Raw genomic sequence first — 144179 nt, forward strand, 5'->3', positions numbered from 1 at the left:
TAAGAGTTCTGGGACTACACTTTAAGCAATCCTAGACAGAACTTGCATAGTTCTTGTCCTCAGACAAGTCACTTAACCTATTTGCCTCAGTTTTCTCTTCTGTAAAAATGAGCTAGCGAAGAAAATGGCTTACCATTCTAGTATATCTGCCAAGAAAATCTCAAAGGAGGTCACAAAGAATCAGACATGACTGAAATGACTGAACAACAACAAAGACCAAGGGTCACATTTCCTACCTGGTAGTGACTATGCCATTAGAAATACTGACCCAGCAACAAATAATTCATCTAGCTAGGAGCTAAGAGAGGACATATTAAGATGCATTTAAGGAAAGGCAGCATTAGAGAGAGTGACCTTCTTGAAGTACAGTTATAGATTCTACAAAGAAACCACCCTCAGACCCTAGCAAAAAGCTATAGCTTAGGGGGACCTTCATGAAAATTCCATGAAACAAGGAGTTCTGATAATCAGGATTTGTAAATTACTTCTTAGCCACATGTTCTCTGCTTCCCAGACTCTTGGAGAACCCAATCTGGCATTAGTCCAGTGAATAGAATTTCCTAAAACTCTGGCTAGTTAATTAAAAACCAAAGAAAAGTATAGAGAATGGAGTCTTATGAATAATAGTACTAGAGAAACTCTCAGTCTCTTGGGTTATTTCTCAAATGATGAGAGGAGCAATAGTCAGTCCACTGGGGTCCCAACTTATAGATGACAGTAGGGTTTGGGGAGAGGGAGCATTGTAGGAGGTGATATAATAGGAATCCAGAATTTGGGGGGGAAGGAATTTTTTCCATTATGTAGAAGAGTGCTCTGATTTGAGGGAACAGTTATGTAAAGAGTACACAGAATGGAAGATGGATAGACAATTTGGGGAGCTCTAGAGGACAGAATTAAGTTGCACAGATAGAAATTTAACTTTGATGTCAAGGAAAAGTCCCTGGTGAAAGTTCTGTCCAAGAATGAAATAAGATGTTTGGGAAACTGTGAGTTCTTTCTTAGTGGTAGTCTCTGAGCAAAGAATAGATGGCCACTTGTCTATGCTGCTGTGAATATGTGGTGAAAATAATCTCTTACTTAGGAATCAAGAGACTTGGATTCCAGTTCCAGCTTAGCCACTAACTTACTGTGTGACCCTATACAGATAATTTCCCCTCTCCTGGGCTTAGTTTCCTCTTTTGAAAATACAGAAGTGGGCAGGAAAATGTTACTTCTACCTTTACAATTTTCTCGAGTTATAATGCATGAAATCATCCCTCTGATATAATGTCTGTGTCCTTGTGCATTATTGAATCTCCCTGAGCTTAAATTTTCTCATCGATAAGAGGATTAAAAAAAGACAGTAGAAAAGGTTCCTTCCCATTCCGATTCTATGCTTATAAATAGCTATATATATATATATGCATATATTATTTGTAGGTTGTCTACCTTATTAGACTGTTAGCTCCTTGAGGGCAAAAGTTGTCTCTGGTCTCTTTTATATCTCCAGTCCTTAGAACAATTCCTGGCACATTGCAGGCAAGTAATAAATGTTTACTGGTTGCTTTATTGATTGATATTTATTTATTGGCTTATTTTTTGTACATATTGTCTCTATAGAGTATATGTTGCTTAAAAATGATGACGTTTTTGCTTTTGTGTTTTCAATATATATCTAGATGTTAATTATTATTCAGTAGGAAGTTTGCTAGATTTAAAGTAAGACCTAAGTTCCAATCTCAGTTCTGTCACTTAGGGGCTGTATGTACTTAGACAAGTCACTCAACTTCAGTTTTCTCAACTGTACAACAAGGAGTTAGACTCGCTGACCTCTAAGTTCCCTTTTAGCTATAGATCTATGATTCTAATACTGCTGAGAAGTCCCAGGAAATAATTAAGATTAAGACAAAGTTCACGAAACTAGCTGTTTTCTCCCTCTAATGTACTACTACTAGCATTTAAACAGGATCAGTGAAATAATGGAATTTGGAAAATAAGTAGAAAGCATATTGTAGAAATGTTTGGGGGTTTCTTCTTTGGAAAGTAGAATAATGTGTGGGAGTGTTGAATAGCATTTCCTTTTAAGTTGAAATGGCAGACAATGTAGAATATTTTCCATGACGAGCAGGAAAATATATTTCATCCTCCTACTTCATCCATACTCATGCAGATGTGTCTCTTCAATGGGCCAGGAACATGGGCAGTTAGAATAGTATAGGAAGGAAGAAGCATTATTACATAGTAAAACAGAAGGTAGCCAGCAGGTATTTTGAAAGTGGAGGAAAAAATCTTCATAATTTACATATTATATTTAGACAGATGAAGTTGTACACCATGAAAGGCAAGTTTCAGGGGAGATACAGAGAAGAGATACTGCTGTTCATAACACTCACTTGGGGAAAAGTGGTGTCTTTTAAAATATATAATTAAGCTCACACTACTGAAAAAGATACAGATCCTATGTAAGGCTGTCTGATTGTGGGAAATGGTGCTTGATTGTGAACAATGGAGAAGCTGTACGTGATTGTGAGAAATGGAGATAGAGATGTCTGATTTTGAGAGATTGGTATTTCCTGAATTTTGAGCTTGAGACTAAGCTAAAAAAGTCATTCACATGACACCTCATCCTCTGTCCAATTTTTCTCCCCAAATACTCGACTAAATGCAGAATTATATTTCACTCTCAGGTGGAAAGATGGGAAATGATTAGCTTACCTGGAAGACTTTCCTTTTATTGCACATCTGAAACAGAACATAATATCAGAGTAAAGTAGAGAGGAAAGAGACTTAGAGTTTGGGATTCACTTGCTAGGCAAACCTTCTTGGCAGGTCTTCCTCATCTTCTGATCTCGAGGGGAAAGCTTAGTCATCTTATAAAATGTTGAAAGAAACTAGCAAGACATTCATTAGCATTATTATGAGGATGTGCTCTCCCCAATACTCTTAAAAGAATTCTATCAGTACAGGAACCTTATCAGCATATTTTTATTTTCTCCTTCATTTTAAAATCCATACAAGCCCTCTTTAGTAATCTTTGCTTTAAACACAGGAACTGGGCCAGCTCTCCCTGAGAAAGAGACAGGAATCATGATGGATTTTGAGGACTTTCTGCCTGCCACTAAGAGTTGGAATTTGGCATCACCCAATCCTGCCATCGCCAAGGAATTAAAGGATTTTCTATTTCAATAGCTTTGCTACATTCTGAGTTGCTGGTCTAACAGGAATGCGTGTGTGCTCACAGTCAATAGCACCTAGGACTGATGGGAAATGAGACATGTCAGAGGATTCTCTTGAAAATTGCTGCCGCCTCCGTGTTTCTCCAGGGAAGTAAATAACAAATATATTGACATACACCCTCCTTAGAAGTACAGGGGCCTGTTGATCAATGTGCTACAGCTTCAGACAGCTGCCTGGCTAACTCTGGAGCTGCTGGTGACAATTTGAGAAGCTACTGTGCCATATGCAGTGATATCCTCGTTAGCTTAATTTTCCCAAGGAAAAACAGAATTCTCTCAGGGTGAAGGCTTTTGATACTCTTTTAACCCGAAACTACAACAGTGTGTCATTTGATGGTAGGGGGCACAGGCTAGGGATTGGTTCTTATGTATGTATACATTTATCATTTGTACCACTAGAGGCAAACCATATATATAGAGTCTGATGTTGGGATGCTTAAACCTCCTCTCCTTTCTCCCCCCTTCTCTCCCTCCCCCTACCCCCAAAAAACAGGCAATGAAAACATTTTGCATAAACAAATTCCAAATCATAACTAATCACAGGGAAGCTGACAAAAGCATGCTATATTACGCTATGAAAATACTAATCAAAGCAGCTTGTCAATTGTTAAAGTTAATGATTTAGATATGCAAAACTCTGACTAAATTTTAGGAGGTAATTACATAATTATGCACAGGTTAACACAATCAAAAATAGCAATTGCCTCCTCAATCTTTAAACTCAGGGTACTGTCATCCCTATTTCATAAATGATTGCACAGCTTCTAGCCACCTTTTCTTGTTTGGAGAAATGAACATGAATTGACCTTCTCTTTTGGCAATGTCTACTGGACGTGATTTTGAAGTACAGCTCAAATATTTAACTACCTAGGGGACCTTGTGCATGTCACCTCACCTCCAAGGAAGTTGCTCTCCTTCTCTGTAAAACGAGGGACCTAGAATAGATAGCCTTCAAGGTCCCTTCCAGTGTTATACTCCTCTGATTCTGTTGTTGCACTAATTCCATGGGTTACAAAATATCTCTGTACCCACAAGGGATAATCTGAACAAGGATATATAACATAGAGTAGAGAGGTCCTACTTCTAACGGCATTCAAATTCCCCTTTGGCCTTCCTGGATTCAACATTTTCTAACTTTTCTGTAGTTGGAGATAGTTACCACTTCCTTAAAATGAATGCCTAGGGGATCAGATCACTTACAAACTCCCTCTTTTAATTGCTATCAGGAAAGATCATTTCACAGCTCCTATTTTTCCCATATGAAATGGCAAGATTCAAATACAAGTACCTTTCATTTCATAGTTTGCTGGAAAAGTCTCTTCTGCAGTGAATTTGATTCAAGAAAACTATTTTTCATATTGGTTTCCATTATGAAATTTGTGGGGAACAGGAGGGTACTAAATGACAAAGTCAAATTCCTTGAGGGATAAAGGAGTTAAAGAATAAATGAAGGAGTTGCCCATGTGGTAGACTTAGAATGGAAGTAGTAGAGTTCCATGGCAGAAGTCTCAGGAATCTCCAGAAGCCTCTTCAACTCTTTAAGTCAAAGAGAATCATGAGAATTAGGCAAAAGGTTTAGGATGAGATTCACATGCTCTGCAATGGATTTCCCAATGCTAAACTTTCAAATTCTGTATTTTTTATTACTTAACCTCTCAATATGCTTAAGGCTTTAAATTGAAAAGGAGGTAGTGTTCAATCTGGTAGAGGGACAAGGGACTCCCTTCACAGGTCTGGTTAAAAAAAAATCCAGGTGAAATTCCTTTAAAAACAAATCATTTCTGTATTGAAACAAGGTAAAATGGGAGATGGAGTGAGACAGAATTGGCAGATGGGAAGGAAGAGTGAACACCATACCCAGATATGGTATGATTAGCAGCCATGGAATAAATGCTGCCATTGTGGATCAGCTAGATGGCATAATGAATAGAATGCTAGTTTTGAAATCAAGAAATCACTACTTCCCAAGTTCAAATCTTGCTAACTCTGTGACCTTAGGGAAGCCACTTAACTCTGTTGGTCTCATGTTCCTCATCTGTAAAATGAATTGGAGAAACAAATGGAAAACCACTCTGGAAATGGAAAAACAATCTTTGCTTAGAAAACTCTAAAAGGGGAGCTAAGATGGCTGCAGAATAGCAGGAATTACTGAACTCTCCTCATAACCAGTCACTACAAAGTGTTTCAAAAGGACAAAAATCAAAATCATATGAGTGAAGGGGTTTTACCCCTGAGGGCAATCTTGAAGTAGGCAATGTTTGGGCATTTCCACACTGTAAGGGGGTAAAATTATACCTAGCAAAGCATGAGCTGATCACCCCTCCCCCACACCACCTACAGCACCAGAGTCAGAGCGAGGGCCAGGGCAATCTCTAAATTCTCGGGGGCTGACTCAGGGCACCAAAGATTTATCCCTGACGACAGTGCAAGGCTTTGGCAGTGATATTTGGAACCTGAAACTGAAGAGCATGGAGCCTGGGAGTGGAGATAGGCCAGAAGTGGGTTGGCCACAACAGACAAGGGAAACGGGAAAAGCAGCCTCAGGGCAAAACCCTTTAAAGCTCACTTTACAAAGAACTGCCTGCCCTCCTTACTCAGACTTCTGGCTGGGAAGGGAAGATAATACAGAGACAGAAACTAAGACAGCAATGGCCAACAACATGCAGGAACCATAATCTATAACTACCTAAAGAAATAAGCTAACAGCAGAAAAAGCTTTTGACCCTGAATAATTACTGTGGAGAAACAGACCAAAATACAGAAGTGACAGCAAAGAGTGACAAACAAACAAATACAGCCAAACTGTCAAAATAAAAAGGAAATTGGTCATATGTTCCTGAGGAACTAAAAAAGGAGTTCAAGAATTAAGTAAAAAAAAAAAATAGAAGAAAAACAGGAAGAAAAGTGGGGGAAAGAAATGAAAGTAATTCAAAAAGAAAATAACAATTTAAAAGACAAAATTTCCCACTTGGAAAAAGAAGCACAGAAATCACATGAAGTAATAAGCAAATTGGAGACCATAACTGACCTGCTGGAAACTATGAAAAAAGCAGGATAGACCAAACTGAAAAGGAAAATCAAAAAATCATAATTGAAAACCAGTCTTTAAAGACTAGAATTGGACAATTAGAAGCTAATGATCTCATGAGACAGCAAGAATTAAAAAAAAAAAAGCAAAGTCAAAACAATGACAAATTAGAAAGAAACATGAAATATCTCATTAAATAGACAAATGACCTAGAAAACAGATCTAGGAGAGACAAATTGAGATTCATTGGTCTACCTGAAAACCTGGGAAAAAAATAAAAGTTTTGATATCATATTACAAGAAATTATCCAAGAAAATTGCCCTGATATTCTTGAACTAGAAGGCAAATTAGACATTGAAAGAGTCCATAGATCTCCCTCTACATTAAATCCTCAAAAGACAACCCCCAGGAATGCCATTGCCAAATTTAAGAGCTTCCAATCCAAGGAGAAAATATTACAAACAGCCAGAAAGAGAAAATTCAGGTATCAAGGATCCCCAGTCAGGATTACACACAATTCAGATATCAAGAAGCCCGAGTCAGGATTACACAGGATCTGGGAATCTCCACACTAAAGGACCTCAAGGCTTGGAATATGATAATCAGGAAGGCAAGATAATTGAATCTATAACAAAGAATCAACTGTCCATCAAAACTGACTATATAATTTCATGGCAAATATGGGCATTTAACAAAATAAGTTTCCAAGCATTCCTAAAGAAAAGACCAGAACTAAATGTAAAATCTGATGTCCAAATACAAAATTCAAGAGAAACATGAAAAGGTAAACAAGAAAGAGGAAAAAAAATAAGGTCTTCAGTAAGGTATGATATTTATAACTCTCAAAAATTATTTTCATTATCATAGTAGATAGAATTATTCACAGGCAGAGGTTGGGGTACCAAGTTGTTTATGATCATATGTAAAAAAGAGGCAGATGGAGTAGATGACAGCAAGGAAGAAGAAAAATAAAAGAAATTATAACACATAAAGAGGTGGGGATGTGAGGTCAGGGAAGAATACTATTATAAGAAGGAGGGGAAGGGAGTGGTAATAGGTATTACTTAAACCTTAATCTCAGTGGAATCAGTTCTCAGAGGGAAGAGCAGTCAGATCTATTGGGGTATAGAATTCAATCTTATCGTACAGGGAAATTTAGAGGGAAAAACCAAGGTGGGGGAGTGGGGCAGGGAGTATTAAAAGGGAGGGAAAGGTGGGAGTACATTTAATAGACCTTAGAGGAAAAAAGATGAGGGGGATAAGAAGGGAGGGTGTGGGAAGGAAAGTAAAATAAGGGTGGGTAATAGGGGGACTGATTAAAATCAAAATGCTGGTATAGAAGGAAATAGTGAAAGAAGAAATGTCATAACTAAAAGAGGAAATCAAAATGATGGGGAATACATATATAAGTGGTAATCATTACTCTGAATGTGAATGGGATGAACTCACCCATAAAATGGAAACTGACAGAAAAGTGGATTAGAAACCAAAATTTTACCATATGTTGTGTACAAGAATCACACATGAGGCAAGTAGACACACAGGGTTAAGGTAAGAAGCTAGAGCAAAATTTATTGGGTATTAACTGAGAAAAAGAAGGCAGGAGTCACAATCATGATATCTGAAAAAACTAGAAAACCCTAAAAGGAAGGTTACAAAAAGTTGGACATGACTGAAAAATAACTGAACAATAGCTTTAATGAACTGGAGATGCATATATATTTCATTATTTTCAACAAAAAAGGAATATACTTGAGGCTGGAAAAACAGGCCAATGAACTTAATTTCCTGACAATGGTTTAGAAAATATAATAGAAGGAATAATTAGTGAATATTTAGAAATGAAACAATCATTCATATGACTGCATTAAGAAGAGATCATCCCAAATTAACCTTATATCTCTTTTTATTTGGAGGAGTGACAGCTTTTCTAGATAGGTGAACTAGGAAATATTATAGATATAGTTTATTTATAATGTTAGCAAGACCTTAGATAAAGTCCTTCATTCTGTGCTTTTGAAAAAGTGGAGAGATGGTACCTAGATTTTACTACAGTGAGGTAAACCTAGAACCGACAATTGCTGAACTTAAAAATGAATCATTAATTGGAAGGTCTCAACTTATTAATTATCAGTGAAGTTACCCAAAGGATTTATATCTGACTATACTAATGGAGAATTTTATTAAATAATGACTCAGATAAAGACTAAAATGGGATGCTCATCAAATCAGAATTATTGATGGTACACCTAATGTGTACCACCAGTGACACCTAATGTATAATTGAAAATCTGTTACCCTAAAAAAGAACTACATTTCCCAGGAGCCCACTGACTTCCTGTCATTACATACTTCTTGTAGATAGGGGATATTAGGCGGGGACGTGGAAGGTTCCAGGTCTTGACTTCCAGACCTAAGCTTGGTGGTGGACGTCCCCACCTAATATCCCCTATCTACAGGAAGTACGTAATGACAGGAAGTCAGTGGGTTCCTGGGAAATATAGTTCTTCTTTTAGGGTAACAGATTTTCAGTTATACATTAACATATACTATGTCAGAGTCCACATTGAAAAAGAGGTTGATAGGTTAGAATATTAACCTGAATCGATTATGGTAAACATTAAAGTATTCATTTAAGGCTTCTACTTGGTTTAAAAAAAGAAATCATTCTTTTTACTGTAGTAGCCTCCTGGGTCTCATTCTCCTAATTCTTGCTCACACTGACTACTTGGGTACACAGATGATATCTCATTTTTTCATCCCTCAAAGTGATAAGGCTATCTATGAAGGAGTTAGAAGTTGTTTTTCCAATAATATCAATCACAAGGCTCATTCTGGTAAGCTCTCAATTGATAGAAATGGGTATTTACTAAAATAGTAGAGTAAGAGCACTCAGTACAAAATCTTCCCACCCTCAATTGAAATATTCTCTCCCATCAGTGTATATATATAATCTATAGGAAAGTGAGCTGAGCTTAGAAAGAACACAAGAGTAGTCTTTCCCTCTGCCCAAAGGGTTGTGGCCTTGTAAAGTCCTGAAACTGAATTTCTCTCTTTCCAGAAAATATCATGCCCTCAAGCTTTATTTCTGAACACTACTATGTCTAGTTTTCCCCTTTTTCTTCCATTTGGATCAATAATGATAGTCTTTCCAATAACAGGGTCAATAAGGAGATTGAATATGATACTCCCTCTGGACTCACCCCTTCCCCTTTTTACCCTCTAGCATAGGATCAAAAGTGTATCTTCTCAAAGAACTTGCAAAGCTTGATTCCTGAAGCAGTTACTGGAATGCTCTGGTTGGGATCTCTAATATACATTGGATCAGATATAGGACTAATTCTTTCAACCAATCGCAATCCATTTCATTATTTAATTGGCTCAAAGTACTTTATTTCTTTAACATTTATTAACTAGCTTTCAAAAGAAGTATCCTGGAATTTTTTATACCTTATTCTATAATTCATCCCAATACTATCTGATAAAGGTCTTGGAGCAGTAGTAAATGTCATTACTTTAATTGGGGTTAAAGTTTGGGACTATAAAATGGGATAAATATGATAAATAATGGTATGTCTGAAAAAAAGGATCTGGCATTCTTATTGAACTTGTTGAAACTTCAAAAGTGATGCAAAAAAGAGCATATAGAAAGATCCCTCTTCCCTCTCCTCTCCTAAAATAAGGAACTAATAAAACCTTAGCTCACATTCAAATGAGAAACAGAAGTCCAAATCAGGGAATAATAGTCTTACTATAGTCTGCCTCATTCAGACCACATATGATTTCATGGCATATTCTTTCAGAAGACAAAGATAAACTGGAAAGTGTCTAGAGGAGAACAGCCTAAAGCCTGGAGAGTCTTGAGATAATGCCATATAATTAGCATTATCTCATAAAAATATAGTGTTTGAAGGAAATAGAGATGCTTATCCCAGAGAAGACTTGAAGATGACTCAATATCTATCTTCAAGTATTTGAAGGGCCATCATGGACAAGAAGAGTTAGTCTTGTTCTGTTGGAATCCATATATAACTAGGAACATCATGAATAGATCAAAACAAGACCAGAGGCCAGAGCCTTTGTTCCAGAGAAGGAGATTTTGGATCTCTACATAGAACAATTTTCCAGCAATTGGAGCTATCTAAAAATACAATTGAATGCTAGAGTTTTCCAAAAGTGGAGGTCTTTATATTCTGTTTGAAAGCCTGTAACAAAAAAAAATCTATATGACTGCTTGTTGGAGATACCATGGAAGGGATTCTTTTTCAAGAACAGGTCAGATTATATCATCTATATGGCCCCTTCTGACTGAAAATCTAATTCTAATTCATATAATGTACATTTTCTCCACTTTTTCAAATGAGAACTAGTCCCAAAAAGATAGTAGCCTGTCCAAGATTTTAGTTATTTCAGTTCAGATAGACCTGGGATTAGAATTTATATCATAGGTTCATAGGATTGTAGTTATAAATCAGAATGGATGGAGTTTTCAGAGAGGACTAGTATCTTTGGGGTTAGAGCCAGTTTTCTATGCACAATGGCTTTACCATTTACCATATGGAAAGGATTAATACCTCTGGTATCCAGGCTTGCTGAGACCTTTTCAGGGCTACTCATCCATCTTTGGTGTCCATCTCTCATTCAACTCTAACCTGTGACTCCAAAAAGCTGTTACATGTACAACAGCCATATGCTGGTAAATAAACTCATTAGATGGGCTAAACCAGGACTCTGAGGATAACTGACAGACCTTAGACCAGTTGGTGAGTTAGGTGGATATTTACCCCAAGCATGGGAACCCAGAAAGGTTAAGAAACTTGCCAAATAATTTATCTAGGAAGTTACAGAGGTGGAATTTGAACCCAGGTCCTCTGGCTCCAAATCCATTCTTCTTTCCTCTATAGGCTTTCAGTGAGTATTTATTTAGGAGTTAGGGTAGGATGTGCTCAGTAATGGGAATAAAAATAGAAGTACTATCCTTTATCTCAAGGAATTTACATTATAATGGAGGAAGAAAGAATATTCCAAAAAAAGCTTAAAGGAGGGGTAAAGAAGATTTGGGACCATAGTAGAGGAAGTCCAGAGTACAGCCTGGAAAGAAATCAAACAGAATTGGTTTAGATTATCTTCTTAAAAGGAGGTTCTGGGAGGAGCCATCCACTCAGAAGTTAGCAAGTTCTCCAGGTACTTCCATGTTGAGAATTTCAGGGCTGGAGTGAATTTTCAGGAAGAAGAACTGGGACATAGTAGAGGAGGTCTGAAGGTCAGTTCTGAGAGGAATGAAGTGCTTCAGTTCTGAGACCAGAGTTATTTCTACTCTTAATTTGAAACATTCACCCTAAATGACTGGTAAATGACTTTTCTCAGGGCATTTACAATTTAACAGAAACCAAAACCCAGACATCGAGTCTGAAATTATAGACACGCACAGTTAGAGGATTAGGAATTTCTTGTTGTTGGAGGGGGCATATGTCATCACTCCCCATCCCTTTATCACATTCTAGACACTAGTGGTATGTTAGGGTCAAAGACCGCAGTATGCATGATTTTAATGAATTAGATAAAGGCAATAAAAGTTAAGCAGTATTTGATAATTGTCCTAAGAAATGCTTGCTTTCAGGAAAGCTTGATCTTAAGGGGCCAATAGACCGATTATATTGCAATTTCACAAAGGACTGAACATTAGGGGAGGTTAGGTTTGCAGAATAATAACTGGGACAATGGGGGAAAAGGAGAGAATAAGAAAAATGACTTTTCAAGGGAAGTAGGATGGGGGGGGGGCAGGAAAGAAGTTTTAAGACCAGCCCAGCCCACATGGAAGATTTTCATGCTCAGAGCCAGGTGCATATGTTAATAATTAGTTCCACATGCTCCAAAGATGAAAGCTTCCATCCCAACAGGGTTGGGGGTGAGGTAGGTCATGGGCAGGGAGAGCATGGGGGAAGTGTCTCCATGTGTCTGGGTGAGATATAATATCAGACATTCCCACCGGCACTCACAGAGTTGAGATAGGCTTAGAATGTACATGGACCCATTCCATCAAGGGGCTGCTCCTGAGTGGCATATCAATAACAAATCAAATGCTTACATCCTAAAGTTTTCAAGGAATGCTGAGTCTCTGGGGTAACAATTAAGGTTGTTGGAAGTGACAGAAGCTATTATCAACCAGACAGAGGAGAAAACTTGAGGAAGGGGAGAGTAGAAAGATTTCCTTTTGAAATCCTACAACACAAGCAACTGTTTCTCCTCTGCACATATTTTGACCCTTTTGAAGACTAGTTTTCCAAAGGCATTCTACATCACATAAGTAGGGGAGATAGAAGAGATCACAGTGATTACTGCCTTTTGTTGAGACCAGGCAAGAAACAATTATCATCATCATTATTTGTATACGGTAACAATAATGATGATAGAAGGAGTGAACATGGACCTATTCCCTTAGAGAACTGTATATTGAGTGTCATATTAGCAGATTTGGTATTATTTTTAAAAACAATAGCTAATATATGAGTAGTGCTTTAAGTTGGTGAATTGCTTTAGGAATATGACCTTATTAATCATCACAACACTCTTAGGGGGTAAGTAGATGTTAACCTCATTTTTATAGATGAGAACATGGAAATATAAGATAAATAACTAATTGTCTCAACCTGGAATTGAATTTAAAGCTTTGTTTTTCAGTCTGGTTCTGTATATATATATGTATATTTTTTTGGGGGGGGGCACCTGCTGCTACTAAAACATGATTTCTTTGGTGTAGGGAAATCTCAGTGAGGAATTTCTTTACCCAATGCAGGTTAGCAACTGCTCTTTATTTACAGTCTTAAAGTAATATTTAGGACACTAAAGGGTTAAGTGACTTGTGCAGAGTAACATATCCAGTAATGGCAGAGTTGGGAATCGTATTCAGGTCTTTCTAACTGTATGCACTATGTTGCATTCTTGAATTGTGGGGATACAATATTCTGCCACATTTTGAAGGTAATGAAGACCTATAGTGAACATTAAGAGGACATGAGAAAGCAAAAATCCAAAGGACTTTCACAGTATAATGTATCGACAGACTTTCTCAAATTCCACGTTCCCAGTGGACAAGTTAGATTGGGAAAACCAGGATAACTCAGGATGTGTTAATCAAGACAGATCTGAAAGAATTCAGTCTGTTCCTGAGCCACACTCAGTCTAGTTACTGAGAGTATTGTGAAGATTCAAGCAGAGAGGAGGTAAACGTTATGCTAGTCATGCCCTGCATCATATAAAGCACTTTCCTTTAGGATCACCACCAGTCTCCATCATTATTCTAATGCTTTTATACTCAAAGGGTCACTTGTCAGAAGTACAATACCAAATTTCTTTATTTTCATATTTCCATACTAAATATAAAATCTATTTCTCAAAATTCAATCCTGGGCATCAAAAACAATAGAAGATGATTGTAAGGAAACAAAATTGCAAGCCACCTGGCATTCATTTTAAAATGTTTTCACTAATTATTGCCCATTTAGCACATACAAGTACTAAGCAATCCCCCAAAAGGTATGCAAGAAAAGAACTTAAAATATAACTGTGACATCTGTTGTTTCTGAAATAGGGTTGCATTCCCAAAACATGCCCCCTAGAGAAAACTGGGACTGGAGTAAGAGTAGCTAGGTGACTTGATGAATACAGCATTGCATCTGGATTCAGGAAGACCCAAGTTAAAAACTTTCTTCAGCTATGTATATCAGTGTGTGTTCCTGGACAAGTGATTTCATCTCTGTTCTTTCTCAGTTTCCTCATCTATAAAATAAATAAAGTAACAGTACATATCTCCTTGGTTCTTACAAGAATCAAATGAGATAATATTTACAAAGTGCTTTGCAAACCATAAAGTATTATATTAAAAGCTAACTATTATTATTAGGTGATGAGTTCCTTACAATACAGTTCTATGCCAAGGATTCCCATTACTGTTCCTTGCCTTATTGACCTGTGAGGAAAATGCTTTGCACACCTTTAAGTACTATACAAAGATATTATTATTTCATCATAAATAAATGAGGTAAGCTAAAGCTCACATTTTTACCCTCAATTATCCTTTTAAAATAATATATAAATATATAAATTTAAATAAAATTTAAAAATTAAAAATATTTTTAAAATATCCTTAATAAAAATTGTTGATATTCAGACATGTCTGACTCTTTGTGATTTCATTTGGGGTTTTCTTGGTAGACATACCAAGATGGTTCACCATTTCCTACTGCAGCTCATTTAAGAGATAAAGAAACTGAGGCAATCAGGGTTAAGTAATGCATCAGATAACACAACTAATAGTGAATTAGGCTACATTTGAACTCATGAAAACTCTAAGCCTAGAGCTCTACCCACTATATCACCTAGCTACCTTTGTTAAAATAGTGACATAACAATCTTCTAGCATTTTCTAGAGAAGTGTTCTCTAGTGTCACAAATCAGATTCAGAATTAATAATACTTTAAAAAAAACCTTTTACAAGTTGATAGCAAAGTAGAAAATGCCAGTGAAATATAGAACTTCCAGAAACACAAAACAGGGAGAACCATTATTGTCTTATACTGTGCTATCTGGTTCTGGGCATTTTCTGTTTTATTTATTTTTGACAATTTTCTTTTCTGGAATAAAAATGATCTTGCCTTTGAAAAAAATTTAACTTAAGATAAACTCCTAGAATTATAATTTCTCAATTATCAGACTATATCCTGTTGCCTCTTAGAGATGACAAAAGCTAAGAATAATTCTGTAGTCACAGGACAGCTCAAGGGCATTGGGACTGCAGATGTGTGAGTGAGGACCAAATGGACTGTAGACACAGTGATGTAATGTCTATCATAAAACTACAGGAAACAGGCAGTTACTAAGGACACTGTAAGTAAGAAAGCATGAAAATACAGTTCTGAGTTAGCCACAAGCAGATTGTAAGCTGATATTAGGCTAGTAAAGCTTGCGTCTAGGAATGTTTTTCTGCCTAGTTTCTACATCCAGGAAACTCTCCTGGGCAACAAAGTCTCATCTTCACAAATCTGTGTAGAAATATTACTTACACTAAGATTTAAAGAAACAAAAATTCATGTATACAATCTGATGTTGTTGAATTAACACAATTTGCTTTGTATTTAGCATCCATTTTTTACTGTTAGCTAATGTTAAAAAAAAGTCTAAAAAAATGTGGCAAGCAAAAGGTGAAGTCAAGAGATGCTAAGGAATGCCCACACTGAAGTGATGTCCCATAAGCTGGGATTTAAGGAGGAGTAGAACTTTTGGAAAATAAATGGATAGAGGACTACCGATGATGTTTGCTAACAACCTTCCATAAAGAGATGGTAAACTGACCTGACCCAAAATTTTAGGCATAACATTTTTTTTCTTTTCCAGTAGAAAAAGGATATGGGAGAAAGAAAAAAAAACTTAATAATTAAAACAAAAATAATTAATTTTATAAAGAAAAGATACTCAATGAAGAATTTGGGACTTTTATGAAAGCAAGAATTGCAGAGTTGATTTTTATGAAGTTTTTGAAGGCAAGGAAAATAAAAGAGTTTGAAGTAAGTTTGAAGCTACAGAAAAATGTTTCTGTCTGGAATCCTTTTAATGAAGAATCTTATCATTATGGTCATGTTTCTCTTACTGGATCCAATTTGTTGAGATTTAGTACTCTAAGACTGTAAGCTCTTTGTGGTCAAGAGAGTCTTTTGACTTTTTTTAGATCGGTGTCTGATAAATAGCAGGTACTTGCAAGTGTTTATTGATTGATTCATTGATCAGAGAAGGGTAAGTCACTTCTCTTCTTGACTTTGTAACTAAATCTCCTGTTGGATGTCTTAAAAGGAGACTCACACCTTAGAATTCTCAGTGCTTTTGACATAGCTGAGATGGAGGGTCATGATCTCAATTACAGATCTTAGAGCTAAGAAGGGACCTTGGTGATAGTCCAGCCCACCATCTTAGTTTACAGATGAAGACAAGAAGGATCATTAAAAGATCATAGACCTTGAGGTCAATTCCCTGGGAGGGAATTTAGAGGCCATCTAGTTTAATTCTATCATTTTACAGATGAGTAAACTAAGTCAGTCAGGTTTCAAACCAAGGTCCTCTAATGCCAAATTCAACACTCTTTTTGCTAACTCACACTACTCTAATCACTGATCTGAGAGAGCTTTACTCATGTGCTGACATAGTCTCACATGTCATTCCTACACATACTCCATAAGAACCTCAGATTCTTATGGAATTCTGTCATTACATATCTATAGTTAAAAAAAATGCCTCATACATACACATTAATGACAGACAATTTCTTAACAATAAAGGAGGGTATCCTTTGAAAGTATTCCCCACCTCCTGACTTTCTAATTTAATTGCTAAGTAATTTTTATACTGAAAGGATGTATTGAATAAACATTAAATTGTGTAATTTCTACTTTCTTCTCAATACCTTTCAAATTTGGCCTCAAGAAAAGAGGCCAAACCTTTTTCCTTCTGGGTGTTAACAGATGAAAACAGTATTTAAACATAGCTTATACTGGCAATAAAATTTTTTTTTTTGGATTAACAAAAATCCCCACCTCCCTCCAGATCCTGGACCTTATGAGGCTTTGGAAGTAATGTAGGTAAAATAGCATTCCTAATTCTGAAATTAAGAAAATTTTTTGTATAAAAAATTATACAAATTCAAATTTAACAGGCTATTTTCACAGATGACACTGAATTTGACGGGTTTTTTTCCCCCTGTGACTTCTGTGGTCATGGGATTTATATGAGGGCTTTTTTTTTTATTGGTCAATGACCTGGAAAGAAAATCCAACTACTATTTGCCATTTATGCTTCTGTTACATGTTTGGAAGACCAGGTCAATGGATTGTGTGAATGAAAAGGAAACATCAATGGATTCAAATGGTAGTTTTTTTTAATAACATATACCATCATCTCTCAGCATCTCAATAGCATACAGCTGAAAGAGAATACTAAGAAGTGGTACTACTACTGTGTTCTGCGAAAATCTGTCTTTGGACAAAGAGAAGGGAAAAAAAAAATTTGCCAGCTCCTGCCAAATGATTTCTTGTGGAAGACAAAATAATCCCACAAATCAAACTCAAAGCAAGACAGTTCCCAATTGTACCAAACAATATGGTTATAGAAAACCTTTCAAATTGGAGCCATTGGGAAAGACATTTTTACATACAACAGTTTTCATCCATCATCCATTTCTTCTGGTTCATATACTACTATTTCTTCTATCCATATTCTAGTCCCAGTGTTTTCTCTTTTCTGAAATAGTAAGATAATGCTGGGTTGAGGGAGAATTTTCTATGACTGAAATGAGATCTGATTGATTATAGATGGCTTTGAGGAAAACAAAACAAACACCACCACCACCAACAAAAATGCAGAATTAGGTAATCTCTAAGGCATCTGTCTGATTCTTTAGGATGAGAGTAACTTTATGGTGGTGGGTGATATATATTTGTTTAGTCAGTTCTCTTCTCAATCCTATGCCTCAATATTAATGAGAAACTTATTTTCTATAATGCTCATAATAAAACTCTCATATATATGACTGAGACAGTCTTTGACACCAGACGATATCTCAACAAATTGTAATGAAAGAGATAGGCTGAGGACAACCAGACCTTATTTAAGCAAAGATAAATTTAGAAATGTGAAAATATGCAAAAAAAGAAATAGATTTGGCTTGAAAATATAGCAGATTTAAAAACTGGCATATCATTCCTCTAGCAGGGCTGATAGGATTGCCTAATAAACTCCTTTAGGGCAGTTTCCAAATACAGTGGCAACATAATGATCTGCCATGACCTTTCTCTTCCCCAAAACCTGGTCAGTTCTGAGGAAAGTAGGGAGGGAATAGTTATAAGGGGTAAAATCCAGGCAAGAACTATCTGGAAAGATCATGCTGGAAGTCATTATACTTAATTGAGAAACCTGCCTTTAAGCCTGTATCTCAATTTGATGGTCAGTCTATTAGTTGGAGTTCTCTCTTTGGAAATCTGATATCCCTAGTAGGACTTGGGACTCTGGACCTTTTCTGGACTCTCTCACACAGTTCCAGCTCTGACTCAGCTTCTCCTTCTGGATGGGCTGGAAGATTCCACTTGGCTCAGAATATACTTGTTTTGAAGCCCAAGGCATTTTTCTTTGCCCCAACATGTTGATGTTGTTGGGTAAGTGTGAAGGAAGCTACTATACAAAGGTTTCAAGAACTATTCACTATTTTGTCATGTTCAAATTTTGTTTTTAAATATTTGTGAAAGCAGAAAAAAAAAGATAATTCCTTCAAAAAGAGACCTTTCTGAAAAGTACTACAGTTGCTTATAAAACTGATGGTCTAGAAAGAGTGACTTTTAGCAGAAGAGTGAGGGTAGAAAAAGGTAATGAAATGTACCAAGAAAGAAAGGGGAGTGTTAGGTTATGCAAAGCAAGCATATGTTGTATCTGTCCTAATTGGAAATTCAGGGACATTGAGAAGAGAGTCTCATAGTCACCATATCTGGGTAAATCTATTTGTATGCAGTAAAAATAAAGCAATCCAACTATAATCATAAATAAAAGACCCAGAAGTCCACAGAAATGAATGTAACCCAGAATGTAAATAGAAATTAAGTATATTTTGTTTTTCTCAAGGATTTTAAGATAGGCTGTTAAGATACTGTTTTTCTCCTAGAGTAGGAAGGAAAAGTTATGGAGTAGAAATTAAAAATACTATTGCAAGATTTTTATATTTGTTGTTTAATCATTTTCAGTTGGATTTAACCTTGTGTGACTCCATTTGGGGTTTTTTAACAAAGATTTTGGAGTTGTTAGTCACTTTCTTTTCCATTCATGTTACAGATGAAGAAACTGAGGGAAACAGGGTTAAATGGCTTGCCTAAGATCATACAGCTAGTTTCTCAGGCTGAATTTAAACTAATGAAGTCTTCCTTTCTCTAGGTTCAGCATTCTATTCACTGTGGCATCTAACTGTCCGGATTTCTCTAGAGTAGATCTAGGAAAGTAAGTAGAATTAGTTAAAAGAAGAAAATTATTATATACCTCACTCAGAAGGTATAAGCAAAACACAAACAAATAACTATATATTAATTAGGTTTAAAAAGAGTTCCTGTTTATGCCTAGAACTTATTTATCTTTCAGTTGTGTTCTAAATAATATTTTATATATCTATCTATTTTATTCAACTTCAAACTATTAAATGTTTAATAGTTTTTGCAAAAGTAATCAGATTGTAATATCTCAGTTATTTACATTAGAGGGATAGGATTACTTTAGGTATAAGTAGTGGGCTCTAAACTATTAAGAAGTGCATATCATGCCAATTGAACAATTTTTTTCTTTTCCTTTTTTCAAAAATCAGAATATTTTCAGGTTGAAATATACCTTTAAGTAAAAGGCCAATTTTATGGTATCATTCTAGAGTCAGTAATTATTCAAGGCTGTTTTGAAACTAGTGAATAGTGACTATCCCTAGATCTAGGAAATGAATGGTTAGTTGTACAAATTGGAATAACTTTCTCTTAATTATTAAAATATCTGTGAATTTTAACTTTTCCCAAGTCCTTAAATCCCAGAAAGTGTGGCTCTTTTTTAAAGGTAGGAGTTGATTTTAATTGGAGAACAAATTTCCAAAAAAAATCCTACTCCTTATATGAGCTTCTCTTTTTAAGTAAGTTGTGCCTGGCAAGTGAAAAAGGAAAAGAAGATGGAAGTGTGAGAAGACATACACCTCCATAAAACAGTGTAAATATTATCTTCCCTGTAGAATGTAAGTTTTTTGAAAGCAAAGACAATTAAAAAAATCTTTTCATCTTTAACAAAGTGGTGTCTAGCACTTTGTAGATATTTAACAAATGTGTGTTGGTTCCTTGATTGAACGTGTAAGAATATCATTGTCTTCTTCCATGATCTCCAAGTGTACCCCCTTATTTCTGAAGCCCCAACATAATTTCACATGGATCAAGCAGGTTCCTCCTGTTGACTGAAGTCTTTTTTTCTGACTCACTTCTTGAATCACACTAATAAGATACTTTTGGTTTAAACCATGTCTTTCCTTATCATCCACATCTTCCTTTAAATAAGGGTAATTGTCTCTGGTTTTCTTGAAAACAAACAATGGTACCCCTAACCTCACCATCAAAACCAAACTGAATCATGCGGACAAAAACTGACTCTCTTTTCAAAGTCTCAGTTAATTAATAGAACCAAGGCATCACTTGTCATTATTTCAGTAACTCATATTTACTCTACATAGCAACAATTCCATATTCATTACATTATGATTTTCTTGCATTGAGAACTTCTTATAGATTGTAGGTTTTCTATACAAATAGTCTAAGACAGTAGCCTGAGGCATAGATGGATGGATAGAGAGATAGATCAATGATAGATAGATAGATAGATAGATAGATAGATAGATAGATAGATAGATAGATAGATAGACAGAGGATGGATGGATAGATAGGTGGAATGATTTAAAGAGAGAAATAGATTTAAATAGGTTAGGATTACTAGATAGGAAGGTAGATAAATAGGTAGACAAAACATTTATTAAGAACTTACTATGTATGTGTCAAGCACTATGTTAAGTCCTAGGAATACAAGTAAAAATACAAGTAAAAAGATAATTCCAACCTTCAAGGAATTCACAATGAAGAAAAATAACATAAAAGGGACCTGAAAAGTAGAGAAGGAGGAGAAAGATACCCATAGTTGGGTGACATGTAAAAGTTCACTGATTTGATAGAGAGGTGAGCATGAAAGTCCCAGTAATTATCTCACTAATTGGAGAAGAGAGGCAAGGGTGTATTGGTATTTCCAGAGTGAGCAGTCCTCAAAACTCTCCTAATGATTGAAGATATGAAAGTCTAGAGAGTTTAGAGATTAGGGAAAGAAGAACAAGGTTAAGTGAGTTGTCCATAGTCATAAAGATAATAAATAAATGTTAAAGGCAGGATATGAATTCAGGTCTTCCTCACTCAAGTCATTTACTCTTAGTATACTTCCTTTTCAAATTGGATGATTCAAATACAAACAGACCAAGATTTTGAATTATCCATAGTATATATTCCTTATGGTTTACAGCACATTGTTGGGTAGGGATTATAGACATTATTTTACCCATTTCACAGATGATGAGGAAAACTGGTACTAGAATTGACTTGCTGAAGGTCACAAGGAAACTAAATGTCAGAATCCATATTTGAACACAGATCTCTCCTTCACTCAAAGTATAGTGTTCTTTCCAATGCTCATCACATTTGTGAATTATTTTGTAATAAAGTAAATTGAGAATCTTAATATTCAAAAATAAAATTGTTACATCTGTTTGTCAACCAACCAATCAGCATAGGGCTAGACACAGATACCCTTGGGACTCGAGACCTTTACCCATTCATGAATAGGGCTAACCACTTCATTAATTTGTAACGTGCCCAGTTAAGTCCACATCTAATCATCCTGAACACAAGAATAACATGAAAGGTTTTGTTAAATATTTTCTTAAAATCTTGGTAAATTTTACCTTCAGAATTTTTTGTTTATTCAATCATGTCAAACTCTTTGTCACCTGATGGACCATAGCTATCTGTGGAATTTTCTTGGCAAGGATAGTGTCAGGATAGTTAGGCAATCAAAGGTTAAAGTGACTTGTCCAGAGTCACACACCTTAGAAATGTCTGAGACCACATTTGAACTCTCAGCCACCTCTCTGCTTCCTAGAATATCTCCTCTCTCTGGAATATCTCATTATAGTGACCCTAACAAAAAAAAAGCAAATGAGGTTCATCTGATAGGTCCCACTCTTTATGAAATTATCTTCATGTTTCCATTTCTGTGTAGAAAATTCATGAAGACTCCTCTTAATGGAACATTCTCAAAGTTTGCAAGGAATTGGTCAAACTCACTCTCGTTTAGTTGTCATTTTCTGTTCTATTTCCTTTTTCAAAAAGTAGGATGAAGTTTACTTTTTTCTTCCCCTATGCTATCTCTTCCATTTTATAGGATTTTTAAAGACATGATATAAAGTTTAGGACACTGGATTTGGAGTTAGGAAATAAGGAAGACCTGACTTCAAATCCCCCACCCCAATCACTACACACATTAGCTCTATGATTTCCTATGTGTTTTTTTTTTACAAATAAATCCTATGATCTATAAACAAGAGGAAAGTGAATTTGCCTGAAGACTGATACACTCAAAAGAGTAATTCAATTAGAGCAGCAAGATATCCAGAAGAACCCCTCTGCCTTCCAGTCCAATGTTTTATCAGGAGGCCAACAATGTTCCATTTGGATCAGAGCCAGAACTCCAGACATCAGAAATAGCCAAGCAGCTCTTTGCCTTCTGTCTGTTTACCCTGTTTATTTTGGGTGTAGTTGTTTGTGTTGCTAAGATTTCCAGCCTAAAGCATCGGGTACCTGCCTTCATTATTCAGATTTTCATGGTTGTCCCCTGAGTCTTTCTGTGTCACTGGGTGCAGACGATGAATCTAATAAATGAATAAATATCTAAAATAAATATTCACATGATTCAACATGCAAGCATTACAGCAAACTCAAAGCCAGGCTAGAATTTCTGTAGGTCAATTACCATTCCAGAGGAGAAATCTTCAGCAAAGCCCCCTCCCTTCTGTGAGTGGGGTTATTGGCTAACATTCAGAGAATCACATTTAAGTACAGCTCTGCTGATTTGAGTACTTGTTTTGCTTAATAACCCAACCCGGAGGAGATTCAGAGCTAGGTAAAGCCAAGGGGGTAAGATTTTTCTGATCCAAACAGATATCCATATATCTCGATTCTAATGATTTCAATAATATTCCTGGGTTTGATTCAACCTCAATTCCCTTTGGTTTGTACCTCTCTGCTTCCCTTTGTGTCATTCCCCTCAACCCCTTCCCCCTGATTTGGGAAGAGAGAAGACTGAGTGGATTGGGATGAATGGGAATACCCATCTTGCTAATTACGGAGATATTTGTCTCATTTATTTGTCTTATTGTTATTCTAATAATCATCAATTTAGTAAGAACAGAAATCTTAGGTTTCACAAACCAGAATGCCTTCCAATTGATCCATGCAAAGAAACAAAAGGAATTTGAATTTTCAGTAGCAACAAACATTTGGATTTGTTGTAGGAAATATTTTCCCAAATGTGAAGATAATTAGAATTTTTTTTTCCTATTCCTAACTTTAGACATTTTCCAGACCACTAAAGAGTGTCATAGTTTGGAAGCCCACAGCCCTTTGTACATAAAGGCATGCTTTTTCAGTGTTCTTTAGCTCTTTGGTGCAGTTAGACACTGAGATTGATAATGAATCTAGTGATTTTTGTTATGGAGTAAACTTTGGGCAATTTACTATTTTTATTACTTCCCTCTTCTCCCCTAGACCCAACTTTAACTTCCTGACTCTTAATTTGGAGACTGTCTCCCTGAAAATTTCAGGGTATGCAAAGTAGTCTCTGGTTCCACTTTCATTTAGTGATGATGCACTTAATGACTGATATCCTGCTGTTGTTAATCGGATCTTTAGGTAAATATCATTCTTCAGAAAATAAAAAGAATCCTGCTAGCTAACTGGCTCCTTTAAGATGTGCAATGAGGGGCTATGAGCCAAGAATCTGCAATATTCTTTATAATTTCATGGGGTCTTCTAAGGAAATGTGCCAATTTTATGGAGACTCTTAGGGAAAAATTCTGATTTCATGTGGATTCGAGTGAAAAGGTAAATTTCATGGGATTTCTAAAAATGGCTGGATTTCTCAGGATCCATGAAATCTGTGACAGCCATGGAGAAAATTCACCTCTCTTGTTATGGAGTAAATTTCAGTGCAGTTTGGCAGAACTTCAGTTCTTATGCACTTGCTGTGTCAGTCAGACATTATATTTGGGGGTCCATTGGGAGACCATTTTGACCATGTAGCTTTTTTATTGATTGGTGCCTGTTAATCCCAAAGATGCTTTGTTCACATGACAACTCTCCTAGGCTTAGAAGTCAAGGACTAGACAACCCATCAAAAAGCTCACTTAGGGGCCCAAGGAGACTTTGGTGAAGGTAAGCCAACGTGGGTAGCACAAAACCTCTGTCTGCCTCGATTGTCATACATTACAGTCTCTCCTCCAACCATCTTGCATAAATTGACATATTGTATAGATGATATAGAATATATCAAAAATCAATGCAAGATAATTGTTTAGGGGAAGGCAAGGAGTGGCTAGGGAGCTCAGCAAAAGCCTCATGTAGGAGATGGCACATCTCTTGGGTGGATGGGAGTGTTGAGAAGGTTGAGAGTCTTGGGAGATGATTTAATGCATTACTGGGGGGTGGACATGCTAAGCTAGACTCAGTGGGAAGTGGGTCACTCCTGTCCCAGTCTGACCACACCAAACCCTTAAGATATTATTAGAAACTCTACCTCTGTTTTTTTTTTTTAAGATAGCAAAGGGCAGCAAATAGGATTCTGAAGGCTTCATACCTTCCCCAGCTTACCTCTATTTTTTTCTTACCCCCAAGATGGATTCATAGTCTTCTCCTCCTTGGACCAGAAACCAATATTTATAGCAAAGTCTCTACAAATCAGGATCCTATGGCTCATGTGCTTTTATTCTTAGTAGATATTTACAAGATGTTAGATTAACAGAGTAGAACAATGTCTTTGTCTCTTAAATAACATCATGGTTGTGATGAACTTGAAACAAATTAAGGATTTTTGAACATTATCAGGAAAATTTTAACTTTGTTTCAGAGAAAAAATGGAACCTTTTCCACAATATAGACATGTTAACATACAAAGAAAAGATGACATAATTTTGTGTTATTCTTCTCTTTACTTTGCAATAAAGGATTTGGATCTCATATAAGACAAGGTAACCCATATTGTGAATTAATTACAGAATTAAACAAACAAGCAAACAAACCTTTCCATGTATCTTTGTATCAAAGAACAGACTAAAATAAATTCCACAGCAGAACAATAATAGAAAGCAAGAAAAAAACAAATTTGGTAAGAAAAATAATATGACAATTCAATAGACAAAACCCACTGACTCTCATCACCTCCAAGATCAAATATAAAATCCTCTGTTTGGCATTTGAAGCCTTTCATAATCTGTCTTCCTACTACCAATCCAGTCTTCTTACACCTCTCTTCTCTCCATCTGCTCTGGGATCTGGCGACCCTAGGTTCCTTGCCTTGCTTTACACAAGCTACTCAATCTCTAAACTCCTTGCATTTTCACTGACTGACCACCACACCCAAAACTCATACCTCCTTCTTGTGTGTCTCTTTATTTCTTTTAAATTCTAGCTAAAATTCCATCTTCTATAAAAAGCACTAGGCACCAAAGAAATATATAGACATACATACATATATACACAGAGAAACATATGTATGCATATATATTTTTCTCATCATATTCATATACACATGTATATTTATCCTCATTTTATTCTTCTTGGTGAACTTGGTCTTGTCTTGCCTTCCTACATCTATTTCGTCTTACCTCACATATTATGTATATGTAATTTATTTATATATATTTGTGATACATATATAAATTGTAGCTGATGAATCTATTTATAAACCAGAGGTACAATAATAAAAGAAATGAGTAAGTTATAGCATTTTTATTTAAGAATCCTAGTAGGTCCTTGGCATATCCCTTGCTGATAAATGTCCTTATTTGTATATTAGGACTTTGGAATCTTGGAGGTAAAAGAGAGAGAAACTAAGAGGACATTAATTGATGATCTGGAATAGAATTGAATCAAAATGGAGAGGTGTATTCATCAATTACCTAGGATATAATAGCAGATATTAGGACAATGCATTCTCATAATCATAGTCCATGCCTCTATGGCAATAGCAATGAACCAATAGCATAAATAGCAAGTGGGCATGAAGCATGCTCTCCTTGAATGAGTGGGAAATGGGAAGGTGGGAGGAATAGGGTAGAACAGAGGAGAAGCCTTCACCCAGTAGACATCTTACTTATTTTTGCAAACCAAGTACTAAAGTCTATTGCTTCTCTACTGTTAAAGCATGACAAAGTTTGCCAGCAACCACTTCATCTATCACTCTGAGTCAAAGCTCCAGCTGTCTCAATCTGATTGCAAGCTAGTAACCTTGACCCTTGTTCAAATCCTTTGCTTTTTAATTCCTCTTTCTCAGTGGCAGAGGAGAAAAGTTGTACTGGTGTCTGCATTTATTTGTTTCTACATTCATGTGAATTATATGTACTCGTACATATTTAAGGACATTATATGTGCATATTTGTCTAATCAGGACATCATATATACGCACATATGTTAATTCAGGCTTTTCTTGCAGGAAAAGTATACATAGTCGAAAATGTTTACATGAAGGGATTTCTATAAACTCTGCGCCCTCTTCAGTGAGGAGGATTACGAACTTGTTGACAAAACCCTAAGTCACAACAGAAAGCAATTTGGACAAAGACATCTGAATTACAGAAATTGAATGGGTTGTCTTCAAAATTATAGTTTAAAATAATAAGTGAACATCATTTAATATCATCATTTTCATTTTAAAATAAAACTGAAATGAAATGAATGAATTCATAGACAAATACAAGGATAATCTAGCATTTTTCTAGTCCAATTAGTAAAAAGCCATTGTCACATATAGTCAGAGGTATGCTGGTTTAACCAATTCCCTGGAAAAAAAGAAGAAATATATGTTCTGATATATCGTATTAAATCATATCACATCCTATAATATAATATACAATATGAAATATGAAATGATGGGATACAATATAATATAACATTAAATATATGTATAAATATATATGTATATATATACATATATATATATATATTTGCATGACATTTCAAGTTTAATCTTTCTCTGTCACTTTCTCCAGTCTAGTCAATCCAAAAAGCAATTAATGAGCCCTAGTATTTTTACCTCTTTCCATAAAAATTTCTAATTTTTCCCTCTTGCCTTTACTATTGTTGTTTTATTTTTCCTCTTAATATTAGTGCTCTTGATAAGCTGTGGGTATGGATTCTGTCCATAACTCCTGGGATTATGAGAAGACCAGATCTAAAAGCAATCTCTGTCTTGGGGTGCGCATAGGACACAAGGGTCAGTCTGGGGCACATAGCCCTTCCTGGCTGCTGACTGAGCGCACACTTAGCCTTCATATAAGATTCATGATGAGCCTGGGACTGGTCTGACTCTCATGCTCTGTGATAGATATGAAGATCCAAGCTACTCTCTACATAACTCAGGGCAGAATAGAGATTGCTTTGTAGGTACCCTAGCTGTTTGAAAGTTTTCTTTTAACACAGTGACTTTGAAATTTCTCAATGTATTTGTGATTGTGTGTGTGTGTGTGTGTGTGTGTGTGGTGTGTGGTGTGTATAAGAGTGAGAAAGAGAAAGAGAATATGTTCCCTATGGGCAAATCGTGTTTTCTGACTTTCCTTTACACCAAAGTTCTTCTGACATTTGATCTTCCATCTCTTTCTGCAAGCTAAAGATTTGAGCAGGTCTGCTTTCCTTAGCAAATTTAGGTAGGGTCGAATGATACAAGGACATATATGCTCCCTTCTAGCTTAAATGTTTTACTTTATACAGGGAAAGCTGATGAATTGGTGCTCTTGTTAATTCATAACCATGGAAGCTAATATCTTGACCCTTTTGATGACAGTTTTTGACTCCTTCGAAAGGGACAAAGCATCTCTGGTGTAATGGATTACATATTAGGGAAGACAAAAGCATATTTTTATGGTTATTTTCCCTAATGAAGAGTCAGATAGGGGTCTAGGGAGTCAGATAGAGGTCTAGGTATTTATCTTAAGAAGAAAAAGCCAGAGTAAGCAGAGCTGAAGCTCTTGAGTATGCCAAGTAGATGTAAATATCTGAGCTCTCTGCTCTTTGATCCCATTTCTTTTATACCTTTATAAAAATAGTCAGGTGGCAAAGTGGAGAGAGCAATAGGACTGGAATCAGAAAGACCTGGTTTCAAATTTAACCTCAGATACTTAAAAGCTATGTGATCTTGGGCAAGTCACTCTGTTTTCCTTGCCTGTAAGTAAGACCATAATGGCAAAAGGAGGGGCTCAAGATCATCAGCTGCAGGTCATCAGCAGAGACCAGACTTGAACTCAAATCTTCCCTCCAGTGTAACTAGGTGGTATCATAATTTCCTCACCTGTAAACTAGGAATGATTATAGCACCTTCCTGCTAGGGTTTTTGTGAGGACCTGCTATTTAGGTAATAAAGTATTTAGCATAGTGACTAGCACATAATAGACACAATAAATGTTTGCTGATGACTTTACCTTGCCTCTGTGGGTGCCATTGGCAGTAGTCTCTAGTGTAATTAGTCCTTTGTTTCCAAGGGACCCAATGACATCACAAGTTGAGGGGCTAATTTGCCTGTGATTTGGATTTAAGTGAGGCAGTCACACAAAGGCATCAGCCTCAATCTCTCTTCCAGAGTCATTGAAGTCCAGTGGCAAGTCAGAAGTCAGCAGGACTGGTGACAAATCAGCATGAAGTAGATGACTTTTGTGTCTTTGATATCTGACCAAGCTCTAAATTGCTTCAGCCACCCTTATGGCCATTGACTCAAATTGTTCTCATCTGCCCATGTACTAAAGACGAGTCTTTATTTGCTTGGGGTAGACATTTCCCTGACTCACCAATGGATTTGAGGGCTGTTGGCTTCTAGGTGCTAGTCTTCCCTGCACACCTTTAACTAGGTCCAGTACTCAGATTACCCATGAATTACCAACTCCACTTCTGCAAATAGTATTTCATATATACTTGCTCTGAAAAGACCCTCCAAACCCCCAGTTTGTGCAAGTATGCAAGTACATCTCCCATCTCCTCCTTTCCTTCATACCAGCTTCCCACTGGCTTGGTGTACCCCTTGAGATGAAATGTTCTAAGAAAAGAAGAAAGGGCAGATAGTGTCCACTCCAGAAGAGCACTAGTAAAAATTCAATCGCCATTTTACTGGAAAAAATGTATAGATTGTTCATTTAAAAGTTAATTTGCACGGTTGACAATTGCAAAACAATGAATCAAGTAAGCCCTGTTAGGTAGCATATGTTGATGTCAAAGGTATAAATTGCTCACACTGAAAACTGACTTTCTGATTCTGGTCCACTCCCTTTCTGATTAGAAGTGATCATATAATATTCCACGTGCATGAAAAGTACCGGATGCTAAGTTGCATGAGGGGAGTGCAAAGTCTCATTCTTCCCTGAATCTCATTAAGCAAATCCTGTGGGAGGTAAATCAATGAATGAATGATTGGAGAGAACGACTAAAGTAAAAATGATGTCTATTAGATTGCCAATGATAAAAGTGTTTATGCTTCAACCTTGTAATCAGGACAATTGGTCACAAGTCCCAGTTGAATCATCACCAAATTTGTCTGTGACCTACTTGTTAGGAATTGACACTAAGCATTCTTTATCATCAAAGCATTGCTTTGGATACTCTGATACACCAAGAAAATTGCTGTTTTTCAGTCATTTTCATATGTGTCTGACTCTCTGTGACCTTACTTGGGCTTTTCTTGGCAAAAATACTGGAGTGGTTGGTAATATCCTTTTCCAGTTAATTTTACAGATGAAGAAACTGAGGTCAACAGAATTACGTGACTTGTCTAGGTTTACTCAGCTAGTAAGTGTCTGATGTTCCTGATTCCAGCCCTGGCACTCTGTGCAATATGGCAGCTTCCCTGGAGGGAAGGTTTGAATTCAAATCTGATCTCTGCTGATGACCCACAGTGGACAACCTCTTGAGTAAGTCCTTTCACCATTTTGGTTTTCAGATTCTTCATCTATAAAATGAAACTATTCTTTAAGTTTCCTTCCTGCTGAAAATTTATGAATCTATGATTCTATAAACCTGATTCATTGAAAAAAACACACACACACCTACACAGTCTCATGATTTTCTCCCAGCAGTATGTTGTCCCCAGCAATCACTGACATAGTTCTCTCTCTGTAATTTTCATTGTCACTAAATGCCATTCAAAGGAAGAAAACTCCATGAGACAGAAAGCAGCATAATCAGGTGCTTGGAACTGTGAGATTGTAGTCCTGGGGCCCAACTTATTAATAATATTCCTCATGACCTTGAAAGTATGCTTACATCTTGAGTCCTTACTTTTTTACATCAGCCTAACAAGATCTTGATATACATTTTTGTCAGAGGTATGAAAATATATGCAAGTAGAGGGAAGCAGTTAGTAGAAAAATTACCTCATGTGCATGATTTGCAAACAAAGTTCAGAAAGCATCACAGTTGTAAGAGACTTGAGAGGTCCATCTGCTCCTGATACCTTATGTGAAAGGTGAAAGAATGAAGCTTAGTGAAATAACATGTTGTGTCCAAATGCTTTGCAAACACACAGTGCTTTATAAAAGCTAAGTATTATTATCTAGAACCTGAGTTAAGATTTGGCTTCAGCTACTTAGTATCTATGGGACCCAGTGCAAGTCACTTAACCTTTTCTCCCTTAGTTTCCTCATCTGTAAAATGAACTCGAGAAGAACATGGCAAACTAGCTGCATGACCCTTGGGCATGTCATTGAACCATATTTACCTCAGTTTCTTGATCTGTAAAATGAAGTGGAAAAGGAAATGGCAATCCAATCCAATATCTTTTCCAAGGAGACTCCAAATGGAGTCATGAAGATTTGATTATCAACTAAACAATAATAATTGCTACCTTATTTCATCTTATCAGGTAAGTGTAAAATTAGTCCCATTGTGTAGATAAAGAAACTGAGAGTCAGAAGAGTTAAGTAATAAAGGAAATAAATATAAATGTGTATAAGGTGATATAGACAGAGAAATAGGATCACAGAGGATATGTATTCTTTATTTTCTCTGAGTCTATTTCCTCATCTGTAAAATGGGGATAATAGTCACACTTACCTTGTGAGCTCCAGTGACATTATGTATTTTGAAACCTTTAAATTTGACTCTATGTAATTAAAAAAATAACCCTTGACCTCTTGTCTTAGAAAGAATACTCTGTATTGGTTCTAAGGCAGAAGAGCTGTAAGAGCTTGGATCACATAGTTAGGAAGAGCCAGGTTTGAGTCCAGGATTTCCAGAAGCCACCCAGCTGTATCCTCCCTTGTATATCACTTAACATTTTTTTTCAGTCTTCAAAATGTCCTACAGGATGGTGCCTATCAAATATGCAAGTGACGGAAAGCTTGAGAAGAATCACATTCTTCAGATGGGAGAGTCAGGAAAAAAAAATCTCCAAAGGCTAGAACACTGAAGCTAATAAGATGAAACTGAAATGAAATAAATGCAAAAATCCTACACTTCAGTTAGAAATAAAACATTCAAAGTTCAAAATCAAAGAGGTATGGCGAGAGAGTAGTTGGGCTAAAAAAATATCTGTGTTGCTTTTTTTTTTATTTCTTTGTTTTTAGTGAATTCCCAGCTCGATATAAGTCAATAGTGTAACTAAGATAGAGACCTTTATTACAAATGCTAATTATTATTATTATTATAGGTAGATTTTAGTTTATACAAAGGAAGACTTGAGTCCTAAATTGAGGTAACCAGAGGGTGTCAGCTAAAGAGCACACCTGGATTTCAGTCAACAGGGGAACACAGATAGAACTGACTCTCTCTCCCTGGAAGGGATATGATACATCTGTTTCTCAGTGAATGAAGAGACTAGTAAGGTCTTGTCTAGATCTGAGTCTAGGACTCAGTTTCCAGAGTTGGGTACAACTTGGACTTGGGTAAAATAACTTATGAACCATAGCAATAAGATGGAGATTGATAATTATATACAAAGGATCTCTCTGGGTCTGACTCCAACAGGTAGCATCATATGCAGTGGACGCTTTTGGTTTGCTACTGTAAGGATGATATTAGAAAATAAGTATTGTTTTATTAGTTTAGGAATGAGAAGTAAAGTGGCTGCTTGAGAAAAGAACTGGAGTTTGAAGCAGAGCTGAGAGAGTGTGTTAATTTCAACTGCTGACAGTCATAACCACTTTTCTATGTCAATTACTCACTCTGGCAGCTGGCAGAGACACTTTCAGAGACTCTCTCTCAGGGCTGGAGGAAGTAACATCTTTGCCTCGCTCTCTGTCTGAGGGAAAGATCTGAAGGAGCTCAGTGTTTTCCTTTCCCAACTTGGGAAACACTATTGAATATCTATTTTGGTTTTTATAGATTGTTTAACTCTGAGAAGACCAAAAAATAGCTCAGAGTCCTAACTTGATTCTTGTTGAGACTCAACCAGCTAGCCTTTGCTATTTTATAATTTGAAGGTGAAGTTAAGATTTATAAGGAAATAGTAGTAGTTTTTATTCAAATAGTATGAATTTAGATTAGTCAGATCAAGGAGGAGTAGTGTAGCCTGTGAAACACAGGAGAAGCAGTTCCTTGTGGAAGCTGGGAATTTATCTGATTGGATTTAGAATCCCTTAGAATTAGAAATCCCTTTTTTATCCTTATATATTTCAAGAAATACTTTATTTTATAATAAGAGTCTCAATAGCATCCTTGTGCCTGGCACTGAAGGGAAGTTCACATTCGAGCTTCACTTCATCACTTAGGATACTTTTGATTACCTGTGTCAAAAATATCTGAAAGTATCCAAACGGTTTGAACCTGATTGGTGAGTTAAGTAGTTTTGAAAAGTTTTGAACCTATAATGGACAGTTTTTCTATTTTGTATAGCTCCCCATTATTATTATTTTTTTACACTACAGAGACACCTGGATTCTGTCCCTCACATATGAAGTTAGGGACCATGTTCTGACAACTCTTGTTACCCAGGGTAGCCCATCATTAGAAACAGGCCAGACTAGTGTATTTTACACAGAGGAGAAGTTTTGTACAGGCTTAATTGCTGTTTCCCATTTCTCTAGTTTTCCAGAATGCCACATTCCTAGTTTTCATGTTATTTCTCTGACTGCTTCTTCTCTGGCTCCTTTGCTAGATCCTCCAACAAATCATGCTCTCTAACCATAAGTATCCATCAAGGTTCTGATACTCTCCTTTTCTCTCTGTACTGTTACCCTTGGTGATCTCATCTACTCCCATGGAGCTAACTGCCATTTCAGTCCTGATCATTCTCACATCTACCAGTCCTGCCCCAAATTCTTATCTCACATCTCCAACTACCTTTTAGACATCTCAAAAAGGATGTCCAATAGACATCTTAAATTCAATTATGTACAACACAGTTTTGTCTTTGTCTTTCTTCATAGCCTCCTTCTCTCTACTCTCATACCTATTGCCAAGAGCTGTCAAACTCATTTTTAAAAGATGGTGGTAGAAAGTTGGCTCAGTGGATAGAAAGCCAAGCCTAGAGACAGGAGACTTTGAGTTCAAATATGGCCTCAGATACTCCCTGACTAAGTGGCCCCAGATACTCCCTGGGAAAGTCACTCAGTACCCATTGGCTACCACTCTTCTACCTTGGAACCAAAACACAGTATTGATTCTAAGACAGAAAGTAGGAATAATAAAACAAAAAGAAAAAGGTCTCTCATTTCTCTCATATATCTCATCATCTCTTTTTCTCATTGAACACTTCCACCAATCAAGTACAAACTCTTATTGCCTCATGTCTGGATTATTTCAATAGCTTGCTGGTGGGTCCACCTCCTTCAAGTCTTTCCCTATTCCAATCTACACACCAGACACTAAAGTAATTTACCTACAGCTCAGGTCTGATCATGTCCCTACTCTCTTCAATAAATTTCCCTTCAATAAACTCCCTATTGCCTCCATTGGCAAACACAAAATTCTCTGTTTGAAATTCAAAACCTTTCATAAGCTAAACTCATCCCACATCACTAGGCTTCTTACTCATCTATCTAGTGATATTGGCCTCCTGACTTCGCTTTAAACAAGACACTCCATCTTGATGCTCCAGCTGTTCTGTCTGGCTATCCCTTTTGCCTTCCTCCTCTCCAATTACTGACTCTCCAGCTTCCTTTAAGTTCCAACTAATATTCCACCTTCTCTAGGAAGTCTGCTATAGTCCCTCTGAATTCCAGTGCCTTATTTCTGCTCTTATTTCCTATGTATCCTGTATAGATCTTGCTTTTATACACATATATGCACACATACATATACACACATGTATGTGTATATATGTGTGTGTATCTATGTAGATACATATATATATATATATGTATGTGTATTCCTTTCCACAATACAACTTTCCGCATTACTGTTTTAATATATTGTGTGTTGGCATAAGAAATTGAGATTTGGGGGAAACTTTGTAGAAGCCTCAGATGACATCCAGAGGCCAGCCAGTCTTTTTTTGCAAAAAGTTTAGAAACTCAGAAATGCATAAAATATGTATAGTATTGTATATCATCATATTTTGGCATTTAATGCTTTAAATATACACAATTTCTTTTTTAAAATTAAAATAAATAAAAAAGTTAAAGTTCATGAAAACAACACAAAAAGCAAAAGATTTTACGTGGATTTCCAGATCATGGGAGCACCGTACCTCTACGACCTGAGATGTAGACGGGATATATATATATATATATAGACGGAATATATATATATATATATATGCATGTATGTGTAAATAATATCAATCTAATTATGTATATCAGTATGGATGTAGAGTTCTCTGTCTATAGGTATATCTGCATATACCTATAGCTAAAGATCTGTATGGATATTTTCATTTGCATATAATAAATATCGATGCTTACTATAGATGTAGCCCTCTGGCCACAGCTCCTTTTTTCTGTTAAGAGATTGGGGCGATTGACCAGTTAGGTGAATTTCTAGAGAAAATGGTGCCTTTTAATTGTGAGCCAAGCCAATGCACATTTTAATAAAGAAAAAAAAAAGAATAAATGCCTGAACTAGCCAGAGAGATTAATTAAGCCTCAAACCAGGGAGAGAATGATCAAGAGAAAAAGCCAGAGTCAACAGGAGGCAGACATTAAGACGTGGCAGCTCCTCATCTAAAGGAGAACGCTGGGTTACAGCCGTGCAGGAGGGTGCCTGAGCTCCCCAAAGGTCGTTGATCATCAGAGCCTGGCTGATCAGGGAGGGGAGATTTCAATTGCACTATCATGCCTGGCTAGGGGTGTCTTATTACAGGAAGAATATCACAGACTTGGAAGAGGTACAGAAAAGGGCAACGGGATGATAAATGGTATCAATGTTTATAACTGTGAAGAAGAAAGGGGAGGAAAATTAGTTTTATATTCACTAGAAAGGAGGAGATTAAGAAGGGCAATTACCGAGGTGTCTAAGCCTCTGATGAGTATTGAGGAGCAGAAGACAGCAAAAGGCTAAGCAGCAAAAAGGGGGCATGAACTGGAAGTAACAAAAGATCTTGCTTTAAAGGGCACTGGGAGGCAACTTATTTTCATATAGGGTAATTACTGGGGAACATGGAGAGGCCACCCAGCCCTGGCAGTGGGGGGGGGTCTGACCCTAGGGGCATTTCCAGTCCAGTGGGGAGAGGGGGGAATGGGAGAGAGGACAGAGGTGCAGGGGGAGACTGGCAAGTGCCAGGATCACGTGGCCTCTCTCCCTGAAATGCTCGCTGCTGCACCTCATTAAATCAACACACTGACCTGGCAGAGAGGCGTCCTGGAATCCTAAAAACATCAGTTTCCATCTAAACCTCTCACTTTTTATGTGCTTAATTTGGCTCAGTCAGCTATAGTGCTGAGTTGGCAAATACCATACATATGCATATTGGTCTGGAAATCAGATGTCCATCATATCCTGATTTCTTTCCATTTGGGAAAGGATAGAACAGAGAGGATGTAAGGATGGGTAGGAGGGCCTCCAGGGTGTGAATTCGGGGTCAGTTTTGATACCATCTATGAAATGATCATTACTTTTTAAAATATTTAATAACTATTTGAATAGAATTGATTTTCTTTGTAATCCTATTTATTTTATTTTTAAAAATTATTCTAGGAAGGAAACTGAGACAAAAAGAAATCTATAGACAAAGAAACTGTGGCAAATAGAGGTTAAGTGACTTGCACAGGGTCAAACAGTAAGTATCTGAGGTCAGATTTGAACTCAGAAAGATGAATTCTTTTTGACTCCAGGACCAGCACAGTATTAAAATTAGGATCTGCAATGACACATGTAAAACTCAGTGGAATTGCACATCAGCTACAGTAGAGGGTTGGGAGAAGGGAAGGGAAAGAACATGAATCTTGTAACCATGGAAAATACTCTAAATCAGGGGTCCCCAAACTTTTTACACAAGGGGCCTGTTCACTGTCCCTCAGACCACTGGAGGGCCAGACTATTAAAAAACTGTATAGCGCTGTCTGGGATAGCAGAGGCTGCAGCGCTGGCTCTGGTGGGCCTGTCACACCTTGCACAGGCCCATCACCACCACCACTATACCAGGCAGCAGTATGCACAGTGCGGAATCCCCTCCCCAGATCGCTGTGCACTATGCTGACGTCTTCCCTTGTGCAGCCCCATAATCCTTTGCGCAATACCTCGTTCTCCTTCAGTTACTCTTAGAACAAGGCGCCACACAAAGGATTATGTCACCGGAAGTAGTACTGTATGTGAGCCATGCCACAGTTTGCAGCACCACCACATCCAGTGCTCCTCTCACTGACCATCAAAGAAAGAGGTGTCTCTTCCCAAAGTGTGGTGGGGGGCAGATAAATGGCCTCAGAGGGCCACATGTGCTCTAAATCAACTAATTAAATAAAAATTTCAAAAATATATACATAAAATAATAAAGTTAAGATCAGGGGGAAAAAACACTTTCAAACAGAATTTATGACAGAAATCTATTATGCCCAGGGTTCTCAAGGAGTAAAAGATGTTTATCTGGCATTCCTCTAGTTCTCTCAATTTGCTTATAGATTCTATACTTCCCCTCACCCCTACCTGGCAGACTTTTCATGGAGGACAATCTTTGTGGTCAGATGTTGTGTAGCTACTTCAAGGATTTCATTTTCTGGGAGCTCCTACGGATGCGGATTGTAATCCTCCCTTCCCTTCATAGAAGTTTTGATGAATTGTTTTGTCCCAATAATTCATCATCTATCGGGTGGCTCATTCCCTGGCAATGAGGTGCTTTGTATTGAGCAAGGTGAGTTCTGGATAGTTGGCATCGTCCCTCTGGCAGCTCAAGTTGGTGAGATCAACCCTACTTGGATGAGTGCCTAAGGTCAAAGAAAGAAATGGGTAACATTCGTTATTAGTGCGGTAGCTTCCCGACTCTCTATATTTCATAAACTTAAGTAGAAAGGTCTTGGACCCCCCTGAATTCATGGGTGAATGGAAGAAGCTAGCATTTGCTCAGAATGTGGTATGAGCACCCCCTTTTTCTACTTCCCAAATAAGGGGACCATTTGAAACGCCAGGTGTCTACTGGGATCTGGAGAAGTGCCATATCTGATGTGGTACATCCTGTCCAGGCACCATAGCTCGTGGTTAAAAGCAGCCAAAGCCACTCAACCCCACTGAAGCTGGAGAGAAACTCCAGACCACAAGCACTAGAGATTCCAGCTTCTGCAGAAAGCAGTCCTTTGGAAAGCATAATGGCATAACTGTTCTAGTGGTGGGAATGTTCAACCCGCAGCTTTGGAATGACTTAATATAGAGCCAAGGGCATTCCTCCTCCAGACAGCACAAAGCAAACAATTAAAATTAGCACTAGCAGAGCTAGTGCTAAGATAGCTGTGCAATTCAGGTAGGGAGACTGGGAAGATGCAAAGTTCGGAGGGAAGGTAGACGTGAAATAGCATTCTCATTCTTTTATTTTTTTTTAATGTATTTATTTCAATGGTGGAGTTAGGGAAAAGGTGGCTGAAATTTTAACTGAACAGGGACATGCTCAGGGCCACAAGATTTTGTATGGCAGCCGCTCTCAGAGATTTTTGATTCCAAATTCTCTATTTAGACCATGAGACTATGCTACCTTTTAGTGCTATTATTTGATTTTCTGTCCTTTATGTGTTTACATATACACAGTGATAAAATACATTTTTGTCTTCATGTTCCTAATGTGCTAGACGTAGTTTTCAATTTTGCCGAAGCTGAAACGCTATAAACATGGTAAATAACTGCTTTTAATGTAATGCTTTCAATGCATGCCTTGAAATTGACGTTAAAAATAGCAGTGCAAATGTTAATAACCATATTGATGAAAGAAATTCTGCCTTCAAAAGTGCGAAACTCAATTAGAAAAAATGGGGGAAGTATTTGAGGAAAATATTGTATTATTGGACTAATGGAAATTTTAGCTCTGCTGCTTTGCTACAAATTATGGGATTTCTGGGACAACGATCCATCTTCCCATTAAAGGCAGATTCTCCTGGCTCAGCTAAGATCATTAAAGGAGTGGCCCCTGGCTTAGCCCTGTTCCAGTCCCAGAGCTATTGACTGTGGAGGTGACAGTCTGGCATCTCCATCATTTGCTATTTGTAAACAATGAGAAATAGGGCAAGTGAACCTGGGTGTTTGCCCACTGGAACCAGACCAAGTAGCTTTTTAAAGTTCAGACGCACACAGATCATAAACTTTATCTGTCTGCATCTCAAAGATGTTAATGTTTCTCTGTCTATGTACTCTGAAAGCATCTTTCATGGCAGCACTTAGGTGCTGGGACAGAGGTAGTGCTACATGAACTTGCTTTCCTTTTTATACATCATGTGCCCCTGAGGAACCCAAAGCACTTTACAGACATTGCCCCTCATTAATTTTCACATCTCTGTAAGGAAGGGAAGATCCAAGCATCATCCTGCATACTAGCATCATCTATTTTTTAATTTTGGACAGTGTGGGCATGGGTTATTTCACAAAGGATGGAAAAGCTGCCACTTCTGAAAGTAGGGAACTTAAAGCCAAAGAAAGGCATGGCTTAAATAGACATTATTGCCAATGCAGACCCTTAGAATACCATACTGTCTTCACTCACCTTCATGTGTACACCTAATCTAATGCCCCATGCTATTGTTTAAGTCTATTTGTTTATAACATTTGGCTTCTTATTAAATTAAAAATATTTTAATTAATAATTTATAAAATTAAAAATGGTTTTATTAAAAATTAAAATCCCCACATTTTGCTGTATCTTGTTAGTGACCCAACACAGAAATAACCTAATAAGATCTTAAATGTAGAGACTGGAGGAATTTTTGAGGCACAGAAGTTACTTCATAAGATCTTAAATTAGAGAATGAAGGAACTTTTAAGGCTATCTTGTCCAAATCACGCATTTTACAGATGAGACGAAAGCCAAGAGAGCATAAATAACTTATCCAAGTTCACACAGACAATAAATTGGAGGTGGCATTTGAATCCAGGCCCTCTGACTCCAGAGTAGAGGTTGTTTCCCCAGAAATGGGTTGTATTAAGTTAATCAAAATCACTCACTTGATTTGATCTGATCTTAAGATGAAAAAACTGTGAAGGAATTTCTTTCTTCCCTGGAGGTTCCTTGGAGGTAATGACAGGGAGACACAGATTAGTGGGGTACCCTTAAAATGATTAACTGTTCTTCCAAGAATATTCTGACAGAGTCCTGTCAGACCAACAGAATGGACATACTAACTCTGTCAGGAGAGGCCTCTAAGGAGGGCAGACAAAGTCACATATGTGGGAAAATGACCAATATGGCTAGACAATTATGCTCAGGGAATTTGTTAGAAGTCATTGGTTTCATCCATTTTTTTAAATGGTTTCACACAGCTTCCTTCTGTTGATGACTTTTTAATTTTAATTTTGTTGTTATTTGTTGTTATAGCACCACCAAAAAAGAAAGAAAGAAAGAAAGAAAGAAAGAAAGAAAGAAAGAAAGAAAGAAAGAAAGAAAGAAAGAAAGAAAGAAACACAAGTAGAACAGAAAACAGTTTCATGAAACTGTGGATCTCCATATCTTATCTTTTGTAGAAGTATGAGATTGATTCAACCAACACATTAGTTTCAAAACTGTCCTGTTTATTTGTTTTTTTCCTAACATTCCATCTTCTGTGCCTTCCTTTAAATGCTTCCTTAGTTCTCCTTTTCTTTTTTCTTTTTTTTGAAATCACTATCATTAGTCCTACTCCTCCAAACCCCAAATCACAATCTTCTTTTGTAACAAATGAACATAATCAGGTAAAATAAATTAATACATTGGCTTTGTCTGAAATTGAATGTCACTTTGTGCATCTCAAGTCCATCATTTCTTAGTCAAGGTAATAGGAAGGATATATGTTGCATAGTTAGTCCTCTGGAGATGTGCTTAGTCACTGAACTGACCAGAATTCATAAGTCTTTCAAAGTTTCTTTACTTTAAAATATTGTAGTTATATAAATTATTCAACTGGTTCTCCTCATGTCACTATGCATAAATCCATAGTCTCCCACATTTCTCTGAATCCCTTTTGCTAGTTTATAACATATTTGTTCAACCATTCCCCATATGATCAGTATCTCCTTGCTTTCCAGATCTTTGTTACTACAAAATCTACTCTAGGTATTTGTGTACCTTTAGCACATTCCCTCTTTCTTTGATCTCTTTGGGTGTATACACTCAATAGCAGTGTATCTGAGTCAAAGAATATGCCCAGTTTTAATGATTTGGATTTTATTGCTCCAAATTGCTTTCCAAAATGCTTGAATCACTTCAGTATTCCACCAACAGTACATGAGTGTGCCTGTTCTCTCATATTCCTTCCCCAAATCCCATTTTCCTTTCTTTCCCCTCATCTTTTTCAACTTACTGGATATGAGGTAGAACATCAGAATTGTTTTAATGTGCATCTCTTTTCATAGTAGTGATTTGGATCATATTTCAAATGGTTGTTCATGGCTTGTATTTCTTTTTTTAAGACCTGCCTGTTAATATTCTTTGACCATTTATGTACTTTTAAGCGGCTTTTGTTCTTGTGTTTTTGAATAAACTCCCTATTGGGAATTTGGATATTAGTTGGATATTAGCCTTTTACCAGAGAAACTCGCTGCAAAGACTTTTTACCCTAGTTAACGGTTTCCCTCCTAATATAAACAACATTAATTTTATTTGTACAAAAGCTTTTTAATTTTATATATTGCTCTTGGCCATTTATCCATGTAATAAGAATTGTCCAGTTTTTACTCCTGTGATCCTGGCTATCCTCTGGTTGGTCAAGAGTTTTTCCATGATGTATGGTCATAAAAGTTGCCATGTTCAGCTGATTTCCTTAAGATGGTCACTCTTACTGTATATCTATGTCATTTCTCCATTTGGAGTTTATTGTTGTATGTGGAGTAAGATATGGGTCTGCCAGATTGCCTTCCAGTTTTTCCAGGAGTTTTTTCTCAGGATAATCTTATGTCAATAGTAGAACCTTTCAGTATATTGGAAACCATGCCCCTTTATTCATTTGTTTCTATGTCTCACTTCCCTATTCTATCAACTTTTCTATTTTTATACCAATACCTAATAACTTCAATTGTTTCTTTGTCATGTAGTAAGGAATCTGGGACTGCTAGAAATACTTCATTTCTACTTTTTCTCATTTTACTTTAATTCACCCTCATTCTAATCTCATTCTCACTGAGGTAAGAGGCTTGATTTAGATTATATTTGCACACTAAAGGTATTCTCCTCATTTGTTTATATAGGCCAGGTCAGAATACTATTATTTCAAGCATACCTTCTAGTTTCACTAGTACTGGAACAATAAATAGCCTTTGAACTGTGTATTTACTTGCATTAAAGAAGATTAAGTAGAATATGTTTCAGCATTCTAGGACTGAAGTAATGGGAATCTGGGTTGTGTTAATGATAGTGGAAGAGAAAGGAATGAACAGATACAGGAGATATATTGAAGGAAGAATACAGGTATTATACTGGAAAAACAACAATAAAACCCTACACTTGCAATTAAGAAATGTGGGTTCAACCAGGAGAACATTATACACAGAGACAGATACACTGTGGTATGATCAAATGTAATGGACTTCTCTACTAGCAACAATGCAATGACCCAGGACAATTCAGAGGAACTTATGAGAAATAACACTATCCACATGCAGAGGAAGAACTGTGGGAGTAGACACACAGAAGAAAGACAACTGCTTGATCACATGGGTCAATGGGGATATGATTGGGGATGTAGACTCCAAATGATCACCCTAATGTAATTATCAATAATGTGGAAATAGGTCTTGATCAATGACACAAGCAAAACCCAGTGGAATTGAGTGTTGGCTACAGGGGGGTGGGGGAAGGGAAAAAACATGAATCATGTAACCATGGAAAAATATCCTAAATTAATTAAGTAAATTTTTTCAAATAAAAAAGATATATGGATTTAAAACTTAGTTATTTCAGTAGCAATGGGGATTTGAATAAGTTATTTTACCTTTCTGAGCCTCAATTTCTTCATCTGTAGAATGAGTATGGGATAAGAAGGAAATGAACATTTATTATTTGCTACTATGTGCCAAGCACTTAGCAAATACAATATCATATCAATTTTCACAGCAACCCTAAAAAGTGGTTGATATTTTTTTTTCATTTTACAGTTGAGGAAACTGATATGAATGGAGTTTAAAGAACTTGCCCAAGTTCACATAGGTAAGTATCTGAGATTGGATTTGAACTCAAATTTCCTTGACTCCAGGTCCATGAGGAATGGCAGTCATTATACTGCCTAAAAGGTTGTTTATACATATTAAATATTCTGTGATTTTTGTCATCATGGGGACTTCCTGAGTCTGAACTCTACTCCCAAATATTAACTGAAACTCAATCAACAAACATTTATAAAGCACCTATCATGTGTCAGGTGTTGTGCTAAATGTTGTCCACAAAGAGAGTACAATCTGATTATTGTTCATAGATAAAGTAAACTTGCTCAAAGTTTAAAAAATGGCAGAATCAGAGGAGGGAACTGAAAATCCAGGGATTCCCATTTCTAAGCCCTACTCTATATTCACTATGACATATTTGCAAACATATAAAACTCTTTGACTTCATAAATGCAAGAAATGGATGATGGATTTGAAGGAAGAAGCTTCCACTCACGTGACCTCCCCATATAAAGAATGCTGAGTTTCTTGCTTCCAGGAGAATCCTGATGAAGTATAAGGGGTGCCATGATACATATTCCACAGCTGATTCTGGTTGGCTAACCATTTAGTTGAGGGAAGACATGTTGATTGGCTTGAGAATGACCACAATGGCATATTAGCATGGGCCACAAACTTTTTTCCCCCAGTCTTAATGTGTTGTGAGAGACTGTGCAGAAAGGGGAATTGGAGTCAGAAATGCTTGTGCTTAAATCTGGCCTCAGACACTTACTACTGTATCATTTTGGTCAAGTCACTTAACCTTTTTTGACTCAGTTTCCTCACCTTTAAAATGGAGATAATAATAGCACCTAAGCACTCTATAAATATTAATCAATTTGTTAGCTATTTCTTTCTCTGAGGGCACATAGCCCCAAGACACATATGTCTTTTGTTTGTTCTTTTGCATTCTGGGTGAAGGAATTGGAACCTCACAACAAAGAGCAGAAATGCAAGGTGGAAACTCTGCTAGAGCAGTGTAGTATTACAGAGATCAGGTGAGGGGGGAGAAGATTTCAAGGATCCAAAGGGATGAGAAGTGTAATGAGTTGGAGATGCTGTGAGACCAAGAGGGAAAAGCAGAAACACAGGTGTGCCCCATTGCGAGAGATTTTTCTCTCGGTTTTTCACTGCAAGGGGAAGAAAGTGCTTCTATTCCCCAGGAAATATGCAGGAGAGGGAGAAAATAGCTCAGTACCGGTATATTCCAATTAATTATTGAGGAGACTGGCCTGGGAGCTGTGAGCATGCTAGTGTGGAAGGAGTGCCATGAGCTCAGAGAGACGAAGAGATTTAGAAAGAGTGGATATATAGGATGTGGGAATCCCAGCGGTGGAGGTAGGACTTGGCATGGGAGCCCAGGGAGTGACCTCAAAGTGAGAGCGAGGATGTCTGGGAGCCTTAGCCATTGGCATGAGTCTGGGGGTATCCAGGGAGAGAGCAGCACCTGACTAGGGCTGATACCTGGTTGCAATAGCCCTCCTCCCCCACCAAGCAGCATATGCCAGGATGATGGAGTGAGCTCTGTTGCTGATGAAAGCTATAAGATCAGATTTTGTCCAATACAATATATCTGAGTGACAGCTTCCGAGCTTCCTTCCAGATTCAGTTTCTGATGGAAATTGCCCTGGGCCTGGGGTTATACAAAATGATTTAGGGTCCTGGGTGTCATGATGGCAGAGAGGCTATGGATTTAGGATTAAATTGTGGGTCGGTGTTGGGGGCTTGGGGATGGGCAAAGGTGTTACTTTAATGTTCTTCACAGTATTTGACACCCAAATATTCCCTTCCCTACTCATGATTTGCCTCTTCTACCCTACCTTATTCAAATGGCAACCTTGAAGTACTATCATCCTCCTCCTTAGCTTAGGTGATTCTGAATAGATGGAGGAAATCACTAAACTATGCTTCTAGGTCCAACACGAAATGCACATTATTGAGTCTCAACCAGCCTTCGCTGTAGCAAGGCAATTATCTGATTAGTCCCTGACTGCCTAGACTACTCAACTCACCTAGTTATCCCAAATCATCTACTCTCTTCAAGTCTCTCACAGCATCCCTCCCGCACCTTCTCATCAGAGGACCCTGCTTCATACTTCAGTGAAAAAATAGAGGCCATTTGCCATTTTCCCTCTTCCTCTTCACCTCACATCACTCAGACTTTTCCCCCTCAGGATCTCTTTCTTTGCCTTGATATCTGATGAAGAAGTGACTCTTCTTGGAAAGGTCAACCTATCTACATATACTTTTGACTTCATCCTCTGCCATTTTTTCCAGCAATGCACTGTCACCATCAACCTCATAATCTCTAACCATTCATCTCTCCCTGTCTCATCGTTCATGTATTGTTAGTTAAAACATGCCCAAGGGGCAGCTAGGGGGCTCAGGGGATGGAGATGGATGATCCTTGGTTCAAATCTGACCTCAGACACTCCTTTTCTCTATGCCTCTGGGCAAGTCACAACTCCAGTTGCCTAATTCTCACCTCTCTTGTACCTTGAAACCAATACTTAGCATTGATTCTAAGATAAAAGGGAAAGGTTTTATTTTTTAAAATCCCAGTTCTGCCCCCTTCTCACACCCCTAAAAATGTTGCAAACAACAATTACCCTCACTAAATCAAAATATGACGACTCCTCATCACATAGCTCTCCTCCCTTTTCCACTCAGTTCCTTAAAATGCCTCTGCTTCTCTTCCTTTCATGATTTAAACTCTCTGAAATCTAACCCTTTTGACCCCTTCACAATGTTCTCTCCAAAGTTACTAATTATCTTTTAATTGTCTAATTTAATGGCCTTTTCTCAGTTTCCTTATTGACCTTGAGACAGCATTTGACATTCTTGACTGTCTTTTCTCAAACAGGAGGGGAAGTTGGGAAAACCAGCCCAAAGTCTACATAAACATGCACACACATGTATTCACACTTGCATATACACATACATATATATGTGTATATACATAATCCATTTATAGTTATACAAGAAAAATGTGTCCATACACGCACATACCCATTGACAGACCAGTTTCTAGAGTTTGTCTAATTACATATTCTTCTAATTGTATTTACATAACAGAGAGTGTTCATCCACCTGGTTTCTCCTTAATGGTTGCCCATGTGAAACTCTTTTGTAATGGACAACTCTTTATAAGAAGCTCTGCAGTGTTATAAGGATTGAGACCACTTTGATTAAAAGAATAAGGATCCTATAAAATTTGTCCACAATTTGTCCAGTCTATAATGGTGGACTAGAAGAGATAAGGTTAAATTTGATAGGGATTCAACTTCCTGCACTCACGGAAATTTAAACACACACACACACACATACACACACAAATAAAAAGTACCAGCAAAACAGATGTTTTGTGTAGGATGGAGAAGTCATGGGGAGAATTAGGTCATGTGAAAATGAACTTGGGGATTCTAGTGATCTAAAAGCTAAATATTAGTCAATAGAGATATGTGACAACTCAATGAGTTGATGTCAATTTGGTCTGCATTTCCTGGAATAGCTAGAGTACTAATTTTGCCCCACTTTGTCTAGATCTGCATACCACATTTCTAAAAAAGGACCTAAAGCGAGAAGATGCATTGCTATGTAATGCATATAGATTAAATGAATTGTGGATGCTTAAGACTGGAGAAGAGAAGATTTGGAGGTGGGATTAAACTAGATGTATGATTTTATCAATGGAGGGAACTTCTGGTGAAGACCTTCCTCTCCCAATATTCTCTGAATGATGGAGTATTGAGAGGTTGTAATATGCCCATTGTCATGAATATAGTATATATCAAAGATAGGGCTTGAACCAAGGTCTCCTTGATTCTTAGGCCAATTCTACTAAAAGTGAACTGTTATTTAGGAGTAACATCAACCTTGCAATATTTTAAGAGTTGTCATGAAGAAGAGATTACAGTGGTCTGATTAGCCTTGGAAAGATTAGAATGTGGAAATTACAGGGAGGAAAATTTTGACTCAACATACAAAGAAATATTTTCTTAGAATTACAAATTATTTGCCTGAGGGAATAATGAATTCTCTGTCACCAGAAATTTTGAGCAGAAGACTTGATGGTAGAATTTCTAGAGGAGAGAGTAGGAGTTAGACTATGTGACCTCTGAGATCTTGTCCAAATTGATATCTTCAAGATACAATATGTTCCTGCATTACCCAAGATAGATTCTATCTCCTTATTAATAATGTAACCTAGCAATTGGTATTATTATCATTCTCTTTGTCCCGTTATTTCATTTGGTTCCCTGATCCATTTTGTTTGATTGTATTGCTCTATGGTCCATTTGTAATAATTACAAATATAATAATAATATATAGTTTTACTAAACGTGTTTGTATTATATATTACATATTTTATAATACAATGAAAAAAATCAACCTCAGAATTCAGAAAAGTCACTAAATTTGTTAACCAGAACCTTTCTGGTCACCTTGGAAAGTCCTTGGAGCTAAATAGTCTAACAGAGAGCATTTAAAAACAATACTTAAAAGCATCAATAACAGCCTTCTATACTTAAAAATATGAAAAATCATTTGATGAATCTCTCTCCTCATTAACCCAAGTGCTGACACTTTTAACTTGTTTCATTGATTTCTTGGAGAATTTTCTCTAAAAGATGATTAACTCTTGGGGGCAACTGGGTGGCTCAGTAGATTGAGAGCCAGGCCTAGAGATGGGAAGTCCTAGGTTCAAATCTGGCCTCAGCCACTTCCCAGCTTTGTGACCCTGGGCAAGTCATTTGACCCCCATTGCCTAGCCCTTACCATTTTTCTGCCTTGGCGCCAATACACAGTATTGACTCCAAGACGGAAGGTGAGGGTTTAAAAAAAAATAAGATGATTAACTCTTGAAGAATCTACTTATATTCATTCTTGGTAGGACAAAGGAGTGGATAAGAAAGTGTAGAATCCAGGATGGTTTGTCATCACACATTCCCTAAAAGAGAAAGAGAAGACAAATTGGCATAGTCTGATATATATCATATGTTTGGGTAAGCAGGTTTCCAGGCATTCAGAAACAGAACAGGTACTAGCCTGAAGCCCCAAATAATAAAAGATGATTAGAAAATTATCAATAAATAAATTAGGAAGACTCAAATATAAACATTTCAAAAACAGAAAGAAAGTAGGAAGCTGTGTAACAATGCAGATCAATAGATCTCCAAAATTCTTCAGTTAATCACTCTACTAGTAATCTTTGATACCCCAATATATGTATTTCTCTCTTTATAAATTATATGAATGTTTTACTGTATTAATAACTGTGTAATTATGCAAAGTGACATAAAATATACATTTTACAATACTGAGATGAAGTAGAAATATTATAGATTGTATAAACTAAATTGCACAGGATAAGTAGATATATTTTGATCTGTTTTTAGGATATCATTCCACCATCTTTCCCCCTAAACCTCTTCCAAATTTCCCTATTCCTTTTGATGGTACCATCATCCTTCTAGTCACTGAGATTTTCAACCTCAGGACTAGACTTTTCACTCTTATTTACCCCATAAAGCTTTTTAGTTTCCAAATCAAATTTCATCATTTCTACTTATATGATATTTCACAGATATATACATGCACAATACATCTATGTCTGTCTGCCCCTCTATTGATAACACTCCCTCCATTCACATAGTTCAGACCCTTATCACAGATTATATTATCTTTCTCCAAAATATATATCTCTCTTTTTAAACTTCCTTATTCTGATCGCAGAGAAAAATAATAATGAAGGGGAACCCTTATAATTTTCAGATAATTGGGCTAATAGCATGGGTGTATACACACAGAGACATAATATTTATATAGAGATTATATTTATACATATGTATATATAAATATTCAAATATGAATATATTTTGTGTACATATCTTAACATCTTGTTATTTTATATTAATAGGAGTAAAATTCTCAGGAGACTGTATATAATTATTTATTAGATAGTGAAAAAGATTTTGAGAAAAAGGCACATAGAAAAATGGCTGTGCTTAGCTAAGCTGAGTTTGCCTCTCATCTTATGTCTTCATTTGCTCATCCAGAAAGTTCATGGGAGCTGCCCCTGCCAAGAAAAGTCAAAAGGCTAGAGTGCCACTTCCTAGCCCAAAGATCAGAACAAGTTGCCCCACCACGGGAGTCCCCAGACTGAAACCCTAGCTGTTTCTTCAGTCCCTAATGTATAACCCTAGTAACATCACTCCTTTTGGATCTCCATGGTTGGACAGACTTGACCTCAGGCCATATCAGGCCAGTTTTCCAGATGCCAGGAGTCACAAGGGACCAGAGGCAAATTTCTTCCAAGATTCCAGGTAGCCAGGTGGTGTCTGGCACCCTCCCATAGTACATATACATGCCCAATCAAAGAGTAGGGCTGAAACTGACTGGAATGGATTTTCAAGCCTTTCCTTTCTAAAAGGAAAGAGGGGTGAAAATGTTTATTAAATTCATACTATATATATATATATATATATATATATATATATATATATATACATGTCTCTATCTAATGATGAAAATAAGGAAACTAAATGAGGATAAATACAAAAGGATAGCTTTGACCTTTAAGAATAGTGTTATATATACTAAATCTCAGAATTAACCAAGAATCGTACAACAAGAACAATTTTAGGCAGGGTAGGGAAAAGAGCCATGTCAAAGGAGGTATGAGATCTCTGTTTTAAATGTCTAGGGAAATGACAGTAAGAAGGAAAAGTCCATAAGGTTTTACCAAGAAAATCCCATTCTAACTTATTAATCTTTAGATATTTGGTCTCTATATTTCATCAAAGAATTTGATAGATGCTCTCCATGAGCAAGATGGAGGGATGTGTTAGATGATTGTGCAATTAGATGAATTTCAAATTGATTGAATGAATATAGTCAAAGAGTTTATGGGTTGTTGGAATGATGTCAAGTTGGAGGGAGAACTTTAGTGCAGTGCCCCAGGGATCCATATTTTAGCATACAGAGCTAAGTGTTTTTATTAATGCCTTATTAATGCCTTGCAAAATGGCATCAATTGCAAACATATCCAATTTAGAGATAGCATTAAGCTAGGAGGGATATCTGACACATTAGATGACAGAACCAAGGTAAAATTCTCAATAGGCAAGGATGGTAGGTCAAATCTAAATTGACCAAGTTTGAAGGTAATAAATATAAGCCTTATATTTTTGGCTTAAAAATGTTAATGTCATTTGCTTAAAATGGAGGAAGCATAACTAGACAATACTTTATATGAACAATGATCTTCAAACTCAAGAGAGGACATGGGAAATCTACAATGCTAATACACTCTTATGGCTTATTAAGAAGAGCATGAAGTCCAGTACAGAAGAACAAATTAGTTACACTCTGCTTTGCCATGGTCAATATGTGTAGACTATTATGTTTGATTTTGCCTGACACATTTTACAATAAATATTTTATAAGCTATGACAAATCCACAGGGTTGCCAGGAAGGTAAAGATACTGAAGATCTTGTCATATGATGATACACTGAAAAAACTGGGGATGTTTTTAGGGAAGACTCATAGCTTATATGATAACTGAACTGAAGTATTTGAAGGACAGTCATGTGGAAGGAGAATTACACTTACTTGGTCCCAAATAACAGTGTTAGGGACAGTGAGTAGGATTTACTGCAAACTCTATCAGCTCTTTCTTTGGAAATTATTAAATCTTTTATCAACAGGTCTTTGGAATTGTTTTAGATTACTGCATTTTTGAGAATAGTTAAATCCTTTATAGTTGATCAATACACAATATTGCTGTTATTATGTAGTGTTGTCCAGGTTCTGCTCACTTCATTTTGCATCACTTCATATGTCTTACCAGATTTTCCAGAAGTCATCATGCAAGTCTTTCCAAGTATTTTTTTTCTGAAAGCAACCTACTCAGCATTTCTTATACCACAATAGTATGTCATTACAATCATATACCACAGAGTGTTCATCCATTCTCCAATTGATGGGCATTCCCTCCTTTTCAAATTATTTGCCACCACAAAAATAGATGCTATCTATTTTTGTATATATAAATCCTTTTTCCTTTCTTCTTTTTCTTTTGATCTCTGGGATATAGATGTAGTAGTAGTATTGCTAGACCAAAGGGTACAGATAAGTGATGGCAAACCTTTTAGAAATGGAGTGCCAGCCCCACCCCCACCATATTCCCAAGACTGAGTGTCATGCATCTCCCCTCAGTGACCACGTGCCATGCCACTTCCCTCAAGTGTTGAGAGCACCCGGCCCCGCCCCCCCTTACCACACACAGGAAAGGGGGAAAGCTCTCCTTTTGGGCTACTAGGAGGAGGGGCAGGTGAAGTGATGAATGTCCTTAGTGAGTATAGAGAGGGGAAGGGCAGTGGTCTGAGTGCTCTGCTCCCTTCCAGCTCTGCCACCTGTGCTCCCATTGGGCTGCTGGGCAGAGAGGCTGGGGATGTGAAAAAAATGTCCTCAGGCATGATGGAGAGGGGGACTGCAACTCTACTCGTGTCCCTCTGTCTTTCTAGTAACAAACTTGGAGGGTGGGAGAGTGGGGTGGCTGCATTGCCCACAAAAAAAGTGCTCTATGTACCATCTTTGATACTCATAACTTGGATTCTCCATCACTGACAAAGACAGTTTTACAGTGGTTTGGGCATAGTTCTAAACTGCTCTCCAGAATGGTTGGATCAGTTTACAATTCTACCAACAATATATTAGTATCACAATTTTTCTGTATCCCCTCTGTAAAAATAAAATATTATATTTTAGGAGATTTATTAATGATCATTAGAAGTAAAGGAATAAAGAGAATACAAAATAAAGACAGCATGCCCATGACTGATTAACCCATTTAAAATCCCCATTCTTAGCTCACCACTGCCACCATGCTGGCTGCAAGTCCAACAAAGAGGCCCAAGAGGACTGCCCACTCACTAATATCCTCTGTCTCCCGGAAGTACGTAATGACAGGAAGTCAAAGGGCTCCCTGGAAATGTAGTTCTTTTTTAAGGTTAACAGATTTTTTATTATACACCTCCAGCATGTTATTTTCTTTTTCTATTATACTAGCCATCCTTCTAAGTGTTCAGTGGTACCTCAAAATTGTTTTAATTTGCACTTCTCTAATCAATATTGCTAAAGAGCATTTGTATATGACTAGATAGTGCTGAGTATTTTCTTTGAAGACTTCCTATTCACATAACAACCATTTTGCAATTGTAGAAAATACCATAGGTACATTTATATATATACATATATGAATTTAGATATATTGATATATAGATATTTGACTCAGTTCTCTAGAGAGACTTGTAAATTTTTTCACCATTATGATTACTGTGTATTACTCTCCATCCTATCCTCTCCCTTATCCTTTATACTCTTCTTTCATTCTGTCCATTCTCAAAAGTATTTATCTTCTGACCACTACATCCCCTAAATTGTTCTCTTTTCTATTATCCCCAACCCTTTCTCTTATCTCCTTATCTCCCTACTTTCCTATAGTTTAAGATAAGATTCTATAGCCAACTAATTCTGTATATTATTTCTTTTTTGAGCCAATTCCAATAAGAGTAGTGTTCAATCACTCCTTTCTCTATCTCCCCTATTTTCCCCTCCACTGGAAAACTCTTCCATTCCTCTTTTAAAATTAAAAAAAATTACTTAATTTTGAATATTTTCCCATGGTTATATAATTCATATTATTTTCCTCCCCCCCCCCCGAGCTGATAAGCAATTCCACTGGGTTATACATGTATCATTGTTCAAAACCTATTTTCATATTGTTCTTAATTGCAATAAAGTGATCATTTAAAGTCCAAATCCCCATTCATATATACATATATATATATATATATATATGTACCCATCAAACCATGTTATCAATCATATGTTTTTCTTCTGCATTTCTGTTCCCACATTTGTTTTTCTGGATGTGGATAGTGTTCTTTCTCATAAGTCCCTCAGAATTACCCTGGATCATTCCATTGCTGCTAGTAGAGAAGTCTATTACATATGATTGTGCCACCGTGTATCTGTCTCTGTGTACAATGTTCTCCTGGTTCTGCTCCTCTCACTCTGCATCAGTTCCTGGAGGTCATTCCAGTTCACATGGAATTCCTCCAGTTCATTATTCCTTTTAGCCCAATAGTATTCCATCACCATCAGATATCACAAGTTCTTCAGCTATTCCCTGATTGATGGACATCCCCTCATTTTCCAAGTTTTTGCCACCACAAAGAGTGCAGCTATGAATATTTCTCTACATGTATTTTTCTTTCTTATTGCTTTGGGGTATAAAACCAGCAGTGGTATTGCTGGATCAAAGGATGGGCATTCTTTTAAAACCCTTTGGGCATAGTTCCAAATTGCCTTCCAGAATAGTTGAATCAATTCACAACTCTACCAGCAATATATTAGTGTCCTATCATTCCTCTTTTATGTGGGATCATTTACTCCATGATTTACCCTCAATGCAGTGTTTCCTTTAATTTTATTTTTGTTAGATATCATCCCATCATATTCAACTCATACCTTTATTCTCTGTTTATGTATACTCTAAACTACTCTACTACTCTACTGATGATAAAATTCTTAAGTTACAAGAATCATCTTTTCATTTAGGGATGTAACCATTTTAACCTTGTTAAATGTCTTTTGATTTCTCTTTCCTATTTCTCTTTTTTATTCTTCTCTTGAGTCTTATATTTGAAAGTTGAATTTTCTATTCAGTTCAGCTTGTTTCATCATGAATATGTGAAAGTCCTCTTTCCACTGAATGCTCATTTCTTTTCCTGAAGGATTTTTCTCCCTTTTGCTGGGTAGGTGATTCTGGGTTGAAGTCCTACATCCATTGCCCTCTGGAATATATTCAAGGCCCAACAATCCTTTAAAAAAAAGAAACTGCGAAATCTTGTGTAATTCTGAGTCTCCATAGTATTTTTTTTCAATTTTTTTCCTTTTCTTTTTTTAGACAATTTAGAACATTTTTCCTTGGTTGCAAAAATCATATTCTTTCCTTCTCTTCCCTCCCCCCACCCTTTCTGTAGCCAACAAGCAATTCCAATGGGTATTGCATGTGTCCTTGATAAAAACCTATTTCCATGTTGTTGATGTTTGCACTAGGATGTTCATTTACAGTCGACATCCCCAATCATATCCCCTTGACCCATGTAATCAAACAGTTGTTTTTCTTCTGTATTTCTACTCCCACAGTTTTTGCTGTGAATGTTGATAGTGTTCTTTCTCATAGATCCCTCTGAGTTTTTCAGGATTACTGCATTGCCACTAATGGAAAATTTCATTATATCTGATTGTTCCACAGTGTATCAGTCTCTGTGTACAATGTTTTCCTGGTTCTGCTCCTCTCACGCTGCATCAATTCCTGCAGGATATTCCAGGTCACATGGAATTCCTCCAATTTATTATTCCTTTGAGCACAATAGTATTCCATCACCAAAATATACCACAATTTGTTCAGCCATTCCCCAATTGATGTCCATCCCCTCGTTTTCCAATTTTTTGCCACTGCAAAGAGTGCAGCTATGAATATTTTTGTACATGTCTTTTTCCTTATTATTTCTTTGGGGTACAAGCCCAGCAGTACTATGGCTAGATCAAAGGGCAGACAGTCCTTTAGTGCCCTTTGGGCATAGTTCCACATTTCCCTCCAGAATGGTTGGATCAATTCACAACTCCACCAGCAATGAATTAATGTCCCAAGTTTGCCACATCCCCTCCAGCATTCATTACTTTCCTTTGCTGTCATGTTAGCCAATCTGTTAGGTGTGAGGTGATACCTCAGAGTAGTTTTGATTTGCATCTCTCTGATTATAAGAGATTTCGAACATTTTTCATGTGTTTATTAATAGTTTTGATTTATTTAGATAAAAATTGCCTATTCATGTCCCTTGCCCATTTATCAATTGGAGAATGGCTTGATTTTTTGCACAATTGATTTAGCTACTTGTAAATTTGTGTAATTAGACGTTTCTCTGAGGTTTTAGTTATGAAGATTTGCTTCCCAATTTGTTACTTCCCTTCTAATTTTGGTTACATTGGTTTTGTTTGTAGAAAAACTTTTTAATTTGATGTAATCAAAATTATTGATTTTACATTTTGTGATTTTTTATAACTCTTGCTTGGTCTTAAATCTTTCCTTTCCCAATGATCTGATTTGTATACTATTCTGTGTTCACCTAATTTACTTATAGTTTCCTTCTTCATATTCAAGTCATTCACCGATTCTGAGTTTATCTTGGTGTTGGTTGTGAGGTGTTGATCCAAACCTAATCTCTCCCATATTATCTTTCAATTTTCTGAGCAGTATTTGTCAAATCATGGATTTTGGTCACAAAAGCTGGGATCTTTGGACTGATCATAGACTGTCTTGCTGAGGTCACTTACCCCAAGTTTATTCCACTGATCCACCTTTCTGTCTCTTAGCAAGTACCAAATTGATTTGATAACAACTGCTTTATAGTGTAGTTTGAGATCTGGGACTGCAAGACCACCTTTGCTTTTTTTTTTCCCATGATTTCCCTGGATATCCTTGATCCTTTGTTCTTCCAAATGAACTTTGTTATGTTTTTTTCTAATTCAGTAAAAAAGTTTTTTGGTAGTTTGATGGGTATGACACTAAATAAGTAAATTAATTTGGGTAGGATTTTAATTTTTATTATGTTAACTCATCCTAACCATGAGCAATCAATGCTTCTCCAATTGATTAGATCTAGTTTTAATTGTGTGGAGAGTGTTTTGTAGTTGTGTTCATAAAGTTCCTATGTATGCTTCAGCAGATAGATTCCTAAGTATTTTATATTGTCGAGGGTGATTTTAAATGGAATTTCTCTTTCTAATTCTTGCTGCTGAGATGTGTTGGAGATATATAGAAATGCTGATGACTTATGTGGGGTTATTTTGTATCCTACAACTTTGCTAACGTTGTTAATTATTTCCACTACCTTTTTAGTTGATTCTATAGGATTCTTTATGTAGACCATCATGTCATCCACAAAGAGTGACAGCTTGGTCTCCTCATTACCTATTTTGATACCTTCAATTTCTTTTTCTTCTCTAATTGCTACAGCTAGTGTTTCTAGTACAATGTTAAATAATAGAGATGATAATGAGAATCCTTGTTTCACTTCTGATGTTATTGGGAAGTTTATCCACATTGCAGATGATATTTGCTGATGGTTTTAGATATATACTGTTTAGTATTTTTAGGAAAGGCCCTTCTATTCCTGTGCTTTCTAGTGTTTTTCTCTATGGTATTTAAATGATTTCTTTTTGGCTGATTATGATATTTTCTCCTTGATCTTGGACTTCTGGAATTTTTCAATAATACTCATGGAAGTTTTACTTCTGGGTTCTCTTTCAGGAGATGATTAGTGAATTTTTTAATTCCTGTTTTATTCCCTGGTTCTAGAATATCAGGGTTGTTTTCTTTCATAATATTTTGAAAGATGTCTATGCATTTTTTAAACCCTTACCTTATGTCTTAGAATTAACACTATGGCTAAGCAATGGGGGATGGAGGGAGTTATGAAATGCCCAGGATTACATAGCTAGGAAATACCAGAGTTCAGATTTGAAAATGGGACTTCCTCTCTTTGGGCCTGACTCTCAATCTACTGACCCACCTACCTTCCTCCCCTACGCATTTTTTATCATAGCTTTCAGGTAGTCCCATACTTCTCAGATTATCCCTCCTGGAACTATTTTCTATCTAGATCACTTGTTTTTTTGATGATATATTTCAAATTTTTCCTATTTTTCAATTTTGATTTTGTTTTATTATTTCTTGATGTTTTATAGTGTCATAAGATTCCACTTACTCAGTTTTAATTTTTAGAAATTATTCTCTTCAGTGGATTTTTGCCTCTTTTGCCATTTGACTAATTCTATTTCTTAAGGTGTTCTTTTCTTCACAATTTATTTTTGTTCCTCTTTAATGAAGCTATTGACTCTCTTTTCATAACTTTATTGTATCCCTATTATTTATTTTCCTAATTTTTCTCTATTTCCCTTATTTTTATTATTAAACTTATTTATGAGCCCTTCCATGAATTTATTTTGGTCCTATTACCAGTTCATACTTTTCTTTGAGATTTTGCATGGACATATGTATGGATTTTGTTCTGTTCTTCTGAGTTTGTGTTTTGGTCTTCCCTGTCACCATAGTAACTTCTTATGACCAGTGAGTGCATTGTCTCTAGCTTCAAGCTTTTCTTGCTACTATTTTCAGAGTTATCTCTTGGAGTCCATAAGTTTATAGTTCTTTTAAGGTGGTATGATCTGTGTAGAAGTGTGGTCATGGGCCTGGATTATACCCTGGTCTATGAGCAACCATAATCATTCTTCTCTACTCTCAAACTGTGACCAAGCTCTTGTATCCCTGCAGCTACAAGTACTATTGAATTGAGTGTTCCTCTTACCTCTAGAATTGTGACCTGGCACAGTGTGTATGCAATATGAGGGTCAGCAAAGGTAACTCTGTTGTCTCCTTCTGATCAGTCTTTTGTCCCTTTCACCATCTGTCAGCTCAAAAGATATTACTGTTAAACTCCCCCTAAGACTTGCTTCTGGCACTCCAACAGGGTTTGGGCTTCATGGTGAATGCTGGGCACCAAGTCCAAGCAACATTCCAATGTGACATATCTTTCCCTGCTGGCATCCTAATTTGGCTTTGGCTGGGAAATTCTATTACCTGAACTTTTTGATGGTTCTGATGATCTGGAATTTGATGTGAAACATTATTTTACAATTATTTGGAGGTCTATATTTAAGATCTCAAGTCAAGCCCCTGGCTTTCCTCTGTCACCTTGGTTCTACCTCCAAATCAAGGTATTGTTAGAGGGTCTATTTTTTAATTTGAAAAATTTAATTTCTTAAATTTCCCTCTTATATATCCTCCCTTTCAGAGAATCACCTTCTCTATAAGAGATATTTTTTTAAATTATCAAATCTGATTAATTAAATGAAAAAAAAAGTGACAATTCAGTATTCCAAAACTATGGATGTTTACCTTTGAGGAATGGGGAGGGGAAGTATCTTCTCATTTCTCTATTTTGGGGAACTAACCTTGATTTTTCTTTTGTTTTTATGGATTCCAAACCCTCAACCAAGAAAAATGATGCCATTTCCCTCTCCACATATTTGACTACTTCCTTTCTTTATCAAATAATTTTTTTATTTTATTTGTGAAGAAACTTTTCAATTTAATGCAGCCAGAATTATTTGTTATCTTTTGCTGTATCTATTCCTTGCTTAGTTAATATTTAACCTTCTACCCTATGAAAGACATATGATTTTTTTCTTAATTCTTTAATAATAAGATATTTAACTTTCAGTTTTTGCATCTATTTTGAATATATTGTTAATCAAAGCCTGATTTCTGCCAAATTGTTTTTTAGTTTTCTTTATGGTTTTATTGAGTAGGGAAATTTTCCTAAGTATTATAGGTTTGAGACTATGGAAAACTGGGTTATGGAGACCCATTATTTCTAATTGTACCTTTTTTAGTCTGTTCCATTGATCTACTTTTTTATTTTAAGCAAATGACAAATAATTTTGATGATTTCTGCTTCATAATAAAATGTGTGTTGTAGCATGTCTTCTGAATATTTATTTTGAATGTTGAAATAGATCAGAGATTGAATTTGGACTCAGGTCCTATAATTTTAGAGTCTGTACTCTTTTCGGTCTTCTATATTGCCTTTTATATGGAATTGTAGTTTATTGTAAATTTGTAAAGGCCCTGAGCATTTCTGATCCTACACCAGAGACTGAAAACTAAAATCATGCCAAAATTATTTTTTACATTAGTCTCTCTACAGAATGATATGTAACTGGAAACAAATTCATAGAATCTGTAGAGAGTATTCAAAGATCATCTAATCCAACTCCTTCATTTTAAAGCAGAGGTCCACAAATGTTAACTAACTTATAGATATAGGTAACATAAGAAAAAAATTGAGACTTGAACATGTCTTATAACTCAAAAGCCAGTAAACTTTCTACTTTTCCCCAGAGTATTTTGTAAAGACTTGTTGCTGAAGAGTATGTACCTTTGTTATGGACCTTCCATTACGGATACTATATCCTGTTCCTAAGAGCTAAAGTTTGGGAGCTGGGGGTGTCAGTCTGGTTGATGAAACCAAATCAAATAAATTAGGTACACTAGAAATTCAACTAGCAAATCAGATAACACTTTTGAGGAAGACAGATGTTCTCAGAATTTTTTGAACTGTTCAAGCTGGTCTTGCTCAATTCTTATGAAATTAGTTTCACAGCAACTTAAGCTTTCTTACTGTTTGTCTGAAAGGATCTTCAGCTTGAAAATCTTTAATTTTATCTCTTCATTCTTTTCTTACTTTTTTGTCAAGTTTAAATAAGCCAGTTCCTTCCCTTATTCTTTGCTACGATTATTTTCACTGATGGATGGACATTCTGCTTGACTGTGGCTAAGCTGTATAGAAACTACATGATTATCTTCTTCCACTTGCCTCAAAAGCCATGACTCATGCCATGACTCACGTTGGTTTTCCTCCTCTTTACTTCGCTCAATCCATGAAGCCCTATAATGTCTGTAAAGTCCTGTTTTGACCATCAATGTATTCACATTTACTCACCATTCAAAATATGAGACCTTGAAAATTGCCAGTAGCCATTCTTTCCTATTTGCACATCTATTTCAAAGAAGAAAGAATGGATTAATTCAGGTCAATTCTTTTAACATTCTTCCTTTTTATCTGAACCTTTGTTAGGGTTTCCTAATTATTTTGCATATATCCAGGCTCTATTCCTTCTAATTTCTCCTCCATTCATTCCTATCCCTTACCAAACCCCCACCCTCAAAAAAAAAACCCCTACCTAAACCTAAGTTTTATCATATTTCATTCTTGGTAACTTCTAGTAGCTCCCTAGTGTCTTTAGGATAAGTTGTAAACTTCTTAATCTTGACATGGGCACTGTACCCCCAGAAACCAAGGCAAAATAATATCAGGGAAACTCCCTTGCCTTTGCATCCTAGAAACACCTAATGACCCCCCCTAGGGTCCTGCGATGTTTATCTCCTAGCCCCTTGTCCAGGGTCTTGCATGTTAATTAATGACTGTCAAAATGAATGTCATGCCAGATGTCTTTTTAGGTGATGTAAGTGATCCTTTTACTTGAATCAGGAATGGATCTTTTAATGTGAAGGAGAGAGCTATTTCCAAAAAGAGATCATGGAAGAGAAGCTAGTGAGTTTTGAGTAGAAAAAAATGAAGAATGGGAAACTGTTATTTCTAGGAATGTCTAAGAGTAGTTGGTTGGTCATTTCATTCATAGTCAATATGTATTTAGGCTACAGAATCAAAGATTCAGACAGGTAAGGGTCCTTAGAAACATCTACTCCAATCCTTTTATTTTACAAATGAAAAAACTAAGGCAGTTTCTTTGGTCACTTGGTTCAAATTGCCAGGCACTTTGCTAAAAGCGAGGGATACAAAGAAAAACACTCAAGGAGTTTACATTCTAATGGAGGAGACAATATATACATGAGTAGGCATTTACAAGATATATTCAGAAAAGATGGTAGATGTAATCTCAGATAGGAAGAACTAGCAGCAGAGGAACCAGGAAAGGCCCACTGCAGAAGTTCCTTGGCTGAAGGGGTGTGGGAAGGTATGGGGAACTTGAGAAGAGATGAACAGGTTTAGAAGAGCTTCTGTGCAAAGTAGGATAGTAAATATATCTAAAATAACAGAAGCTTTGTTGTGATGTGGGAAAAAATTACAGTTAAATAACAGAAAAAAAATTAGTGACCCTAGTCAGCTATTTTCTGGTGATCATAAGTGAATAGGAGTGAAAGAGGTGGGAGTAATTCATGGTTTAGTTTTAAAGAGGTATCATTGGTGATAGGGAAAGGTACAAGGAATTTGAGAGCAATGGAGAGTGTAGAAATGAGGCCCTTCACCTGAAAATAAGATAAAGAATAGAGAAGACTCCCTTTAGTGTTTATCTCCCCATAAAGGATTTTCACATTTCATGAATATGGAAGTGTTCATTTATGCAAGATAGCAAAATCAAGGGTGTGATTATCATTGTGCATAGCTAAGGTAGAGTGGAGAGATGGGTCAAGGGAACTGAGTAGAATGAGAAACCAATTAGTTCAGATATTTGAAGGAGTATTGATATGTTGAGTGAAGTTCTCTATTATAAAGGTAGGAGATGTGGAAGAGATAACTGATATTCAGATGCAATTCATTAAGGAAAGAAGGAGAATGTCAAAGGATCAATAGAGAATAGCCACTGGCATCTATATTAGGTGATAAATTTAGATTGCTTGAAGGTGGTAGAGTAGAAATCAGGAAATTACAATGGAGAATACTGACTCCTCAGTCATGATCCAAATGTGATGAAGAGACCATGAGGGAAAGAGTATAAAGAAAGAGCAGTCAATTACTGGAAGGAATGCTGAATGGATGGCCAAAGAAAATCAGGAGGGAGCCATGTTGTACTGAGGGCCATGAGATGGAAAGAGTGAGAAAGAATAAAATTTATTGTGAAAGAAAGTTGGGCAATTATAGAATAGGCATTCCAGAGAGCATTGTCAAAGGGGTGGAGTGGTAGTGGGAATGGGGAGGTTGGCAAGGATCTGTTGTATAGGTATAATAGAGTTGCAATTTGTGGGTAAAGAACACAGCGTGTGTGTATATATATATATATATATATATATATATATATATATATATATATATGTTGGCAGTCAGTAGAATTTGAACTCAAGTCCTCTAACTCCAATGTTGTTGTTTGTTTTTCTGGAAGCTATTTAAGATTAGAAGTTTTAGACTCCTTCATATTTTCCTTCACATTTGCACCATTTAAAAAAAAATAGCTTGAAGAACTTTTGCAATGCCATGAAGATAAAACTGTTTGAATTATCATCATGTTTGGATGACAGTAACTCCCACAGGTGTGGCCTCTACTGCCTTTGCCAGTGCTTGTATTTTTACACATTATTGCTTAAAAAAACAAAACAAAACAAAATATCTATAGTTAGGCAATCTGTGATCTTATTTCTATCTCCCACTCCCATTCTAAATATACTTTTCTTCAATGACATCATGAACAAAGATTGCTAGTGTTCCTTGATTGATAAAATATAGGCCATTCTGTAACTTCAGTCCCATATGTTAAGCTTTATCCCATACAATCTTGCCAATTTGTAGGTGTCGTAATGTACTAGAAAATGATTGTTCAGAAGTTGCTACTTATTATTGGGAAAAAAAAGAAAGCATTCTTAAAAATCTTTCCAATCCATTTGGATCTTGCTACATGATTCCTTGAATGAGTTGACTCATCCCTAGCTTTTTCACACCAATATGCTTTTTACATAGACTGATTCAGAGGGAAAAGCAAACCCAGCACAGAAACTGAGTCTCAGCCAAAGTAAATATTGGGCCAAAGAAATCAGCATTTCTTCCTCTGAGTTCACTGTCACTGAGCAGAAAGTGGACTCCACAGACACAGGTGCCCTCAAGTCTCATCGAATGGGGAGTGGAGAGAAGGTCCAGGGATGGGGAGACCTTGACACAACCAATCACAGAATTCTGGATTGGAAAGGCTCAGAGAAGCTGGAAGATAGAAAATGCCATAAAAATGCGTCAAGTTAATTTCACGCTTTCCCACCTTCAACTTTTGCGTAAATTAAATTTAATGCTCCTCAACCTCAGCAGTTTGCACGCAAAACAGCAGCACGTGGGTTGGCCTGATGGAGATAAAAGGGGCTTGGTGTTATTTGCAGAATGGTGAAGAAATATTTGTTCAGCAATCATTGCTATACATTAATTAAAAGATCCCCCTCCATCCCACCTTACACCTTCCTGGAAAAAAAAAATAGAATTTAGTCTTAGGTCAGAGAACTGCCTGGGGATATTTTAAAATGAAGATTTGTGGGTTGTATGGAATCATCCTTACCTACCCCTGAAATTAAATAGTTAATCAAAGGGACTAAATCAAGTTCTAAATATTCAAGCTTTGCTTGTGCAAACTTTAGTATGGAAGCTCCCATAGGACAAAATTGTGTACAGTGTGTATAATGAACTGGAAAATCAGAGGGTGGAAAGGGTCCTCAAGCCCCCCATTATCTAACATCCAGATGAATAATTCAGGACTTGCAGTTACCTAATTGAGGGTCAACTTTTGCTTGAAGATCACTCATGGGAGGGGACCCTCTATTTCCAAAGCAACCCATTTCACTTTGGGACAGCTCTGATTGATAGGAAAGAGACAGTTAGGTTGCTCAGTGGATAGAGTTCTGGTCCTGGAGTCAGGAAGTTCAAGCATAACCTCAACTACTTACTAGCTGTTTGTCTGTCTGTCTAATCCACTGGAGAAGGAAATGTAGACCACACCAGTATCTTTGGCAAGAAAATCCCCTGAACACTCCAGGCATGCTATGATCCACAGGGTCACAAAGAGTGTTCAATTGGATAAAAGTGTAAATATGTAAAGAACTGGGTAGGATACACTTAAGATACATAGACAGTAGAGGAAAGGGAATCTCATGGGGGAAGACACTTGCTGCTGGCTAGGGAGACTGGAAAAAGCCTCCATCAGAAAGACAGATTTCAGCTGATTTTTGAAGGAAGCCAGGGAAGTCGTGAGCCAGATGTGAGGGGGCAGAGAATTGTAGGCTTGGAGTAGTGTGTGCAAAGGCTGTTGGAGGCTGAGATGGAGTGTTCTGTCTGAGGGATGGGGAGTGGGTCCATACAGTTTCATCCTGGGGTGTATGGAGAGAACTGATGTGTGAGAATCCTAGAAAGGAAGGAAGAAGTCAGTCTGTGATGAGCTTTACATGCTAAAGAGAAGACAGGATTTGATGCTGAGGGTAACAGGGTAACTGAGGGTAACTGGAGCTCACTGAGGAGGGGAGTATCTTGTTCTGGTTTGGGGCAGGGAGTGGGGGGATGTAGCAGCAACTCTTGGCTGCTGAATAGGGGATGTGGAGTGGGCGGAGACTTGGAGGCAGGTCATCAAGGGCAAAGAATGGAGTAAGGAGAATCCAATGCTATTGGAAAGGGTGAAGATTGAGAGCAGAAATATTACTGATGAAAACAGGTGAGTGAGTATAAGTATGTGTGTGCATGCCTAGGTATGTGTGTATGTGCTGCTGGAGATGCTGCAGAGCAGAAAGGCTCTGTTTAGTTTTTCAGGTCTGTTTCGTTGTTCGGTAGACCCTTGATTTTGCTCTTATACTCTCAGTGTGGATAGCAGAGCAGATGGCAATATACCTTGGCCAGTGTGTCCTGGAGGGAAGTTGGATCATATGAAGCATCATCTGAAACTAGAGAAATACATACGTAAACTATTTTCTCTAAGAATTTACATGAGATTATATTTTAAAATATAAATATAATCTAAATGATTTAACATGATATGTTATAATTAATATAAGAAATAAATTTATAACATTCCAGCCTGTTCATATATACACACATACATATATTCACATACAACTAAAAACACATGCATGTATGTGTTATATTAATAAACATGTATAGTATCTCATCAGATAATCAGATTTAAAATTTATAATCATTTAAACATTAGATATTGATGTCTTTATTTATTTATTTATTGATGTTTATCATTATTCCAGATTGGGAAATGATGCTCACATAAGAAAACTTGCCTTTCTATAGCATTTCACGACTTACAAATTGTTTTCCTCACAATAGGTAGATAGTGCAAGCATCATTACGAGAGGCAAAGTGGTGAAGGAGAAAGAACACAGACCCTAGAATCACTAAAGAGATATGAGTTCAAATCCTCACTCTGACCACTATTGCTTATGTACATGGGCAAATGACAATCTCTCTGAGATTCAGTGTTCTCAACTGCAGAATAGGAATAATAATAAGTACCTGCCTCACAAAGCTATTGTGTGGATTAAATTTGTAATGTATGTAACTATATAAGTATCAGCTTCTATAATCCGTTTTTTATTATGAAGGAAACTGATTTTCATATTGTTGATGCCATTATTGAGTCATTTTCAGTCCTGTCTGATTCTTCAGGACTCCCTTTAGAGTTTTCTTGAGAGAGATATTGGATTGGTTTTCCATTTCTTTCTCCAGGTCATTTTATAGATGAGGAAACTTGTGACAACAGGATTAAATAACTTGCTCCGGGTCATATAGCTGGTAAATATCTGAGGCAAGATTTGAACTCAGAAAGATGAATCTTCTTGATTCCAGGCTTAGAATTCTATCCACTGGGTCACCTAGCTGAGTCCTATAGAGATTAAATAACCTCTGTGCTTTTCCCACTCTACCAGGATACCCATGCAAGAATTAAATAGTACCTGGTGGGACTCTAAAAGTTATGACAGCATAAATCCCTCTTGAGTAAAACTGCCCCATTTTGTTGGTTTATGAAAAGTTTAAAACACATTTGATTAGTCTGGATAAGGGCATTCATTTCCTATTATTGTGGGGAAGAGGCTTAATTTCTTTCCCAGACTTCATGAAAAATAATGGCATTGTTTCCTGGCTTAGGCCAATTGGCTAAGTAGTGTCTCCTATTCCATAATTCTGACTTTTTAAAACTATTCAGGCAGCACTATGGACAATAAAATGAAATTTGTCATACATAGAGACATGGTATTGATCTTTAGTCCAAATTTTTTTGTCTATCTCATCAAATATGTGGGATGTAATGAAATTAATATTAAATATAAGATTATTTTTCTTTTGAGAGAAATGACCAGGGAGATGTTATATTAGGTCCTGGATATCCTAGATGTCACTCCCAGAGATTCAGAGCATTCCTAAAATTCCCAAGTTTCTCTTAGTAACCATCATGAGTATGTCATCCATGAAATTACCTCAGTTCCTTTGGAATTGATTTCTATTTTAAGTCTATAATACTTTGTGAGGTAATGTATTCTAAAAGTGTACTATGTACTGTGTGAACAAATACGTCCTTGTATTTGTTCTAAATATATCTCTTTCAAGATTAAAGAGTGCTTTCTTATTGAATTATGGTAATGAAGGATGAGCAAATTCATGGTCCCCACCCATTTTTTTCCATTCCATTCTCCATTTTCCATCCATCTTCTTTTCAAACCCATGACACCTCATGTTGCTAATTTGTTATCATATGGCAGGACTTATTGCTTAGTTTGTTTGTGAACCGTTGGACTGTTTCCAGTTGTCCTCTATTTGTTGTGAATTAGTGGAACTGTGAATCAGATATTTGATGTGGAGAGAGAAGTTGGAGAGGAGATAATGTTTTCTGTGTCTTTCTAGTGTCTGTATTGATGATACTCAAAACTTTTTTGGTCTTTTTGCAAATAAAGTGGATATTGTCACGTAAGAAGACTTTCATGATTCTCTGTTCTCAGGTCCTATTGAAACTCATTTGTCACTTGTATCCATTTACACAGCCACACATCTTCTCATAGAATTAGAGTTTACATAATAAAAGGCTTTCTAAGAATTAGAGTTTTGGGAAAGTGTAATGGGCTTCCTCAGGAACTAGTGGATCTCTCCTCTCACTGAAGATCTCTAAACAGATACCAAATGGCTACTTGTTGAATCTGATATAGACAGGATTCTTTTTCAAGTAGTGGTTGAGCTAGATTGCTTTCTCTTACACCTCTAAATAAAATCCTGTTATCCTGGTGGATACACCCATCAGTCTGGCTATTCAATAATTGGAATGTATGATTATTCAAAGAACACTAACAATGCTGATGTAAGAATTTGCTGAGTCCCTTTCAGGGCTGCTCATTCACCTTTGTTGTCCACCTGATACTCAACTTTCACCTATAGCTTCAGGAAACTACAACAGATGCAGTGACCAAAGCCAGAAAAAAAACCATCTCAGCAGATGAGCTAAACTAGATTGAGGGTAACTGATAGATCACAAACCCAACAGTGAGTTAGGGAAGTATCTACCTCAAGCATGTTGAAGACTTCCCCTGATTGAATGGATGGATAAGAACAGTTTATATCAATAGCCATGAAGGCAGCTAAAGGAAAGGCTGTGGAGTTCTTAGAACTTCATCAGAAACTTGAGCACATGTGCATATGTACATACAAACACACACACACACATACACACAAGTACACAAAACACTGCATCCTGAGTAATCACCAGTCTGACTTTTGTCTTGCCACTGGATTGATTCATTGTGGAAGAGAGAATGAGGCTGAGAACTTTGTGCAACTCTGCCTCATTTAAATCCAATTCACCAACAAGTCAAAATGACACCTTATGATGTGATGTCATTGGCCTGCTTTGAAAACAAAGGTTCAGTACTACCTACATACTTTACTTACTGTTTATTTTCCAAATTATATCTAATAAAATTTACATATATTTTCCAAAATTATAACATCTGAGTTGTCTCCCTCTCTCCCTGAAATGGTAAGCAATTTGATGTGGGTTATGCATGTATGATTTGGCAAATTATATTTCCATATTAATCATGTTGTGAGAGAATATTTATATTAAAACAAAACCACAAATTAAACACACATAATAAGTGAAAAATAGAATGTTTCAATCTGTATTTAGACTCCACCAGTTCTTTCTCTGAAGGTAGATAGCCTTCTCTATCATAAGTCCTATAGAATTGTCTTGAACAATTTTGTAGCTCAGAACAGCTGTCTTTCATAGTTGATCATTGTACATTATTGCTGTTACTATATACAACATCCTTCTGGTTCTGATCTTTACTCTGCATTAGTTCATATAGGTATTTCAGGTTTTGTTTTGTTATGTTTTTCTGTAATCACCCTACTCATCATTTCTTATAACTCAATAGCATTCCATTACATTCATATACCATAATTTGTTCAGTAACTTCAATTAATGAGGAACTCACTGTTGACCCACATAGTTTGTATAGCCTTGTTGGGTAATGCTCTTCCCTCTTACCCCAGTAAAAGAGAACTTTCCCTACATTCTTGGTTGTCTTTTGCAGGAAAATTGCAAATTCTAACTCTTATTTCTTATCTCATAACTTTGGAGAAGTCATGTAATTCCTTTATATCTGTTTCCCTATTGCAAAATAAAATGGTTAAACCAGATTATCTCTAAGTTCCTGTTATAATTCTGTGATCTTATGAAACATTAGGTGTCATCTCATCAAATTATCTCATTTTAGAGATGGGAAACCTAGACCAGTGACTTGTCAAGGCACACACATGGCAGTCTTTCAAATCCATATTTAAGATTTGTTCTTCAATTCTATCATGCTCATATTTACTATGGGTTTTAACCAGACATAATTGCTTGCTGCCCACTAGGATTCTTCCCTTCACCTATCCCATTTCTCAGTCATCCCATTTCACTTTGCTTTGCTCTTCCTTTCCCTGCTTTCTCAGTCTGCTAGCCCTAGGTAGACCTATTTATCTTCTGCTTCTTCTAATTATCAGTTCAATACTTTCCCTTTCAGTCTTAACAACCAATGAAATCAGTGTACTCAATGAGTTCCCTGCCTTATTGAAGAACCACTGGAAATTATTCACAAAGCCTTTCTCAATTAGCTAGATATTGGATGATGATTTCAAATTGGACCTATCTTTTTTGACATTAAACCTAGAAAATAACCTACTCTTCATTATACCTAAATTTTTAGAAAAACTAGGGTTTATCTTGGTTGTGAGTGTACTCTTGCTATTTTCAAAATCTGTATAATTCAAAGTTTGTACATTAATATGATTTTCAATTTATGTTAATGAGTTCACATCTAACATGAGTTAAATATATTTTCAAAATTATTTATTCATTTAATATTCATTCTATATAATGTACAATATATCAGGCACTGAGCAGAGAAGAAAATGAGACCTTATCCTTACCCTCAAAGGAGTATAGTACCATTAGGAAAGCTATGTACTCTGAGGCTGTGGGGGAGGAATTAAAAAAAAAAGAAGAAAGTGTTTGATTTTTTAATATTCTTCCTGTCCTCAAACAGCTTATAGGCTTATTTAAGGAGTTAATATTTAAATACCAAAAAGATGCATTCATGGACTTGGAATTGTGGGATCTGAGTTTGAATCTGTTCTGTTACTTAAAACTTGAGTGACTTTAGACAAGTCACTTAACTTCTGGTTTTGTCATCTATGAAATAAAGTTAGTTGAACTCAATAGCTTCTAAACTCTACCCTATTTCTCTATGAACCTACTCTGACAATCATGTCTAGCAGCACAACTGTGGTCTCTCCTTCTGATTGGCTGGTTCTTCCCAGAACCTCTATTTTAAGTAGGAGGTCCAGGTCAACCATCTCTTCATTTCTTTTCAGGCTTCACTCCTCATTCATCTTTATAGGACTATGTCTACCAATTCTACTCCCTGATCTTCACCTTCCCACTCTTTCCTTTTTAATGTTTTCTTTGCCACATGAGAATGTAAACTCCTCTAAGGCAGGGGCTATCTTCTGTTTACAGTCATATTCCTAATAAACATTTAACAAACTCTTATTCCTGTTTGACTGAGATAAAAAGAGATCACTGGGAAGGGAGGTCATATATACCACGTAAGCATATATATATATATATATATATATATATATATATATATATATATATATATATATAATATAAATAAATTATATATATATATATTATAAAAGTATAGAATATATATATATATATATATATATATAGGGATAATAAAAAGTCCAATGCAAGTTAAGCAAGAGAGGACATAAGAGAAAACCATGGAAGCATTGCAGTAGAGTGAGAGTGACATTATCAAGGATCTGGAACACCAGGCATACATTTAGGATGCATATCCTAAGGGAAAGATGGTCACTAATGCTTGCTAATCATATTTTACTAACTCCCTATCTCATTTTTCATTGCAACTATTCTAAGATGATTCTTCTCTTCTCAAATCCTCGTTTGTTAATTTACCTTCTCTCTTCTAACACATATAACAAACAGCTCAACTTCCATCTTCACTGAGATGATTTAAGTCATTCTGTCTGAGATCACAAAAGCATCAATGAATAAAAGTATAGAATAGAAGATTTTTCTTCATTTTGCTCTTCTGTTCCTTCTCTTGTCCCCAGACACCATGGGCCAGGGAGGAAAGAAGTGATATGATACTTTTCATAATATGATGCTTTATTATAATCAATAATTGACATTCCCTTGAAATTTTGTTTTATGTATCTCTATCACTTGGTTCAGATTATCATTCCAGACATCTACCAGTCACTGGTCACATGAACTCCAGGAGTTCAGCACTTGGATTGTTATCGTTCTCCCTAAGCCAATCACTGTCCTCATATCCAGGGAATTCAAAATATACATTGGTGTCCCTCTCCTCTTGCCTCTATCAACATTCTCAACTACAGTGATTGGTCACACTTAGTGGTGATGACACCTTAAGATCTTATCCACACTTATAATTCCACTGCCTCCATGATCTTGAATTTTAGAATTACTCTTTCTGATCATAATTTACTAACTTTCTACATCTCTTTCTTTCTCATTCTTTCTAAAAACCAACTATTTTGTTCTCATCACCTTCAGTTCTTTGATCCTTATGAAAAGATCTTTTTTTATGAAATTCTGTTTATTTGCTATTATACTTTTCACACTCTGAAGGCATTTCCAGGACTAGGTTTTGTTCAGAAGACTGTGCAGCATTATACAAAGCTATATTTTCCCCTGCTAGGAGTTTACATGAACTTTGCTAATTCTAACAAGCCAAAGACAAAAGAGCCAGGCTTTATATACTTGTCATCAATGGGTCCCTAAAAATAAAACACCATTTTCTGAGGTTAGACCTCAATTATGTCCTCTGTATATACTGAATTTCAGTATTATCCATACTCCTAGCTTCTTCTTCAGGTCTCATACTTGTATTTTAGATCAGCTTCTTTTTTGACCAATCCAACTTAATTTGTTTCTTGCTCATGACTAGAGATGATATATTGACTGGTGAATTTGGCTTTGGCATCATTTCCCCAAAAATCATCTCCTGCCACCAACAAGTCCTCTTTTGTTTTTTTTTGAAATCTACCTCCTTCTCTCTAGGACACTATTTACCTTTCCACCAGTGAACCATAAGGAGTTTCATAATAATCACTGTCCCTAAGTATGCAAAATACAGCAGTACTTTTACAGGATCAATGTTTATCTTACCTTTGTTTTTAATAGACAAAATAATTAATTAGTTGGGAAAACATGTCAGTATGAAATTGTTCCATATTACCAGCAGACCAATCTCTTGGTAAATGTCCCCCATAGTAACACTAGAGACTTCCAGGTAATCATGGCTGCAATATAGACTCCACATGCTTACTCTCCCCGGCACCGAACGAAATAGATTACATCAAAGGAGCATAAAAATCACCTTTGGAGGAACAGAAGGACTCCCCAGTACTCCCCATAGAGGCGAAGGTACATGAGGTTTGAACATTTCCACACTATAATAAGAAGGAGGAAAAGCTTGCACAGAAACATGAATTGAGCCGCACTTCCCCCCCACCTCCCCCACCAAACCAGAGTGAGCTACCAGAGCACTCACTGGGACAGCGAGTGAGTGAGGAATGTCTCTGTCTGGGGGGGGCACTCCAGGGTCCTTGGGATCTGGGGACTGCCAGGAAAAAACGTCTCAGGGCGGGTTCACTGGAGAATCCTGCGCTGAGCACAGGGGACCCAGTACTTGAGGCTTTTGCACTGAGCATCAGGGCGGAGCTAAACACCAAGGGTGGATCACGTGCTGATTATCTGGGCGGAGCTGAACACCTGGGCAGTTTGGCTGTGATCAGGGGCCCAGATGGAAACCTGGAAAGAAAAATGGGAGAAAGAGATCAGCAGTCTGACAGATAAGACTGCTCAATTGGAAAAAGAGCTCGAAGCATCCAATAGAAGGGCAGACAAAGCTGAAAAGCAAAACCAGTCCCTAACGACCAGAATTAAGCAACTCAAAGAAAGTGAGATCATAAAACAGCAAGAATCAATAAAGCAAAGCCAAAAAATTAATGAATTAGAAGAAAACATAAAATATCTCACTGAAAAGGTCACAGCCTTGGAAAAAGGAGGAAGAAGAGACAACCTCCGAATTATCGGTCTCCCAGAAAAACCAGAGATAAACAATAAACTTGATGTTATTCTACAGGAGATTATAAAAGAAAATTGCCCACACGTTCTGGAGCAAGGGGGCAAAATAGAAATAGAAAGGGTTCATAGAACACCCTCTATACTAAATCCCCAAAAGACAACCCCTAGAAATGTAATTGCCAAATTCAAGAGCTTCCAAGAAAAGGAGAAAATCCTACAAAAAGCCAAGAAGAGGAGCTTCAGATATAGGGGGGCGCCCTTAAGGATCACACACGACTTAGCGGCTAACACACTAAGAGACCACAAAGCATAGAACACGATATTTAGAAAGGCAAGAGAGCTGGGTCTCCAACCAAGAATCAAATACCCAGCAAAACTGACTATATACTTCCAGGGGAAAGTATGGGCATTCAACAAAATAGAAGATTTCCAAGCATTTGCTAAGAAAAGACCAGAACTTAGTGGAAAATTTGATATCCAAGCACAGAAAGCAAGAGAAACATGAAAAGGTAAATGTGAAAGAAAGGGAAAAGGAGATAAATCTTATCTTTTTCTTTAAGTCAAACTCTCTTCTATAAGGACTACATTTACATCAAATTATATATATTAATATATGGGGAAAATGTTTTGTGTAACTCTCAAAAATTGTATGCATCATAAGAGTAGTTAGAAGAAACATGCTTAGGGAAAGATTGGGGCATTAAGAAGATTTGGGGAAAGTGGGGGCAAAGAAAGGAAAAGGGAGGGGGGAACCATCGATAACACTAAGATTTACTTCAAGAAATAGGGGGGGACTTAATAGAATAATTTTCCCATATAAAGATACACATGGGAAGGGGAGGGGAAGAACTCTCATATGAGAAGGAGAGGAAGAGAGAGTGAAGTGGAATTACTTAAACCTTACTCTCAGTGAAATCAAATCTGAGAGGGAAGAACATCTAGATCCAGTGGGATCCTGAATTCTATCTTATCCAATAGGGCAAGAAAGAAAGGAAAATTAAGGAGAGGGGGGAGGGGAAGGGAGCACAAAAAGGGAAGGGCTAGAAAGGGAAGCATCTCAAGGGAGGGGACTAGGGGGACTGACCTAAGTAAATCACTGGTTCAAAAGGAGATAGCTAAAGAAGAAAGGTCAGAGCTAGGGGAAGATATCAAAATGCCAACAAATCCACAAGTGACAATCATAACTTTGAACGTGAATGGGATGAACTCACCCATAAAACGTAGACAAATAGCAGATTGGATTAGAACCCCAAACCCTACCATTTGTTGTCTTCAAGAAACACATATGAGGCAGGTTGACACTCACAAGGTTAGAATTAAAAATTGGAGTAAGACCTTTTGGGCCTCAACTGATAGAAAGAAGGCAGGAATTGCAATCATGATATCTGACAAAGCCAAAGCAAAAATAGACCTGATCAAAAGGGATAGGGAAGGTAAATATATTCTGTTAAAAGGGAGTATAGACAATGAGGAAATATCACTAATCAACATGTATGCACCAAATGGTATAGCATCCAAATTTTTAATAGAGAAACTAGGAGAATTGAAGGAGGAAATAGACAGTAAAACCATATTAGTGGGAGACTTGAACCAACCACTCTCAAATTTAGATAAATCAAACCAAAAAATAAACAAGAAAGAGGTAAAAGAGGTGAATGAAATCTTAGTAACAGCTAGATATCTATATACATTAACTGCTTTGAAAATATATTGATCCTCTTCTAAATGTTTGTCATCTGCAGAAGCAGCAGTACCACCACCAGCAGCAGTAGTACTTATTTGCCAGAAGGCTTCAGAATTAGTATCAGAGAGATACTCTTTCTTTCTTGAGCAAGAACATTTTCTGGGTGGGTTTCCTGCTCTATAACTTTTGTGATAGGCATACTTTTATTTTCAAAGGAACTCTTTGGAATTGTGGAGAATTACACCAACAAATCCACCTACCATCATCTTTGCCTTCTCCTTTTCCACTTCTTTGAGATGATCATCCTGGAGGATCATTTTTTTTCAGTTCCCACTATGCTTTTGGCATATATACTATTTTCAAATGCAAAATTAGTTATAGTAATATTATGCAGGGAAGACTCTTCAGCTCTAGAAGAGGTTTCAAAGCTATCACTTGGACTTTTTTCTCTGAGAAAAAGCATGGACATTGACATCATTGTTCTCAAAGCTAGTCAGTCATATAGGAGAACGAGTGAACTCAGACAGTTCATTGTTCCTAAACTGTTTCTTAACTTGTTTTGTCCAGGTAGTCCATTTTGGCTTAGAGGCCACTAATGACTTTTATTAAGTGCTTACTGTGTCCCATGATCTATGCTAAACACTGGAAATATCAAAAAACACAATAATTACAAATAAAAAGAAGGAGGATATAGTTAGTGAAGAGATAAAGAGGAAATCAAAAAAAGTTAATCTGAAAGTAAAGTGAGCATGGTGGGAGTCCTTTATTAAATGGAGGTTTGGGCCATGAACTTACTAATCAGAAATCAGGTTTTCTTGCAAAGCTATTTCCAGGATGGGAAGACTAGGCCATTTTTGTTGAATAATTCCACAACAAAGGAGTTTTCTCCACTTTATTGAAAAAATCAAGGACCTTTCTGGAAAGCCATATTCTCTAGAACAAGGCTTAAAATACCATTTCAGCAGATTGCAGGACAGGAATTGTGAGTACCTAACAAAGACTAGTAAGAATGGATGTATATAATGAAAGGGAATTTTAAAAAATTGATGGAAGAAAAAAAAAACCTTCCATATAGCTACCAAAAAAAAAAAAGGTACAAAAGGTTGAAGGGGCAGGAGAGTAGAATCACTTATTAAGCATGTATTGTTTTTGAGAGGAATTCTAGGAAATCAGAGATAAATATGGTGGACAACAATTGGGGAAAGATCAAAAGAGGAAGAAGCAAAAATGACTTTGTCACCAGAGTACTACAGATGTCTAGATAGAGATTAGAAATAGAGGAAGATTTTGTGAAACTTTTCAGTTATACTCAATAAATATCTATTAAGCTATTGCTATGTGCCAAGCACTGAGCTAGGCACTAACAGAAACATATTTATAAGTCCATAAGAAACGCATGATTTAATAGAGATGGCAAATTCAGTTATCTAGAATTACTATCAATATGTCTCTGTCTCTGTCTCTTTTTTTTTTAACATTATTTTTTTTATTTGGTCAATTTCAAACATTATTCCTTGGTTACAAAAATCATTTTCTATTCCTCCCTTCCCTTCCCCAACCCCTCCCAGAGTTGATGGGCAACTGTGCTGGGTATTGCATGTGTCCTTGATCAGGACCCATTTTCAGGTTGGTGGTGTTTGTACTAGGATGATAATTTAGAGTCTATATCCCCAATCATTTCCCCCTCAAACTATGTAATCAAGTATTTGTTTTCTTTGGTATTTCTACTCCCACAGTTTTTCCTCTGGATGTGGATAGTGTTCTTTCTCATAGATCCCTCTGGGTTGTTCAAGAACACTACATTGCCACTTATGGAGAAGTCCATTACATTTGATTGTACCACAGTGTATCCTTCTCTGTATACAATGTTCTCCTGGTTCTACTCCTTTCACTCTGCATCATTTCCTGGAGGTTGTTCCAGGTCTCATGGAATTCCTCCACTTTATAATTCCTTTGAACACAATAGTATTCCATCACCAACATATACCACAATTTGTTCAGCCATTCCCCAATTGAATGGCATCCCCTCATTTTCCAATTCTTTGCCACCACAAAGAGAGAAGCTATGAATATTCTTGTCCATGTATTTTTCCTTATTATCTCTTTGAGGTACAAACCCAGCAGTGCTATGACTGGATCAAAAGGCAGACAGTCTTTTAGCACCCTTTGGGCATAGTTCCAAATTGCCTTCCAGAATGGGTGGATCAATTCACAACTCTACCATCAATGCATTAATGTCCCAACTTTGCCACATCCCCTCCAGCATTCATTAATTTCCTTTGCTGTCATGTTAGCCAAACTACTACATGTGAGGTGATACCTCAGAGTTATTTTGATTTGCATTTTTCTGACTTTAAGAGATTTAGAACACTTTTCATGTGCTTATTAATGGCTTTGATTTCTTTGACTAAAATTTGCCTACTCATATCCCTTGCCCATTTATCAATTAGAGAATGGCTTGATTTTTTTGTTCAATTGATTTAGCTCTTTGTAAATTTGAGTAATTAGACCTTTGTCAGAGGTTTTAGTTATGAAGATTGTTTCCCAATTTGATGATTCCCTTCTAATGTTGGATACACTGGTTTTACTTGTACAAAAACTTTTTTTAATTTGATGTAGTCAAAATTATTTATTTTACATTTTGTGACTCTTTCTACGTTTTGCTTGGTTTTAAAATCTTTCCCTTCCAAAAGGTATGACATGTATACTATTCTGTGTTCACATAATTTACTTATAGTTTCCTACTATATGTTCAAGTCATACACACATTCTGAGTTTATCTGAGGTGTTGATCCAAGCTGAATCTCTCCCACACTGTCTTCCAATTTTCCCAGCAGTTTTTATCAAATACTGGATTTTTTGTCCTTTGGGCTTCTCATAGACTGTCTTACTGAGGTCACTTACCCCAGGTCTATTCCATTGATCCTCCTTGCTATCTCTTAACCGGTACCAAATTGTTTTGATGACCACTGCTTTATAATATAGTTTGAGATCTGGGACTGCAAGGCCACCTTGCTTTACATTTTTTTCATGATTTCCAAATGAACTTTGTTATGGTTTTTTCTAATTCAGTAAACAAGTTTTTTGGAAGTTCAATGGGTATGGCACTAAATAAATAGATAAGTTTGGGTAGGATGGTCATTTTTATTATGTTAGCTTGTCCTACCCATGAGCAGTTAATATTTTTCCAATTGCTCAGATCTAGTTTTAGTTGTGTGGAAAGTGTTTTGTTTTTATGTTCATATAGTTCCTCTGTTTCTCTCGGCAGATAGATTCATAAATATTTTATATTGTCTAGGGTGATTTTGAATGGAATTTCTCTTTCTAATTCCTGCTGCTGAGATGTGTTGGATATATATATATATATATATAAATGCTGATGACTTATGTGGGTTTATTTTGTATCCTGCAACTTTGCTAAAGTTATTGATTATTTCGTCTAGCTTTTTGGTTGATTCTCTAGGATTCTTTAAGTAGACCATAATTTCATCCTCAAAGAGTAATAGCTTGATCTCTTCATTGCCAATTTTAATGTTTTCAATTTCTTTTTCTTCTCTCATTGCTACTGCTAGTATTTCTAGTACAATGTTAAATAATAGAGGTAATAATGGGAATCCTTGTTTCACTCCTGATATTATTGGGAAAGCTTCTTGGTTATCCCCATTGCAGATGATATTGGCTGATGGTTTTAGGTATATACTGTATTATTTTTAGGAAAGAATGTTCTATTCCATTACTTTTTAGTGTTTTCAATAGGAATGAGTGTTGCATTTTGTCACAGACTTTTTCTGCTTCTTTTGAGGTAATCATGTGATTTTTGTTAGTTTGCTTGTTGATATGGTCAATTATGTGGATGATTTTCCTGATATTTAACCATTCTTACTTTCCTGGTATAAATCCTGCCTGATCATAGTGAATAACCCTTGTGATGACTTGCTAGAGTCTTTTTGCTAGTATCCTATTTAAGATTTTTTTCATTTATGTCCATTAAAGAGATTGGTCTGTAGTTTTCTTTCTCTGTTTTTGACCTGCCTGGCTTTGGAATCAGTACCATATTTGTGTCATAAAAGGAATTTAGTAGAACTCCCTCTTTGCTTATTATGTCAAATAGTTTGTATAGTAGTGGGATTAGCTGTTCTTTGAAAGTTTGATAGAATTCACTTGTGAATCCATCAGGCCCTGGGGATTTTTTCTTAGTTAGTTCTTTGATGGTCTGTTCAATTGCTTTTTTCTGATATGGGGTTATATAAGATTTCTATTTCTACTTCTGTACATCTAGGCAATTTATATTTTTGTAAATATTCAGGCATATCACCTAGATTGGCATATTTATTGCCATATAATTGGGAAAAATACTTTTTAATGATTGCCTTAATTTCCTCTTCATTGGAGGTGAGCTCTCCCTTTTCATCTATGACACTTAATTTGGTTTTCTTCTTTCCTTTTTTTTAAATTAGATTGACCAGTACTTTGTCTATTTTTTTTGTTTTTTTCAAAATACGAGCTTCAAGAGTTATTGATTAGTTCAATAGTTTTATCACTTTTGATTTTATTAATTTCTCCCTTAATTTTTAGGATCTCTAATTTAGGTTTCTTCTGTTCACTTTCAATTTTTTTGATTTGCATGTCCTATTCATTGACCTCTGCCCTCCCAAATTTGTTAAAATATGAACTCAAGGATATAAATTTTCCCCTGAGTACTACTTTGGCTGCATCCCATAGAGTTTGAAAGGATGTTTCATCATTGTCATTTTCTTCAATGAAGTTATTAGTTGTTTCTATGATTTATTCTCTAACTGACTGATTTTGGAGAATACAATTAATTTTTGATTTGGCTCTCCTTTACCCTTACTGATCATTATTTTTATAACCTTATGATTTGAAAAGGTTGCATTTATTATTTCTGCTTTCCTGCCTTTGTTTGCCATGTTTTGCTGACCTAGTATATGGTCAATCTTTGTGAATGTACCATGTGTTGCTGAAAAGAAGGTGTATTCCTTTTTGTCCCTATTTATTTTTCTCCATATATCTATGAACTCTACTTTTTCTAAGATTTCATTCACATCTTTTATCTCTTTCTTATTTATTTTTATTTGATTTATCTAAATTTGATAGTGGTAGGTTCAGTTCTCCAACCAGTATGGTTTTACTATCTATTTCATTCTTCAATTCTACTAGTTTCTCCTTTAGAAATTTGGATGCTATACCATTTGGTGCATACATGTTGATTAGTGATATTTCCTCATTGTCTATACTCATTGTCTATACTTTAATCAGGATGTATTTTCCTTCCCTATCCCTTTTAATCAGGTCTGTTTTCACTTTAGCTTTGTCAGATATCATGATTGCTACTCCTGCCTTCTTTCTACCAGTTGAGGCCCAATAGGTCTTGCTCCAACCTTTAATTCTGACCTTGTGAGTATCTACCTGCCTCAGGTGTGTTTCTTGTAGATAAAATATTGTAGGAATTTGGAATCTAATCCACTATCCTATTTGTTTATGTTTTATGGTGGAGTTCATCCCATTCATGTTTAAAGTTATTTTTTTTTGTTTATTTTAATTTTTGATTTTTTTTTGTAAGAAGAATGACTTCCAAACAGGAAAAGAAATGACTTACTCCTCCCACCCTGGAGATGTCTTGCCAATAGTCCTGGTCTATTGAATGGTGAGTCCATAATATCATTCATAATTAAATAAGAGACTCTAAACATGCTCATTTTACTCTTAATTCTATTTTATTTCCTTTTCATCTCCTCATCAGCAGTCTCTTTATTTTCTTTATACTTGTTTTCATATTTCTAGTTTTTGGCAGAGTTCATGGGACTCAGTAAATGTTTAATCATATTTGGTCTAATCCAATTTTATTAAATAAGAAATTCAGTAGAATTAGATGCTGATTCTTATGATCTGATTAAAATGGACTTTGTAAATATAAAATGTGAGAAGCAAGGTTAAATGGAGCTTTATAAGAAAAAGATCTGGAGTTTTTAGTGGTCTACAAACTCAGCATGAGTTAACAGTACAAAATGGAACCCCCCCAAATATATATATATATATATATATATATATATATATATATATATATATATATATATATATATATATATATATATAATGATCTTTGGAAACTTTGGAAACTATTGATGCAATTGCATAAGACTTTACTAGACACTGCTTTGCTCTGTGCTGCCAGATGTTTTGGTGTATGTTATTTGGGTGTATTCTCCTCTGTATCATGCTAGACTTGCTTATTTTAGAAAGAACAGAACTTTATCTGCTTTTTTCTATATATATAAGGTACAAAAAAGAATACTGTGTATTGCTGTTTTCCTTCTCTTTAGAATATGATGTATTGAGACCTGTCTGTGAAGGGATAGGGAAAGCAACTGGACCTATGATTACCAAAGCATAGACTACTCTCATGTAAATGAACTCCCTCTGCAAATGAAGATCAGCATCTTATTTCCAAATTAGACTCTTAGGACAATGGTATCAAACTTAAATAGAAACACAGGCTATTAAACCATACATAAAGATAAAATTATAGGTCTGGTACAAAAAATGACTTTTTCATAATATACAAGGATAATTACCCTTAAAGTATATAAGCATTGAATATTTTTTCTAGTTGTGGGTCACATATTGACTTATAAAGCCACATATTATGATGGTGAATTTTATCATATTTTTATTTATTTTGCCAAATATTTCCCAATTATATTTTAATCTGGTCAGGTCCCAATCAGGAATGATGCTGCCATATGTCCACATCTGGGTGTTTGGTACCTCTTAATGACTTGCCCAGGGATACATAGCCAATAAGTTTAGGTGCTGAACTTGAACCCTATTCTTCCTAGTTTCAAAGTCAGCTTTCATCAGATTGCCTCTATGAACTCTTGAAAGCAACAGAAAAATTATACTTCCCTGGCAAAGCATATTACCAACTCTAGACTGCATCTTTGTCTAACTATGGCTTTTATGCCAATTTAGTCAGGAAGTTTGAACTGATATAGTCTCATTATTTCTAATAATTACAAATAAAGTGCTTTGTTAAAAGGCATATTGGTCTGATGCCTATTCAGAGAAGCTCTCTCCTCTTGAGAATAGGTGATTACTCAAATGGGACTACCCTGTATTTCCACAGCATGCTGAGTCGACTGCCAAGTCTCACATGAGTCCTTCCTGAGTAGAGAGAAAAATAAATTGGAAATCGAACTAAATTTCTTTTCAATGAAAAGTCAAGGAAAGGTGCCTGTAGGAAGTTCAACCAGTGACCTGATTGGCAGAATATATTGAATGGTACTTGGACTGACCAGGCTCATTTTTCATTTCTATGTACTTGCTACTTTGCCCATTTATTAATCTATGACTCTCTTTAGTTTTATATCTTTCTATATGTTGTGCTTATCACTATGGTATAGAGGCATTTCACCCAATATGCCATTTCAGCATGAAACAAATGTAATGCATCTCTGCACCTTTTCTCATTGTCCTCTAGACAGCCAAAGCCAGTGACAAGTATACATTTCCCCAAATCTAATGAAAGTCATATGAAGACAAAATGTCATAGTGTTATCTGTCTGCTGTCCAACTTTCTGGGCTTTTATGTATTGATAAAGTGGACTGTTACTTCCACAAGGCTACAGCTCACAGTTCTAAGGCCTTGACCATGTGCCATCTGATTATGTGGCTGGTGAATTTTCAGCAAGTAGTTGTTATTTGAATGTGTTTCACAAAGAAGTCATACCTTGTTATACAAGCTGTGGTAAATCAGTGGGAGTGGGGAAAGGACATTGTACCCTTCCATCAATGGACAAAAGAAAAGATGAGAGAGAATGCTTTTCTTCCATGTTCTGTGGGCTATAACAAGGTCAAGGAAAATGTTGGCCCATGGAGTATACAGTACACCTGTGCAGGAAATATTCAAGATTTAGGAGCTTGAGAGTTTACCTAGGGATAATATGGCAATATGGAATAGTGGAAAGAGAGTCTGCCTCAGAGTCAAGTCTAAGAGGTATGTCTGACCCATATTGACTGTGGAGCCTCGAACAGATTGCTTAAGCTCTCAGTGAACTAGGCATTTCTCAGTGATCATACCTTGAACAATGGTAATAAATTTGCCCTGGTAGAAGGGATTTCTTTCTTAGAAGTTCCCAAATCTATAAAATCATAGATCTGATATAAAATAATGGCTTTTGTATAATGTAAAAAGATAAATTTATTAGCTAGTCATTATTCAATATGCATTGAGTTTGTTTTCCTAGTTGTGGAAATGGACTTGTGCCACTTTCTTTAACCTGGTTCCCTTCTTTGCCAAATGGCTTCCATTTTTGATATGACTAATAGATTTGAGGAGCAATCTATAACTATAAAACAGGAAGAAGCTAATTGCCCAATATTCAAAGTGAAACCTTAAGATTTGCTATCACAGTATAAGTGAATCATAAATAAGAAAAGGTATAGTTAGCCAATTGGGTATTCAAGATCATCAATCAATAAGCATTTATTAAATGTCTAGTATTGGCAGATATTGTGCTATTTTGGTTTTTATCATGAGATCTTATAGGGGACAACTGCCACATAATTGATCTGTGAGTTGACTGAAGAGACTGTGTGGCCAACTGTGTGGCAGGCATTCTTCTTTGCCTCATGCCCTACCCATTTTTTGAATTTACACAGTCCATAAAAGACCTTAGACAAGACTAGAAGAAGCTTAATGGACATTTTGCCCAGCCACTTCATTTTACAGATTTGGAAACTGTGGATTGGAGAGGGTAACTGATTGGTCCAAGGTCATACAGAGCTGAAATTCAAATCTGAGGCCTGACTAAAGAAAGGATTCATCATCCTTCCCATTATATCATATTGATAAATACTCACATAATATTTTGTTTTTATGTTTTAATTTGTTAACCAAGTGTCAGCTTCTCTTAGTCAATAAACATTTGTTTAATGTTTTGTTTGTGCCAAGTACTATGCTAAGTTCTAGGAATACAAACAAACATAAAAAGAAGAAAAAAGAAAAAATATTCTCTAAACTTTTAAGAGTTTACAATCTAAAAAAAATACAAAATGTAAAATTAATAATTCTGATTACATTAAATTAAAAAGCTTTTGTACTATCAAAACAAATGCAACCAAAATTAGAAGGGAAGCAACAAATTGGAAAAAAAAATCTTTATAACAAAAAGGACTAGTTAATTATTCAAATACATAAGGAACTAAATCAATTGTACAAAAAACCAAGCCATTCTCCAATTGATAAATGGGCAAGGGACATGAATAGTCAATCTTCAGATAAAGAAAACAAAATTATCAATAAACAAATGAAAAAGTGTTCTAAATCTCTTATAGTTAAAGAAATGGAAATCAAAACAACTCTGAGGTACCACCTCACACCTAGCAGATTAGCCAACATGACAGCAAAGGAAAATAAAAATGTTGGAAGAGATGTAGCAAAATTGGGACATTAATGCATTTCTGGTTACTTGTGAATTGATCCAACCATTCTGGATAGCAATTTGGAAGTATGCACAATGGGCACTAAAAGACTGTCTGCTCTTTGATCCAGCCATACCACTGCTGGGTTTATATCCCAAAGAGATTCGAAGGAAAAATACGTATACAAAAATATTTATAGCTGCACTCTTTGTGGTGGCAAATTTGGAAAAGGAGGGGATGCCCTTCAATTGGGAAATGGCTGAACAAATTGCAGTATATGTTGGTGATGGGATACTATTGTGCTCAAAGAAATAATAAAGTGGAGAAATTCCATGTGAACTGGAACAACCTCCAGGAATTGATGCAGAGTGAGAGGAGCAAACCAGGAGAACCTTGTACACAAAAATTGATACACTGCGGTACAATCAAATGTAATATACTTCTATACTAGCAGAAATGCAATGATCCAGGACAATTCTGAGGGGCTTAGGAGAATGAACACTATCCACATCCAAAGAATTGTGGGAGTAGAAAGAAGAAAAACAACTGCTTGATCACAAGGGTCGTTGGGAATATGATTGGGGATGTTGACTCTAAATGATCACACTAGTGAAATGATCAATAATAAGGAAATAGGACTTGATCAATGATACATGTAAAACCCAGTGGAATTGTGTGTCAGCTATGGGGTGGGGGGGAGAAGGGGAGGAAAGAACATGAATCATGTAGCCATGGAAAAATATTCTAAATTAATTAATTAAATTAAAATTTGCAATTAAAAAAAGAGCTTACAGATTAAAGAGAGAGACAGGCATGAAAATATCTCAGTAAATACAAACTACAGATATCCCTTTCATATCACAATAGTTAAAGGTGTTTTTACCTTATAATGTGGAAAATCCATATAAATATTTTAGCCCTCCATACAAGAGAAGAAGTCTAAATTCTTTCTTTTTCTTTTATGGGGTGTTTATAATACCTTATATGCATTTATGAGTTACTAAACTTTTTCAGCTAGCTCTACATTTCTAGCCTCTATGTGTCATCTGCTGGCTTTTCCTTCTATATTTTGAAAACTTTAACTTTTATCCTTATTTTAATTTTAAAAAAGAAATTGTGTATATTCATGGATATGAAAGATAAAATATGTTGATATTATGCAATACTATGCATATATTTTATGCATTTCTGAGTTCATAAGCTTTTTCCATGTCATCTGCTTGCCTTCATGTGTCAACAGCAGCTTTCACAAAACCCTCAAAAAATTCTCATTTAATTCCTTATACTGACCCATGATATATCAAAATTATGATGAGAAAAGTCTCAATGTGGAGGGATACCTGTATATACCAAGTAGATAGTAGTTATCTCACTAATAGGAAGGCATTAGGAGCAGGGAGTACTGGGAAATTCCTCCTATTTAAGGTGGATTTTGAGTTGAATTTTGATGGATAGTAGTTATCTCACTAATAGGAAGGCATTAGGAGCAGGGAGTACTGGGAAATTCCTCCTATTTAAGGTGGATTTTGAGTTGAATTTTGATGGAAACCATGCTTTTTTAAAAGTCAGGAATGGAGAGAGAGCATCCCAAACATGTGTGATAACCTATGTAAAGGAGATGGAGTACCCTATATGTGCAAAGGATAGGTAATAGGCTAGATTTCATGGTCAAATGGTAAAATTAATAGAAGGCAACAAAGTATGCAAACATTGGAATGAGAGGAAAAGTCTGCCTTATAAAGAACTTTAAATGACAAATAAAGAACTTAATATTTTATCTTGAATTAATAGAAGGTACCCAGAAATTATAGGGGTAGATGGGAAAAAGAGGGCATGAGCAACATAATCAAGCCTGTGTTTTAGGATGGTCATTTTGACACTTGTATGGAGCATAAAGAGAGGACTGAGAAAGCAAGGAAACCAATTAGGAGGCTATTGTTCCAGAGTCAAGATGTCAGATTAGAAACAGGGAAGCTTGAAACTGCCATAAGAATCCCTTCCAACCAATCTTAAAATAATGTCACAAAATGAATACAAAAGTGAAAGAATCAACAAGGAGACAGAGTGAAACAACCTTAAAGAAAAGAAAAATGCAAAAGGTAAATAGAAATCATATGTAAAACTGAGGTGAGAGGGGAGCAGAGATAGCAGGAAGCATAGCAGGGAATGAAGAGCAAATCAAGAGAAAATCACAATTCCCCCACCCCACATCTGCTATCACAGGTTCTGAACATAAGCCCTAAATAACAGTCAGATCCTGAGATCCTGTCTGGGCAAATAGTGGTCCTAGCCAAACCACACCCCTTAGAATTTTAAACCTGGGGAGAAATCCAGAGTAACAGCCCAGAGCAAAGCCAGAAGTCCAAGTCTGGTCTTAGGATGAGAACTAATCATTGTTTTGGGGTGAGGACACAGTTCTCAGGGGGAGATGCCCTGGGATCATTTTGGCCAAGAAAAGGGTGGAGCTCCAGAACAGGGCAATTAAGAGTCTGCCTGATTGAATCAAGAACACCCTAAGATAAAACACTTGAACCTAGTCCTGGGGCTAGAATTTGATAAGGTCCTGACCTGATCAGGTTCAGACTGAGATCAAAAGATTACACCCAAACATGAGGAAAGTCTTTAAGCTATCAGCATCCCAGAGGTCAATTGAATCAGCAGGTTGAGGGGGCTCTCAGAGCTCTTAGCCCTCAGAGCATCTGGTAGACTAGTAACAACCCAGAAAATGAGCTGAAAATAACATCAAGGAAGGATTGAATTTTAAGAAAGTACCACAATGTATCAGGAAAGAAAGCCTACTTATAATTAGATAGGAAAAAAAAGAAAATAACACAAAAAGGACCTAACTCTAAAGAATTTTTATGGAGACAAAGGGCAAGATGTGAATACAGAAGGAGACAGTGAATGCAAAGGAAACACATGCAAAGTTCAAAAGAAAAATTTGGATTGAACACAGATTCTGAAAGAAATCAAAAAAGACTTCAAAACCAAGAGGAAGCGATAAACTGGGAAAAAGAAATGAAAGTAATTCAAGAAGAAAAGAACCAGTTGAAAAAGGAGAACCAAAAACTGACAGAGGAAAACCAAATCTTAAAAATCAGAATTGACCATATAGAAACTAATGATTTCATGATAATTCAAGAAACAATAAAGCAGAATAAATGGAAAGGAAAAAAATCAGAGGATTACATGAAATATCTTATCGGAAAAAAAAAATAACTGACCTAGAAAACAGATCTAGGAGAGACAATCTGACACTTATTAGACTATCTGAAAACCAGAATAAAGAAAAAACCTTGATCACAAGAAATTATCAGTTAAATGCTCAGATATAGTTGAATAAGAAAATAAAATCAAAATGGAAAGAATTCACAGATTGCCTCCTGAAAGAAATCCTCAATTGACAACTTCCAGGAATGTAATAGCTAAATTTAAGAGCCACCAAGCCAAGGAAAAAATACTTCAAGCAGCCAGAAAGAAACCATTCAAATACCTCGGAGCTACAATCAGGATCACACTGGACCTAGTGGCTTCTACTTCAAAGGATCAAAAGGCATAGACTATGATATTCAGGAAGACAAAGATGTGAGTTTACAACCCAGAGTGAGCTATTCAGCAAAATGTTGCAGGTAAAAATGGTCATTCAATAAGATAAAAGATTTCCAAGTATTCCTGAGGAATAATACAGACCTAAAACAAAAATTTGAAGGCCAATTATGGGAGAAAAGCACAAGAAAGGTAAATAAGAAAGAGAAAATTTAGGGGAATAATTAGGTCAAAATGTCTATATATCTACATCAAAAGTGAATTTCTTTAATTTTCAAAAATTACTCTTAGTAGAGAAGATAGAAAGAATTTAAACATAAAAGGTTGGAAATGTAAGCTGATTATGATAATATGATGTATATGATGATATATGTTAACATGATATATATGTAAATGAGATTATTTGGAATGATATATATGAATGATACATGTATTCATATGAATGACATGCAAAAATCAATCAAGGGCTGAAAGAGGGTTGTACTGAGAGAAAAGGGAAAGGAAAGATAGAATGGGGTAAATTATATAACATAAACATGTATGAAAAATCAATATAGCAAGGGAAAGATAAAGTTGATGACAGGCAATGCTTAAATTTTACATTCTTTGAAATTGACTCAGAACCAGTATACTGAGTGGGATACAAAATTCTATTACCCTACAGAGAAGTAGAAGTAGAACAAGAGAAGGGAAGTAGGGAGTAAGAAAAGTGAGGGGGGGTGAAAAAAGCAAAATACTGGTGAGGAGGAAAAGAGTAAAAAGGAATAGAGCAGAATCTAAAGGGGATACTACTATGGAGGGCAATACATAGTTAGTAATCATAACTCTGAATGTGAATTGGATGAACTCATTCATTAAATGGAAGGAGATAGCACAGTGGATTAAAAACCAGAATCCTACTATATGTTGTTTACAAGAAACACATTTGGGGCAGGCAGACACACAGATTCAAGGTAAAGGGCTAGAGCACCATTTCTTATACATTATCTAAAGTAAAAAAAAAAAAAAAGCAGGAGTAGCAATCATCATACCAGACAAAGTCAAAGTAGAAAATGATCTGATTAAAAGAGATAAGGAAGGAAATTACATTTGGCTAAAAGGTAATATTAACAATGAAGTAAAATCATTATTAAACATATGTTCACCAAATGGTATAGCATCTGGATTTCTAAAGGAGAAACTGAAGAGACTCAAGGAGGAAATAGATAGTAACGCCTTACTGGTGGGGAATCTCAACATTCCCCTTTCCAAAATAGATAAATTAAACCAAAAAAGAAAAAATTAAGGGAAGCAAATGAAATGCTAGAAAAATTAGAGTGAATACATATCTGAAGAAAACTTAACAGGGATAAAAAGGAATATGTATTCTTCTCAGCAGTACATGATACACACACAAAGATTGACCATGTACTAGGGCATAGAAATATTGCAAACAAATGCAGAAAAGCAGAAATAATAAATGCCATTTCTTCAGCTCAAAATGGGGTAAAATTATATCTAATAAGGGTCCATGGAAAGGCAAATTTAAAATTAATTGGAAACTAAATAATCTAATTCTTCAAAACTGATGGGTCTAAGAAGAAATAAACCATTTCAGACTTTATTAAAGAGAATGACAACAAGGAAACATCATATCAAAACCTATGGGACACAGCCAAAGCAGTATTCAGGGGGAAATGTATATCACTGAATGCCTATAAAAACAAAATAGAGAGGAAGGAGATCAATGAATTGGGTTTACAATTTTAAAAAAATAGAAAAAGAACAAATTGAAAATGCCAAGATAAAAACTAAATTCAAAATACTAAAAATTAAAGGAGAAATTAATAATATTGAAAGTAAAAGAATTATTGATCTAATAAATAAGACTTAGGAGGTGGTACTTAAAAATGAATAAAATGGATAAATTATTAGTTAATCTAATTAAAATAGAAGAGCATCAAATTAACAGTATCAAGGATGAAAAGGGTGATCTCACCTCTAAAGAAGAGGAAATTAAGGCAATTATTAAGAACTATTTTGCTCAATTATATGGCAATAAATGTGACAATCTAGATGAAATGAGTGAATACTTAGAGAAATATAAATTGCCTAGATTAACAAAAGAGGAAATAGAATATTTAAATAATCCCATCTCAGAAAAAGAAATTGAACAAGCCATCAAGGAACTTCCTAAGAAAAAATCCCCAGGGCCAGCAGTATTCTCAAATGAATTCTATCAAACATTTAAAGAACAGCTAATCCCAATACTTTACAAATTATTTGACAATATGACATAAATATGGTACTGATTCCAAAGCCAGGCAGACCAAAAACCAAGATAGAAAATGACAGACCGAACTCCTTAATGAATTCAAAAATCTTAAGTAAAATACTAGCAAAAACACTACAGCAAGTTATCATGAGGATTATACATTATGATCAGGTGAGATTTATACCAGAAATGCAAGGATAGTTTAATATTAGGAAACCATTCACATATTGACCAAATCAATAATCAAAACAACAGAAATCACATGATTATCTCAATAGATGCAGAGAAAGCTTTTGACAAAATACAATACCCATTCCTATTGAAAACACTAGAAAGTATACGAATAGAAAGGCCATTCCTCAAAATAAGAAACTATTTTTAAATTTTATTTAACTGATTAATTTAGACTATTTTTCCAGGATTACAAAAATCATGTTCTTTTCCTCCCCATATCCCTAAATCCCCAATAGGCAGCACACAATTGCACTGGCTTTTACATGTGTCATTGGTCAAGATCTATTTCCATATTATTGATATTTGCAATAGAGTGATTATTTAGGGTTTATAACTCCGATCATATCTCCATTGACCCATGTGATCAAGTAGTTGTTTTTCTTTTGTATTAAAATAAAAAAACAGTATATATTTAAAACTATCAACAAATATAATCTGCAATGGGGACAAGTTATAAGCCCTCCCAATAAAATCAAGAGTAATGAAAGGATACCCATTATCACCTCTATTATTTAATATTGGTCTAGAAATGATAGCAATAGAAATTAGAGAAAAAAGAAATGGAAAGGATTAAAGTAGGCAACAAGGTGAATAAACTATTATTTTTGTAGATGATATGATGGTATACTTAAACAATCCCAGACAATCAACTAAATGTCTGGTGGAAATAGTTAAGAACTTTAGAAAAGTTGTGGGTTATAAATAAGCTCACATAAATCACCAGCATTTCTACATATTTCCAACAAAACTCAGCAGCAGGAATTAGAAAGAGAAATTCCATTTAAAATCACTCTACACAATATAAAATATTTAGAAATTATCTGCCAATAAAATCACAGGAATTATATGAAAACAAATACAAAACATTTTTCACATAAATAAAACTAGATCTAAATAATTGAAAAAATATTAATTACTCCTGGGAAGGTTGAGTTAATATAATAAAAATGACAATCCTACCGAAATTAATCTACTTATTCAGTGCCATATCTATTAAGCTACAAAAAAAAAAAAAACATTTTATAGAATTGGAAAAAAAATTATGACAAAGTTCATTTGGAAAACAAAAGATTAAGAATCTCAAGGGAAATGATGAAAAAAAATTGAAGGATGGAGGCCTTGCAGTACGAGATCTTAAAATGTACTCTAAAGAGGCGGAGTCAAGATGGCTGTGTAGAGGCAGCAAAAGTTCAGACTTCTGAATACCTTTCCTTATCACTTACAAAATCAATGTTCCTAGGAGACTGAAAATCAAACCTAACAACAAGACAGAGTCAAGGAACCCTCCTGTTGTACTCAATCTAAAAAGTACACCCCCCAAAAGCAAGAATTCGGAACACTTGGGTCATCTATCATCCTCTTTACCTCATCTCTCATCCCCTTTGACTCATCTTTCATCTTCTTTTCCTCATCTTTCATCTCCTTTGCCTCATATTCAAGCTGGCTTTGATTTTGGCTTTCAAGACACTATTTTCTGTTTCCAGATGACTTATATTAGTTTTTAAGTTCTTTTCACAATTGTCTTCAGCCCCTCTTAATTGTGTTTTGAATTGCATTTTGGGTTCTTCCAAAGCCTGTATCTAATTCCCTGAGATTGCTGATTTATTGTTTGATGATCCCTCCTCCTCTGTTCTGTTTGCTCTTTGTTCTTTGCATATATAGAAGCTATATATTGTAATTTCTTTCTTCTTTTTCTGTTGTTTGCTCATATTTACCCCTTCTTTACCCCATGCATTTGTCTGTGTTCTTGTTCCTCTCATTTTTTTTTTTGGTTTTGGGGTTTCCTCTCAGTCTCCTGTTTTGGAGCTTTGACAGAAGATTTCTCCATGCAATCTGTGGGGCAGGGATGTTGGAGTTTGAGCTTCCCTGTCCTCTGGAGGCTTTTGATTAGATTAAAGTCCAGCAGTCTGTGGGGGAGGAGTGTTGGTTAATCCCATAAAAAGTCTTCAGAGGTCAGGGAAGCTGAAGCTCCAACACTCCTCCCCCACAGGGACTTTTAATAGTGTCTTGAAAGTCAAAATGATGACCAAAAAGCCAGGGATAAAATCCAGTCTTTAAGAACCAGAATACAACTAGAATTAAGTGACCTCACAAGGCAGCAGGACACTATAAAACAAAAGCAAAAGAATGAAAAAATTAAGGAAAATATGAAACATCTCATTCACAAAACAGAGGACTTAGAAAATAATTCAAGGAGAGACAATTTAAGAATCATTGGTCTACCAGAAGTCCAGGACAAAAGAATAATCTGGGACACAATACTACAGGAAATTATTCAAGAAAACAGCCCCATTATTCTAGAATAAGAGGGAAAAGTGGAGATTGAAAGAATCCACAGATCACCTCCTGTACTTAATCCCCAACTTAAAACACCCTGGAATTTTATAGTCAAATTCAAGAACTATAAGAACAAAGAAAAAATATTACAAGCTGCCAAGAATAAGTCATTCAGATACCATGGAACCACAGTGAGGATAAGGCAGGATCTGACTGCATCCACACTGAAGGACCAAAAGGCATGGAATATGATATTCCAGTAAGCAAGGGAAGTAGAGCTACAACCAAGAATCAACCACCCAGCAAAACGGACTATATTTTTATAGGGGAAAGAATGGTCATTAAACAAAATAGAAGAATTCCAAGAATGTGTAAAGAAAAGACGAGACATGAACAGAAAATTTGATGTCCAAGCACAGAACTGAAGAGAATCTTCAAAAGGGAATTAAAAAAGAGAAAAAAAAAGAAAAAACCAAAACAAAAAAAACCTTTTTTTGAGAGACTCAATAGTTAAAATGATATGTATCTCTATAAGAAAAGAGGTCACTGTTAACTCTTAAAAAATGTTGTTACCTCCTGGACAGCTAGAAGAATTACATTTAGAGGGAACAATGACATATTGTATATAATGAACTAACATGTATATGTATATATATACAACTAGAGTTAAAAAAGATTTATACTAAAAGAAATGGGAAAAGAAACAAAAAGGGGATAAATTTATATGTCACAAAGAATCTCATGGTGGGAGGGGGGAGAACATAAATACACTGGAAGATTAAAGAGGTTGGAGATAGGAAATACTCAACTCTTATGTGCATTGAAATTGACCCAAAGAGGGAAGAACAATCCTATCCATTGGGGCACAGAATAGATTTGTGTCCTATAGGGGAGTAGAAGGGTAACAAATGGACTGGTGGGGAGGGAAGCACTACAAGGAAGGGTGAGGGTGGAGGGTAGTTTTAGAAAGGCTGCAGGGAAAATAAGGGGGGGAATAAGAAGTAAGAGGGTAGAAAGGGAAGTAAAATAAGGGTAGGAACTAGGGGGACTGATTAAAAAAAACATTGATGTAGAAGGAAATAGTGAAAGAAGAAAAGACAGAACTAGGAGTAGAAATCAAAATGCTGGGAAATACACAGCTGGTAATCATAACTCTGAATGTGAATGGAATGAACTCACCCATAAAATGCAAACAAATAGCAGAGTGGATTAGAATCCAAAACCCTACCATATGGTGTCTGCACACATAAGAAAGATAGATATGCATAGGGTGAAAGTAAGAAGATGGAGCCAAATCTATTGGCCATCAACTGAGAAAAAGAAGGCAGGAGTCCCAATCATGATATCTAACAAAGCCAAAGTAAAAATAAATCTAGTTAAAAGAGAGAGGGAAGGCAATTAAATCCTGATAAAAAGCAGTACAGATAATGAGGAAATATCAGTACTCAATATGTATGCACCAGATAGCATAGCATCCAGATTTCTAAAGGAGAAACTAGTATAACTCAAGAATGAAATAGATAGAAAAACTATACTACTGGGAGACCTGAACATTCCTCTATCCGAACTAGAGAAATAAAACAACAAAATAAGAAAGAGGTAAGAGAAATGAAAGAAATCTTAGAAACAATAGAGTAAGTAGATATGTGGAGAAAAATAAATAGGGACAAAAAGGGATATACCTTCTTTTCAGCAGCACGTGTTAAATTCATAAAAATTGACCATGTATTATGGCATAAAAACATTGCAAATGAGCAGAAATAATAAATGCAAACTATTCAGATAACAATGAAATGAAAATAATAATTAGTAAGGGTACATGGAGAGGCAAATCAAAAATTATTTGGAAAATAAATAATACAATTCTCCAAAACTGGTTAGTTTAAGAACAAATCATAGAAACAATTAATAATTTCATTGAAGAAAATGACAGTGATGAGACATCCTATCAAAACCTATGAGATACAGCCAAAGCAGTACTCAGGGGGAAATGTATATCCTTGAGTTCATATATTAACAAACTAGAGAGGGCAGAGGTCAATGAATAGGGCATGCAAATTACAAAACTAGAAAGTGAAAAAGTTAAAAATCCTCAGATGAAGACTAAATTAGATATCCTAAAGATCAAAGGAGAAATTAATAAAATTGAAAGTCAAAGAACTATTGATTTAGTAAATAAGACTAGTAGTTGGTACTTTGAAAAAAAAACAAATAAAATAGACAAAGTACTGGTCAGTCTAATTAAAAAAAGAAAAGAAGAAAACCAAATTGACAGTATCCAAGATGAAAAGGGAGACCTCACTTCTAATGAAGAGGAAATTAAGGCAATCATTAAAAACTATTAAGCCAAATTTCATGGCAACAAATATGGCAATCTAGGTTATATGGATGAATACTTACAAAAATATAAATTGTCTAGACTAACACAGGAAGAAATAAATTACCTAAACAACCCCATATCAGAAAAAGGAATTGAACAAGCCATCAAAGAACTCCCTAAGAAAATATCCCCAGGTCCAGATGGATTCACAAATGAATTCTATCAAACATTCAAAGAACAACTAATTCCAAAATTATACAAACTATTTGACAAAATAAGCAAAGAAGGAGTTCTACCAAATTCCTTTAATGACACAAGTATGGTACTGATCCCAAAACAAGGCAAGTCAAAAATAGAGAAAAAACACTATAGACCAATCTCCCTAATTAATATAGATGCAAAAATATTAACTAGGATACTAGCAAAAAGACTCCAGCAAGTTATCACAAGGTTTATTCACTATGACCAGGTAGAATTCATACCAGGAATGCAAGGATGGTTCAATATTAGGAAAACCATCCACATAATTGACCATATTAACAAGCAAACTGACAAAAAAAATCACGATTATCTCAATAGATGCAGAAAAAGCTTTTGATAAAATACAACACCCATTCCTATTGAAAACACTTGGAAGTATAGGAATAGAAGGGCCTTTCCTAAAAATACTAAACAGTATATATCTAAAACCATCAGCAAACATCATCTGCAATGGGCATACATTAGAAGCCTTCCCAATAAGATCAGGAGTGAAACAAGGATGTCCATTATCACCTCTATTATTTAACATTGTACTAGAAACACTAGTAGTAGCAATTAGAGAAGAAAAAGAAATTGAAGGTATTAAAATTGTCAATGAAGAGACCAAGCTATTACTCTTTCCAGATGATATGATGGTCTACTTAAAGAATCCTAGAGAATCAATCAAAAAGCTAGTCAAAATAATCAACAGCTTTATCAAAGTTGCAGGATACAAAATACACCCATATAAGTCATCAGTATTTATATATATATCTCCAATCCATTTCAGTTTCAAGAATTAGAAAGAAATTCCATTTAAAATCACCCTAGACAATACAAAATACTTAGGAATCTATCTATCTTCCAAGACAAACACTGAAACTATATGAACACAACTAAAAAACAATCTCCACACAATTAAAGCTAGATGTAAACAATTGGAAAAACATTGATTGCTCATGTCAGGATGAGCTAACATAATAAAAATGACAATCCTGCCCAAATTAATTTACTTATTTAGTGCCATACCTTGAACTACCAAAAATTTCTTTACTGAATTAGAAAAAAACAACAACAAGGTTTATTTGGAAGAACAAAAGATCAAGGATATCCAGGGAAATCATGAAAAAAAAAAGCAAAGGAAGGAGGACTTGCAGTCCCAGATCTCAAACTATATTATGAAGTAGTGGTCATCAAAACAATTTGGTACTGGCTAAGTGACAGAAAGAGGATCAGTGGATTAGACTAGGGGTAAATGACCTCAGCTAAACAGTCTATGAGATGCCCAAAGATCCCAACATTTGTAATCAAATCCCACTATTTGATGAAAACTGCTGGGAAAATTGGAAGACACTGTGGGATAGATTAGGTTTGGATCAACATCTCACACCCTACCCCAAGATAAACTCAGAATGCGTGAATGACCTGAATATAAAGAAGGAAACTATTAGTAGATTAGGTGAACTCAGAATAGTATACTTGTCAGATCTTTGGGAAAGGAAAGACTTTAAAACCAAGCAAGAGCTAGAAATAATGACAAAATGTAAAATCAATAATTTTGATTACAACAAATTAAAAACTTTTTGTACAAACAAAACTAATGCATCCATAATTAGAAGGGAAGCAACAAATTGGGAAATATTCTTCATTACAAAAACCTCTGACAAAGGTCTAATTACTCAAATTTATAAAGAGCTAAACCAATTGTATAAAAAAAAAACAAGCCATTCTCCAATTGATAAATGCAGAAGGCACATGAATAGGCAATTTTCAGTCAAAGAAATCAAAACTCTTAATAAGCACATGAAAAAGTATTCTAAATGTCTTATAATCAGAGAAATGCAAATCAAAACAACTCCAAGGTATCACCTCATACCTAGAAGATTGGTTAACATGACAGCAAAGGAAAGTAATGTAGTAGAGAGGGTGTGGCAAAGTTGGGACATTAATGCATTTATGGTGGAGTTGTGAATTGATCCAACCATTCTGGAGGGCAATTTAGAACTATGTCCAAAGGGTTTTAAAAGACTGTCTGCCCTTTGACCCAGCCATAGCACTGCTGGGTTTGTACCCCCAAAGAGATAATAAGGAAAAAGACATTTACAATAATATTCATAACTATGCTCTTTTTGGTGGCAAAAAATTAGAAAATGAGGGGATGCCCTTCAATTTGGGAATGGCTGAAGAAATTGTGGTATATGTTGGTGATGGAATACTATTGTGCTCAAAGGAATAATAAAGTGGAGTAATCCCATGGGAACTGGAATAACCTCCTGGATTTGTGGCCCAGTGAGAGAGAGCAGAACCAGGAAAACATTAAACACAGAGACTGATATACTGTGGTATAATCGAATGTGATGGACTTCTCCATTAGTGGCAATGCAGTGATCATGAACAAGTTGGAGGAATCTATGAGAAAAACCACTATCCACATTCAGAGGAAACATTGTGGGAGTAGAAATACCGAAGAAAATCAACTGCTTGAATACATGGGTCGAAGTGATATGGTTGGGGATGTAGACTCTAAATCAATATCCTATTGCAAACAGCAATATGGAAATAGGTTCTGATCAAGGACACAAGTAATACCCAATGAAATTACACATCAGCTGTGGGAAGAGTGGGTGGAGAGGAGGGAGGGAAATAAAGTGATTATTGTAACCAAAAAAATTTAATTAAAAATAAAATAAAATAAAATAAAATCAGAATAGAAGCAAATTAAAAAAGTGTACTATTAAGCAGTGGTCATAAAAACAATATGGTAATGGCTAAGTGACCGAAGCATGGATAAATGGAATAAACTAGGGGTAAATGACCTCAGCAAGCTAGTGTTCAATAAACCCAACGGCCCCTGATTCTGGGACAAGAACTCAAAAACTGCTGGGACAATTGGAAAACAGTATAGGAAAATTAGGTTTAGATCAACATCTTACTCCCTATTCCAAGATAAATTCAAAATGGGTTAAATATAAATAATATAATAAATAAGTTAGGTGAACATAGAATTGTCAGATAAATGGGAAAAGAAGCAATTTAAGAACTAGCAAGAGATAAAGAAATAGCTAAATGTAAAATGAATAGCTTCAATTATATCAAATTAAAAATGTTTTTTACAAACAAATCCAATGCAACCAAAATCATAAGAAAAGCAACAAACTGGGAGAAAATTTTTCTAACCAAACTCTCTGACAAAGGTTTCATTTCCCAAATATATAAAGAACTAAGTCAAATTTATAAAAAAAAAAATCAAGCCATTCCCCAATGGACAAATGGTCAAGGGACATGAATAGGCAGTTTTCACATGATGAAATCAAAACTATCAGTAAGCACCTGAAAAAGTATTTTAAATCCCTCCTGATTAGAGAAGTGCAAAACAAAATAACTCTGTGGTACCACCTCACACCTAGCAGACTGCCCTATATGACAGCCAAGGAAAATAATAAATGTTGGAGGAGATGTGGCAAAATTGGGACACTAATACACTACTGGTTGAGTTGTGAATTGGTCTAATCATTGTGGAGGGCAACTTGGAACTATGTGCAAAGGGCATTAAAAAATTACTTACCCTTTGACCCAGACATACCACTGCTGAATTTGTATCCCAAAGACATAATAAGGAAAAAGACTTGCAAAAAATCTTTATAGCCATGCTCTTTATGGTGGTAAAAAAATTGGAAAATGATGGGGTGTCTATTTATTGGGGAATGGCTGAATAAATTGTGGTATCTGATGGTGATGTAATATTGTGCTGAAAGGAATAGTGAACTGGAGGAATTCCATATGAACTGGAAAGACCTCCAAGAAGTGATGCAGAATGAAGGAAGCTGAACCAGAATATTGTACACAGAGACTGATACATTATGGCAAAAATTGAATGTAATAGACTTTTCTACTAGCAGTAATGCCCAGGACAATTCAAAGGATCTTATGATAAAGAACATTAACCATATCAAGAGAAAGTACTGTCCAAACAGAAATGCAGAAGAAAGAACATGATCAATCATGTAGCTTGATATGAATATGATTAGGGTTTTAATGTTAAAAAATCACTCTACTGCAAACATGAATAACATGGAAATGGGTTTTGAACAACTACACATTGGAACTGTTTATCAGCTTTGGGAGGGGGAGGAAAGTGCGGAGGTGGGGGGCATCATGTATCATGTAACTATGAAAAATATACTAAATTTTTAAAAAGGGAAAAAAAAAGAAGAGAACAAATAATTAGAATCACATTTATTGAGGGGCAATACATGAAAAGGACAGTGAATGAAAATGGAAACAAGTCCACAGCGGGTCCCAAGCAGAGTTGGGCACATTGAAACTTGTAAAAATCTGGTGAGTTTTTATAGGGTTCTCATCTGAGTCTAATGGGATCATCTAATGAGAGGAGAGAAGAAATCCCAGGCAAGGGATATAGGTCAAGATTCCAGATTGGGACTGACAGGTGGTAGGGTTGAGAATATTTGGGAAATGTGCCTGTTGAAGGGTAAAGGGAACCTTAGCCAATGCCATAGAACTTACTTTGATTCAGTAGCTCATGAAATTTGAGCTTCCCCTGGGCTTTTTCATTTAGCAAGGGTGGAAGCTTATAGGATCCTGGGTTATTTGGAGGATATTGGTATCCTTAACATTATCCCTTCCCTCTTCCCCCTTCTCATTTTTCAGAAGTTATATATAAAGTCACGTTAGGGAACATTTTTATCCCTAACAGGGTCAATCCAAAAGAAAACATACTCATATCAATCCTCTTCCATTAATCTTCCAAGGGGGAGAGCAATGTTACATAGGTACATTCATCTCTTTGTTAGTTTATATGATTGCTACCATATGTTTCCTTTTATTTGAGTGGCCCACTATTTATCTCACCCTTTGGGAAGTGGGATCAGAAGGATTTGGTATTTTCTGGTTTAGAACCCATAGGGAACCATACTACTGGTGAGATTGCTAGTCTGAAATCTGCAATGACTATTTCTGTTAAAGGGTCAGTTGACTGACAACTGCCCCTGAACATTTCTACCATAAACTTTTCTTCCCTCTGTAGCTGGAGGTTTCTTAGGTATATTAATCTCTTGCACTCTAATAAGATTTGAACCTGAGCACCTTACCTATCAGGCTGCTATAACTCTGAATTCAATCCACATATAGCCTTCTAAATGGTACTAAAAGCTTTGAAAGAGCTTTCCTATTTTCCATTTAGAGACTTAAAATTATAATATTTGAAGGAATTTTTATCAGCATGGAAAGCAGCATTACCATTGGACCATAAGAATTATATTCTTAAAACAGCAGAATCAGGCTAATCAGCTGTTCCCTTTGTTTTCTTCCTGAGATTTCATGATGTCCAAAATTTCATTTTCATGCAATGTGCTATCAACTCAGGAGCCCCATCCTTGGGATTTCTCAAACTAGGAATTGAAGGCCATTTAATGATATACTTTAATAAAGGAGTTTTCTCACTTGAATGAGTGAAATCACAGATCTGTGTAAAATACAAATCAATACACCTCATTAGAGATTCACAGACAAAAAGGCTATGATGTCACTTTGAAAGAGATGATTCCGGACTTAGAAGGTATTGAAACTAGAAGCAACTTCATCTACCCTTTAATCCAACCCCTTCATCCACTTATAAATTAAGCAATTTGGACCTCTGAGAGATGAAATGACTTGTCTTGTGTCATACAGTCTAGGAATAAGCCAGGACTTGAACTCAAAACATCTGACCCCACATCTGAGTACATGTCCTTACATTCTACTTCTATTGATGTGGATAATTATCCACAAATATTCATTAAATAGATGTGCATTAGTTTTTCCTTCCATCAATAGTCATATACAAATTTATATTGAAATCTGAGCTCCTGAGAAATAAGGAAAGACCAATTCCTTCTTTCTCTTTTGCATAGTTTCTAAATCAATGAATGTTAAATACTAATTATCATCACTTTGGCTGTGAACTGAATTTAACAATACTTTTCAGAAGCATTAGCTTCCTTTGGTAGTTTAAAGAGTTGATGCACAGGAACAAATGTGCCAAGGCTGACTAAATTTGTGGCAGTTCATTTAATGAAGGAGAGGGATCAACGAATCTATTAATTTCATTATGTCTTTTTTGACCTCAGCCTAAAATTATGAAATGCTGGGGGAGACATTGAAGGCATTACAAACAATTCCTTAAATGTCCTAAACTCTATTCTTCAAATAAAATCAATTATGATAGTGAAAAAAATGAGTTCCATGATTAATTTACCAAAAATTCTTGCTCATTCCTGTAACACTGAGAGGAATTTCTCAAAATATTGTTTCCTTTTCTGTAAACAAACAGAAAATTCCTCATGAAAACAGTTGTATCAAGAATCTGATTAAGATGGTCTAAAGAATCATGAGTTCTACTTTTTCTTTGGGAAAGCATTTTTACTTATTTGTGATATGGAAATGTTTTGAGTTCATCTGTGACATTAGAAATGGAGGACTGACCTTGGAGTCAGATACTTTGTTCCTTGTAAGAGGTAAGAAAGAACTAAAACATTAAGCTAAAGAGAAGTTAGAGCTAGTTTCTAGTGAAGGTATTTCAAGAGTGCACAAATGAAAACAGAATAAGCTAGTGAGTAGATAATCAAGGTTCAAATATTGTCTGTGATATATACTGCTTTGTGACCCCAGACCAAACACTTAAACTCTCAGTGTCCCAGGAGACTCTCCCTGGAAGGAGGTTCTTCCCTACATTTCTTTGCATCTCTAGAGCCTGGCATCAAGTTGGTACTTAAGAAATTCCCTAAGTTATTGAGTTAATAAGTGTTTTTGATACAAAATATAGAATCATCCATTTAGAATTGGTAGAGCCCATTTAGAAGTTATCAAGTAGGGGCACTAGATAGTTCTGCAGATTGAGAGCCAGGTCTAGAGACAGGAGGTCCTCAGTTCAAAACTAGCCTCAGATACTTTTATCTGTATGACCCCCGGGGCAAGTCACATACCCTCATTGCTTAGCTGTTACCACTCTTCTGCCTTGGAATCAATATACAACATGGATTTTAAGATGAAAAGGTAAGAGTTTAAGAAAGGGAAAAAAATAGAAAAGTTATCAAGTCAAATGCCCTTGTCATCTTAAAAATGAAATGACATGCAAAAATGTTTTTTAATCATTTGCAATGTATACAACTTGGAAAATCCTCAATATTCATGGAAAATGATTAATTTAATATTTCCACTAAAAGTTGAATTTTATGGTAAACTTTGGTGACATTTCTCCCCTCTGAAAAGCAAAATTCATTCATAAAGTTTCCTGATCTGAATTACTGGTTTCTCAGCTAAATTGGTATTAGGTGGGAGTACTTATTTCATACCAATTCATGGGAAGAGAATATTGCATTGGGGAGAGCATAGCCTTTCACTCTCTGTGGAAATCTTAAAGAATTTTTACACTGTAATCTGTATTCCCCAACAAACAGAAATGGATGCCCATCACCCTTTTATATCTTTTCTTTATACATTTGGGTAAGGTCAACAAAAATTAAACAACATTTCTTTTATCTCCTAGATCCACTGATCATGATATTTATTCCTCTGGAGTGCTTCCCTGATCCTCCCCCTTCTCCCTTCCCATTTTCCTTGCCCATCTTTCCTCACACATTCCTAAATCATCTTCCTTTCTTATATTTCCTTTCTGAACTTTTTTCATGTGTTCTCTAATATACCCCCTACTGCATCTTATCCTTAGGCCATTTCTTTTTTCCTATATTGGTGACTAATTTTTCAGATACACTCTCCCATTAATGCAGGGAAAGATTAACAAATAGAACTTCCATTAGTGTTAATGAGAACTACCTATCCAAATCCTTCCATGCATGGAATAATAGAGTTGCTTCTATTGCAGAGGTAATACCTGCCAGTGTTCAGATGTGCAGTGTAGACTACTTTGGAGAATAAAATCTCATTAATAAAATTCTATTCCTTTTTAACAGTTTTGTTCTCCCAGTCTTTCCTTTAAATGGTTAAAGAATTTGAACTAGGCATCTAGTTCCCTTTGGTTTCACAACTCCCACTGCCTTTGTCCTAAATGGTAATATTCAGTTTATTCATCCAGGATGAGACCTTGCTTGAAAATAGTCTCTTTACATAAAGGAATATCATGTAAATTGCATCTTGTCTTTCTTTTACCAAATACATCTGAATACCACCTTGCCAGAAAAACAGAATTCAAAGCTGCTTCTTCCATATCTTATTTTGAAACACATTTATCAATGAATATTCCTTCCTGAGTTGTCTTTAGTCTGTCACAATAAACCATCAACAATTCCAAAGAATGCTGCAATTAAAATCTTCAAGGAATGGTGGTTGTTATGGATACTGGTAAGTACTCTGCCAGGAAGATTGGTGGCTTATTGAGAGAGAATGCATCCAATCTTTATCAATCCTTGACCCTATTAAGGTCTCATATGAAAAAAAAAAACACAAAAAAGCCCAGCATACATGCACACACACATGCACAAAGAATGCAAGTTCCTACCTGTGCATTTTTAGTTTGGATTACACAGTTCTGTTTTTGCAGTTTTTAAAAATCCATTTAATATTACTTGCTTTTCTAAAGAAATTGCTTTGTAATTGTATTCCCAGAAAGGGACTTTCTGGTCATTTGTAGTAGTTGTGGAATGATTATAAAGGATGCTGGTCTTTGTGGGAGGAGAAACTTTCCTCTGATATGAAAAATTATGAGACAAGAGAACAGAAGGCCAAGAACCAAAAGAATGACTTAGGAGATAAGCAAATGGGGAAATTCAGAAGCTTAATTGTGATGAAACCCATTGCATTTAAGGGGATATGTTAGTTGATCTAGTTTATGAGAATAGTAGAAAATACTTTATCCAAAACAAAGAAAAATCCTGAAAAATATATAAATTCTGGGTCCTTACTTTAAGATAGTTGATAGAATGTTGCTTGTTTTCTTCTTCTATTTTATTAGAAGCTTCATGGCTATCGATTAAGTCATCCTCAAATTTAAGAGGACTAATTTTCAAGTTCATCTTCTGACATAAACTGGCTCCATGATTGTTGACAAGTCACTTAATTTCTAAATTCCTCCAGCAACTAAAAGTTGCTTGTCTCAAACAAATTAAAAATCCCCAGAAGAAAAAAAATTAGAGATACTAAAATTAAGGGAGAAACTAATAAAATCAAAAGTTCTATCACTTTTGATAGAACTTTTTTCAGTTTTATAGAACTTAGAATAAATGAGACTAGAAGCTGGTATTTTGAAAAAATAAACAAAACAGACAAAGTACTGGTTAATCTAATTAAAAAAAGAAAGAAGAAAACCAAATTAACAGTATCATAGATAAAAAGGGAGACCTCACCTCCAATGAAGAGGAAATTAAGGCAATCATTAAAAACTATTTTGCCCAATTACATGGCAACAAATATGGAAATCCAGGTAATATGGGTGAATATTTACAAAAATATAAATTGCCTAGATTAACAGAAGAAATAGAATCCTTTTTAAATTTTTTTAAAATTTTATTTATTTTTGGTTACAATGCTCACTTTATTTCCCTCCCTCCACTCCACCCACCCTTCCTGTAGCCTACATGAAATTTCCTTGGGTAAAGTAATACCCACAATACACAAGTAAGTGTCCTTGATCAGAACCTATTTCCATGTTGTTGTTTGCACTAGGATGTTCATTTAGTGTCTACATCCCCAACCTTATCCCTTCAACTCATGTATTCTAGCAATTGTTTTTCTTTGGTGTTTTTATTCCCACAGTGTTTTCTCTGAATGTGGATAGTGATTTTTCTCGTAGATTCCCTTCCCTTCCCTTCCCTTCCCTTCCCTTCCCTTCCCTTCCCTTCCCTTCCCTTCCCTTCCCTTCCCTTCCCTTCCCTTCCCTTCCCTTCCCTTCCCTTCCCTTCCCTTCCCTTCCCTCTCTCGTAGATTTCTCGTAGATTCCTCCAAGCTGTTCATGATCACTGCATTGCCACTAATGGATAAGTCCATTACATTCAATTGTACCACAGTGTATCAGTCTCTGTATACATTTTTCTCCTGGTTCTGCTCCTTTCTGTCAGCATCACTTCCTGGAAGTTGTTCTAGTTCCCATGGGATTCCTCCACTTTATTATTGCTTTGATCACAATTGTATTCCATCACCAACATATACCACAATTTGTTCAGCCATTCCCCAATTGAAGGGCATCCCCACATTTTCCAATTTTCCAAATTTAGCAAAGTTGCAGGATACAAAATAAACCCACAAAGGTCATCAGCATTTCTATATATCACCAACACATCTCAGCAGCAAAAAATAGAAAGAAAAATTACATTTAAAATCACCCTAGACAATATAAAATACTTAGGAATCTATCTGCCAAGACAAACACAGGAACTATATGAACACAACTACAAAACACTTCCACACAATTAAAACTAGGTCTAAACAATTGGAAACACATTAACTGCTCATGGGTAGGACGAGCTAACATAATAAATTTGACCAACCTACCCAAAATTATTTACTTATTTAGTGCCATACCCATCAAACTACCAAAAAACTTTTTTTACTGAATTGGAAAAAAACATAACAAAATTCATTTGGAAGAACAAAAGATCAAGGATATCCAGGGAAATCATGAAAAAAATGCAAAGTAAGGTAGCCTTGCAGTCCCAGATCTCAAACTATACTATAAAGCAGTGGTCATCAAAACATCAAAACAATATGGTACTGGTTAAGAGGCAGAAAGAGAATCAGTGGAATAGACCTGGGGTAAGTGACCTCAGCAAGACAGTCTATGATAAGCCAGTTTTAGGCACCAAAATCCACTATTTGTTAAAAACTGCTGAGAAAATTGGAAGACAGTATAGGAGAGATTAGGTTTAGATCAATATCTCAGAGCCTACACCAAGATAAACTCAGAATGGGTGAATCACTTGAACATAAAGAAGGAAACAATAAGTAAATTAGGTGAACAAAGAATAGTATACTTGTCAGAACTTTGGGAAATGAAAGATTTTAAGACCAAGGAAGAGTTAGAAAAAATCACAAAAAATAAAATGAATAATTTTGATTACATCAAATTAAAAAGTTTTTGTACAAACAAAACCAATGCAACCAAAATTAGAAGGGAAGTAACAAATTGGGAAACAATCTTCATAACAAAAGCCTCTGACAAAGGTCTAATTTCTCAAATTTATGAATAGCTAAATCAACTGGACAAAAAAATCAAGCCGTTCTGATAAATGGGCAAGGGACATGAATAGGCAATTTTCAGTCAAAGAAATCAAAACTATTAATAAGCACATGAAAAAGTGTTCTAAATCTCTTATAATCAGAGAGATACAAATCAAAACAACTCTGAGGAATCATCTCAAACCTAGAAGATTGGCTAACATGACAGCAATGGAAAGTAATGAATGCTGGAGGTGATTTGACAAAATTTGGCCATAAAATCATTGCTGGTAGAGTTGTGAATTGATCCAAACATTTTGAAGAGCAATTTGGAACTATGCCCAAAGGGCACTAAAAGACTGTCTGCCCTTTGATCCAGCCATAGCACTTCTGGGTTTGTACCCCAAAGAGATAATAAGGAAAAATACATGTACAAAAATATTCATTGCTGTGCTCTTTGTGGTGGCAAAAAACTGGAAAAATGAGAGGATGCCCTTCAATTGGGGAATGGCTGAACAAATTGTGGAATATGTTGGTGATGGAACAGTATTGTGCTCAGAGGAATAATAAACTGAAGTAATTCCATGTGTTACAGATAAAAGAGTGGTTTTCATAAATTGTGACCACGAAAATATGTAAATGGTCAAACTGTAAGGTTTTGGCCACACTGGTAAAGATAATTTTTAGTGTCTTGATTTTATATTAAAAATAAAGTGGTTGCCATGGGAAAAATTTCCAAAATATGAAATACCCAAGTCAGCTGGGTTTTATGGAGATTTTAATTAATACAAATAAAGGAATTAAGGAAAGGGAGAGAGTAAGAGGGAATAATGAGAAAAGGGCTAGGCCAGCCTAGGCCAGCCTAGGCTTAAGCCTTAAGAGAAAGATCAGTCAGTCTTTAATCCACTCACCACAAGATTTTGTCCCAAGCAAGATTCTAGTGTTCAGAGAGAGCCTTCAGTTTAGCTCAGGAAGCTCTAACTCAGCTTCCAAGGCTGCATTTTTTTAGAGGCCTTCTGTCCTCCTTTTAAAGAGAATTTTCTCCTATGTCACCTTCCCTAAGTTCTCACATCTACCAATCAGAGTAGACGTTTTCACAGGACAGACCATTCTTAATTCACATCTTCTTTAGTTCTCAACTTCTCTGGGTAGACTAAAACTTCTGAGTAAGTTCATACCTCTTTGCCCCTTGCAAGTTTGCAAGTTGCCTGACCTTTTAGTGATTAATTTGACCTTCATAGGTACTTAGCACCCTTTTGTATTAGATCTAAAAATAGACCTATCTTAGGGTTTTTGCTTACTATAAGCATGGGTTAAGTACTTTTTCATTGTTCAATAAGAGTTTACAACTTTATCTTCCCCTAAAGTATGCTTATGTATGGGTGGAGTAAGGTTAGAGTTCTCACATTCCTGATCAAGTACCTTCATTGTTTAAAAATGGGGAATGGTCTTAACTAAATGTTCTAAGGTAGAGTCTAAGAATCTTTAACATTCACAAGTCTGAGAAATTTTAAGATTCACAATCCCCCCTGATGATCATTGGGAGACTAGTCTCCTAATTGATCATTTAACATAATCATCTTGTAGTCCTAAATGCACTTCTATTTTTTTTTTAAATATATTTTATTTGGTCATTTCCAAGCATTATTCGTTAAAGACATAGATCATTTTCTTTTCCTCCCCCCACCCCCCATAGCCGACGCGTAAGTCCACTGGGCATTAGATGTTTTCTTGATTTGAACCCATTGCTTTGTTGATAGTATTTGCATTAGAGTGTTCATTTAGAGTCTATCCTCTGTCATGTCCCCTCAACCTCTGTATTCAGGCAGTTGCTTTTTCTCGGTGTTTCCACTCCCATAGTTTATCCTTTGCTTATGAATGGTGTTTTTTTCTCCTGGGTCCCTGCAAGTTGTTCAGGGACATTACACCACCACTAATGGAGAAGTCCATTACGTTCGATGATACCACAGTGTGTTTGTCTCTGTGTACAATGTTCTCCTGGTTCTGCTCCTCTCGCTCTGCATCACTTCCTGGAGGTTGTTCCAGTCTCCATGGAACTTCTCCACTTTATTATTCCTTTTAGCACAATAGTACTCCATCACCAACATATACCACAGTTTGTTCAGCCATTCCCCAATTGATGGGCATCCCCTCATTTTCCAGTTTTGGGCCACCACAAAGAGCGCAGCTATGAATATTTTTGTACAAGTCTTTGTGTCCATTATCTCTTTGGGGTACAGACCCAGCAGTGCTATGGCTGGGTCAAAGGGTAGATATTCTTTTAGCACCCTTTGGGCATAGTTCCAAATTGCCCTCCAGAATGGTTGGATCAGTTCACAGCTCCACCAGCAATGAATTAATGTCCCTAATTTGCCACATCCCCTCCAGCATTCATTACTTTCCTTTGCTGTTATGTTAGCCAATCTGCTAGGTGTGAGGTGATACCTCAGAGTTGTTTTGATTTGCATCTCTCTGATTATAAGAGATGTAGAACACTTCTTCATGTGCTTGTTAATAGTTTTGATTTCTTTATCTGAGAACTGCCTATCCATTTCCCTTGCCCATTTATCAATTGGAGAATGGCTTGATTTTGTGTACAGTTGATTTAGCTCTTTATAAATATGAGTAATTAAACCTTTGTCAGAGGTTTCTATGAAGATTTTTTCCCAATTTGTTGTTTCCCTTCTGATTTTAGTTATATTGGTTTTGTTTGTACAAAAGCTTTTTAGTTTGATGTAGTCAAAATTATTTATTTTACATTTTGTGATTCTTTCTATATCTTGCTTGGTTTTAAAGCCTTTCCCCTCCCAAAGGTCTGACATGTATACTATTCTGTGTTTACCCAATTTACTTATGGTTTCCTTCTTTATGTTTAAGTCACTCACCCATTTTGAATTTATCTTGGTGTAGGGTGTGAGGTGTTGATCTATTCCTAGTCTCTCCCACACTGTCTTCCAATTTTCCCAGCAGTTTTTATCGAATAGTGGATTTTTGTCCCAAAAGCTGGGATCTTTGGGTTTATCGTATACTGTCTTGCTGAGGTCGCTTTCCCCCAGTCTATTCCACTGATCTTCCTTTCTGTTTCTTAGCCAGTACCAAATTGTTTTGATGACTGCTGCTTTGTAATATAGTTTTAGGTCAGGGACTGCAAGGCCCCCATCATATGTGTTTTTTTTTTCATTATTTCCCTGGATATCCTTGATCTTTTGTTCTTCCAAATGAACTTTGTTATGGTTTTTTCTAAATCAGTGAAGAAGTATTTTGGTAGTTCAATGGGTATGGCACTAAATAGATAAATAAGTTTGGGTAGGATGGTCATTTTTATTATATTGGCTCGTCCTATCCATGAGCAGTTAATGTTTTTCCATTTGTTCAAGTCTAGTTTTAGTTGTGTGGCGAGTGTTTTGTAGTTGTGTTCATATAGTTCCTGTGTTTGTCTTGGGAGGTAGATTCCTAGGTATTTTATTTTGTCTAAGGTGACTTTGAATGGGATTTCTCTTTCTAGTTCTTGCTGCTGAGCTGTGTTGGAGATATATAGAAAAGCTGATGATTTATGTGGGTTTATTTTGTATCCTGCAACTTTGCTAAAGTTGTTGATTATTTCAATTAGCTTTTTGGTTGAATCTCTAGGATTCTTTAAGTAGACCATCATGCCATCCGCAAAGAGTGATAACTTGGTCTCCTCCTTGCCTATTTTGATGCCTTCAATTCCTTTATCTTCTCTAATTGCTACTGCTAGTGTTTCTAGTACAATGTCAAATAGTAGAGGTGATAATGGGCATCCTTGTTTCACTCCTGATCTTATTGGGAATGCATCTAGTTTATCCCCATTGCAGATGATATTAGCTGTTGGTTTTAGATATATACTGTTTATTATTTTTAGGAATGACCCTTCTATTCCTATGCTTTCTAGTGTTTTTAATAGGAATGGGTGTTGTATTTTATCAAAGGCTTTTTCTGCATCTATTGAAATAATCATGTGATTCTTGCTAGTTTGCTTGTTGATGTGGTCAATTATGTGGATGGTTTTCCTAATGTTGAACCAGCCCTGCATCCCTGGTATGAATTGCACTTCTAACTATAGATATATACAATATTGAATTTTCTACGAGGAAATTAGAGTAGTGAGGGAGGAATAGAAAAGAAGGAAAGGAAAACCAATGTTTTGCTAGGCACATTGACAGAAAGCCAAATTAGGGGCAGTCCCTTTTGGCATAAAAGTGTACATTTACAATAAATGTTCAATCAAACTTCAGTTCAATAAGCCATATCCAAAGTTCATTCTTGATCTTCTTAATGTAGTGTGGATTTTCCAGCATCTTTCTGCAACAATTCATTCTCTGTATTTAGGAGTTAGCAAGCTTCTTCCTTGAAGATCTTTTCTTGAAAAAAAAAACAATCAAAATCTTGGATTTTTAAAAAAATACAATCTCAAACAAAAATTCAAAAATCTTGGATTTTAAATGAAAATATAATCCCCCTGAAGTATATGTTAATAAACATCCAATTCAGCTCAGGATGCAATGTTGAGTTATTGGGGTGAATGAGTCAATTATCAAAAGAAGAGAAAAACACAACCAAAATCATAAGGAAAAATATATTCAAAATAGGACCTTGTATAGGTCCAATTTAGATTTATTTCTTTCCCACCAGTCTGTAGGACAGAATGCAGTAGTATTTCACTTATCCATTTGCAGCCAAGACTACAGGAAGTTGCCATAATATAAGAAGGAAAAGAATTAGAATTCTATTTTGATAGGGAAGCATCATTCCCTTGTGTTATTTTTTTCATTCTTAGGTATATGGGAAGTCAGCATGATAGTCAAACTTTGTACTTTTATGACTACTTCACAAAGAGTGTAGATACAAGGAAGTCCTATGACAACGTATGTCAAGCGTCGCAACCTCGAGTCTCACGCCAATTTCAACTCCTTTCATATTGGCTTAGAAGTTCATCAATCCCACATGGATTGGTTTCATTTTGACCTGTGTGCTCTTTAAATCTGTGCTCCTTGTTTTTATACAATTTTCTGGAATCAGTCACAAACATTATACACAGTACTATAATATTTTGTCAATAAATGGCAGGTTCCCATAGTTTAAAACTTTTGGATATGCATTGATATTATAGCAAGAATATATATGTATTAAACTTATATTACTGAAAAATATTATATTAATTTTGTGTACCTTTAGTACAAGAAATGAGAAAAAATGAAAAAACCAGTTATTCTAATCAAAATAAAAGAAATGGCAATAATGAAAAATAAGGGGAAAAATTCAGTAATTCAATGTGTCTTTGAAAAACAGCATCCACTTGTCAATGGATTATTATCTCCAATGCAGATGATAGGGTACAGTCAATCAGTCATGAGGGGAGGGAGGGATAGAATATGTTTCTTATAACCAAGGAATTGACTGAATTGACTAAATAAAATTTTTAAAAATTAAAAAAATAATAAAATAAAACTTGCTTGTCCTCAAGTCAAAATCATTAAGTTGAATAACATTTAGAAGTATAGTTTGAGGACTGAAAATGAAGAAATTGAAGTTCCAGGAGGCTAGTGATTTCAACATGGTCACCAAGCTAAGAAGTTCAAGTCATATCCCAAATTAGGCTTTCCCAATAAGCCCAGTGTTCTATTCATTACTCCATATTGACTTATTAGAGGGAATTTCTTTATCATTAATTTCCTTGTGCTATAAGATGATAATCAAATGTTTCTCTCCCTCCGTTTCCCCCTCTATCTCCCTTTTCTCCCTTTTTCTCTGTCTCTTTTTCTGTCTTTGTCTCTCCACACAAAGCTTTCTCATGACATGTATGCTCATATATTTCTAAAGAAAAAATAAACAAACAAATAGATGTAATCATAGGAAATGGCCGCATCTGAGACTTTACCTGTCATGGTGGGGAGTGGAAGGGTCTAGTGAGGAAGCCATTTCATCAACCCTTTCCTCATTGCCTTCAACCCTAATTTCTCCATCCAAGGAACAAGAGTTCCCCAAAATTACATACCAAAGTTTGAGGAAAGGGGAAGTTGGCAAAGCAGTGCATAGAGAGATAGGTCTAGAGTTTAAATTTGGCCTCAGATTCTTCCTAGCTGTAATACCCAGTGAAAGTCACTTAAATTCAATTGCCTAGCCCTTACCATTTGTCTAAGGTGGAACCAACACACAGTATTGATTTTAAAAGGGAAGATAAAGGTTTAAAAAAATATTCAGGAATTCAAATGGAGAAATGTGGTCTGTATAACCTCAAACAAACACTGATCCTTTGGATTTTTCCCTGGCTAAAGGCTATCATTACCTGTTTTGCCTTCAGATCCAGATTTTTTTTTTCTGAAATTCTTTTAATGACCTCAAACACCTGCATTGCTAATCCCTCCACCATTCTCCAGACATTATACTTAGTGCTTATTCATATTCCTAATCAGCTTTTCTATATATCGACAAATGACCTGTTCTGTTCCTGTTTGCCTTAGATCTGCTCTATGAATAGATATCAACTATACTTCCTGGCCAGCTGTATTCCTTATCTCATCGCTAAGTAATATCCAGGAAAATCTTATAATTTATATACAATTAGAAATTGTTCAATAGTCTATAGAAAGGATAATGGATATTCATCTGCCTAGAATTGTAACCTGACTGAAGTCTGAGAAATATACCATGACCTTCAGGTCATAAAAGGACAGTGGTAACTGTTGGGGAAAAAAGAAAAAAATTATTCAACTTCTAAATTGCTTCTTTATTCTCAATAATAAAAATGAGTTGCCAAGAGGAAGCAGTTCACTTATCAAAAAATATTAGGGCTAATCAAAAAAAGTATATTCATTGACAAAGAGAAATGAAAAAGACTAGAATGGTTTTCCACTTTAAAAATTTATAATGCATGACAAGGCTTAGTTATAAGTCAATGTTTATATACTATAAAGAGACGACATAATAATTATATCTTGGAAGTCCTATCATTTTAAAGGTCATTGATGAAATGAAGAGAAAACAGTTAGTTGCTCTTTCCATGAAAGGTGAACAAACCCAATGATCTTAAAGGAAGGATGTAAAGAGCAAATTGAATATAATATTTACTTGAAAACAAAGAATTAGGGAGATCATGGGAAAGGAGAGTGTCTAAATCTGGATGAATATCACATAACTAATATTAAATCAATGAAAATAGAATTAAGTGTATAGGTCAAAGTTGGGCATTGGAGGACCTAAAGGTAAAAGCAGGGATTAGTTTATATTTTTTTAAAGTAACCTGCATGTAATGGGAGTATGGAAAAGAGATTACATAATTGATGGAAGGAAAATAAATTTAATAGTTTTTGAATGTTAATGGGCCAAATTTGCCCATGAAATTGAAGAAAATTAAAGAATGCATTAAAAAGAACACAATGATTTGCATATATTAAATTATACATGTACAACATGAAGATACATTGGTTAATAGGGAATTGGAATAAACTGACATATTTTAGCTGAATTAAAACAGGAGTTACAATCATGATGGCTTTAGGTATTGGAACAATAAAAATTAGGATCAAGAGAGAAATAAAACAGGGAAATAATATTTGTACAAATGTTACATAGATTATGACTTTTGGAAAGCTGGATTAGACAATTAATTGTAATGGTAAAAGAAAGTCTTGGCAAAGAAATTCCTTCTACTAATGCAAATCAATGACTTTTAGACTTATAAAAGTTGTCATGACATTGACAAGTTAAGTGGCTTGCTAATATTCAAACAGCTCTAAGGCCAGCATTCTAACCATTACCACATATTTTATGTGTGGCATGGCCCTTTTTTTGCACTTCAGTGCCAAAGGACCCTCTCTCTCTGTGTCTAGGTCTATCTCTTCCTCTTTCTCTTTCTCTCTCTGTTTCTGTCTCATACTACATTTTAAAGGAAACCAATCAATAATATTAAAAGTTATCAAAATATTAAAAATAAAAGTTCATAGACCTCAAATTAAGAATTATTGCATTCGTACACAAATGCAGCTGATCTCTTTCCTCTTCTTTGGTATTTTGAAAATATATTTCATAAAACAACATCTGAGGGGGCAGCTGGGTAGCTCAGTGGATTGAGAACCAGGCCTAGAGACGGGAGTTCCTAGGTTCAAATCCGGCCTCAGCCACTTCCTAGCTGTGTGACCCTGGGCAAGTCACTTGACCCCCATTGCCTAGCCCTTACCACTCTTCTGCCTTGGAGCCAATACACAGTATTGACTCCAAGATGGAAGGTAGGGGTTTAAAAAAAAAACATCTATAGGTTACTTCAAAGTATTTTTTCATAAACTCATAAGTCAAAAAGAAATATTAAAAAAAAATTAGATCTAAATAGGGCATCAGGGACAAATAGATTATATCGACCTATGATCATTGTTGATTGGGAATGTCTTTGGATAAATGATTTCACTAAATAATTATTGAATAATCATAGTCTTATTTTTCATTGATCACATGGCACTTTTATAACATGATAATATTCGAGAGCATAAATGATATAAATAAATGCAGGAATGGAAAATGGAAATAATGGAAAAATAATAAATGCATCACTTAAAGATCTAAATTATATATTAAAAATATAATCAATAACAAAATATGAATAAAAGATGTAGATTCAAATGGGGACAAAATGAAAAAAATTTCAACAATAAAATCATGAAAGAACAAATCATATAAACATTAAATAATGATTATAATGATAAAATACAATTAATTCATAAAATGCAAATAGAGTAACTCAGAGGAAAATTTGTATCACTGAACACATTAACAATATATAAAATCATTAATTAAATAGGAATGTTTAAAAAATTTTAGTAAGCCAGTGAATAAGTAATCCACAGAAGTTCAACAGTAAATGTTTTCAAAATCAGAAGAAAAGTAAACAGAATTTATAACTAAATGGTTATTGATCATCAACAAAGTTGATTTTTTTAAAGATCGACAAACTTTTAGCTATTTTAAAGGAATAGGAGAAAGACAAAAAATGAGAGGGAAAACTAATAAGCAAATGATAAAAATAAAATTATCAGAAACCTTTGTACTCATTTATATTATAATAAAACTAGGTTTATCACTGAAGTAAATTAATAAATACAAATATTTTAAGCTTACAAATTAACAATAGGAAATGGGAATTTCCTAGCTCCGGATTCATGAATGGGAATGTTACAAGGGAATCACTTTAAAGGACTGATATATATTAATTTAAGGTCGCCAAGGAATTCAGCTATGTAATTCCTAAATGAAAAACTCAAGTCAGCCATCAGCCTTTTTTGGAGTTTAATTACAATAGGAGCAAGAAAGGAATTAGAGATAGAGAGAAAGAAAAAGGGAGAGAAGGGAATAGGGCTTAAATACCCCTTCTGTTTAGGCTGGGCCAAAAGGCCCAAGCCCTTAGATAGCTGGGGCAAAGAAAAGAGATCAGTCCCTATCACTCACGTGACCAAAATGGAGAAACAGTCTCAGAGGCCCCCACCTTCAGCTTCCTTCAGCGCAAGCTTCTCCGAGTCCACCGCAATCACCCCGACCAAACTCCTCAACCCCCCTCAAGTCTCCAGACCCTCCTATCTTTCAGGAAACCATCCAAGTTCCTCCTCTCAGTTCTCCCATCTACCAATCACTGTTCATCAATTCCCTGTGCCAATGGAGGCTCTAGCTTAACCCAGGACCGCCCAGAGGTTTCTGGCTTTTGCACATGTCTGTTGAAGGTCATATTTTCAAATGATTAAATCTTTGATCTAGGCTGCAGCCCTTACTCAATCCTGTTAGGACTGAATAGGGTGGAGATTTATTCCAAGTATCTCCATTGTATCAATTCTAAAATCAATCATGATTCAAAGAAATTCCTGTTCTATGCTTAAGCATAGGTCAAAGTCCTTTCCATTGTTCAGCAAAAGGTTTCTGTCCTAAAGTAATCTGAAAAAGGGAAGAGAAGGAACTTCCCATGCCAATGGGGTTCCCATTTCAATAGACTATCAGTAAGAAATTTTCCAAGTATGAAATATCCCAATGGTGAAATTTCCAACATTTATAAGTCTAAGGAATTTTGAGGTTTACAATATCCAAACAATTAATGCTGAGAGATAGAACAAAATTTTTTAAAGTAGTAAAAAAAGTTATTGCAGAATTAAAAAATACAAACCAAATTGCCCTCTTGTTATTAATGAATATTGTTACAAGGTATATATATATATATATATATATATATATATATATATATATATATATATATATATATATATATTATGGAGAGATAATACTATGTGGTTGGATTGAAGAGTGTAGCGAAAATGGAGGGAGTGATAATTAGACACTAGTAGCCTTGTTTTTTTTCTGTTGTGTCAGTTTATGTACCATAAGAAAGAGAAGATTGGGATATGTCTGCATGTTACCAGGGGAATGGCTGAACAAATTACGGAATATCATTGGATGAAATACTATTGTAATATAAGAAATGATAAACATGATAAGTTCAGAAAAATCTGGAAAAAGTTACATGAATTGATACAAAATGAGCAGAACCAAAAGAATATTGTATAATGTGACTGCAATGTTTTTGATGATGGAATACCAGGATTTTAGGAAGGTAAAAAGGGAAAACACATAAGGATGAACATTTAAATAGTTTGTATTTATTTGTGATAGGGAAGAGGGTTTGGGGGAAGGCAAGTTAGGGAGAGGGTGATCTTATTTTTATTCCCTTAATTTTAACTCCTAAATTAATAATTCTATGTAACTACTCTAATATCCTAATGGCAAATCATACAGGGAAGTGGAATCTTACAGTAGAGTCTCTGGAAGCCAAAACAGAAATCCAGGGTGAAATGTCCACAGATGATAATTCCTCCAAGTTGAAGACAGCTCCTCAATCCTTGACCAGCAGATGATTAAAGAATAAATCCTCACCACAGGCAAAGGATCTTCACAGGATAGTGTCTTGGGAATGATCTTCTGACAGATTCAGACACACTTCTCTCTCCTTTACTCTTCAGATCCAGAAAGTCAGTTTCTCTCTCAACTGAATCCCAAAGATTCCAACACTCTCAGGCTCATAAGATTCCAGTCACATGCTCCTGTCAATCAAACCCTTGCAACTCATAACTGCAATGAGCAAATGCGAATTTCCTAGTTGCTCTCAACATTTCTGTGATCCAAGGGAATTCCAGAGACTTAAGATGAAAAATGTCATCTGTCTTCCCAAAAAGAACTTATGGAATCTAGATTCAGACAGAAACATTTATATTTCACTTTATATTTTCTTTTAAGATTTCTTTCACTAAGTTGCTTATATGAGAAACTGTGATTGAACATCTCAAATCTATATCACATTGCTTTGCCATCTCAGAGAGGAAGGAAAGATGAGAAAGTAAGAGTGGGAAAGAAGGAGAAAATTTGGAACACAACATTAAAAATAAGGTTAAAATTGTTTTTACATGTAATTAGGAAATAAAAATCTTATTTAAAAAACACACCTCTCACTCTTCTCTCTCTAACAGTTATCATCCCACATCTATCTTTCTTTTTTGTGGCTAAAGTCTTTGAAAAGGTTTCTAAATTGGTGCCTCTACTTCTTTTCTTCTCACTATCTTCTTATGGTTAGGTTTAGATTTTCTGAGTAAGTGACCTGGCAGTGTTTCCAGAATTCCTTTGCTCTTTGGAACACCTTCCATTATATTCTGTCACTTCTGATATGTGAAGAATAGTCTTGCATTATTTTCATTTCCTTTTCTTTATAATTGAAGGCCTTTTTCCTGACTTGCAGAATTTGTTGTTTGTCAGAAAAATTGTTAAATTTAGCAACTATGTATCTTGGAGTTTGAATCATAGTTTATATTTGGGGGAGGTCTGGAGATTATGAATGGGTTCCTTTGATTGACACTTTGTTTATGTGTTCAGACATTCTGGGGCAATCTTATATTATTTATTGCATTATGGTATTCATTTTTTAATTTGTGTTCTGAAAAATCTCTAACCCTTAAGTTGTTCTTATCTTCAAAATTACTATGATTTGCATGTATAGAGATCATGTGTTCTTTTTATATTATTGCTTTTTGCTTCACTTCTTCAAAATTGCCCTTCAGTTCTGTATATTTTCATTTCCAATCAGTTATATACTCCTTTGTTTCTTTGGTGAGACACCACTATGGATTCACTTTTTCCTGCCAATTATTTTTGCTGGTCAGGAAATAAAATCTTCTTTTATTCATCTTATTTCTCTTTTACACCACTGAGGAACATCCTGTTATAGATCTTTTTTTCTCTTGGGAATCCACCAGTTTCTCTATCTCATAAGGTGCTGGTTCATTTTCCTTTGCTTGATAACATAGGTACCTGAACTCTTTTACTTGTTCTGCAAGACATATTTCCTTTTCTATTAGTATCTTCACTATTGGTTTATCTGCCTATGCTTACAACACTAATTGAGTTGTCTTTTTCTTGAATTCTTTGGCAATTCCAGCCTTTTTTCTTTATCTTCCCCTATTGCTTGATTTTTATATTCTATGTCTTTAATGATGATTTCTTTAGCCTGGATTCCAAAGAGTCTCACTCTTCTGCAATGTTATGCAATTCATAGTTCACCAGCCTCAATCTCTGCTTCTAGTGATTTCTGAGGGTATACAATTTGTCCAAGCTTGATTCTGGGCACTTTCCCTCAGACTTAGAATATTTTTTTAAATTATAAAGCCTCATATATATTTCCAGATAGCAGGGAAAGAACCAGAAGACAGAGCAAAAGTGAAGATAATAAATTGGAGTGATCTGGAGGTAAGGGAAGTTGGTATCAAATATAAGTGTAGAGAGCTACTAAATGATGCAGTGGATAGAGATCTAGGCCTGGAATCAATAAGACTTGAGTTCAAATCTGATCTCAAAGCTATGAGCCCTGGACAAGTCACTTAATTCCATTTGCCTCTATTTTAAAAATGTACTCATAAAAAAACTGGCTATCTTAAAGAAAAGCTCAATCTCTTCATCAGTGAATAGAATAAAGGAAGTAAAGAAATATGAATTGGTGTCGTGAAATTTTGAAATGAGAAATGGAGAAAGGAGTGCTTATGGTTATTGAGATAAGGCCTGAACCAGTCATTTATGCTATGATTTAGAGAAAAAAGGGACCATATGACAGACTGTCATTTTTGCTTTAATAAAGGACTTAATAAAGTTTACTATGCAGTATACAGATCTACAGATATTATATTTATATTACATAGTTAAATGACTATTATATAATATTACTTTACATAGTGAAGAACTATCTCTAATGAAAGCACTAGAAACTTGAAATTTTGATGAAGAAAGTGAACCTAATGATTCAGATGGTAATGGTGAGGTTTAGTATGACAAAGAAGGGTGAGAAAAAATGGTCTTAAAGCAAAGAATAGATGTCATGAAAAATAAACAATAGCAACAAAACCAAGTGTTATTAATATAGGTAATTAGTCCTAAAAAGTTTTCTCAGTATTTTCCATTATTAAATATTAAATGTCATTAAATATCATTAAAATATCAGGATTAAATTAAAAATGTAGTTTTTTTTTAATTTGAAGAACATATTTTAAAAATCCAAAACCATATCTTGAACTAAAAGAAAAAGGAATTTTTAAAAACCCACAAAGAAACTAAAATTTGCCAAAATGTATTGGTATGAGAGAATAAAACTTATTTTGATGGTGTTATCCAGTAATATCATAAGTAAAATCAATGACTGGGAATTTGTGCATCTTCAAGTAAGAAATAGATGAAAGAACACTTTATAAAAGTGTTGAATGCTATAAAATTTGGTGCTTGGAAATAATTTCTAAAAATTATTAAAAATCAGGAAAATATAATAAAGTTATTTTTGAATGCAAGGAATAAAACAAACAAACAAACAAGGAAAAAAAAACAGAATAAGAGATTATATGAAATTCACCTATATTTAGAGAATGAGATAATGAAACCATTTTTTATCCTTTTGGTGACATGGCATATCAATATTACCAACAAGGCTATTCCAAAACAGTCATCCCTGCCACAACTTTCCCTATTATGGTCTTGATATATCATAATATGTCACATATATATGGGGTGTATGGGGTGCTCAGGGAGCAGTAGTATCTCTGGTATGGAGGGCTTGTCGTGCCTTCCTAGGGCAGCTCTCCAGCCTCTGACCCCCACCTGACACCCAGCTCTCACTTGTGGCTCCCAGTAGCTGCCAGCATGCGGCAGCAGCCACACCCCGGGCAACAGCTTCGACAGGCCGGCTAAACCTTTTGAGGGTAGCCATCGGGTCGTCAACCCCTGGTGAACCAGGGCTTTGCTCACCCAGCATGTGAAGACTGCTTCGGCTGAACAGACGGAAGAAACCAACAAGAAGGTTCAACGGCTGAGAGGGCGACGCAGCAAAGCACTGTGGAGTGCTTAGGGCATGTTGGAACACAAAAGACAACACGGCCATCCAATGCAGCTGAGGAAGTCTCCAGGTGTAATGACTTTTTGTGCCACTGGACGCAGGCTTCCAATGCTGAGAGAGTGGGACTGTCTCTGTACATTGGCTTTTCCACTTAAATCTCCTTCACGCACAAGTGTCTTTGTGCACACTCATCTACATCACAGATGAAAGCGCACAAAGAAAATCGTCATCCTCAGTAACTGAGAGACTACTACTAACTAATATGTCACATAAGAAATTAAATAGTAATTTCGGTGGAGTTTTCTCAAAGCTGTAGATGACATACAAAAACTGAGTGGATTTCATAAAAAAAAGTTTAGAAACTCAGAAATGCATAAAATATATGTATAGTACTCTATAATGTAAATCTACTTTATCTTTTAACCCCTTAAGTATAAAATTATTTTTAAAAGTTGAAATAAATGAAAAGTTAAAATTTGCACAAAAGCCATCAGACAACACAAAAAGTCTTGAGATGTTAGTATGGGGAAGATAGACCCCTACTCCTTATACTTGATTGGATTTTAGTGATAGTGATAGGTTTAAGATAGTCAATTTTGTGGTTCTAAAGAAATTAGTATAAATTCCATTATAATCTTGATACAATCAGTAGAATTCATGATTTTTATAAGGATTTCTAACTAAAGCATAAAAATTGCTTCTAAGGGGATTTGTAACCCCTCCCTAAGTTTGTACTTCCCTTTATTATAAGATGCTGACAATCTGATATGGTGCAAACATCATGCACCCTTCCCTGGTTGGAAATAGCCATCCTTTTCCCCAGATCAGATGAGTCTGAGGTAATGTTTATCACCATCTGCCTAAATAAGGGTACTGCCATATAATTTGGTCTTTAGACTAATATGGGATTTCTTAAATGAACTAACCAATCAGCTTTGTAATTGGGTAACTGTTTCTAAATTAGGTTTATGTGATCTTATGCCTTGTGATATATCGTCAACATTATATGGAAATATTCATTTTGTTATTTTCCTGGCATATAAACTAGGTCTTTGCTGCTGGACATAGTCTCTTGCTGGGGTCCAACTATGTAATACATGCAAGAGAACGCTGTTAGTGGAGGACTTGGCCCTCTTCCAATAAAATGTACTTTTCTAACTTAACTTGGAGAAATTTGATCTTTTGACTTTTTTTACCTAAGTTATATATATTGAGTTGGTGAGTTTCTATTATGAAACATTAGCATTGACCTAGAAATAGCTTATAATCAAATAATTAAACCAAATTTTACACCAAAGGCTTTAAAAATACTATAAAATAAAAAAGAAAGAAAAATTCATAATTCTTCCCTGAAGAAGATATGTGGAAGAGATACCTGTATATCAAATAAAATATTTACTATGACCACATTGCATTTGTATCAGAAAAGAAGTGTTCCACACTATTGAAATTATTAGCATAAGTAATTATTTTAATAACAAAACTCTATGATTATATCAATAGATAGAAAAATTCTTCAATAATGTATCATTTAGTTCAAAAGGCTAAAAATAAGGTAAATGATAGTTAAATAAAGTACCTATTGAACATTTATTGTATACCAATTCCAAATTAGTTCACGTGTCTAAGAATTCTGGAAAGCTATTTAGTATTTAGAAACTTTTACTAATTTGTTTACTAAACCAGAAATTCCATTAGAAGGCCATGGAGGTTAATGATAATAGGGAAAGACTCATTTGTAACACAATTATTTTTAGCAACAAAATATGTAACAATAAAAAATACTTTGCATAATATTAAGTAAACCCATTTACTGATAACCAAGAGCTAACATCATTTGTGATATTGAAACACTGGAAACTTACCTCAAGGGAGAAATAAGGAAAATCAACATTTTTACTATTATTTGACAAAATGCTAAAAATGCTAGTTATAGTAATAATAAAATAAAAAAAGAAATTAAAGGAATAAATATAGGTAAAAAAGAAACCAAGTTATTCTTTGTATATAATAACAATATATTTGCATAAAATGTAATATTTTTTACTAAGAGAACCCTACTGAATCAACAACAACAAAAAAGACAACTAACACTTAAAGTAATATATAACTAGGAGGAAGAGAAGGAAAATGAAATTCCATTTAAACTACATTAAATATCAGGAACTAACATATAGAAATATATACAAAGGAGTTATTTAAAATCATCCAAACCAATTTTTATAGATATAAAGAGAGGCCTAAATTAGGAGTGATATAATCAATGTTAATGACTGGGCTGTGCCAATATATTAAAATAATATGTTCCAAATTCATCTTTAGATTTGGTGTTATACTAATGAAATCAACAAAGGTAATATTTTATATAATTGCACAGAATAATTTTAAGGATTATATTGAAATGAAATGGTCAAGAATATCAAAGGGAATATGTTTTGTAGTAAAAGGTCTTAGTGTTCATATATCTCAAGTTGTATTCTACATAACTATCTAAATAATCTAATGATAGATTAAAAAATAAAATTATATCAATCGAGTCCACAAGATAAGATTGAAGCAAACACTTAAAATTATATAATATTTAAGAAACTCAAAAACACAAAAAAACTGGTGAGATATTCTTCACCTGACAATTACTGCTGGGAAAACTGAAAAATTCATAGCGGAAAATACGTTAACCTCAATCTTTATAGCAAAAAAAAAAAAGCCAGTAAACAAGTAATCTGAATATAACAAAGTCATACTCTAAAACAGGAAGATGGGTAGTTCTTTTTCTTTGGCTAGGAAAAAAATAACCAATGAGTAAAAGATATGAAAGACAAAATAAATAATCTCAATTGCAGAAAACTAAAATCTTTCTTACAACAAACATTTATCAGAATTGGGGGAAGAAAGATATAGACTGGGGAAACCTCTATGCATTAGGCATCTTTAAATAAAATTTGATATTCAAAATATATAGGAAAATGACACAGATTTTTAAAATTAAAAGCCATTCTCTTGTAAACAGTGAGGAAAAGATATGAGAAGTTTCCAAAAATAAAGGTAAAATATAAACAACCATTTGAAAAACGTTTTTCAGAAATGGCCAATAATCAGAGAAATACAAATTTAAAATTCTGAGGTAAAATCTTGTACCTGTCAAATTGGTTAAGATGGTAAATATATAGCAAATATTAATAGTTCAATAGGCTATGGGAAGAAAGATCTATTAATGCACTGCAAATGGATCACTAAAATGGTCCCAGAAATAGATTCTAGAAAACAAGTTAGAATTATGAAAGAAATGCTTTTAAAATCATTTATATCCTTTGACCAGGAAATCTTTCTGGTGAGGTTTTTTTTTTTTTTACCCCTAAAGAGTTTAATGACAATACAAAAAGGCTCTTATGTACAATAATATACATGCATATACAAAGGCAGCTAGATGACTCATTATATACAGTGCTGGACCTAAAATTAGGAAGACCTTAATTCAAATATAGTCTGAAACATGTATATTATATCCCTGGGCAAGTCACTTAACCTCGGTTTGCTTTAATCCACTGGAGAAGAAAATAGTAAACCATTCTAGTATCTTGACTAAGAAAATATCATTAGACAGCACAGATATGATTTGGTCCATGGGGTCACAAAGAGCTGTAGATGACTGAATAATGTATACATACATATGTACACATATATAACAGAATAATTTTTATAATAAAAAGCTTGAGGAAAAAACTTGCTCATTCTTTTGGAGGATAGTCATGTACTAGAATAATATGTTGTGGTTGAATGATGAATTCAGGAAAAAGACAAACAAAGGAAGACATACATTATATAGAGTGAAGAAAGCTGAGCGATGATACATAATAATTACCATGATGTAAATAATGATAACACTAAAAAAACTATAAAACTCACAAAACCTACAATGGACAATGTTCCCCCAAAATATCAGTCTTTTCTGGTGATGATCAGGCACTAGAAAAGTTAAAAGTAACATTTACTATCATCATAATTACACGATTCAATGACTTCACTTAACTGTATTCAGGCTTTGATTGGGGAAGATCTATTTGGGCAACATTTGTTGGGAAGCATTTATTGTTTTAAAAATAGAGACAGTGTATGATGCTGGCCTGGTACAGGTAGTTATTGTTCCTTTTTTCCTTTTAAAGAAATGATCAAGTGATCAGTGCTGTGAATATGTCTCTCCTGTGTTCTCAGAAACAAATGTGATGGCATCCTTACCCTTCAGTGTGCTATTTTTTTCATTTCCTTATGATATTATTTTTCTTCTCACAGGATTCAAAGACAGGCAAATGAGTAACTGAACTTGACTTTAATTCCTGCCAAATTTTGGAGAGGTCATGTGCTATAGTGAATTGATTTCAAGCCCATGAAAATCTGGGTTCAATTGCTGCTTCTGAACAACACTGTTTGACTCTGAGGAAGTCACCGTGCTCTGGACAACTCTAAAAAACTACATGTTGTAGAATGGGTGCTGACATGCAGTGCTATAAGGAGTTTTCTCATCTGAGTTTTCTGCACTAACAAAATTTCAGGTTGAATCCCTATCCCAATTCCGAAAAGAAAGGTGTGGTCACTAAGAGATCCAATGGGTTCATCTAGAACAGTGAGATTAACCACAATACCATTTTTAGATAAGAATGCTACCCTTGTTAAGAAAACTTTTGACAATCTTCCACTCTATCCTTGAAGATATAGATATAGATATAGATATAGATATAGATATAGATATAGATATAGATGTAGATATATGAGTAGTATAGTTGGTTGAATAATTGGATTAAAAGAATGACTCCCAACCTTGAATGGATTGATGAGTTCATATCAAACTGGAAAGACATCAGTAGAGGAGTGTGCTAAGGAAATTATTTTAGTATTGTGCTTCTTAAACATTTTTATCAATTAATTGAATGAAAGTAAATATAATTGTTCGTACATGACACAAATTTGAAAAGTATAGCTTCCATATTTGAGGACACAATGATGATCCAAAATGGCCCAATAGAAAGCACATTGATTTTGTAGTTGGAGTGTAGGGGATCAAATTCTACCTCTAGCTACTCACTGTACAATGTGATCTTGCCCAACTTATTTAACTTCCATGAGCCTGAGTGTTCTCATCTGTAAACCGAGAGTGGTGAATTCTGAGGTCCATTCCATTTATTACCTAATTGTCTTAATAGTCTGGAAGAATGTATAGGTCGTAATACAGTACAGTGCAACAGGAATCCAAGTGAAGTCCTTTTTGGGAGTTCATATTAATTACACAAAGACAAAATTAGGGAAATGTGGCTAGGCAAGAGTTTGCATGAAAAAAACCCTGGAGGTTTCAGAGCACTGGATTTAAAAAAAATGTTATAAAGCACCTCCACTCCTTGGCCCCCCATAAACAAAACTACTTAGATAAAGGTAAAAAAGCCTCAGCACCCAGAATGAAAGTCTTAATAGTTTCATCAGACTTTAGTTTGGTCAAGACTTTGTGCATACAGTTCTGAGTGACATATTTTAATGAGGATACACAATCTGATTTTCCCCAGAGGACTGTGGTCAAGATGAAAAGGAGAACCAACACCATGTCATCTGAATATTAGATAAAGAAACTGGGGTTCCTTTGGAAAGAGGAGACAGGGTGGCTATTTTTAATTTTTTGAAGGGCTATTATATCATAGATATGCTAGACTTATTCTGTATGGCTGCAAAAGGTAGAACGATAAACAGTGGAAGCATATTCCAAATCAACAGAGATTTTAGCTCAACTTAAACAAAAACCTTTTCAACACTTCCAAAAGTAGAATAGAATAAGAATGTATTTCCTGTTCTTTGCAGACTTGACACAAAAGCTAGATGGTCAACTGTAAGTGAGATCATTAAAAAGATTCCTATTTGTCTGTGGACTAGTTAAATAAGATGATCTCTGAGACCCCTTCCAACTCTGAGATTAAATGAACTGGAGATGGATAGCCTAGAGAAAAGAATATTTAAGGGACACATGATCTCTGTCATCAAATATTAATAGGGTTGTCATAAATAAAAGGAAATAGTTTTTTTCTTGGCCCCAGAGTAGGACTAGACTGGATATGGAAAAGCTGTATAGGGGTAGAAGCAAATAATTTTTAGCAGAATTTTCTAATGAGAAGAGCTATCCAAAAAAAAAACTGACTTGGGGGGAAAAAAATGTCTCCCATGGCACAGAGATGTTCAAATTGAAGTTGAATTTGTCCAGAATGTTATAAAGAAGATTCATTCTTAAGGTAATGGACTGGACTAGATGAAATTGAAAATTCTTGTCAATTCTGATGTTTTAAGATTTTTTAGAGCCTATAATTCTGTAAGATCTATTTCATTCCTTTATTAATTAAAATCTGCTATTTTGTTCTGCATAGACATCTAATTCCCTTAGCTTCTGAAATATCATGGATCTATATCCCTATCCTCTATCTCTACCTCCCTACCCCTTGGTTCATATGTACAATCAATTTATTTTCCATATGCAAAATGACTGTATTTGGCCTGTCTGACTAACGTAAAAGTTGGCATCATTCCTATGAATGCATATGCTGTTGAATGCAAATTTCTAAATGTTGCAGGATGAATAAGGAAATATTTAGCTTGATCTTCCAATAAATAACTTATAATTGAGACTTTGAGATTTTTCTTTTCCCCAAGACATACAATGAAACAATCAGTATGGAGGTCTTGTAGAACACATTAGTGGAAAATGTCATCAGTATTGCTATCACCCTACTGTTATTAAAATTATAACATATGCTTTGAGTCTATGAGCATAAAAAAGTTATGACAAAGAATAAATTGACAACCATGTATGAACAATAGTCACGAATTGGTATGAATAAATGTTTATGGATTTATGTACATGAGATTTCTCCTTCAGTCAATGAGCTCTGCCATCTTGGGGGAAAATTAAATATATTTGGATAATTCTCCCTAAAATGGTAAAATAGCAATGTATGATTTTATATTTGTAACAGGGCTTAATATTCAGTTGCATTAAACTGACTTCTCATTCTTCCTTAAACCATATATCTTACTATTTACCAAATACATTTTTCTTTCTCAAATTTATTTCCAATATAGTTAAAGTCCATTTCCTTAAGCAAAGGCCTGATCATGTGACTCTTCTACTTTATCAACTCTAATGGCTACCTATATAACCTCTATAATAAAACATAAACCCTTTGTTTAGCTTTAAAGTCCTATGCAATCCAAATCCATTCCTATATTTCTAGCCTCATTAAACACTGCTCTTCTTCCCACATTCTACAATCCATCCAATTAGCCTTCTTGCCATTCCTCACATCTCATCTCCATGCATTTCTACTTTCTGTACTGTCCCATTTACCTAGGATGTATTCCTTCCTTATCTCTACCTAATGGAGTCTTTCTCTTCCTTTCAGCATCAATTTTTTCATGGAGCCTTTCTTCATTCTGCTTCTTCTAGTGCCTTCCTCTCCAAGTGCTATTACTTTTTTATTTATATTCTCACTATTTTTCTTTTTTTTAATTAGTGCATTTATTGATTTGTTACATTAAAATATCTAGTTAACTCCCTACCTCTCTTCCCTCATTAGAGAAGACATCACTTGACAAAAGATACATGTTTATATAAAACTGTCTTACTTATTTCTATTTATCACTTCTTTCCTTGGAGATGGACATATACAAGTCATTCTTCAGATAATATTTCTGTTTCTGTATATAATGTTATAATGCTCTCTTGCTTCTGTTCATTTCAATCTTCATAATTTCATGTGGGTCTTTACATAATTTTTTTAATTATCCTGTTTGTTTTTTTCTTACAATGAAATAGTATTCTATCACAATTATATGCCACAATTTGTTTAGTCATTCCACAATCGATGGGCATCTTTTCAATTTATAGGGTTGCCTGAAATTATATGCCACTATAAAGAGAGCTGATATATATATATATATATATATATGTAATTTTTTTTCTGTATGTACTTGCTAGATGCCTCCAGAATATGAGTTCCTTGAGAATAAGGACCATTTCATTTTTTGACTCCTAGCCTCAAAGTCTGGCACATCTTAGGTCTTTATCAAATATATATTGATTGACTCAATTATTTCTATGTGCCATCTGTTGACCTGGTGTTTGAGTTGGCCTTATCCACAAAGCAAGGAAATAAAAAGTTGATAAACACAGAAGGGGCTAGGGTGGAAATGGCATGAGAGTTGAATCAGCATGAACTTTTGAAGAGTAGGAGTTCAAGCTCAAGAGGGAGAAGAATTTCTCTTCAAGCTTGACTTTTCATAATAACTATTAGGCTATTCAGAGTTCTAGCTAGTATAGCCAGTGAATAGAAGTACTTAGAAGTAGCTGGAAAACAGAATTAAAAGGCTGCTGTCAGCTTCTCTATAAGCATAAAGCAGTGAAATCTCAGCTTTCTTTCCTTTGTTTTTTTAAACCCTTACCTTCCATCTTGGAGTCAATACTGTGTATTGGCTCCAAGGCAGAAGAGTGGTGAGGGCTAGGCAATGGGGGTCAAGTGACTTCCCCAGGGTCACACAGCTAGGAAGTGTCTGAGGCCAGATTTGAACCCAGGACCTCCTGTCTCTAGCCTGGCTCTCAATCCACTGAGCTGCCCAGCTGCCCCCAAATCTCAGCTTTCTTAACTGTAAAATGGTCCTTCTTTACAGAAAAGAACCCTGGTAATTGGTTAAGGTGTATCTTAGTGGTTATCAAAGATAATGTTATTAGCCATGATTATTCTTAAGCACGTGAATATCATTTTTTAAAATGGGATTAGGAGGCAGCATGGTTACTTAGTGGATTGAGAGCCAAGTCTAGAGGTCCTAGGTTCAAATCTGTTCTCAAACACTTCCTAGTTGGTGACCCCAGACAAGTCATTTAGCTTCCATTGCCTAACCCTTCCTGCTCTTCTGCCTTGGAACTAATACCCAGTATTGATTTTAAAACTGAAAGTAAGGGTTCTTTTTAACATGAGATAAGGTTGATGATAGACAGAAGAAGTGATTTCAGGGTTAAAAGTAATTTGTCTCTGTCCTAAAAATAAAAACAATAAAACCTTTCTAACAGGTTTCTCAATGAAACAATTTTCTTATTCTTTAAGAACTTAGATTTGGATTTGAAAAATGCTTTAGAGAGCATCAAGTTTAACCTCTTTATTTATCTCAAGAGGAAACTGAGGCCCAGGGAGATGAAATAATTTGGCCAACATCACATAGACAGTGTCAAATAAAAAGTAATGTAAACCCAAATCTTCTGGGTTTACCACCAGTATTCTTTTAACTGTATCACATAGCAGTATTCTTTTATTTTCAAGTTTATCAACTCTTAGAAAGCAAATAGCTCTGGGAGAGACAACACATCATATCAAATTCAATTTAGCTGAAATGAATTTATGAAATGATCTTTCCTTAATAAATGTTGGGGTTTTTTTTGTTTTTTTTTTTGAGGGGGTAAGATGTAGAAGGAAAGATGAGGGCAATAGAAGGCCAAAGGAATGCATAGGTGTTTCAAAGGAAGAAAGATCCCAGAAAGGGAAGGCCAATACATACATATTTTATCAGTAAATTTTTTATGAATGCTCTTGTGTACAAAACGCGATCTTTGACATGTTATACATATGGCGGCAATAGCAAAAGTGTCCTCAATATGAGTTGCTGCTTGCAATGCCTAGAGCTGTTTGGGCTTGGTCTTCTGTTCAGTATCTACCTTTGCTCAAAAAGTCCTCCATATCTGGGAGATAAAAAATGTCTATGGCTGTTGTTTCCTCTAAAAGATCTGTAACATTAAAATTAATATGTAATAACTCCAAGTATTATATTTTATAAGATTTATTAATAATCACTTGAAGTAGAGGAAATAGAAAGAACCTGAGTAAAGAGCAATTTTCCCAACAGCAATGGCAGAAGAGAGAGGAGGAGGAGGGGTTACAGAAACTTTATCTCTTAAACATAAGGAGGTAACATGAAAATGAAAGTGGAATTCTGGGAAATGGAGTCCTGGGGTACAAGATTCTAATTCCACAAATCTATAGACTTTTATAGAGCTTACCATTGGTTTGGAAATGGGAAAATCAAGTGGTTCATTTTACCATCTAAAGTGAATTATGCTTTAACTTAAAGGGGAAAAACAGGTTTTTTACAATTATTCTTTTTTTGTGTGTGGAAAAGGTGATTTGCAGTTGTGATACTGGCCTATAGTTCTGGCTTTTCCTATTGTAGCTGTATCATTGTTGTGTAGGTTTTATCCTAGTGAGAATTTTAATGGTTGATTTAGAGAAAAAAAGAGGAAAAAACTTATTTGCAGGCAAGTCTCTATTTAAAATAAATGTGAATTTCAAAATAATACCTATTCAGAATAACACTTCAACTGTAATTAAAATCCTGCTTGAGAGAGGAGCAAATCACCAGCTTATTTAAGTACTTTTTATTAATATGCTCCATTGAACTAGAAAGCAGTTCAAAGTGTACGTTAGTGTCATCCTTCATTTTCAAAGAGGGCATTGCAGACAGAGGACTACTTCAGGCACTCAAATGAAATGATGAAACCAGGATAGTCTGGAATGTGCACTTCCTCTCCTCATTCCCTCTCTGGTCCCCATGTATTCTCCCAGCATACATTGATCTCTGCTTTTTCTGATTTTGAAAAATTAATGCCTACCTCCATCTAACTGGAAACTTGGCTACTTTCAATTTAGTATTACACTTACATTGCTTGGAATTGTTCCTCAATTATTTCATATATGTAAATCTGATTCTTACTTCCCCAACCAGTTTCCAGGTTCCTTGAGATCTAGGATCATAAATATCACCCTCTTTTTTTTTTTTTTTTGGTATAACAGTGCTAAGGAGTGCTAAACTCAATAATAACTTTGAATTGGATTGAAATTGCTATTAGGGTTCAGAGGACACAGGCAAAAAGAGGAGGAGGAAGAAAAGGAGAACAATGTAGAAGTGTAATAGAATGGAAGTAGCACTGACTTTCAAGTCAGAGAATTTGGAATTAAATCCAACCTTCCATGTGTAATATCTACGTAACTTCAGGTAAGCCACCTCATGTCCTTGGGGCTCAGTTTCCTCACCTGTCAAATCAAGTTTGTCAGACTAGATGATTTCTAAGATCCCTTCCTGTTCTAGGTCTATGAACTTATACATAATTATACATAAAGTAACAAGCTGCTGCTGCACTTAAAAAGTGAATTGTGAGAAAAAAAAGTGAATTATGACATTATGAAATGATATTGGGAAAACCTCCAGAGGATTCAGGTATTTTCAGGCATAATTGAAATGAAATAAATTATTTGTTGTTGTGATAAAAATGTGCAGTAAAGAGAAAGGTATCAATTTTCAATTTTATTGTAATGTCTTAGATCCAATATTCCTCTCTCTCTCTCTCTCTTTCTCTCTCTCTCTCTCTCTCTCTCTCTCTCTCTCTCTCTCTCTTTGTGTGTCTTTCTCTGTCTCTCTCTCTCTCTCTCTCTCTCTCTGTCTCTGTCTCTCTCTGTCTCTCTCTGTCTCTCTCTGTCTCTCTCTCTCCCCCCTCCCCCTTCTCATTTATTAAATGCCTTCTATGTACCAGCCACTATGCTAAATGCTGGAAATAACAATGAGAGGCAAAATATATTTCTTAGCTTTAGAGATTACAATCTAATGGAGTAGACAACATGTAAATAAATATATACAAAACAGCTATATGTAATATAAATATATGATTGATAGAATGAAGGCACTAGAAAGTGAGGGGCTGAGGAAGGCTTACAGAGTAAAATATGAGATTTTTATTTGGAACTTAAAGGAAGCCAGTAAATCAGAAGGTGGAGATGAGGAAGGAGAGCATTTCTCCCTTCTCTCTTGTCCCTTCTCTCTTTATTCCTTACCTTCCCTTTACCTCCCTTTCTTTCCTCTCCTGTCTTCTCTGCCTCCGTTTATCTCTTTCCATCTCTTTGCCTCTTTCTATCTTTTCTTCCCTCCCTTTCTTCTATCTGTCTCTCCTTCTGTCTCTGGATAGAAGTGTAGAAGGTACTCCTGAGCCTGATTCAACTGCTAATTATGCAGAAGCTTTTACCAGCTGTTTCTGATATGGGTCACTGCTTCCTCCTTTAGGTGTCCTGGTGGTCGTCTCCTTCAGGGTGTTCATCATATTGCTACCCAACATAAGGTTCAGTTGGTTTTAAGCCTTACTGTGACTCAGAACTCCAGAGCTCCAGAAATTCATCGACCTCAGCCTTCCCATTAGCAAAGATCACTGACATTCCCAACTGTTTCAGAATTCATTTGTTATTGTTGTTACTTCCCCAATGCTGTATTCCCTTTAAGTAGAATGGAGATAACCATATTATTTTGTTTAGGAAGACTGACCAGACAGTGTCCAAAACTTTGTTCCTCTTTTTCTCAAAGATGAAAAATACAAGTGAAATCCTTTTCATTCTGAGAGCTCAAGCCAACTTTTCATTATATATTTGAGGTCTGTTGACTTGGTGGTATTTATTGATTGGGAGTTCTTTGTTCTTTGATTTTTATTTCCATCTATCTCCAGTGGGCTTTCATTAGTTGTATACTTTTTCAACTTTGCCCTTGGAGATTTAAGTTTAAAGTATGGCGTTAGTACAGAAGCAACAGGGCAACCTGTCCTGGGTTAGGTATTGCTGGGCAATGAAAATGTTGAAGGAGAGAGCTCATTAACCTCTTTTATGCTATTCTAAATCCATTAACAATTCAATAGATTTTCAAAGGATAGTTACCTTCCATCTTATGCTATTAATTCTGATTGGATAAGATTATGTCAATGGATCTCATTTGTATGTCCCTGAGGAATGACATTTTCTTCAAAATCCATTTTTCTAATTCTGATCTTGCCTTCAATAAACATCTCAAATGCACTTTTTTTTCCCCTGAAAACCCTCCAATCTCCCAAGCAGAAGTAGATTCTTTCTCCTCTCAAATGGCATAACCCTGGAATCCTTTTCATTTTACTTTTGCATTCTACTTTTTACATATTTATGTATCTTCCTCTTAACCAATGGTTAGCCTTTGTGTGGTGTGGTGTGGTGTGTGTGTGTGTGTGTGTGTGTGTGTGTGTGTGTGTGTGTGTGTTTGTTGTGGGGGGGGAATGTGGACCCTTTTGGCAATTTGGTGAAGTCTAAAGATTTCAACTGATCAATCAATCAACATTTATTTATTAAGTGCCTACTATGAGTTAAGCATAGTGCTTAACATTGTAGCAAGTGCTTTCTTCTCAGAATGATGCTATTAAAAGTATAAAATAAATCTATTGAATTTTAAAGGAAACCCATTATATTTAATAATAGCTATCAAAATACTTTTCAAAAAGTTCATGGACTCCAAAAAAGTCTCCCAATTTAGTCATAAAGGGAAGGACTATATTTTACTCTTTGTGCCCTCTGGTTTGTATCCTCCTGCTAGTGCAAGCCTTGCAAATAGGAGACATTTAATAAATATTTGTTGAATCAATGAATAGATATTTTAAAACATTTAAAATACAATGTAAGGATTTTGAATAGGTTGTTGGCTTGCTGAGAACTTATGTAAAATGCAAAAAGTTTCTATGATAAGCAGAAATGCTATGTTTCCTCATTAAAAAATCAGAATCAGTACATTTGTTGGTGAATTTTATTCAAAAGTCCCTTTAATCCAGAGGTTCTTAAACTGGAGGGGATGGGAAAGAGAAGGAAGTAAACATTGATTTACTGCTTACTCAGTGCTTTTACAGATATTATTTCTATTGATTCTTATAACAACTTTGAGGGATAGGTGCTATTATTATTATCTCCATTTTACAGTTAAGGATATGGGGGTCAAATAGCTATTTAGATTTGAACACAGATCATCCAGATTCTAGGCCCAGCACTCTATCTATTTCACTACCCACCTTCCTCTGAAATTAAGAGAGAGGTGGGATATATGAAAATGGGGGAGGTGTGCATTGGATAAAGAAAAATGACACCTTTATTTTCTTAATAAATGCTTGTTTGCTATCTTGAGTAGTGGACAGTGATTTTGTCTATGTTATTACTATAAAAAAAGAGACAACTAAGCTTCTACTGAGGACTGGACCATTAGGCAACATGGGAGAAGGAAAACTGTGAAGGGTTTTGACGAATTATTTCTTCACACTGGAATATAGTATCACAGAATTTCACAGGAGAAAGGAATATCAGTGGTCTCGGAGTCTAATTTGTATCTGAAAAAAAAATCCCCTACAATGTGCAGGACTAATGATCATTTAATCCTGGATTGAAGCTATCCAATGAAGAGAAATTTGTTACTTCCAGAAATAACCCATGTGCTACCTTTTAGCCAAAATTCATCCTCTTGAATTATTTTCTGCCCTCTGGTGCTAAGAAGGAAAAAAAAAATCTAATCATCCAAATGATGGCCCTTTAAATACACAGAGAACTAAAAAATCATCATGTTTATACCACTATTCCCAACACTATCCAATCATCCTAAATTCCTTTAGATGGCAATGATATAGCTATACTTTAGGCTCAAGAATCTAAGTTCATGACAAGACAGAATCTACACGAGTTAAAAGCATCACATGGGAATATTTCTCTTTCTGTAAGTGCATGAATTCATTGAAGAAAATAAATCACTGAATTCTTGGAGCTCAAAGATACTTTTTAGAACTAATGATCATACAGAAGAGAGATCAGTGGTCCTGGATTCAGGAAGACCTGAGTTAAAATCCAATGGTAAACACTAGTTGTGTGACCCTAGGCAAGTCACTTAACCTCTAATTGCCACAGTTTCTTCAACCAAAAATGGGGATAATAAGAACATCTTCCTTGCAGGATTGTTTGAGGATCAAATTATATAATAATTATATAATAAATATAATAATTGAAGAGGACATTAATGGCTAGATGAGATAATCTATCCCATGTATTTTATATATGAAGAGTTCCACACAGGATAAAAGCCTTACCTGAGGTTATATGATGTGCTAGTGTCATAACCAGGTTTATTACTCAGTGTTTGGGTTTCTAGTATTGTGCTCTACCTCTCTCACTATTCCAGGCTGCTCTTACATCAGTCATGATCTTATATGTCATTAAAACTGGATGTCAGAATCAGTTCCACTCCTTATTTACAAGTACCTAAGCAGAGCAACAAATCTGTTGGGGTCCTTATCAATCACAAGTCTTTATATTTAGCTTTTGACCTCAAATGAAAACCCTGACCCAAATACGTCCATCAAACATGCACCCATACATTAAGACAGGTGAAAAATATTAGAGAATAAATTTAATTTTAATTTTTAATAATTTAATTTTATTTTAATACATGGCAATGCATTAAAAATAAAGCAAACAGAGTTAGTTAACAAGAGTAAGCAATGCCAGGTACAGCCACCTGTCCAAGCACCACCAGACCCAAATCTACTCAGGTTCTTAAATTTAGATAAGACCAGACCTTTCTCTGTAGATTTTCCTTAAGCATTCACGTTTTGGACCTTTAATAGCAGCTGACTTTGTCTTCATTATTTATTCATCCCAGGATGCCCTTATAAATATGAAATATCATTATTTGAGTTTGTTATACCATTAGCTTTAAAATTTTATAAACTATTAAACAGGTGACAAATTGAAGAAATTAAAGAGGGTTATTGTAGGAAAGGTGTATTACTAGAAAATACTCAATCCTAAGCAAAGCAAATTATTTAAAAAACCCTTTAAAATTTGGTAGATGAAACCAGTGAAAATAATGGCTTTTAATTTTTCAAAAATAGTTTCTTTAATGTCTCTTATGAAAAAAATGTTGTATAGTAAATGGATATATGACTTTGACATTAGGAAGATCTAGGTTCAAGTTCTTCTTTAATGAAGTTTTTAACCAAGGGCAAAATGCAACCTCAAATTAGCCAAAGCTGATTATCTATTAGTTAACAATCAGCTTCAGTGAAGAATATTTTCACAGTGGGGTTTCCCTATTCTGAAAAAATTAGAGGTATAGATCAAAAATAATTTAAAATAATTAAAAAACAAAATCAGAACCCAATATTAAGAAAAGTATGTTTCAGTATTTAATAAAAAAAATCACTTTGGGTTAGCAAAAATGATAACATGTAACTCTCTTTGTAAATGCTAAAACATTACATACAAGATAGTTAATTTTCTTATGTTTTTAAACCCTTACAATCTGTCTTTGAATTGGTACTAATTATTATTTACAAAGCAGAAGAGTGTAAGGGCTGGGCAAGTGGGGTTTAGTGACTCTCCTCAGGGTCACATAGTTAGAAAGTGTCTGAATCCAGATTTGAACCCAGGACTTCCTATTTTCAGGTCTGGTGTCCTATTCAGAGAGACACCTAGCTTCCCCTACTTATTTTTCTCATTAAAATCTCTGGGGAAAAAAGATGTCAAAGATATAAGAAGGCCAAAATAGGCAAATGTTATTGCAATTAAAACAACAAAAACAGCATGATTTTAGAACATATAAATATAATGGAAATATTTGGAATAGAATAGAAACCATTTATCAAGTAGAAACCATTTTTTCAAGGCTGCTAAGTAATACAGTAGATATAGTGTTGGGCCTGGAGTTCGGGAAACTCATCTTCATGAGTTCAAATTCAGACTTAGCTACCTACTATGCCACTCTAGGCAAGTTGCTTAACCCTATTTTCCTCAGTTTCCTAATCTATAAAATGAGCTGAAGAAGGAAATGGCAAAGTGCTACCCATCTCTTTGTCAAGTACACCCCAAATGAAGAGTCAGATATGACTTAGGCAATTGCACAAGATATTATTTATCAAGTTTTTGCTGTATACTAACTCCTTTGATAGGCACTGAAGAATACAAATAAAAGCAAGGAAGATGACGTCAGGGGGATTACAGTTTAATTCAGAAAATAGTTTATATTGGAGGCATATCTTGGCAGTACCTGTTCCCAGAGCTAGAGTGGGAAAGAGAATAGGAAGAATATGTGCAAAGAAAGGAATGAAGATGGCCAGGAAGTGATCTGGAGAGGTCCAAGATGCATTTGATGGAAGATCATTAGTTAGAAATCTGTGGTTTAGGGTGGCAGTTTAGAGCTGAAAGTAGAGGCTGGGACTCAAGGGCTTAGAAGCATGAAATGGTCATAAGTATAGAGATGGATCTGGGTCCACACTAAACGTGGTGATCTTGTAGTTTGCCCACAAAACTCTGGAATGGATTGTGGTCACTAATAGTTTTTATGAGTTCAATATGAATGTTATTTTGATAACTTCCTTTTCTCTATTGATGGGATTACTAGATTATTAGGAGATTGTCATGGATAGGATATATATTGACTTCAGCAAAATATTTCTGAAGTATTCCTCAATGTGTGTTAAATAACTACAATGTTAAGAAATGAAAAAAATGCAGAGATAAAAATGTAGTCACTACTTTTGAGATTATAATTTAAAAGATTGTTTATAAATCTTTTTAATAAGCCTTACCTTCTGTTTATAGTCAATAATGTGTATTGGTTCCAAAGAAGAAAAGCTGTTAAGTGTCTTTCCCAGGGTCACAAAGCTAGTGAATGTCTTTGGCAGGATTTGAACCCAGGACCTCCTATCTCTAGGCTTGGCTCTCAATCCACCAAGCTACCTAGCTGTCTCATCTTTACCATACTTAAGAATCAGCTAGAGAAATAGGAACTGTAGCCAGGTATCAAAAACTGATACCAGATATTATTAGAAGCCTAATTCCATTTGTACCCTCAAATTTATTCTAAAAGGACAATTAATAAAAGCCAATCTAAAAGAAAGTCCTTAGTGACATGCCAAGTATTACTGTTTCTTGTCTAGTCCTCTTCAAATTTTTTGTCAATCACTTGGTGGAAAAATGTAGAAAACATTCTTGGCATGTTTGATAATTATACAAGGCTGAAGAAGGCTAGCTTATACATAAGACTACAAAATCAAGATCTGTTAAGGATCATGGGAGAGTAACCTACTAGGTTGACATAATATGCAATTTAATAGGGATATATATATATTTAATGTATTTGATTTTTTTAAGAATAAATTGTATAGATACTGCCATGTGGACAGGCATAGAAACTTGGTTTGATCACATTATGTGAAAAAGTCTTGAGAAGTTTACTTAACAAGCAAGTCAACAAGAAATGGTATTACATTATTATTGTTGTTCATTCATTTTCAGTCAGCTTGTTTCTTCCTGTATCTCTGACCCAAGAAAATATATCAACCTGACTCTCCAAAGATCCTAAAGTCTTCTGGGACTTAGTCCCTAGACCTGAGCTTCAACCCCTGGAGAAACTTTAGGTGGAAAATAAATTAGGGACTTCCTTTTTCCCTCTTCCCTAACCAACCATTCCAGACCTATCAGTTAATAAATAGATCTTTTAACTTACTGAGGAACCAGATATCTTCTTCAGTGTACTAATGGAATCATAGATAACAATCAGCCAAAGAAGAGAATAGTAACAGAGATTGAAGGGGATTTTCTCTTACCCTTCAGCTCTGGGCATAGATTAACTTCAACTTCTCTGAGGCAGCTCTGCTTAAGAGCGAAGTTGTGTTACTCTTTATCTGTTCCCTCCCTTTCAGTTACCTGTCAAATTTTGGTTCCTGATCCCCTGCTAGGACATTTTTTTTTTAACAGAGAAGGAAATCTGATGGATAGGCTCTTCCCTTCCCCAAATGGAAAAAAAGTCTCTATCCACCAACTATAAATAAAGATGGTTCATCTGGATCTCTTCAGATCAATGAGGAATTTGTAGCCAGATAATCTTAGTGACATTTTTTCCTTTCCTCCTCAGTTCAGAAGGACCAAGCAGAGAAATAAGATAATCCCCTACTTTTCTTAGCTGGAGATTCCATCCTCATCCCCTGTTGGCAGCCAAAGTTCTATCTTCTTTTTGCATCAGATTTCACTTTAAAATCCATTCCTTGCATTTCCTTCAGTATCTCTCTCTTATCCACATATATATGTATTAAACTTTATAATTTTTAAATTTTTGTCTACTACATATTTATATTAATAGCACATGTATATTTTACCATGGTGATTTGCTATTTTCTTCTCCACCTCATTTTACAAATGAAGAAACTGAGGTAAACAGGGGTGACTTGCCTAGATTCACACAGCTAGGAAGTGTCTAAGGCCAGAATTGAACTCAAATCTTCCTGACTCAAGACCTGGCACTCTATTCACTGTGTTACCTAGATGCTTTGATCCTTGAGGTGAGAAAGAGAACCATTGTAGTTCATTGAGTAGGGGAGTAACATGGTCAGACCAACCCTTTAGGAAAATCACTTTAGCAATTTGTGGGAAATGTATTGACTTATGGAACAGATAGGAGGCCAGACAGGAAGTGATGAGAATCTAAACCAAGGTGGATCACAAATAGACACAAGGAAAGGAAGGGGGAGATATGAGAAATATTAACCAAGATGGAATCAATAGACTTTGGGAAATGACTAGATTGGGGGGGGTATTGGTAAGAGAAATAATTAAAGAGTAACACTAAGATTTTGAGTCTAGGAGATTAGATTATTGGTGGTGTCATCAACAGAAGTAGGGATCACAAAAGGAAGAAGATTAGGGTGAAAGGCATTATGTTCAATTTTGCATTTTAGGCACAATCATTATCTTCAAATATTTAAAGGGCTAAAGAATAAAGTAGACTTTGTGTGTGTGTGTGTGTGTGTGTGTGTGTGTGTGTGTGTGTGTGTGTGTGTGTAGATCCAGAGGGAGGAACTGTAATCAATGGGCGAAAGTTACAGGAAGACAAATTTAAGATCAATATAGAGAAGAGCTTTCTGACAATGAGTCATCCCAAAGTGGAATGGCTTCTTCACAAAATGAATACTATGTCATGAGAGACATTCAAGCAGACAATGAATGACCATCTGTCAGAAATAGAAATAGTATTCAGGGTTTATCATAGTAAAGTACGTTGTCAAGCATTAAGTGCTATAAAAATATGAGCTCTTATTATTTTTATACCAAGAAGGAGGCAATACTAGATGGATGACTCCTAACATTCTTTCCTACTGGAGTATTCTACGGTATCTAGTCACTATCCATCCTACCAGCTCAAACAATTCATAAGAACTAGGTTGGAGACAAGTTTTCTTTTGTCAGTTACTTTTCGGGGGTAGGGAGATATCTAAAAGAGTCCATTAGAATTCTCCAGAGGATCTATCACAGACATGAGTGAGCCAACGGATAGTCTCTAAATACTGAAATAATTAATTAAATTTTGAAGCAATATTTTAAGAGATTTATCATTTTATTTACCTCAATTCTATAATATTTTAAGGTATATGAATATTTTCCTCATAACTTTGTTGTGAGTAAAACAGGGAAAATCTTATTAAACTCATTTTGGAGGTAAGGAAATCAGCATAGAAATATTAAATTATTGTCCAAGATCACAAAGCTAGCACGATTAAGAGACTGGACTTGAACTCAGGTTGAACTGCTGTACTTTCTGCTACACTGTGTAGCCTCAAACTAAATTATCTTCCTGGTCAAACAATCTAAAAATAACTTTATTTCAAGAAGTGTCATCCATAGATCACCTGGGAAGAAATCATGGAGTTATTTCAAGCCAGAAATCTTACCCAAGAATGAAGCGCCAGTTTATCCATTCTACCTCTAGAACAATTCTTAAAATGAGCCTTTCTTTGCTTTCCCTACTACTGCCATTCTCATGCAACTTTTCATTTCAATTCATTTGAATTATTTTACTATACCATGTATACCATTCCCAAACCTTCCTAGCTAGAAATGATGTCTTCTACAAATTTTATAGAACCTTGTTTCTATCTTAAAAATCTATATGTTTTTGTTTTGGTTTTCTTACTTTATTTTTTTGTATCATGTCTTACATTCATTATTAGATTGTGGACTTCTTGAGGTCAGGATTTCTGATTTTGTAGATGTGGTTATTGTTCCCATTGATACATATAATAATCCCTCCATGTTTTATTTGCCATTATTCTGTATATAGCTAACATTAAAAAAAGTACTCAACTAATCAGCTTTCTGTAGGTGAATCTTAGCTTGGGTTGGTCCTCAGATGACATTATTGGACCTACCTAAAACTTTTCCGTATTTATGGAACCTGACTTAGCTAATTCTTTCTTGGTATTGCCTCTGAGAAACTAGGGTCACCTTCATGCTTCAATATGGCATTCAAGTGAGACATTAGTGAAGGTCCTGAACATAGTTGGTACTTAAAAGTTTTTTTTTTTTAAAAATGATAACTATTTCAACAAATCAGTCATTAAGTATCTATCAAATGTTTGCATTATGTCTATCTAGGCATGTGCTAAGCACATGTTCTTTGCCAGAATAGAGATAAAGCCAAGCAGAAATTCAATCAAGTTCACAATTGTAAGGATTGGATAAAAGGGAATAAGGAAGGGTTGAAACAGGGACTGGGAGGAGGTGAAATGACAGAAGGAATAAGGAGAGCTAGTGAGGTAAAGGGAGAGAGAACCACTGGGGCTGAGAGATGAACTTTGTAATTCTCCCTTTCCCTCATACTTCAACCCATGAGAGAGTACCGCCTGAAGTGATGTTAAGGCAGTATGAACAGGGGCAGTGTCTCAATGAGTAGGCTTCTGGGGAATAATGGAGTTGACTTCTCTCAAGGCTTGGCTGGTATTTGCATCCCCAGAAGTCCCACTTGTCTGGCAGGCTGACTGTCCCTGTTGACTTCATTGTTTAGCCAAGACTAAATGGCCAGTCTAGCCAATACCCTCTCTTCTTCATTCTTCTATGATTTGAATATGACTGCAAGTCATATTCAATACAAGGTTGTTTATTAATTAAAGTAACAAAAGGGGAGGATAGGTTTGTGGGAATAGGAGACCCTACAGGTTTCTTCACCTGAGCCAAATGACTCAGGTTTCAGAGTCTCTTTTCTCCTTCCTCTCTGATTTCTGTTACTATCCTGTTTTAAGGGGATGTCAAGTGTCCTTCTTGGGAAGGTCAAGGGATGGGAAGGTCATCAGGATGACCCCCTGAAGTTCAAGGGATCATCACCCTTCAGCAGCAGTTGTTCTTTTCTTTCTTTAGTTGATGATCTAAAGATATCAGGAATCTTTTCTCTTCAGGGCAAGGGAAATGGAAGCAAGGCTGTCACTGCAGGTTGGGATCTCAAACTTGGGTTCTAGCTCCTGACTCTCCAGAGTTCACAGGGCAAAGACTCCTTTCTCAGCTTTTTCTCTGACAAGCCTCTTCTCCGGCTCCAACTGCCACTCCCCCTTCCAGCAACATTCTAAATGATGGTTCCTCAGTTTCAGTTTTCCTTTCCACACAATGGAGCTATTTCTTATATTCATTAAGGAAGGAGCATGGTATAACTGATGCAGAGCTGATCTCAGTTACACATAAAATCTGGGTTCAAGTTGTGCCTCTGAGATATATTGATTATATACTCTGGGCAAGTAACTTCATCTCTAACTGCTTCAAACATATCTGTAAGACTACAAATTCCACAATCAATGCCAATCTACATTGGGAGAAAAATTTTATCTTTTTTTCACTTTCTCCTCTCTCTCTCTCTCTCTCTCTCTCTCTCTCTCTCTCTCTCTCTCTCTCTCTCTCTCTCTCCTCTTTCCTTCCTTCCTTCAAGCTTACTTTACTAAATAAATCATAGGTCAGTTTAGTTCCCTAAATAAACAAGCAAACACAACCCTCTTAACTCTGTTCTTTTCTCAGTGCTAAATGCAATCTATTTACCATTTATAATGTATTCAAAATGTGATTCAGATTCTTACCATAAAGACTTTTATAGCACACTCCACTTACTGAAAAAGACTAGCTTATAGCTACATACATCAATGCAAAATTATTAAAATTACCCTTTTAAGAAAAATGGCAAATATCTAAAAAATATAGATCTGGCTTCAAATCAATTACTAAACTATTTAATGAGCATCTTATATTCTTGGCAGTGTGCTAGGTGCTTTGAGGAGTTCAGATGGTCACTTCACTTCAGAACATTTATATCTAGTTGGGGAAATAGGACTAATGCAACCAAAATAATGAAAAATGTAATATACAAATGAATTAGGAACTAAATTGTGTATTGCATTGGAAGTGGCAATCATTTAGAGGACAAGAGATGAGAGAGGCTACAAAGTGGTCACTGAAGGCCTTAAGGCAAATACAGATCATGGGCTAGGATTCTTGAAGAATGATTAGAATATAGATGAGGAGAAAAGAGAAGATATTATAGGTCAGAAAATGACCAAACTTTCAGAGGCTGGAATGGGGCAGTGAGGAAAGCAATATGACTTAACTAAGGGATTTGTGATTAATAGTAGTAGAAACTAAAGTTGAATAGGCAAGGGTAAGGGCAGATTATGGGAGCCCGGAGGGCTGGCCTGAGGACGTTAGCCTTGACAGAATAAAAATCCAGGAAGATTTTTTTGAAGAGAAAAATGACATAATTAAATGAGCTTTGAAAAAAAATAAATGTGTGTCTGGTGGCAGTTGATAAAATATAGGAATCAGTATTGCAGTAATTCAATTGTGAGGTAATAGAGGGTTGGTCTGGATGGGATAGTCACTGTAGGTATTCAGGAAATATTTCAAAGGGAAACCCCCCCACTATCAAAGGGTCTTGGTTTTAGTCTTTTCATCCCCTGTGTTAATCATTGTTTGGTGACTTAAAATTTGTTGTGATGTGATTTATTTATTTTTTTTGTATGTGTCCTGCTCTTGCATGTACTTCTTTTTTCATGATGATATGATTCATCTACTCTAACAGCATGTATTTTTATTGTCTACTAGATATACAGAAAACATTTAGAGGATAAATAAATCAGATAAAACTTAGTCCAAGGACTGTAACTCTTCACATCACTGCCTCCTTTCCCATTACACTATCACCATCACTCCAGAATTAATGGAATATTGGATATTCGATTAATGGAATAAATGGAATATTAATGATATAGTGGAAAGAGCAGGGAATAGAGGACCAAGAACTAAATTCCACCTCTGGTACTTAAGATTTGTATGACAGGGGGCAACTGGGTAGCTCAGTGGATTAAGAGCCAGACCTAGATATCGGAAATCCTCGGTTCAAATCTGGCCTCAGAGACTTCCTACCCATGTGATCCTGGGCAAATCATTTGACCCCCATTGCCTAGCCTGTTTAAAACAAAAAACGATTTGTATGACAGTGTGCCAGTCATTTAGCATCTCTTGATTTTCATTTTCTCATATCCAAAATGGCTAAGTCAGACTATAGCCTATGAATCTCCTTTCAGTTCTAGGTCTCTGATCCTCCAAGTGGAAATGAAACCATGTAGGACTGAGGAACACTTTGGCCATTTCTTCATTTCCTTTCTATAAAATAGTACTCATTAAATATTAATTGATGATATAGGGGATAAAGAGGTTTCAGACAAAGATGAATTCAAGATACTGAAAAAATACAAATGAAATATACAATCTACCACATTGTATTCATGGAGCTAGAAAAAAATTAATTACTTCTGTAAATGGCATTTTAAAACTCTAAATCTAAAAATGTATGCTAATTATCGTTGTAAACATTGATGCTATCATATGCCATTGTGATAAACTTGCTCAGATAAGATCACCTCTTATGAAAGTGGAAAAGAGATAAAATTGCAAAAAAAAATTGGAATTGATCAAAGAAATACATACATAAAATAGGAGGTAATATAAATTAATTTTCTTAAG

This window comes from Monodelphis domestica, chromosome 6 (genome assembly GCF_027887165.1).
Source record: "Monodelphis domestica isolate mMonDom1 chromosome 6, mMonDom1.pri, whole genome shotgun sequence".
Taxonomy (NCBI): Eukaryota; Metazoa; Chordata; class Mammalia; order Didelphimorphia; family Didelphidae; genus Monodelphis; species Monodelphis domestica.